General features: G+C 31.6%; 15 protein-coding genes across 20 annotated transcripts; 7 read left to right on the plus strand and 8 right to left on the minus strand.

Annotated features, from left to right (window-relative positions):
• Window positions 1-10,796: 10,796 nt before the first annotated feature.
• LOC100527365 (uncharacterized) lies at window positions 10,797-11,844 on the minus strand. Its single transcript, NM_001248106.2, has 2 exons — window positions 11,644-11,844; window positions 10,797-11,457 (listed from the first exon to the last, which is right to left on the minus strand). Exons 1-2 carry the CDS (start codon window positions 11,724-11,726, stop codon window positions 10,953-10,955), a joined length of 588 nt encoding a protein of 195 aa, NP_001235035.1. The 5' UTR covers window positions 11,727-11,844; the 3' UTR covers window positions 10,797-10,952.
• Window positions 11,845-26,990: 15,146 nt separating this feature from the next.
• On the plus strand, window positions 26,991-31,684 carry LOC100499856 (cullin binding domain-containg protein). 2 transcript variants are annotated; one of them, NM_001250040.3, is made up of 10 exons: window positions 26,991-27,254; window positions 27,895-27,979; window positions 29,634-29,708; window positions 29,788-29,824; window positions 29,999-30,082; window positions 30,205-30,265; window positions 30,627-30,733; window positions 30,807-30,872; window positions 31,051-31,184; window positions 31,460-31,684. In NM_001250040.3, exons 1-9 carry the CDS (start codon window positions 27,179-27,181, stop codon window positions 31,144-31,146), a joined length of 687 nt encoding a protein of 228 aa, NP_001236969.1. In that variant the 5' UTR covers window positions 26,991-27,178; the 3' UTR covers window positions 31,147-31,184; window positions 31,460-31,684. The 2 variants fall into 2 exon arrangements, with proteins under 2 accessions (NP_001236969.1, NP_001336989.1); NM_001350060.1 differs by having other exon boundaries at window positions 31,286-31,473.
• A 4,177-nt stretch (window positions 31,685-35,861) lies between these two features.
• On the minus strand, window positions 35,862-38,075 carry LOC100796813 (deSI-like protein At4g17486). Its single transcript, XM_003531681.5, has 3 exons — window positions 37,426-38,075; window positions 36,968-37,255; window positions 35,862-36,204 (listed from the first exon to the last, which is right to left on the minus strand). Exons 1-3 carry the CDS (start codon window positions 37,559-37,561, stop codon window positions 35,975-35,977), a joined length of 654 nt encoding a protein of 217 aa, XP_003531729.1. The 5' UTR covers window positions 37,562-38,075; the 3' UTR covers window positions 35,862-35,974.
• Window positions 38,076-40,000: 1,925 nt separating this feature from the next.
• Window positions 40,001-42,717, plus strand: LOC100812644 (uncharacterized). The gene is made up of 5 exons (XM_006585551.4): window positions 40,001-40,331; window positions 41,056-41,105; window positions 41,210-41,262; window positions 41,831-42,260; window positions 42,377-42,717. The coding sequence occupies exons 1-4, from the start codon at window positions 40,099-40,101 to the stop codon at window positions 42,257-42,259; spliced, it is 765 nt and encodes a 254-aa protein (XP_006585614.1). The 5' UTR covers window positions 40,001-40,098; the 3' UTR covers window position 42,260; window positions 42,377-42,717.
• Window positions 42,718-49,265: 6,548 nt separating this feature from the next.
• LOC100797340 (MAM33 domain-containing protein) lies at window positions 49,266-50,762 on the plus strand. Its single transcript, NM_001255579.2, has 3 exons — window positions 49,266-49,644; window positions 49,994-50,325; window positions 50,429-50,762. Exons 1-3 carry the CDS (start codon window positions 49,450-49,452, stop codon window positions 50,589-50,591), a joined length of 690 nt encoding a protein of 229 aa, NP_001242508.2. The 5' UTR covers window positions 49,266-49,449; the 3' UTR covers window positions 50,592-50,762.
• Window positions 50,763-54,447: 3,685 nt separating this feature from the next.
• Window positions 54,448-55,825, minus strand: LOC102666245 (zinc finger protein 1). Its single transcript, XM_006585550.4, has one exon. The coding sequence runs from the start codon at window positions 55,488-55,490 to the stop codon at window positions 54,693-54,695; it is 798 nt and encodes a 265-aa protein (XP_006585613.1). The 5' UTR covers window positions 55,491-55,825; the 3' UTR covers window positions 54,448-54,692.
• An 8,224-nt stretch (window positions 55,826-64,049) lies between these two features.
• On the minus strand, window positions 64,050-68,576 carry LOC100797885 (Golgi SNAP receptor complex member 1-1). The gene is made up of 5 exons (XM_003531683.5): window positions 68,313-68,576; window positions 65,882-66,121; window positions 65,059-65,223; window positions 64,686-64,799; window positions 64,050-64,412 (listed from the first exon to the last, which is right to left on the minus strand). The coding sequence occupies exons 1-5, from the start codon at window positions 68,349-68,351 to the stop codon at window positions 64,299-64,301; spliced, it is 672 nt and encodes a 223-aa protein (XP_003531731.1). The 5' UTR covers window positions 68,352-68,576; the 3' UTR covers window positions 64,050-64,298.
• Window positions 68,577-71,646: 3,070 nt separating this feature from the next.
• On the minus strand, window positions 71,647-76,222 carry NIP6-2 (aquaporin NIP6-2). Its single transcript, XM_003531684.5, has 6 exons — window positions 75,788-76,222; window positions 75,420-75,676; window positions 75,032-75,256; window positions 74,604-74,798; window positions 73,024-73,085; window positions 71,647-72,201 (listed from the first exon to the last, which is right to left on the minus strand). Exons 2-6 carry the CDS (start codon window positions 75,651-75,653, stop codon window positions 71,997-71,999), a joined length of 921 nt encoding a protein of 306 aa, XP_003531732.1. The 5' UTR covers window positions 75,654-75,676; window positions 75,788-76,222; the 3' UTR covers window positions 71,647-71,996.
• A 16,880-nt stretch (window positions 76,223-93,102) lies between these two features.
• LOC100798940 (factor of DNA methylation 1) lies at window positions 93,103-97,867 on the plus strand. Of its 2 annotated transcripts, none has more exons than XM_006585549.4 (8): window positions 93,103-93,382; window positions 93,688-94,577; window positions 94,726-94,907; window positions 95,417-95,506; window positions 95,619-95,906; window positions 96,301-96,516; window positions 96,830-97,067; window positions 97,606-97,867. In XM_006585549.4, exons 2-7 carry the CDS (start codon window positions 93,695-93,697, stop codon window positions 97,058-97,060), a joined length of 1,890 nt encoding a protein of 629 aa, XP_006585612.1. In that variant the 5' UTR covers window positions 93,103-93,382; window positions 93,688-93,694; the 3' UTR covers window positions 97,061-97,067; window positions 97,606-97,867. The 2 variants fall into 2 exon arrangements, with proteins under 2 accessions (XP_006585612.1, XP_003531733.1); XM_003531685.5 differs by having other exon boundaries at window positions 97,615-97,867.
• Window positions 97,868-100,364: 2,497 nt separating this feature from the next.
• Window positions 100,365-101,736, minus strand: LOC100799461 (probable CCR4-associated factor 1 homolog 7). 2 transcript variants are annotated; one of them, NM_001317693.2, is made up of 2 exons: window positions 101,539-101,736; window positions 100,365-101,359 (listed from the first exon to the last, which is right to left on the minus strand). In NM_001317693.2, exon 2 carries the CDS (start codon window positions 101,348-101,350, stop codon window positions 100,505-100,507), a length of 846 nt encoding a protein of 281 aa, NP_001304622.2. In that variant the 5' UTR covers window positions 101,351-101,359; window positions 101,539-101,736; the 3' UTR covers window positions 100,365-100,504. The 2 variants fall into 2 exon arrangements, with proteins under 2 accessions (NP_001304622.2, NP_001357575.1); NM_001370646.1 differs by having other exon boundaries at window positions 100,365-101,413.
• A 4,794-nt stretch (window positions 101,737-106,530) lies between these two features.
• Window positions 106,531-108,450, plus strand: LOC100305687 (uncharacterized). Of its 2 annotated transcripts, XM_014778314.2 has the most exons (6): window positions 106,531-106,609; window positions 106,793-106,813; window positions 106,970-107,012; window positions 107,582-107,870; window positions 108,037-108,102; window positions 108,185-108,368. In XM_014778314.2, the coding sequence occupies exons 3-6, from the start codon at window positions 107,005-107,007 to the stop codon at window positions 108,242-108,244; spliced, it is 423 nt and encodes a 140-aa protein (XP_014633800.1). In that variant the 5' UTR covers window positions 106,531-106,609; window positions 106,793-106,813; window positions 106,970-107,004; the 3' UTR covers window positions 108,245-108,368.
• A 2,176-nt stretch (window positions 108,451-110,626) lies between these two features.
• On the plus strand, window positions 110,627-116,597 carry LOC102665410 (sister chromatid cohesion protein PDS5 homolog B-B). Its single transcript, XM_014779159.3, has 6 exons — window positions 110,627-110,738; window positions 110,833-111,036; window positions 111,205-111,380; window positions 112,140-112,266; window positions 112,398-112,602; window positions 115,972-116,597. Exons 1-5 carry the CDS (start codon window positions 110,637-110,639, stop codon window positions 112,590-112,592), a joined length of 804 nt encoding a protein of 267 aa, XP_014634645.1. The 5' UTR covers window positions 110,627-110,636; the 3' UTR covers window positions 112,593-112,602; window positions 115,972-116,597.
• A 5,486-nt stretch (window positions 116,598-122,083) lies between these two features.
• On the plus strand, window positions 122,084-136,827 carry LOC100527580 (uncharacterized). Of its 2 annotated transcripts, none has more exons than XM_006584472.4 (18): window positions 122,084-122,559; window positions 123,441-123,644; window positions 123,796-123,977; window positions 124,948-125,074; window positions 125,273-125,389; window positions 125,968-126,027; window positions 126,195-126,254; window positions 126,426-126,485; window positions 126,659-126,718; window positions 126,885-126,944; window positions 127,081-128,115; window positions 128,214-128,309; window positions 133,340-133,404; window positions 134,189-134,240; window positions 135,022-135,108; window positions 135,385-135,425; window positions 136,245-136,313; window positions 136,395-136,827. In XM_006584472.4, the coding sequence occupies exons 1-18, from the start codon at window positions 122,443-122,445 to the stop codon at window positions 136,534-136,536; spliced, it is 2,634 nt and encodes an 877-aa protein (XP_006584535.1). In that variant the 5' UTR covers window positions 122,084-122,442; the 3' UTR covers window positions 136,537-136,827. The 2 variants fall into 2 exon arrangements, with proteins under 2 accessions (XP_006584535.1, XP_006584534.1); XM_006584471.4 differs by having other exon boundaries at window positions 122,085-122,559; window positions 125,192-125,389.
• Window positions 136,828-137,223: 396 nt separating this feature from the next.
• LOC113002311 (uncharacterized) lies at window positions 137,224-138,280 on the minus strand. The gene is made up of 2 exons (XM_026129406.1): window positions 137,883-138,280; window positions 137,224-137,797 (listed from the first exon to the last, which is right to left on the minus strand). Exons 1-2 carry the CDS (start codon window positions 138,278-138,280, stop codon window positions 137,224-137,226), a joined length of 972 nt encoding a protein of 323 aa, XP_025985191.1.
• Window positions 138,281-138,552: 272 nt separating this feature from the next.
• Window positions 138,553-139,413, minus strand: LOC121175221 (uncharacterized). The gene has a single exon (XM_041017741.1). It carries the CDS (start codon window positions 139,411-139,413, stop codon window positions 138,553-138,555), a length of 861 nt encoding a protein of 286 aa, XP_040873675.1.
• Window positions 139,414-143,788: the final 4,375 nt, after the last annotated feature.

Consider the following 143,788-nt stretch of genomic DNA (forward strand, 5'->3'; position numbering starts at 1 on the left):
TAGGCGAAGCAGCATTGGCAGGCCTCATGGGCTTTTACCAAATGGCATTGGTCCCAATTTTCAGTTTCTCACATTTGACACATAATTTATATATTATTCATATGTTATTTTTATAATGATTTTTTAAAATATTAAATTTTTCCTTTATTTACCATTAATTTTTCTTAATTTTCTTATTTCACTTACTATATAACTATTTCTCATGAATTTTTAAATGGTTGATTTTGTTAAAATTCATTTTTACTATGAATATCCATATTTGATTTAATTATTATAATATATTTACTTTTTATAAAAAAAATCATTTTTGTATTCACTTTTGACGATATCAGTATACTCAATTTTTAGTTGGTCAAGTCAATTTTACACTAAAAAATAACTTTGATTTTTTAAATTTAAAGAAATTACTTTAAAATAAAAATACTGTGATATTAAATATTAATTATCAAATATGAAACTTCCTACATGTAATTAAAATGGTCATTATCAAAATTAATTAATGATGATTCTAATATTTAATAAATATTCTTTAAAAAAAGTCTTGAATTTAAATATTGTAAACACAAATAACAAATAGGCATTGAAAATATTTTATTCCTTAAAGATATCTACCCAACATGCCAACACAACCTAAATTAGAGATGACAGTTCTACCCAAACTCGGTAACTACTCACAAAAAATATCTAAAATGAATAGGACATATCCTCACTCAGATCAGATTGTAAATTTAACAAGTTATAACTAACTATCACATATTAATTTTAAATATATAGCATATCTGCTATCAGATATTACTTGGTTTCGTAATTAAAATTGGAAAATGATATTATATTTGTCCCGCTCAAAATTATACAGCCCGTGAACGCTTGAAAATATGACTAATTGCATGTATAAATTAATATAGTTAACTTTGTTTTATCAGTAGTTAATGATATTATGAAATTATTAACTATCAGATGTAGTTAATTACATGTAAAATATTATAATTGTCTCAGGAAAGCATCAACTATTTTTATAAGGGCAAAAATAAAATTATTAAAAATGTTTAATAAAAAAATATATATCTTGGGGAGACAATTATCCCCATAATTCATAATAATGTGGATGCTTTCCTGATTACCACAAACACTACTTAAGTGTTATATAAGATGATTATTTGACTTTCTATTAAACATATTAGTAGTTAATGGATATCACGAAATAATATGAATGAAAAATAGTGATTTCATTTATTTCTGTGATAAAAACAAAAAAATTATAATAACTAAAATCAAAACATGCATGTTTCACGGGAGCTAAAAATATATTTAAGACAAATAACAATAATATTTTCCAATACATAATCCAGCACTTGAATTATTAGCTTATAGTATTATAAGTATTTTAATAATAGTTCTCATATGATCAGCATTCTTTGGATTCACTGTACTTGGATGTGTCTTTGATTTTCAGTACCCATATAATTAATAGCAAGATCTGGTCCACGACATACACACACAAAGAAAGAAGGAATACCAAAATCAGATGCTGAATAGTTGCAATCAGCGATAGTAGACCCTGCAAGCAGAGACGACTGCAAGAATCAACTAAGAGGCTGAGACCATGTGAAGAAATGGAGAAGGAGAAGGACAACCGAAAGGGAAACATGCATAACATCCCATGTGTGCCTCTGTTGTATGTCTCTCTCGTTAAAATATATAGAGAAAGTGTCCTATTCCTTGTTTGTTTCAAGTATAATAGAAGCTGGCTACTGTGCGGTGCGGACATAAATGTAGCTTCAATGTGCTCAACAAACACAAATGCCTCAAAATTAATGATAGGTTCATTGAACCTAAAATTGGAATGTCCATAAACTCTTTTTGCCTACTTAATTTATTAAGGCTCTCTTTTCTAGTTTTAGTAAAAAGTCTCAGATTTGACAGCACCCATTATTTTTTCAATGATATTGTGTTAAGTAGGGTTCCTCCACTTTACTATCGCGTATTTCAGAACAAACCACTCTATTGATTAGCATCTTAGCTTAATTAAGACAGAATTATGACTTTGGTTTATGATATCCTTGCTAGACACAATATTAAAGAGATTATTCAACTAATGTGAATTATTGGTTTTTATTGTACGTCATGTCACCAGGCTTAGCAAATTTGTGCTTTTGAATGGTTGTGGGGGACAAAATCAATTATCAGATAGATAAATAATCATTAAGCATGGGGATAAAATAGTGAAAATTTACTGTGCCCCTCAACCTTTCAAAGAATTAAACTTGGAAAAGTTAAAATTGTTGGGGATTCAATTTAATCAACTTAATTTGATTCTAACAAACAATCATCAATCTTAATTGCATGTTTTTTATTCATATAGAGAGAAATGATTGCATAAAGATGAATAAAACTCCATTGTGTTCTCATACTCTAAATCATGATGAAAACTAAATGTGAAAGCGTACCTGGATTAGATATAATGGAATTATGAAAGGTTGATGAGGATCAAGATTGATTTGATGATCTTCCAAATGTAGAGAACCTTTCTTTCTCTCAAATTTTTTCTCTGATGGGGATAAAGAGAAAAGAAAAGTAAGTGTGTGGCTCCCTCTCTACAAATGGGGACCATAACCTGGTAACTTGGTACTGCTATCAGTTACCCCAAATTTGATCATTATAATTTGACCCCTTATCAAATTATAATATCACTAATGATATCTACACAATTAGTCTTTCATGACATATATGTCCTTAGCTATAATTTTATATTGATTAGACCACTTTAATATTTTGGCTAATAAAATAATAACTCTAACTCATTCGATTATGTGATATATATATATATATATATATATATATATATGACCCAAAATTGCTAACAATTTCCCACCACTGGTCACAAATATATACATCCTTACAATCCTTATGAATGTGTTAGACTTTATGAGCTCAAAATTTGTCATTACCTGCCTTGAGCATATTTCAAAAATCTTGTCCATTGATTACCTCCGCACGTAGAACCAAAGCAGTTTTCATTGTATCAATCACAACTAAACCCATCAATGATCACTAATGCTGACAAAATCAAATGACATAGACTCATAATGAAATGTGTAGCATGAACATTACGTGAAGGTGGCATGTACACGTCTATTTTCAACTGGTCCTACTTTACCTTAATGAGATCATTTAATAACCTTAATGTACAAAGTGTAATAATAACTGAATAATAAAACATATATATATATATATATATATATATATATATATATATATATATATATATAACCAAATATATCCAAAAGTCAATATATGCATACATAAAATCTAACATAGAACGTAACATACATAAAAGTGACTAACTTTCACTAAACCAAAGATTCCTCGAACTGTAAAACACTCATGTGAGCAACATGCTCATGAAAGACCTTGGGTGGAATTCCTTTAGTAAGAGGATCTGCTATCATGGAGTTTGTCCCTAAGTGTTCTATGGAAATTTTTTCACTCTGTACCATTTTCTTAACAACTAGGAACTTGATGTCAATATGCTTCGACTTGGCCGAGCTCCTATTGTTGTTAGAATACAATACAACTGATTTATTGTCACAATATAACTTAAGTGGTCTTTCAATTCCTTCCACAATGTGCATCCTCGTGAAAAAATTTCTTAGTCATATTCCATGATTTGATGCCTCATAGCATGCCACAAATTTTTTCACCATAGTGAATGAAGTAGTAAGGGTTTGCTTGGAAATTTGATTTATTCAAGCTGCTGGCATATTCTAAATTTTAAATGAATTTAGATATTTTACATATTTTTGCTTGATCTTACCAACAATATGTAAATACACTGCTCATTTAAAGATTACAGTGCATCATTCCAGTACCTTTGCAAAGATCTACAAGAGAAAGGAGAAATGTTATTCCAAATGATTATGTGATATTTCTCCAGGAACATGAGAAAAATAATGGTATGATGGAAGATGACACAGTCAACTTTCATCAAGCCATGCAAGATTCCAACTTAGAAAAGTGGATCTCAAACTATCTAGGCATCCTGCAAAATTCGAGTCAGAATACCCAGTGATCTCCAATTGATCTGACCTCTTGTATGTGAGCATATAATACTTTGTTGTTCTCTTCAAATACCTCATAACTCTTTTGGCTACTTTCCAATGATTCATTCCTGGATTGCTTAAATATCTACCTAATATCCCAACTATGTATTCTATATCTGGACGCGTACATACTTGGGCATACATCAAATTCCCTACAAGTGATGCATAGGGAATCTTCTGCATTTCCTGAATTTCCAAATTTCCTTTTGGGTACTGTTTGAGACTGAACTTGTTTCCCTTAGCAACAGGAGTATCCCTGGATTTACATTCTTGCATGCCAAACCTTTTAAGTACCTTTTCGATATAGCTTTTTTGTGATAATCCTAGAATACCCCGAGATGGATCTCGGTGTATCTGAATTCCTAATACAAAGGAGGCGTCACCAAGATCTTTCATTTCAAAGTTTCTTGATAGAAATCTCTTGGTTTCGTGCAACATACATATATCATTAGTGGCAAGCAGTATGTCATCAACATATAAGACCAGGAAAATGTACTTGCTCCAACTGAATTTGTGATACACACAATCATCAACAAGATTCATCTCGAAACCAAATGAGAGAATTACTTGATGAAATTTTTGGTACCATTAACGAGATGCATTTTTTAGCCCGTAAATGGATTTTGTCAGTTTGCAAACCATATTCTTTGGGTCTCCTGACACAAAGTTTTCTGGTTGCACCATATAAATTGTCTCATCAATATTGTCATTGAGAAATGCAGTCTTGACATCCATTTGATAAAGCTCTAAATCATAATGTCCAACAAGAATCATGATTGTCCTAGAAGAGTCTTTCGATGAAATTGGAGAAAAAGTCTCTTTAAAGTCAATATCTTCCTTTTAGGTATAGTCCTTCGCTACAAGACAAGCCTTATACCTTTCCACATTACCTTTGGAATCTCGCTTGGTCTTAAATAGCACTTCTCCTTTCTTTTGTAGATCTCCGCAAAGGTACTGACTCATGAAGCATAGGTTCTTGAGAATCTTTAGTTTGTTCTTCATGAACGACCAAATTATCTTGAGTGGGAGATTCAATAACAATATCTTGTAGAGGTTCCGAGTTTGCTTTATCAAAAGCAATTGTACGAATCAGTTCTGGAACTTTTACTGATTCTTCCTCTAAGACAAAGTCTCTAACCTTATTTTTTCCCCCAAACTCAATATCCTCAAAGAATGTGATAGTTTCCGTCTCAAAAATTGTCTTTAATTTGGGATCATAAAATTTATAGCCCCTGGATCTTTCAGAATAACCAATAAAGTAGTTGTTCACTGTTTGGGAGTCCAATTTCCTTTCATTTAGCTTTTAAGGCCTTGCCTCAGCTGGACATCCCCATACATGAAAATGTTTCAGACTAGGCTTTCACCCAACCCGAAGCTCATAAGATGTTTTGGCAACTGCCTTGGTTGGCACTCTATTTAGAATGTAAGTTGCAGTCTTTAGTGCCTCTCCCCAGAGTGACTCTGGTAAATTAGAATGACAAATCATGCTTCTTACCATATCATTAAGAGTTATGTTTCGTCTTTCAACCACACCATTCATGTTAGGTGACCCCGACATGGTGTACTGTGGGACGATTCCACATTCCTATAGGTACCTGGCAAAAGGCCCCGGACATTGTTTACCTGAACCATCATATCTGCCATAGTATTCACCATCATGGTCAGATCTGACACTCTTGATTCTTTTGTTAAGTTGATTTTCAACTTCAACTTTAAATCTTTTGAACACATCCAGAGATTGTGACTTTTCATGTATAAGAAATAGGTATGCATATCTAGAGTAATCGTCTATGAATGATATAAAATATTATTGACCATTCCATGAAGATGTATGAAATGGCCCACAAATGTCCGTATGTATCAACTCCAAGATGTTTGTAGCTCTATATGCACCTAATTTCTTACTTTTAGTCTATTTACCTTTAATGCATTCAACACAAACATCAAATCTTGTGAAATCAATGAAATCCAAGATTTCGTTCGACACAAGTCGTTCAATTCTGTTCTTAGAAATGTGACCTAAGCGCTTATGCCATAATGCTCTTGAGTTTGTATTATCAATTCTACGCTTAATACCACGCAATTCCGCATTAAAGGATTCACCATAGGAAGTTACAGTATCAAGTAAATATAGATTATCATGAGCCAAGAGTGAACCAGTTTCAACAATATATGAATTAAAAGACAACCTAAACACATTGTTTTCAAATGAACACAAATAACCCAATTCGTCCAAATAAGAAACTAAAACCAAATTTCTTCTAAATGACGGTACAACAAAAGTCAAATCCAAATAAAAACCAATACATAATAATAATCTAAAATGCCCTATAGCTTCCACCTCCACCGATTTACCATCTCCAACATAGATCCATCTTTCAGAATTAATTAGCTTCTAGTAGCTTAGGCAACCCTACATTGAAACACTGATCTTAGTAGTAGCACCAGAATCTAACCACCAAGTGTTTCTAGATAGTAAAGCTAAACTGACCTCAGAACAGACCAAAGTAAGAAACATACATTTCTTTGCACACCAAGCATGATATTTGCTACATTTCTTCTGTACATGTCCAGGCTGACTGCAAAAGAAACAATTGTCACCTTGATTTTGTTTCTTTTGTGATGGACCCTTAGCAACTTCATTCTTGGGCTCCCCAATTCTTTTTCTTTTGCCCCAGTCTTTTCTTGCTTCGGCCTCTTCTCTTCTTGCACACAGTATGAAACGAGCTCATTAATAGACTATTTCTCCTTCTGTGAAGGTAAAGAAATTAGCACTAAATGAATAAGCAAGTCTTCTGATAGTTCAAGCTTTAGTACCCTTAATTTTGAAGCAATATTTGACATTCTCATAGTGTATTCCCTGACATTTCCTTTGTCTTGATACTTCATGGAAAAGTTCTGAAGAAGAGTACTTGTTTCCGCCTTATCGCTTTTCACAAAGCGCTCTTCAATTTCATCAATGAATTCTTTGGCACTAGTTATATCATAACAATACCCCTAAAGACCTCAGTAATGCCACTTCTCATGAAGACCTCAGTAATGCCAATTCTTAATGATCATAAGACTCATGCAATTTGAGTGATCCCACTTCTCATGAAGTTTCCTCTATTCAGAGAGATACTGGAATACGTAGGAGAAAGGGGTTTCTCAATCCTTAATTCAAGGTTAAGATCCATGCAGCCAAGAACAATTTGCATGTTCTCTTTCTAGTCCTTAAAATTTGTACCATTGAGAACCGAAACCGAATTCAGATTAATAGATATAGAAGCAACAATTGAAAAGATCAAAATAAATAATACAATAAGCTCACATAACAGTCATCAATGTATCTAAATAATGGTATATCCCATCTCAAGATATCTAGTGCACCATTAATGTCAAGTCTTTGGACAGTGTTACTAATTGCTAGTGATATCCTTGTTGTAATGTTCAAACATTGATAATAAAAGAATATCAAATAACAAACCCATCATTTGATGTGATTTATCATTCACATGCAAAACCTCATAATTATCACAAGTTTAACATCACAAGTGTTAACATTTCTCACGAACAATTTTCACAAGAGAGGTCACTTTGATGATATATTGATTCAATTAACTCATTTAAATGCTAAACAATTAAAATGATATACCATAGCTAAATTTTGAACATTGATACACCAAATCCAAAATTAAAACATTTCTACAATAAATTATTTTAACTTTATTTATTTATTTCAAATTTTAGAAGCCCATTATTGTTATTTTAAAAGTAAGAACGAGCACAAAGTTATATGTATATATATTAATGATGCATTGTAACCTTTAAATTAGCGGTGCATTTACGTATTGTTGGTAAGATCAAGCAAAACTATGTAAAATATCTAAATTCATTTAAAACTTAGAATATGCCAGCAACTTGAATAAATAAAATTTCCAAAATCATACATGAATCAAGTATGGGTGGCTCTAATACCAAATGTTAGGATTCAATTTAATCAACCTAATTTAATTATAATAGACAACCATCAATCCTAATCGCATGCTTTCTAACAGGGATAAAGAGAAAAGAAAAACAAAACTGTAAGGATAAAGAGAAAAGAAAAACGAAACTGTAAGTACGTCGCTCTTCTCTACAAATAGGAACCATAATCTCTTACATTGGTAACTGTAATCAATTACCCCAAATTTAATAATTATAATTAGGCTCCTCATCAAATTATAATATCATTAATGTTATCTACCCGATTAGTCTTTCATGACATATATGTCCTTAATCATAATTTTATATTGATTAGACCACTTTAATATTTTGGCTAATAAAACAGTGTTCTTTGTTAACAAAAACAACATAGTAGTATAAAGATGATGAAGGATATCTTATGATTATAACAACCGTTGTTTTCACCCCATAAACAAAGAGCTCACCACTGAGAACGTTGAATCCAGTTTGATTTACACAAAAAATAATAAAGTGTGTGATCTTCATATCCAAATATGCTAGCTAGGACAAAAATTAAGTAGAAGAAAATCTCTTATTATAGCATGAAAGTGTGCACTTTATGATAATGTATGACCACCAGCTAGATACAATGTTTGACTTAAGCATGATGGTATAGCCAATTGAGACATAAGGGTCCGCGATGTTGGAAACAACATGGTCGTGATGGTAAGCATGGAGGACACTTCCCGTGCACATAATTAAAGTTGTTAGCTGAACAACCATAACATTTCCAAAGTTATAGACAAAGTTCCCAAAGTCATTTTTTATTTATTTAAGATAATAAAAGAGAAGAAATGCGCGAGGCATATTGTGTGTTTGTTTTCATCGTGCCAACTGTACGTTAGTCTAGGTTATTTTATCACAAAGAAATTTTGTTCTAACAATAGACTTGAAATTTCTTTTTCTTTTTAAGAACAGCGGTCTGAAAAAGAGTAAGCAGTGTGATGCAGTAATCCGTCGATATTTTCGAAAGTGATGCACATCCTTTATGCTAAATCGGATAAACATTAAAAGTGGTATCAACTTAATTGATATATAATTAAAGTACCATGCATTTCAACTTGTGACTTTAAAATTAAAATCCAATATTGTCTTTGCTAAAGATACGGTTTAAGAAAAAGAGATGATTCTCTCGTTGATTAAGCAACTCAAAGAGATGAAAGAAGAAACTTTCAGTGTTATAAAATTGATCATTTAAACTTGAATATTTGTGGAAACGAGATTAAAATGACAAAGGAAATAAAATCAGAAATGTGCTTAAAATTAAAAGGAGTTGAGTGCGTGGGTTTTGAATGGACATGTTTTAATTTTGTGGTCAGTGTGCAAAAATCGAGGATGGAAGGAAGATTGCTTCAAAAGACAATATAAAAAGGTCGTCTGGTCTGTTATCAACTAGAAAAAGTGCGTTACGAAACAGGAATCTGACCAAGGGTGTTTTGTTTCACATGGTCGGCATTTCATTTGGGACAATCTGACAATCACATAACTTGAGTTTGAATCTCAATCTTTTCATAGGTAGGTAATATGAAACAAATTACAAGCAATTATTGCAACAACACAATATTTATAAGCACAACCAATTAAAAGTTTAAGAAGTACTATTAAAATAATAATAATAAAATTGTGTCATATTTACTTTAGTATGATTTCTTGTGTGTGTGAGTGTGTCATTATATTCACACAAGAATTGCTCATACAAAATTGCACTGTTATGAAGTTGGCATTTTGTCTTGGATTTAACTGGGGTAAAACTTTATCTCGTTACACTTTTATGTAGACAAAAATAGAGAAAGAAATGTTTATTGTCAAAGAAGGAATGCTTCATCATGATCGCTGCGGATTGGCATACTTAGTCATAATTGGCAGTATCTGTCTATACATTCCTTGGATGCAATACCAAGAGATTATTTGACTTCAGACAATAAACATTGCGTGATCATTTTTTCAAATTGCTGCTTTCTCTGTTTCCATCTCTCTTTTCTCATCATGTTTCTTTGTGCTTAGCTACTGTTGACTCCAGTGCCTGCTACTGCCAAAGTGGTGGTGCCTTTATGACAACAATGTGCTAACCATGTTTGAAATAATTTCCCTTAACCTTGGCAGATCAACGGTTAAATTTTGTCATATGTAGCATCCACCTAGTTTTTTTTTTCCACATTTGCTTTGTAACAAATGTTTCATGAATTTGACTACTATCTTGGTTAGCCACATTTTCTCCTTTATCTCTCTCTCTTTTACTTATTTTCTTTATTGACATATAATCCAAAAATTATCTGTATAATAATGATAACAAAAAATGCATAAACAAATAAAAGCTGAAGATATCAATCATATCATGTCTAACACAAGGTCCCACATTCATCCTGCTTTATTTGAAGAATTTTGGACAACTTATAGTAGTAGGATATAAACAAAAACAGAAGCTGGAAAGTTTTACTCTATTGATACAAATTCTCTATTATAGTCCATCATATGCACGATATTTCATTCGCATCATTGGCTACATTCTGGTTCCGCATATTGTTGTCCACTAATTGGTGAAGTAACAGAAACTAAAGGTGACTAAGATTTTCCATTGGTACTAAACGAAGCTTATACCTTTATTTATTACATGGTGAATTAGTACCCCTAAAGAGATGTTTGCACTTGCCAGTTGAGAATATGCTATCAAGGTTTTAAAAAACGATCGCGATCGCAGTTTATCGTGTTCCTTGATATTACAGAAAATTGCAGACAAATACAACTAATGCAGTCACCACAATTGTGACTGCATTGCAGTAGCAGACACTCCAAAAACCTTTATGTTGCGGCTGAAAACACAGTTGCAGACCGTTTTTTAAAACCTTGAATGCTATTATACTTTAGAGTCTAGGTTAAGCCAACAGAGCAAAGCTCAATTGATCCATAATCAAGCAACTCCTGTATCATCTGCTCTATGTGATCATCTTCAAGAACTGGCTGAAACTGTTGATGGGAAACTTCAACCTGGCCTTCCACACCAACCCAATTCCCTTCAAGCCATCTGAATTCCTCATGTCTGTTATCTGGCCATCGAAAACCGGTGTCAGCGCTTGATCCAGCAATGACATTGGCAAAGGCAAATGGATTGGATGACCCATGTGATGGTTGAGGCTCTTTGCTCTGTGGTGGTTTCTGCTTGGCCATTTGAAGGGAAAGGGAAGCCATGTGACACTTATGTAACTTGGCCGTTAAAGTGGCAGAGAGAAGCTTGGATGATGATGAATGTGGCTCATTGGGGTTGTATGGGAAATTGGTGCGTGCTTTTGACCCACACATGAGCCTAGCTGCTTCATCATATGCTCTTGCTGCATCTTCTGCTGTTTCAAAAGTTCCTAGCCATATTCTAGTCTTCCTGTGGTCCAAAAAAAAACAAAACAAGAGTGCAATAACCATATCAATTACTTAGTAGTAATGTAGTAAATTGCTTTCAAGACATATCGATTGTGTTGGAAACATTATTGTCTTTAATAAAGAGGGGGAAAAAAAGGGTCAAGTTAGTGTGGTGTGATGACTTTGTTAGTGAGGGAAAGTGAATTACAACAAAGGGTGGCGAATTTCAGAGACCCAAGAGCCCCAGTGCCTTTGGCGTACTCCACGATAGCGTTGTTGGGGTCTGGCCATGATGATGAGAAAAAAGAGAAACGTGTTTGTGAAGTGTCTTTGAGAATGGGAAACAAACGCAGAGAGGAAAGGTGACTGAAGTGAAGGAGAAGGAGCTCGGCTAGATTATTTATACAATGCTCTCTTTATGGAGTTTCGTCCTCTGTCAATTTATAAATGGTCCACACTAATGAATGCTTCACCCCTTTGATGCAGGTAAAGTTATTGGAGAAGGACTATTAATATTTTTTTATATTAATTTTTTTTTTAGTTATTTTAAAAGATGATAAACATGTTCAATTAAGCCAATGAGATCACAATGATCCTATTTGGCAAAAACTTATTTGAAAAAATTATTTTTTTAATACACTATTTGTATTATCAACTTTGTATAGAATAAAATAAAATTATAATGACGATAAAATTTTCTTTCTAAATATTTGAAATAATTGTATATCCAAAATATGTCCCCGAGTGAGGTATGAGATTGGTAAAATAATATCATTTGAACTTAACTGAATTGTACATGTCATAATTTCTTTTAAAATTACAGAAAAACTTTTCAAGTTAAGAACATTAAAATTAAATAACTGCAATGACAGAAAAGTATTTTTCACAGGCAATGGAAAGAGTAATTTTATAGTTTTGCGGAGTGTTGATTTGTTTACTATCACTCTGTACTCCTTGATCTTTATTATTTTCTTCACTTTCCATCATATTTCTCACCACAACTCTCCAATTCTACTTATTTCTATTGGTGTAAATGGAGTGTAGCTCCAAATGAGTGTCAAACACTAATCCATTGTGTGGTTTCATAAACAGGTGAATCTTATAGGACTAGCCCTTGCCTTTTACTTGAGGGATTTTTATAAAGCAAGCCTTCATCCACTGCTAAATATACAACTTAACAGTTTTTTTTTTGGAGCTACTTTAGAACTAATAAGTTAGTTTGTTTCATTTTTTTTTTGTTTAGTTGGAGCAACTTTATAAATATATAATTAAAGTTAGCTTGGTTAAGTCTAAAGGTCGATCTAGTTAGCTTTTGTCCACTACTTATCAGTCACACAAGGTTGCTAGTTAGATGCTAGTGAGTACTTGTAGTTATAGACGAGTGGGATGATGCTTTGAAACTGATAGTTAAATGTGAAAAATATTTAAGAAAACTAAACAATACCATGGGTTTGCGAGCGGTGTTAAGAAATTGTCTTTTTAGAGAAAGAAAAACTTAAACTTCATAATGAGATGTGCCTCTTAAAGGTAAAGACATATCCTTCAAGTCAGGGACTACACACACTCACTATTTCGAAGTTGTAATTAAATAGATTCTTCATTACTCATCTAGCCTCATTATTCTCATCAGGAAAGTATTTGGTGTTTGGTTGGCACAATATCAAATTGACACTCTGCTAGCTCTTTGACTTAATTCAAGTGTCACATGCTTATCAATTTTCATGTATTTGCATATACTTCATATCATGTGTAAAAATGAAGAAAGAAAAATTGATTGGTGAACTTCATTGTTTATGTTTATTTATTGATTTGTTAGGTATATATTGACTGATTTACAAGATTCAAAAAGTTAAAAATTAACAAATCTAAGTTTATCGACTAATCTATCTATAAATAAGTTACAAAGTTCAATAATTAACAATAATCTTAAAAATTAACATATCTATAAAATTAAAAAATTAACAATTTTATCTATAATTCTAAAATTAAAATGAAAGATCTGCAAATTTAAATCTCAAAATTGCTAATAATTCAAATTTAAAACTTGAACTTCTTCCAACATCATGCCCACCAAAGTCATCATGTAATAAGCTATAACAATACCAAAGACAAAACAATTAGGATATCCAAATAAAGAAGTATAGCAAGGCACAGACGTAATAACTAATAAGTAATTAAGAAGTTTTAGGTTAGGTGTAACGTAAATGGCAAAATGATGAATTAAATTTATTTAAATATTTTGTTTTTTTATGAGGAATAAATGTCAGAGATATATAATAACTTATGCATTATACTCAATCAGTTAAATTAGACTCTATTAACTAACAATTTGTTTATGTATATATGAGGATTATACAAGAAAACTTTTCTGTTCATACATAATTTCTTATATAATTTTAAAACCCATCCTCTGTTTTTTGTGTGAGCAGGGACGCAGGAAGGGGAGGCTGGAGCCTTATTATATTGTGTTCGTTATAGCTGCTGCTATATTTGGCAATTATTTGTTGCATTAGGCAATTTATGCGATTTAATATTTATATAACATAAATATAATGCGGTTATCGTTCTCTCGAGGCTTAGATCAGCCTCTTCCAACTAAGTTTTGGTCTGGCCATCCCCAAGGAAATTACAATGTTACATATTAGAATAATAATTGGTGTGTATAAACACTGAATACTCATTTTTCATGTTTACGAGGAAAGGCAAATAGCATGGGCGAGTAAAAAATAATATAGTGAAACCAATTATAATTAAATGATTCAGTAAAAGACAGTATAGATATCAAGTGATCACGAGCCAAGAATTTCAAAAATTATTTTGAATCATTTCGTGAAAATACATATATGAATGATATGAAATATGGACATTGATTAAGAATCAAATTCTTAATCACTTCATAACAGACTTCCATATGTCATGTATCCACAATCCCAATAATTTTAATCAACAATTTTATATTACATCTCTAATAAAAATGTAAGTATGTTATGTAATATCCGCCCATAAGAGCGTGTGAGGGATAAGCATGTATGCATTTTTTTTTCTAAATAATCACTTTTATTTCTTAATGTGACAAATGCGTTTTTAAAATATGAAAATACAAAATTTAGTCTATGAAAATATAAAAAGTACGATAAATATATCTGGTCGTTAACTTCCGTCTGTCATCGTTGACAAAATAGCTTACATGGTACGGAGAGACAAATTTGTCACTAAAATGATTGTCAGCATAGAGATATATTTGTCATAATATTTTTTGACTTTTTGTCTTCACATTCCACTAACAAATAAAAATATAAAATTTAATCTTCGAAAGTATAAAAAGTAGGACAAATATATCTGGACATTAATAATTAATTGTATATGAGAGAAACTAGGAAAAAGAAATAAAAAGCAGTAAAATAAAGCTTAAGATTTGAACTCTTATACTTTGATTATCTATCTATTTATTCATCTATCAAATTGTTAATTAGTTTTTTTAATTAATCAATATAACTACTTATTTTCCAAAATAAAATAAATTTCTTTAGTTTTATGATATAAAAAAATTGAGTTACCATTTAAAAAAATGAAAGTCTTTTATTTCTTGAAATTTTTTGTTTCTTCAATTAATTATTAATCTTTATTACATACTCTGTCTATGCCAAATAGAATGCAAGGTCGTTGCCCCTGAATCAACAAGAGATACAACTCTACGTCCCAAAGACAAAGAATAAACTTATGTATTAGTTTTTTTTTGTTTTGAAGTTAATCTTTGTATTAGTTTTCATTATTATATTTTTTATTTAAATTTATTTGGATTCTTTATTTGTTAGTAATCATTTTCATTTCATTCATATTATGTATAATAAGTGTTGTCTCGAGTAAAAGCACATCAGATTTATCCAATAAATTCTTTCATATTTGAGGTATATATATACATTTTAGTGATTAAGGAAAAAAACTTATAATTCCACTTTAGTTTTATCTAGTTTAAATTTTGTGAGACATTTAAAAAAAATAGTTGATTAAATTCTTTTTTAAAAATAAAAAAAATTTAGTCAAGCGACGACTGTGTTTTTTCTACTCGAATCTCTCGAGATATTATTTTCAATCTAAATGTAAGGGTACTTAAGTTGGAATTGGGATATAAAATAATTTTAAAGATTAAAAGTGAGAAATTTGATAAAATTATAAGATAAAGTTTTTTTTAACAGAAAAGATTAAAATTTAACAAGGAAATCAAAATAATAAAAATACATATATTAAAAGTCAATTTAAAAAATATATTGTATAAGTACTAAACGAATAAGAGCAGTAAATTACAAACACATAATGCTAATAATAATAATACTAATAATAATAATAATTAGTCACAATCTATTATTAACGTCTAGTTATATTTGTCGCATTTTTATACTTTCGGGAACTAAATTTTACATTTGTGAAGACGAAAAGTAAAAAAAAATATTATAACAAATATGTCTCTATGCCGACAATCCAAGTTTGCAATCATTTCAGTGACAAATTTGTTCCTCCGTGTCACGTAGGTTATTTTATTAACGATGACGCACGGAAGTTAAGAGCCGGATATATTTGTCACACTTTTTACACTTCACTTTTAGGGACGCATTTGTCAGCGAATTACACATTAAGGGACAAAAGTGGTTATTTATCCTTTTTTTCTTGAAGAAGACTAATAACATACTTTCTAATATATATTTGGATTAGAGTTTACAAACTTAAGGTCTGTTTGGTTTGCATTTTCATTTTCTGTTTTCATTTCCTATTTTTATTTTCTGAAAACTGTTTTCATTTTCAAAAAATTAAAATTTTGAAAATATGTTTGTTTTGACTTCTTTTATTTTCTGTTTTCAAGAAATAAAAACACTGAAAATGTGTTTTCAAAAGGAAATGTATTTTTAGATTTGCTTAAAATTACATTTTTTGTTAACGCGTTTTCATTTTACCCAAAATGAGATTCTTGGTTTCAACTAAAAATACTAAAAATGAGATTTTATTGTTTCCAGTTTTTGGTTCATTTGGAAAAATATTTTCACTAAAAATGAACACAAAAATTCAACCAAACACATTCCCATCACCATTTTTTATTTCCAATAAAAATGAAAACAGAAAATAACCAAACCAAACACCCCTTAAATTTTGATCAAATTTGAGTTCAGAAAAATATTTCAAATCTTACTTCTCTAAATATAATTTTTTAAAAATTACTCAAAAAAAACATATTTTGAAGAGTAATTTCAAACTGATTTACTAACTATTTGAGGGTTAACTCCAATTTTACTAATTGATTTTACTCTCAGACAAATTAAACTCTTATTTATCATCATAATTGTTGGTGTAAAAACATTTAGATTGTCAATTAAATAAAAAATATTTTTTATACAACTTTTAAAATAATTATTATAAAAATTAAAAATCTTGTTATCATACATGATAATTTATTATTAAATAATAATATAAAAATATTTATAATATCAGTGAATTCTAATTAAATTCAATAAAAAATCTCAAATTGATCTTATTAATTAAATCCGATCTAACTAAAATATAGGATTATATAAAATTCACTAACATACTTTTTATTGTGAATATATATATATATATATATATATATATATATATATATAACACTAAAACCAAGAAATCAAATATTTCGGCCTTTTAGACACTCCGAAAAGTATGCTACGTAGTATACAACCACATGATCCCACATCAATAAATAAATAAACAGTGAACTACAATGAGCTTCCATAGACTGCATTTTCGAGTGCATTCAATTTTATAATGGTTTTCATACGCTATGACGAAAATATGTATGTAAATTTTTTAGATAGATTTACCGTCTTTGTTTTTAATCTAATGAAGAATACCAATAATTTGTTTATTCACATGAAAATCTTTATTTATTTTATGTTGCAGGAAGAGTCAATGGAATTATCAGCCCTTTTCAGAAACAAATAATAAATTGGCTTTACAAAGACAAAATAAATTTTCTGATTAGTTATTCTGTATACGCCTCTCAGACAGTGATGGGGTCTCTACAAAGGATGAAAAGACATTGTAAAAGCTTGATAAATTAAGTAATTTAGGAGCCAAATATATATAATTAAGTCATCTCTTACTGTTGTCCGTTTGTCGTTGACATGTTAAATGCTTTTTTCAAGCTTAGCTGAAAGCTTTGCATATATATCTACACATTACTTAATGCTAAACTTTATTTCATCATTTTCTTTTTTGGTACAGCTTTATTCTATTATTTACTCTAATTATTAAAAAGAGTTTTAAGGAAATAGGTTCAAGACAGAAGACAAGAGACAAAAATCCTGCCGGCACTAAGCATACACATACATTTTTTAAGAGATATAAATACATCCTTTAAAAAAAATATACAAATACATAATTTATATGTGCATACCCTTGTACATTTCATCGATATTATTTCAAAAACAAAATGACTGATAAAAATCAAGTTAGTAGCTGAGTATATTATTAGCATTACTTTAATTATCATGATAATGTGTGATTTTTTTTAACTAAAAAAACAAGTTTAAGATAAGAGTTTTTTATATAAATATTTTTCAAAGATGCAGATAAGACTTGCTTCTTGAAATAAGAAGAAAAATATTTTTTTAAATAAAAACAGTTTAGACAAACATACTAAAAAATAAAAAAAAAAAAATTTTATTAAAACAAATACTTATTTAATAAACAAATTGATATAATAACTTAAACGCAAAGTTACAAAGCACAAGTTTTTATTTATATACAAAAATCAAGTTAATAGGAAGAAAATCTTATGGATTGTAGTTGAATTAATTGAATAGGATGCATAAATCCTTAATATGTATCTTTGATTTCTAAAAAAAGTGGCTTTTAGTACCACAACTAATGTGGAGGTCAGTTAATTGAAATCGTAATGTAATATATAATAATAAATTAACAAAATTTGTAACTAGATTTGACACCAACTAATTTTTAAGTATATAAGATAAATTTATGTATTTTAATTTATAATATAAAAATAAATATTTAATAAAATCAGACTGTATAATTTTAAATAAGTTTAATGATGATGTAATGCAAAATAATTTTATATTATTAATATAGTTTTTAACATAATTATTATAAAAACTTGCAAATTTAATATATAATAATAATAATAAATTGTTATTAGATGAAGTGTAAGTAGGGAGCCTATTTTCTCTTTAAAAATTTACTGAACTCACGCATGGTTGTTTATTGGATAAACAATTACGAGAAGGAAGATATTTTTTAAGGAAAATTGAATAGATGTGTACTTTATAGGTTATATGCAGAGGGGCTGTCAATTATATGCTTTGTTAGACACATGTCAATTAAGGGAAGAAATGAAGCCCGGAATTTTATTTATTTTTATTTCTAATGCAAGAATGTGCTAATGAAGTGTACGCGAAGCGATAACGCCCACGAAATATTCCGTAGAATCGTGTTTTTCCAAACTTCTGGCCTTTTGACGCGGGTGGGACTACTGATATTTTAATAAGTTTAATTATTGTTTTTATTTACTTTATTTTATTCATTTTTTTAATGAATTGAATGGTTATGTAATATTAAAGTCAATAAATTTATTAAATAAAACAAAAATCAAAATCATTCAAGCATACTTTGTATTTTATATAAAATACTAAAATTAGTAGGTATAATAAAATCAAAATGAATGCATTTTGTTTTCATTTAATAAAATAAAAAAAGTATCCATAATCGTGGTGGAATGATTTGAATGATGAAATTTTTTATAACTTGTATGGTAAATGAAGATTTTATATAATGAATATAGTAAGAAATTATTCTTGAGAAAAAAAAATATTGAATGTGACTTCAACAATAAAAATAAAATAAAATACAAACATATGAAAAACAATTTTCTACTTGAATAGGTTAAAATAAATAAATAAAATCACTAGAATAACAAAGAGAATATAATTATTTTTCTTTATTTTTACTTTATGTAAAATAAAATAAAAATTGTTTTACAAGTTTATCTAATCTAATTTTAATGGTAACCGATAACTAATAGTGTGATATTTCAATGATTCAACTTTTACAAGCTTATAGTCACACCGTACTCTAGTACAATAATATGTATATGCATATTTAAGGGTATATAATTTGGGGTAAGGTTTTAACATTTATATTTGTTTATTTTTACTGTATATGAGATTTAAATATAATTTTTATCTTATTATTTTACTTAATCTGTATGTAATTTTGATGATTTATTTTAAAATTAAGATATTTAATTTTTTATTCTAAAAATATGTAATTTTTTTTTCAATCTTCAATTTTCCCAACATTTTATATTCTCTATTTTGGATCAAGGGGTCTAAGACGTCTAACCAGTCAGTCGAACAAACATGTATAAATTATTATAAATCTTTTGAAATTGTTTTCGATTTTCACTGATAAAAAATATCATTTATTTTAGTATAATTGAACCCAAGACTTACATATCTATAGGTACTATTAATAAATAAAGTAATTAATTGAAATATATGAAATTAAAAAAAATATAGACAAAATTAAGAACTAAATCAAAATTAAATATTTTTAAAACAAGAGATCAAATGTCTCTATTTAAAATTAGAAGCACTAAAATTATGAATTGAATAAATAGAGAGAATAAAATTATATTTAAGTCCAAATATAATAAGTGATTATATCCAAGGAATTTATAGCTTGCATGATAACTACAGTTTTTATTTTATTGGCTAAAATATTTTTTTCTAAATATAAAAAATTTTGAAATCTATCCCTGCAAAATTTATAGTATATTTTTCATTCTCGTAAAATTGAAATGTTATTTTTTTTGTCCGGAACTAAACTTGGATGAATTAGAGCCTATGTGGCATTTTTTAAAACTTAAATTATAGGTTAAAATATATTCTTTGTCCCTATAAATATCAAAATATTTAAAATTTGTCCCTGCAAAATTTTGAGTCTTTTTTGTCCTCAAAAAATTAAAATTTTTTACTTTTTGGTCCAGACATAGGTTCGAGTATCCAAACCCACGTGTCGCTCTTTTATTGGTTCTAGTAAGGATTACGAGAGTAGATGATTTATGAGAATTAAAACCCGTCACAAAATGCAGAAAAAAAAAAACCCATAAATTTGTAAATCTCTCTCCCCTAACCTCTTTCTTCCCTAACTTTTTTCATCTTCTCCTTCCACCAGGATTCATTCGAGAGAGAGGTGAATTTAAAAGTTATGTTGTTGAGTTTGTTGGCGACGTTTGATTCCAATAGAATATTAAAATTGGTATTTGTAACGTTCAATTTGAGAGTGAAGATGTTAAATTTTTGGAAGGAAGGGAAATTCAAAGAAGAAGAAGATGATAGAGTCAATAAGATGTGTTGACCATTACAATTGAACAAAACATTTAAAAAAGAAAAATAATTGTTTATTTAAATTCAAAGAAAATGAAGAAAGTCAAGGAAGAAGGAGATTAGGATAGAGGGATTTATAAATTTGTGTTTTGTATGCATTTTGTGTCTATTTTTAATCCTCATAAATCACCTACTCTGATAATAATCAATGGAACCAATGAAACGAGTGACACGTAGTTTGAATAGCTAAACCTACATCTGGACCAAAAAGTAATAAATTTTAATTTTTTGAGGACGAAAAAAAGACTCAAAAATTTGTAATGATGAATTCTGAACATTTTGATATTTATAGGATGAAAAATATATTTTAACATATAATTTAAGTTTTAAAAAATGTCAAGCAGGTTTAGATTTATCCAAGCCTGGCTCCAGGCCAAAAAAACAACACATTTTAATTTTACAAGGAAGAAAAACATACCTATATTTTAGTGGAATGGATTCCGAACTTTTTGATATTTATAGGGACGAAAAACATATTTTAACCTATTTTATTTTATTTCGTATCCATGTATTTCTTTTAAAGGTGCATAAAATTTTGGAGGAAAGAATGAGTACAATTCAAGATATAAAAATTTCTAAGACTAAAAAAATATCTGAAATACATATATATATATATATATATATATATATATATATATATATATATAATATGAATGAATGAAAATTATGTTTGTTTTGTCCTTTGGTGTGTTTCAAATGCATTCTTAATGTGATAAATTTCAAACTTTTTTTAAGCAATAAGTTTCACACCTTAAATTTGTCTCATAGTATTATTGTTGGTAACCCATAGAGTTGACATTGTGGTGTAAGATCTCATTGCATTCACATGTGCAGAAACAATTTACTAAGAAAGAGTTGGGGTCAACCACAAACACACATCACACCTCAAGATTAGTCTTGGATCTTGTAAGTTGGGGGACACTCATTATCTTTTCTGACCTAGGAAAAAAAAATACCTTGTAGGTAATCTTGGTGGGATGGGGATGATGTAGCAAAGAACAAGGTGCCAATGGCAATTTACTCAACTTTTCTTCTTAATTAGGATGGTACTGCCTCGTGGCCTAATTAGTGCGTGTTACAGATCTTTTTTTTTTGGGGGGCTATAGATAATTCGGCCCGAAATCATGGACCAGAATTACACTACATCCAATGTTGAGAAAGCCACTTAAACCGTACGGCACTTGCTTTTTGCACCCACAAATATTTCCATTTTCAATAAATTTTAATTAACGATATTGTGTTTAAAAAAGTATGTCTAACATTGACATGTAACGTTTCTCTAATATTGACATATGATCATATTAATTAACTAAAGCAAAATACAAGTAAAATGACAAGCATATGTAATGTAGTGCATAAGTGGGCAAATTACCCTAATAGAGCTTCTTTTATAAACAATTTTTCAATCTAGGTCTGTTTCTAAACTTTTTTCTGAGGGGTGTTGTTTTTACACATGTAAAATGCCATTTGGACTAGCGACTTTACCTTGTATCAACACGTGGAGGAAAACGCCATTACCACTGGTCCCGCCATTGCCATTGGCGATTTGACCAAGTTAGGTGGGAAATGCCAGTGTGACTGGCGATTTGGTCATGCATGGAAGGCACGTAGCTGGACTGGCAATTTGGTCATACATTCGATGTATATTATATCAATCATCAATTACAATCATATTTAAGTTTTTTTTCCGTTAAAATCAATCATCCCTAATTTAATTACACTCAATTACAATCATATTTAATTTTTTCCGTCTAATTTTTTTCCATTAAAATCAACATGCCTAATTTTTTTCCGTTAAAATCAATCATCCCTAATTTAACTACAATCAATTACAGTTGTATTTAATTTTTTCAGTTAAAATCAACAATGACTATTATTTTTCCGTTAAAATCAATCATCCCTATTTTAACTACAATCAATTACAATCGTATTTAATTTTTTCCGTCTAATTTGACATGGTTGATTTGAATGAAAAAAATTAGACGGAAAAAATCAAATACGATTGTAATTGATTGTAGTTAAGTTAGGGATGATTGATTTTAACGAAAAAAATTAGGCATGGTTGATTTTAACGGAAAAAAATTAAATGGAAAAAATTAAATACAATTGTAATTGATTGTAGTTAAATTAGGGATTATTGATTTTAACGGAAAAAAATAGTCATTGTTGATTTTAACGGAAAAAATTAAATACGATTGTAATTGATTGTAGTTAAATTAGGGATGATTGATTTTAACGGAAAAAAATTAAATACGATTGTAATTGATGATTGATATAATATAAATCGAATGTATGACCAAATCGTCAGTCCAACTACGTCTGAAAAAGGTGTCTGCCATGCATGACCAAATTGCCAGTCACACTGCGTTTCCCACCTAGCTTGGTCAAATCGCCAATAACAATGGCAGAACCAGTGCAAATCGCCAATGGTTATGATGTTTTCCTCCACGTGTTGATCCAAGGCAAAGTTGTCCGTCCAAATGGTGTCTTGCATGTGTAAAAATAACACCCCTCAGAAAAAGTTTAGAAACAGACCCATATTAAAAAATTGTTTCTAAAAAAAAGCCTTGTTAGGGCAATTTGCCGCATAAGTGCATTTCTTGAAGCTTTTGATTCGTAGCTATGCTTTTCTCCTACGCAAGACTCGTTAGGTTTATTTTGTATTGTATGCCATTTATTTTAATGTTTTTACCAAGATTCAAACACTACTTCCATCTTGAAATTGAATAGCGTTTGATTGTATCAATAGTTATAATTATACGACTAGGCATAACTGTTGTGGACATATTTCCAACGTCTAGCTAGAACCAGAGGATATGGAGTACTTGTGAGTTGTGACTGATGATCCCATATTAGTATCAGGGCCCACAATTCAGAAATTCCAAATAGAAAAGCTTACAAGTACTCATTTTAATGCAAGAATTGTTACTAGTAAGAGATATTATCTCATTTTTGATATCTTTCTATGTTTAAAGTTAATGAATTAAAAATTATTATATATAAATTAAAATATTTTTATTTAATATCTTGATTTTGATACATAATAACTAGTAATGGGTATTAAATAAGGATATATTTAAGAAAAATATATTAATTAGACTTTAAAATTCTAAAATATCAATTATTTTGGAAGAAAATTGAAAGATAAAATATCAAAAGATATTAAAGGGAGATAATAATTCTATCAATTAAGCTGAAAAATTCAAATACCTTTCACAAACTAGTAAATTATAGTCTGAATCTCCTTCTAGGAAAAATACTTGTTATGAACAACAAATCTACAATTTCCCAATTTATTAATTTATAAAAAATGTTAATACTATGATATTGAGATATTCTCTTAGACATCTAGTAAAACAAGAAATATATTCACACAAAAAAGTCTACTTATTCTATAATTGATGAAGAAGAGCATGTTACATTACAAAAATGACTGACATTTGATATAGCTTGGAACATAGATTTTACTTTCAATGTATTATATTTCAAGCAGAAGAATCATTTGCATATTAAATCTTAATTAGTTGGATTGAATAAACTAATTTAAGGGGCAAATTCATTTCACGTTTTTTCCCACTAAAGTTTAACTTGAAACTTTATTTAAAGGGAATCAAACTCCTTATATCACTTATAACAATGGTAGAATTTAACGTGAAAAAAAATAGTTTATTCAATCCAACTAATAAAGATGCATAAAAGTAATGTTAGAGATTTTGCTTTCAATGACAACAAATTACAAGTTGCCTATGACAACTCACTTTGATTTCACATTCTTATGATCAGATCATGTCTCGTGTGTTTTCTTGACTTTTTTAGTTTTTTAACAATTGGGGGCAATTTTTGTTACTTTTTCCATTTGAGAATCAGTTTTAAATTATTATCAAAAATAAAATAAGTCATAGGTATTATAACTTATGAGTTAAAAGTTATAACATTTATTATAATTTATTATTATTATTATTATTATTATTATTATTATTTTATTTTTTTAAACTTAAGTCATAAATTTTTTTACAATTTCAGTTTAATTTTTTTTATTAAGACTTCAAACTCGTATATGTTTTTTTTTCATCTTACAACTTTTAAGTCGTATTTATTTTACGTTTAAAGTTTTTGTTTTAGAAATTTTTGTATAGTTGTATTTTCTTTTCAATTTTTTTAAAAATAAAAATAATTTTTATTTATTTAATTATTAAATAAATATTTTTATTTTTACTTGTTATTAGTTTTATTTAATATCATGTATGTATTTTTTATATGATTTTATTTAATATGTTATATATTTTTTAAATATTATTTTATTTAAAATATTTTATATAATTTTTTAATTTTTTTTATTCAATATATTTTGTATATTTAAAAATTAGAAATTTTTTAATAATATTATTGAATTTGATTTGTTTTGCAAATGAAATAAAAAATTAACACAATGTTATTTAATATATTTTTTTGAATATTTATTTTATTTTAAGTACTTAAATTTTTATAAAAAATATTAAAATATTTTCTTACTAATATTAACTTATAATTTATGAAATAATACTATTTAATTTGTATAAAGGAAATTACTATTAACAACATCTAATAATTTAGTAATAAAAATAATTATTAAATTAAAAACAACATAATACATTAATATAAAATAAACACTATAAATTAAAGAGAAACATAAAAAGTAGAAATTATATTAATTGTTTACTTATTTATATGGATAATTACTATAATTATGTTAAAAAAACATGTAATTTTCATTTCAATGTCTTGAATTTCTAAACTAAAGTGTTTTAAAATTTTAGTTTTTTAAAATCTAAGTATTTTATATTATTTATTTCATTTAAAAACAAATAAAATCCAATAACATTATTAAAAATTATCTAAATTTTAAATATACAAAATATATTAAATAAAATAACATTAAAAAATTACATAAAATATTTTAAATAAAACAATATTAAAAATATATAACATGTTAAATAAAACTATATAAAAATATATAAAAATATATACAAGATATTAAATGAAACAAAAAATTTAAACCTAGAAAAACAACTTCAGAGTCCTTAAATATATATAAAAAAAACTTATCACTTTAAAGTCATAAAAAAACATAAATTTAAAGTTATAAATAAAGAAATAGTAAAAATAAAAAATTTTATAACTATAATTAAAAAAGTAATAAGTTATAACAGAATTCACTATTTTTAATCCAGAGGTCATAATATTTGGTATAATTTATCCCATTTCCACTAATAATTTAAAATCAATCACAACAGCAAAAAGGAAAAAAATCTTGCCCCCATTTAGTAAGAAAATCTGTTTTCTTTCCTTTTAAAGTATTCAGTTGACAACTTTGAGCAGCGGTCCTTTAGATAAAAGAGACTTTTGTTTTTCTTTCAAATTACAAATATTACAAAAGGTCAATTTTAAAAACAAACTTATCTGTGTGACTTATTAATTATGTGTGTATGTGACTTTTAAAATAAGTGACATAATTTTGAGGGTGTGCATGTGCCTGCATGACTTCTCTTATATCTATATTTCTTTTAAAATATATATGCCACTAATGAAATAAAAGAAAATCAAAATTTATAACAAAAAATAATAAATATTTTTACATGTATGATAAGGATTCATCCTTACGTCATTTTCATAATCAATTCAAAAAACATCCATATAACGCGTTTAGTTTTTCTTTTCAAACATATTTTGACATTTTTTTAAAAAGAAACATAAAAAATAATAATTTTGATATTTTAAAGGAGTAATTATATATATATATATATATATATATATATATATATATATATATATATATATAAATCATTCTCTTATAATTTACTTTTTCCTCATTTTTTTATATCTCTTCACCATTTTTTATATCATATACCCTATCCATCATTTTTTAATTTCTCTATATTTTCTGCCCAATTCCAACCCAAATGGGTCAACATTTACTGATTTACAATTATTTTCTTAAAAAAAACTAATAGAAATATGCACACTTACTTTGGTGAATATCTGTGAAGATTGAATTCAAGCAGAGCATTTACTGAATTAACGTATTAAAAATATGACAAGTCAAATGCCAAGGTACAAGCTACTTAAATGAGACTGTGTAAGGCACCACCCCACACCACAACTTCAGCGCATCCACGTCATCACCCTCAACCTCAACCTCTCCGAGCGAGAACCAGACACAAGAAAGAAAACGTGTTGCGTCAGTGTTACCCCTTTCTCCTTCTCTTTATCTTTCCTGAATTTGGCGCGTTTCGATTCTTCTTCTTCCGAATCAGAGAGAGTCTGGATTTCTTGTTGAAGATGCGACGCTCTTCTGCATCCAAAAAGACGGGTCAATCCAATTCCACCCCCATCGCCGCCGATCTCTTCCGCTCCGGTAATCACCAATTTTACCCTTTCCTTTCATAATTCACATTCTTTATCTTCCCGTAATAATTCGAATCACCATTATTTAAAGCTTAGATTTTGGTGTTTCGTGTTTCTTTTATCATAATTTATACGCATATCTTCTGCTCTGCTCTTGTTAAAGTTTATGTTTTTCCCATTTTGTGCTCTGCCCTGCTTGTTTGTTCTTCACCGCAAACTTATCTTGCTCTTTTGTTTTTATATAGAATTATAGATATATATCTTTTTTGGAATTCGGTGGGATTCGGGGAATTTGGTAGTTGGTAAGGACCAGTGAGATAGGAGAGGCATATAAGTTCTTACTTGAGAGTTTAGATCTTAAGAAGAAAAACATATCTCCCCTGTGATTATCGAGTCAATTTAGCACTTCATCAAGCAAAGACTGTAAGTATGGACTACACAGGCTCAATGAAATCTCTTTAATTTTAAGATTGAGGCACCAGGATCAAACATTCAATGCTTGCTCGTTGATGCCTTCCGTGTGTGTCTGTGTGTTATTTTATCATGTTTATGCCTTTGGTCAAACATAATTGGACTAGTATTTAGTAATCACTTTTGTAGAGGGCAATTAAATGTTTCAATACTCTAATCTTAAAAGCATAACTTTTCAGCTTCAAGTAAGGCAAGCTCGAAGGAATCAGAGCGAATTGATAGTCTATTCTATTCGTATGCCAATGGGTCTACTGGGTTGATTGAGTAAGTGTGCTTCATCCAAGAATGTTTGTTTTCTTTCTTCCATTCAATATGTATATATCAAATTGCATTATCCTGTTGTTGTTTTCTTAATTCAAGTTTCAAACCTAGGACATGAATCCAGCGGCTGATCTAGGACTCTAAGTCAGGGGGGACAATCTATTTAAAAAATAAAAAAAATATCATGACAGGAGGGAAACATTAAGGGCAAGGGTTCAAAGATACAAAATTAGGAGGGACAAAATATATACATTCAAGATATTTATATGTAAACTTTTTATAAGTGAGGGGTGCATGTGCAGCCCCTCATTTAAGTGTGGATCTGCCACTGCATGAATCTGTTGGGGGTAAATAGCATTCAATCAATTATGACATACTGTTATGAATGACCTATTAAAGATGCATATTTCATTTAATATAGCTAGGTGAATTTCACGAGTAGTTATGAGCCGGATTTTCGGGGGTATATGCACGGAAAAAATGACAATAATGACACTAATGCCCTAGTCCTATTATACTGAAGTACTCATACTATTAGGTTTTGTGTATAAATATGATAGTAAGGTAATAGGGTAAGTATAAAGAATTTGATAAACTCATATTATCAGGCATTTGGTGTGCGTAGGCCGTAATGTAAGTGACTTAATTGTATATATGACTATCTGCTATGACTATACAACCCTTCAGCTGCTGCCTGCTGCTTTTTTTCTTTGGTATCTCACCCAATTGTTCAAAGAAATTTCCAAGCCTGAACCCAAGTTACCCCTCACTTCCAGTCCAGCAATTTATTCTCTTCACTTTCTTCCTACACCCTACCTCTCCTGCCATAATCAAACTATTGTGTAGGGTTATGGTGATTGACATGTTTCTCTGTCAAGTATATCATGTTTCCCCATGTTGGCAATGGATACTCACCTAGATGCCTCTAATCCCTTAACAGTGGTGGCATGGACTAGCTTGTGATGTAAGTGTGGCAGTGGAAGCCAGAAGCTCCAAGCAATGGTGGTGCTCTGGTTACTTCTCCCATGCCTTGGCAATGACATCTCCGTTTTTTTTTTGTTCATGTCATGGATGATGGTTTCTTTAATTGGATGCAGACATTTAGGAATCATTTGCAATTTATGAACATGAGGTTTCTTTAATTGGTTTTTTTTTGTGGGTTTATGAACATTAGGTTTCAGATTTCAGTATGTAGGCTTGAAATTTAGTATACCGGCATGTTTATGAGTGTTTGCAAGTCTGGCAGTGGTCTTGGCAGAGGGAGAGACTTAGAGTCATGTGGTGACTGGTGAGGTAGAGGATAGGGTTATCTGGCAGTAATAGGATTGAAAACTTTGATACTTGACTATACTATCAGGTAGATGCACTAAATACTTGATAATATCAGCTTATATTATCATGTCCTCCTTCTGCAATGCGCTGAATGCTGCCATGAGCGAAAGATAGGATGACATAAAACTTACTGTGTAAGACATCAATCATGTATATAAATGGAGAACAAAATAAACAAAAAGATTAAATGATGAAGAACTAATGTGTTTAAAGTGCCAGAAAGTGATTCTTGGTGTATAAGTGGCTATTTTTTTATGTACTTTCTAGGTGAAGGTGTTTACATTTTTAAAGTAGGTTTGATATTTTTTATTAACTTTGGTTACAGCCCAGAAGGAATTGAAACACTTTGTGCTGATATGGAGGTGGACCATACAGATGTGAGGGTTTTGATGCTTGCGTGGTAAGTTATTGTGCTACAATTAATTTCCATTCATTATCTTAAGTTTGTGTTTGGAATTGATGCGCACTAAATTTAACAGGAAAATGAAAGCTGAGGAGCAAGGATATTTTACCTTGGTATGTATATTATCATGTTCATTGTTCATAAGCAACAGAGATATTCAAAGCAACAGATATAAGTAAATGCTTAAGTTTCTTTAATGTTTAGTGCACAATCATGTAGTTTTTGTATTATCTTTTTCTTACCCCATCCTTATACTGAAATCATTTACATATTCCAAAATTTTATAGGATGAGTGGAGGAGAGGCTTAAAAGCATTAAGGGCCGATACTGTAAGTAAATTGAAGAAGGCACTCCCAGACCTAGAAAAAGAGGTACAATTGTTGAAGTGATACTCTTTTTGATAATTCATGGACAAATTAATCTTTGGAAATTGTTATATGGTGGAAATATTTTATTCATTGCTAACATTTTTAATTTGACATCTACTGTAAAGGTCAGGAGGCCATCAAACTTTGCAGATTTCTATTCTTATGCTTTCCAATATTGTTTAACAGGTAAACTTTGATGGGATTTTGTGTACATTAATTTTAATCTTTTTTTTCTTTCTTTTCTTTTGTTCTTTCATGTTGAAGTTGTTTGGACTTTGGAGTTTTTTTTTTTTCAAAATTTAAATAATTATTCTAGAAACTTGGGATAGAATACGATTAGATTCATCTGACACCAGCCTTTTATTTTATATTTCCCTTATCTACTAGTTTGAAATGTAATTAGATTGGTTAGAAAATCTCTAATCAACTCTGCCTATCTATACCATCCTTTGTAACTTTTATTATTCAATAAAATAAAATTCATCATTTCTTCTCCTAAACTACAATTCGTTATATGACCTAAATCTAATTTGTCCAATTTTGCCAGAGGAGAAACAGAAAAGCATTGATATAGAGAGCATTTGTGAGTTACTTACTCTTGTTTTGGGTTCAACATTTCCAGCCCAAGTCAACTTGTTTGTGGAATATTTGAAGGTTAGTAATGGGTTTTACACTACTGTTTCAGTTCTTACTAGTGATTCTCACATTTGTTTACTATTCATGGCAGACTCAAAATGATTACAAGGTCATAAACATGGATCAATGGATGGGATTTTTCCGCTTTTGCAATGAGGTAGCCTCTTTTTCTGCTACTTTTGGATTGCTTATATGTTAATTATCCAGAGGAAGATATCTCTAAACCTTTTTTCACCTAAAGTATTCAGCATTGTTTGCTTTGTGTTTAAGATCTATTTTTATTTTTTTGTTTTTGAACAATTTTAACTGACTTACAAATTCTAATCTATTCACAGATAAGTTTTCCAACCCTTAATGACTATGATTCTGAACTTGCCTGGCCCTTGATCTTGGATAACTTCGTTGAATGGCTGCGAGAAAAACAAAAATAATCGATAAGCCACCCGATTCTCTGTAACTGCAACCACTGGTACGTGTGTTCATGAAATGTTTTAAACAATTGTGCATTGCTCTTGTGTCTGTGATTTTTCAAATTTTCCTTCATACTTGTGCAAATTGGTTTGTTGGCAGCACCCCTTTTAAGAGAAACTGTCGGATTCTGCAATTAAATCAGATAGATGCCTTGCGGCTCCGTTTATTATACTTAACAAGTTATTGTTCTTTTGTTTGCCCAGTTTCTTATTTTGGGCATTTTAAACACAAACCATTATTACTTGTATTTACATTTTCCATTATATGCTATAGGTGCAGTTGAGGCTAGATACAAGCTTTACATTGTGACCACTGCCAATGCCAACAACATTTATCATACATATAAGAGCTTTTATAGAACTGCCAATGCCAAACCTTTATGTACGTGGGAATCAAGGTTACCAAATCAGGCTAATTTTTAATTTGTGAATTGCCAAATTCAGAGACAATGAAAAATAATTTTAAATATATCATATATAGATATCTAGTGTTCCAAGTAGTATATACTAATTTTAAATTAGAAATATATAAAACAATTTAACCATAAGTTTCATAAACACAATAAGTTATGTTTGAGTTTATGAAACCTCTTCTCTATTTTAACATAATGGAATGAAGCAATTTAACAACCAGAGTGTATGCATTGACGAATGAGAAACAAATAGAGCAGTGAAATGATTTAATAAGAAAAGTTATTCTTTAATTCCTTTCAACAATCTAAATTTTATACAGCATAAAAAAATTCTAAATTTTATATATATTTTTTCTTTAATGAAAATTGGTGGAAAAAAACATTGCTGAATCGTGTAATTCGTAAAGTTGAACTAATTAATTAGTATATTGTAAGGTTTAAATTCATTTGAAATTAAGCTGATATGCAGTAAAAAAAAATCAGCTGATATATAAATTGCCATCAAATTGTATGATTCAAATATTGAATTGTACGGTTCTAATAATTATGCATGTGTAAGTGTGTAACCTTTTGGCATCCTTCTTCTACATTTTCACCAAAAAATCCTTCTTCTGCATTTTTGGTGAGATTTTGTTTCTTCAAAATGGAAATTATTTAAATGAAAGAGTAAATATTTATATTTTTTAATTGAAAAATTAACAAATTTAGAAAATGAAAAATTAACAATTAACGGGATTTTTAGTGATGTACATTGTACAGGTTCGGGTCCCTAGCTATTTCTCTTGGTTAATAAAACACGTCTCATTCCTAAGAGAGATGGATTTTGGTGGGGGTGATGGGGGGAGTTGAACGCCAATTAGAATTATTGACGCGTTACATATAATTCAAGTTTAAAAAGTTCACATTTCAACTTAATTGAAATCTGGTTTTTAATCTATTGGTGGGGGATTTTTCAACGCATGACATGGAATTTTCATGATGTTATACATATATAAGTTTATACATCTTGTTGGGAGAGATAGAAACAAATTTTACTGTTCTACATTAATTCTGCTTTCATCTCTTGAACAAGATTTTCGAGTCTCTCATCTTTTATTTAACATCGGAAAATTCGGAGCTTATCGAAAGTAAAATGTTTCGTTTCTTTCTCTTAAACCTGCTTTGCTGATGTTGCGAAATCTTCTATTATAAAGCGTTTATAAAATCTCCATTACAATATATATTAAAATTTCTAGTAGAACCGGTTGAATCATGTATATTAAAGTATGTCATAATAGAAATGTTATAACCAACATACAATTATGACATAATTATTGATGTTATTTGAGTTAATTATCATGTCACAGGTTTGAAGATCACCACTAAAACTTTGCATTAAGTATTTTAAAGAACCAATTTAAATAATTAACATGATATTGTTTCACACTTGTTCAACCCAGTTTTGACCCAATTGATTTTATAACATTGATAGATTGCTGAGTTGATTTAGTTTTTTTTTTTTTTAATCACCATTGCCCTCAATGCCTTTTTTTCCTCGGAAAGTTAATTTATTTTCATTTATATCGTTGATACCATGGTCATTCATAAGTGTTTCATTACACTATAATTTTTTTTAATTAGTAAGAATTGAGGATAAATATGCTTGCGTGTATGTGATGATATTGATACAAGCAATCCAAATTATGTCACCTTAATCTTAAATAACTCAATTAATTTTCTTTCCTGTGAGTACTTCTATTAATAAGTTGTTTAACTCACAAATATTTTATTTTTCTCTCCTATGTTTAATACAAAGTTAAACTATTCATTAACAATAGTTACTTATATAAATAATTATCTTCAATTTTAAATAAGTCAAAATCACATGTGACACATTAAAATAATTTTTTTTTTCTTAAACAACTTTCATTGTAGATGCTCTAAGGGACTTACACAATATAACTCATGCACGTGTTTAACCAACCGAATTAAACTCTTTTGATTCATTATACTATAATTATGAAGAAAATAAGTAACTGCTAGATGTAGCGGTGTAAGTTGTGTGTAAGTGATAGTGAATTATATATAAGAGTTGTATATATGTATTTATGTGATTTCTTGATCAGTTTTGATGCATTTGTATCCTCATTTAAACTATTCATCCTTTTTCTTAATTTCAATTTTTAGGGGCGGAAGAGGAGGTAACAATATGGGAAATTCAGAAGGGTTGCATAACTTTTGCTATTCTTATTCTGTTGAATTACATTGTTGTTGCTTGCATACTTGTGATTTGTTACTTTGTTTCAATCCAAATTCAATTCATTATCATAATAACTATTTCAAATAATAGTGAATTTGTTAAATCCTCGAGGATTATATTCTTAACAAAATGGTCACACTTGCCAATAGTCATTATCGGCCATAGTAGACAATACTTTTTTTAGAGCACATTTTCTTTTATAATTTCACTGAAAAAGCTAATAAAAATGATTATTTCTTCAAAATAAGTTGAAAACAATATATATGCAGCAAGTTTTCGCAACTCTCCAATGCAACGGGTAAATGTTTGTCCTTTTCCACAAAGTTACTTGCCTCCACAGTTAAGCTAAGTAGGTTGGTTTTGTAAAAGAAATTTATGAAGATGACATTATTTTAACGAAGCATCGTGGATTGGATTTACTTCCTCAATCATTTTGTTGATCTTAATCTTAGCCATGAAAATTTTGTATGGAGAGAAAAAGGGAAAAGGAAATGAAAGAAAACTACATATGTAGTTCTGCTCATTTCATTGAGTCCATTATTGCTTTGGTGGTCAAAAGTTGTTGTTCTAACATCCAGCTTTTGTTGACTCTAATAGTCCCTTTGGAGGAAAAAAGTGGTAAGTCCAAACGGCAAAAGTCATGACACTAAAAAAAGAAAAATGAAACAATAGGGACAGAGATTGACAGAAAATGACAGCACCAAAGTGTTCTTCTGTAGTCCATGTCTCTCCATCTCTCACTGCTTGGCAAACATTTTGGCAACTATACATTTATGTGGTTTATACATCTTAGCATGTGTGTAACAGAGGATGAATCATGGCGGTTGTAATTTGTCATTAGTTCATCATCATTTACGACTTCGACAGAATAAAAAAAACTAGATAATGTCTGCTTCTATAGAGACTCAATGCGTTGGTTCCATTCCATTCCATATATATTTTTCATTTTAAACAGAACTTAAGAATTAAAAAAGAAATACATTATTTTTGGGGTTGGCTAGCGTTTTTTTAAAGACGAAACGAGTACTAATTTTTTTTTACAACCAATTGGGTTAAATCTCATTGATTTTATTATTTTAAAAGCATGACATGCATTAGCATAAACTCCAACAAAGACAGTAAGAATACATATAAACTGAAGGTTTATGGAAAGGAATAGTAATATGTAAGACTTTTTTTCTTTACCTAAGTTGTTCAATTTTATTAGTTCACCCAACTCTTGCGAACATAATAGAACTATAAATTTTACTTTTGTTTGACAATAACTCCCCGTTAAATCCAGTTTTTTAGTGACGATCCACCCTATGGCAATCGACCCACGAAGTTTGTTAGAAGATAGTGATCAAACAAAAAACAATGGCGGTTGGCTTTGTATGTCACTTACAGCCATGCACAAACCAAGGAGAAGAAGATAAAAGTAATAAAGGAGATGGACGACGATAACTAAGGAGGTTGGTTACAGGAATATTTATTTTTTCATTTTTACAAATATCAAAACTTACAAATTAGTCTATCCTAAATATGCTTGATGAATTAGTCCTTCTCATGTCACGTGTAACACACTTCAGAACAAAAATGGTATTTACCCAATAGTTCTTTTATAGTCACGTACAACTTTTTTTTTTTACTATCTCCGATAACTATCTAGTTAATATTAAAACTTGAAAATTATCTCTTATGTATAGTAGATAGTAGATTAATGTTTAAACTTTAAAATATTATTAGTAAAATTTCATAAATCATAAAATTGTACTATTATATCATGTTTACCAACTTCTATCATATATATATAAGCAATAATCCTATATGTTTGATGTAACATGCCCAGCTTCGAATTATTACTAATAAAACAAGAGTATTGGTTCAAATTCCTATTTCCTTCCCCTCGTCGTCTTCGTGGGGTAGCAATTTCTCCCCAGTGGTCTTCTTTCACATCAACCAAAGCAGTTGTGAATCCGGGCATCCTGCGGGTTTATATATATATATATATATATATATATATATAGGTCATTGGATGTAAAGAATGAAGAAAAACAATTTTAAATTGAAAATCCAATCTGTTGCCTTTCTTCGTTAGAGCAACTTCTGTAATTGGCCAAATCAAAAAGAGGAAGAAAAAAAATCAAGAGTTTGGGCATCAAGATGAAGAAGAACCAATAATCAAAGGTGAAGATGGAGGGAGGGCACGTCGAGTTCTACTCCTTCCCCTACGCAGTCCCTTAGGGGAAGATGAATTTGAAGAATTAAGCTTCTTTGGCTCACTCGCTAATGCTTGCTTCTCTTCTTCACATTGTTTGTCTTCTATCTTGTGATGCCTAACTTTTGTTGAGTTCAATGTCACGGGAAGAACACAATTGCACATAAATCCTGCAACACAATAATAAACCAATCCATCCAACCATAAAATTAATCACCTGAACCAACAAATCAACCTAAAGTTTCAATTGAAAATTCGGGAAAATTAAATTGTTTAAACTAGAATCCAAAGAAAAATTAAATACTAGTCTCTCTTCCTCATTTTAATCCCAAACTTCGTTTACCTCAATCACTGTCACACATAGAATCAACAAATTCACAGCTGGTAAAATAAGAAGCAGAAAAAAGAGGCGTATCACAATTTTTTTTTTAAACATATCACGTGGCAGATGACTAGCAGTTGTCAGCATCATCACTGTCACTCAATTTTCCGTAACAATTTTCATGTCCTTACAAACGAATCAAATATAATTCCAAAGTAATTTCTTTTTATCTCTTCTAAATTATCCTTTCTTTTTCACTCACTTTGTTCCATCCTCTACAAAACAAGTCAGCAATAACTATTTTTAAATTTTACCGTGGTCGCTATGTCCTATATCCAACTAATTTCCACATCACCGAAAAACTATATTTTATTGCGTTTACAAAATTTCACCAAATAATCAACACCACGACTTCATTCTCAATTTTCAAATTTCAAATTTCAACAAGCAAACAAGAACACACCTGAGCTGAAAACGACCAATAATAGACTAATAGACACTAATTTAATCATTTAAAAAAAAAATAACCATGTTGAGTTAACGTTGTTGTTGTGGTAGCAATAGTAGTAACTAGTGAACTAGTGAATAGTCAATGGTATGTTACCACTTACCAATTCGAGCAAGACGATTGACCCAACTTGGAATAGGATTTCCGGTGAGTCTAAGACAAGCATCGTTGCAGAAATGGTTGCAATTCTTTGTGATGAGATTGTAAGCATTCCCTCTGTACTCAGCAGCAAGTTCTTCCATCACTGCCCTAACCTCACAGGGTCCCATATCAGTTTTTCCGATCAGAATCGTTTTCCTGAACGCGAAACCTTCGCACCTCTTCGGTTCCCCTTCGAATATCCCCGTCGAAGGATACTCGTGAGCCCCGAACGCAAACTCAACGTCATGAACTGCACCCACGACAACAACAAAAAATGAAAATTTCAATTTTTATTCAGTTGAAGAAGAAAGAGAGAGACCCAGTAGCTGTTTTTTGTCGTAGATCGTAGATCTGAGGTGGGTTCTTGCGCAGATTCAAAAGGGGTAGAGAGAAAAAAAAATTGTTTTTATTCCGACGTACCTTGCACGCCAGAATGGTACACTCCGAGGCCGAACCAGTAAGCGTAACCGTTGATGGGTGTCAGATCGTAGACGTTGAGGTGCACCGGCACCGATCCCGAGCCGACGCCGTTTTTGGAGCTCCTCCTGCACAGCATTCTGCGGTGGCGTTCTGATTCGAAAAACGACAGCTACTTCATCGCCGTTTCATCTGGAAAAGAAACAGAGCTCAATGCGAAACGAAGGACTGAAGGCGGAATGCGTTTTTTTTTTTCACCGAGTGTTAGCAAAGTTGTTTGCTTTTTCCCAATTGGGTATTCGAATTTTTATAAAATGGAAAATGGGTAGAAGATGAGGAGGAAGGAGAAGAAGAAGGGAATGAGAAGGTTCTTGTGTTGTGGTGCTTTGCTAATGGGTTCCACCGGCGGCGGGTGCTGCCGGTGCTTGTCTGTTTATTGAGAGTATATATAGTGTGTTACATACGCATGTAAATGTATTTATAAATCGGAGTTTTGGAATTGAATGGGTTTGATTTGTGGCGAAATTACGGTTTTGCCTCAAGCATGAGCTGGTGGTCTCGGATGTAGGATCTGATTTTTTTTTTTTTCTTTTGAAAAGAATTTATTAGGACAAAGAAAGTAACGTTTGCTCATAATTATGGCGTATGGGTGGGGGGTTCCATGTTATGTTATGTGTATATATATATAACCAACTGTGTTTAGTTAGTGGAGTTTTGATCTTAAAGTAAAGAAAAGGGGAGGGTCATGATGGCTTTCGGGGAAAGGGGGGTGGGGTATGGACATATGATAATGGATTCAATTAACAACTTTTTTTGGATTAAAGAATTTAATTAGGTATATGGCACTGGCAGTGTTGATGTTATGAATCACACTAACTCGTACTCTTCTTTTTGGAATCTACCCTTCTATCCGAAGTCAAGTGAAGTAAACGAGATAGAAAAGACACTGACTTAGTGACTTTGACCTCGGAAAGTGGTAGAATTAGTTGTTAATTAGGCCTCTCTTTGTTGTTTTGAAGTTGTTTTTGGGTGATTATAATCATGTATATCATAGGCTTTAACTTGGTCCTCATGTGGGTGTGGTAAATAATAGCACCAACAAATTCTAATTTCACGTGGTTGAGATTCGTGACATGGATTTTTAAACAGAAATTGAGATATTCCACAACCGGTTTTGAGGCCATGGACAGAATAGCAAGAAATAAGAACGAGAGACAGAAATTGTATTAAGAACGTATTAGCTACAAGAAATTGGTTTAAGAACGTGTTAGCTACAAGAAATGAGAACGAGAGACAACAGATAGTGGTACACGTATTGTTATTTTCTTGGTGTATTTTAACAATAGTGGAATTGTTATTTAACTAAATTATTACTTTGTTTTATTATAAAAAAAATTATCTGTTTGAATTTATTTAAATGGATAAAGACGAATTACAGAAACTTGACTTCATTTTCGAACGTGAATTTATTTAACTATTGGCGCATATTTTTTGCAATATTTGGGGAGCTACACTTAACGTGATCTTGGACAGTTGGACATTCATTTCCTATTTCAAAATTTAAAAATTATTTACTTTAATATAATTAAAAGTGATCGAGGAGTGTAACATAACTAATTGAACAATATAAATAAATTATTGTAAATTAAAAATAATGGAGGAGTGAAACACAAATTGCTTGTTTAGCCCCAACAAAATGGCCAATTTGTCTATTTTTTTTAATTAATGAAGTAATTTATAATTATTTACAAATAATTTATGATCTCTTTTAGTTGTCATATTTTTATAATAAAAAAATACAAACAAAGAAAACTGTCTTTTGAAATATAATTTATTTATATATGAAATTGTTTTACAAAAGACAAGTTATTCATTTTGATATATTATGTTATTGGTATAAATCATCTACTAAAGGATGGAGTTTCACCAACAAAAATCTGAACTATAATTTTAAATTTTAAAAGTTATATTATAATATAAAAATACAAATGATATTTCATAGTTTTTTCCCATGCATTATGAGTCTATTATCTATTAATTTTAAAAACTAAATTCGTGATAAAAAAAATGAGAAAAGAATACTTATTATAAATTAAAATAGCAACTTCTTCTAATAAATGAAGACATTGTTAAAAGAATCTAAATCTCATTAAGTCAAATGAAATAATTTCACTATATTTAAAAAAAGAAAAGATTTAACTTTTAATTTAATATTTAAGACTGGATTTTTCTTACATTTTATTTTATTAAGCAATATAAAATATTTTCGTAAAGTGCATAAAGGAAGAAAAAACATTATTATTTTCGTGTCTAAATGTACACACCTTTTTTCTAGCTTTTTTAATTAAGTGGTGAGTTTTATAAAGAGATTAACAAATTATGTTACTCATTCTTTCACTAGAGCGTCAAGATTATATGTTTGTTCTCGTTTTTTTAAAAAAAACTTATTCTTATTTGTATTCCCACTCTTATTATTATGAATAAAGTAGTATAAGTATTTTATTATAAATAAATAAAAAAAGAAGAAAAAAAACATTATTGGCTTTGGCTATAAACTTCATGTGTTGTTTTTAGCGGAGAACATTTTTTTTGTTAACTTTTGCTAAATAAATTAACGGAGACTGTAGACGGGGGTGGGTATTTGAATTGGAGGTGGATGTTTTCTGTGATCAATCTATGCTTGGCGGCGGAGTAAGGTGGTTGCGCTCCTCGGAGCGATTCAAGTTTCTGACAACGTCATTCTCCACCAACGCCAAGACCACTTATTATTCCTTTTGCACTTCATCAGCCAACAAGAACAACAACAAAAACATGATCGTTGATGAAAGGTATCGGCAGCTGGAGAATCTGGACATGGTGACTGCCGCTAAGATCCTTTTCAGCGACCCCCCTAAGAAGAGGAAGTTTGGGTATCCCTTTTCCTTCCCGTTAACTATGTTTACTCTTTCACCTCTCGCTCTCTTTCGCATTTCGTCGAGCACCTTCGCTGCACTTAATATGTCTACTTCACTACCTCTCTTTGGATCTGTTTTTTACTACCACATTTGGAGTTTCAAGCTACAAGTATATACTCTAAAAAACCTGTTCATTTTTTCCTTAAATTAAAAAATGTCTGCAATGATCCTTTTGCATTTGGGTGAGTTGTTAGATTGAGTACTTGTTCACAAGGCTTGTTGCTTTCGAGTTGATACCACGAACTTATTTTGATAAGCTAATATTGTGAAATTTGTTGAAAAAAGAATTTATAAGATCATAAGTCACTTTTATAAGTCATTAAATCAAAATAATTTCGGTACAATAAGCTTTCCTCATGGAAAATGATTACTGTAAATGATGCTTTTTTAAAGTCAGGGACTAAAACATCCTTCATATTGGTCCTTATCTTAACATTAGTAGAAAAGGCAGTGGAAAATGACCAGAGCAAATCATGAATTTCAAAGTTAGAGACCAGAGTGAAATTAAAAAGGCCAAGTAAGGACTAAAGTCTAAAATGACTGAAGCATACAATATGAAGACTAAAGTAAGGATTTACTCTTTTTTATTTTTTGACGAGGTAGGGGAGATTACTCTATTTGTTATACTGTTAATAGATGAAAAATATTCTTACTCTGCATCTCTATTTTTCTTGGTCAGGTTTGATTTCCATCTTGTACAGTTCTTTTTTGCGTGCTTGCCTTCCGTGGGTATGATACTTCACATTTTCAAGTTTTTCTTCTATCATTAGCCTTATTATTTCAAAAGATTCTGCTGCTAAGGGCAACCATCTGAGTAAATTTTTTCCACCCAGCTGTATATTTGGTGGCACAGTATGCTCGTTATGAAATGAGAAAAATGGAAGTGGTACGTTGTCTTTCCTTTGTTCTGATATTGTAATATAAGGGTGCAATTTCGAGCATCATATAAATGTTGGTAGGATGCTTGTGATCATCGTATTCCTGTTCATAATCTGAGCATTCAGTTCAGGGCTCTGTCCAAAGTACTCTGTATGGAATCCTTTGGAAATGAAACTTCTAGTATGAGAATCTAACAAGAGACTTGTACAGACTATTTGGTGTTCTGATCCATTTTGTTTTCCTGACTAGACATTGGTGATGTATATAATATTTGATACTTATAATTCTAAAATTGTTTGCTGTGGTGGCACTGTGGAATTGCAGGCTGAGAACTAATGAGTGATGCGGTGTGCTACTAGTTTACTATTTATTTGATATATGTTAGTTTTTTAGATTATATTCTATGTTTTCGTTGGACCAGTTTTTTGTTGTACCTTTATGAACAAAAATTGTGGGTTTATATTTGTGTATCAATTTGACCTAGTAATTACACATTTAAATAATTGGATGAATACTCCATTTTTGGGTTGATTTTCCTCCCTGATAATGGTTTTTTTTACCATATCACTTCATAGGAAGTGGAGCAGAAAAGGAAGCTGAAAGAAGAAGAAGAAGCGAAGGAAAAAGAAAAAGAAATGGAACTAAACCCTCCAGAGGAAAAGGAAGAAAAATCTGATCCCCAGCTTGCACAGGTGAAAGTAAGACTTGAGAAACTTGAAGAGGCTGTGAAGGAGATTGTGGTTGAAACAAAGAAACATTCAGGCAGCAACCTTGGAGAAAATCAGGCAACTGATGATGAGAAAAAACGCCTAAATTCTTCTGCACCAAGGGACCCAAGTACCACTGATTCTGCATCAAATAAAGCTGTAGATGAAGACCATTCTGGTAAGCATGATATTCTCAAGTCAAAGCCCAAATTACGTGAAGAGACCAAGGGTTCAGTAGCAACTCCAAATCCTTCTCTTCAGGATCCCAAGGGAAACCAAAGTGGAGGGGCTTCATAAGGTACTAGGATCTTGAGAAATTTTTTGAAGTTCATAGACATAGTTGATCAAAAGCTACAGGGTTTTATATTGATATTTTTCTCAAGAAGTGAATAGTTATTTAGTAATGTTTCACAGATTACCTAACCTGTGAATCCTCCTTCATCTGCCAAAGAATTTTCAAGTTTTATTGGGAAGGAAGATTTAAATGGGAAAGCTATTGCTGGTGCATTAGTTAAGTTGCCATATGTGGAATCTAGAAAGCAATTCCTAGTTGGACTCTAAGCTGTCTGCAATCATGTAAGAATCCAGTAAATAGATTTTTTCTAGGCTATGATCATTTTGAATGCTTTGGGGAGTGAACTTTGGATGCATCTCTTCATCCTCTACCTTTAATGTAAGTCCTCTAAGTTCAGTTTAGTTCTTCAACATTTTTTTATTGAATTAAGTCCTCTAAGTTATTTTTTTTTATGCCAAAATTTTTCTTGATGTTAGATTTGTTTCTCAACTTAATGGAGCTGTCTCGCGTGATGTTTAACCCATTAATTGAATCCAAATTGCTGTTATTTGGGACTAGTGTCTCTTCTTCCCTATCTTCTTTTCCCCTTAGATGTGGGTGTGACAGATGAAGGCAGCAGGAACAGTAATGACAAGAAGCAAGATTGCGATCTTTAAGTGGTTGTCAAATGTGCAGAGAAATTGAGGTTCTTCGTAGTCATGGGAAATGATGTGGGTTTCAAATAGGGTTGGATTTGATCACTCTTGGACTATCATTTGAGTGAATCAAAACTGAACCAAAATTTAGTCAACTCACACTTGTTGTCTCTTATTCTTCTGCGTGAACCGCTGGTCAATATTTTTATGCTCAGGAGTTAGGACCTCGGGTACTGTTGGTAAATTTAGTTCATGGGTTTAAAGCGTCCTTAGAAGTAAAGAGCTTAATTATAAGTTGTAACCCTTACTTTTTCCCTTACATATTCAAAGAGCACGATTTCAATCACCTTTTTGGCTAGTAATCTTGCTCGGTCATCCTTTTTTAGGGAATTTTGAGTGGCTAGAGTCTACGGCGCGGGTAGTTATCGAGTAAAATACCTTGGAACTTGGAGGCAGTATTTCTGGATAAAGCTTGGTATGACAATGCATAACATATGCTATGCACAGGCTTAATCTTGATTTGTTTATGTGTGGGTGTTTCTTCCTGCACTCCATAAATCTCAAGCGTCACCCCTTTTCTATTCTAGAAAAAGGTTATTTGGAATGTGAACAATGTTGGGTTGATCTGTGAAAATTTGCAGATTAAATGGGTTTAGTACGTGGCTTTATGGATTAGTTCATTCACCCATATAAAAAATAAATTAAAAGTTTTAAAAAGAGAAAAAAAAATTCCAGATTAGGTTGGCCCGTGGACCATTTGGGCCTATCCACAAATTAAGAATGAAGGTAAAAAATAAAGTGGAATAAACTGATAGCATTTCATTATTAAGGTAGTATTTGGTTATGAAGAAAGAAAGAGAGAGAATGGAAGAAAATTGATGAGAAAAGAAAAGAAGAGACATAAGTAAGAAGTAGAGTAAAAATGAATGTGATTTGGTTGAAGAGAAATATTTAAATTAAAATTGTTAATTATGGATAAAATTGCCTATTTGTATTTCACAAGGGAGAAAAGAAAAGGACAAGTAGTGTTGAATGCACTTTTCCTAAGGGCAAGATGGTCATGCATGTGAACAGGGAAAAATTCTGCTTGTTTTTGCTCAATTTTGAGAGGACTTTTGTACTCTTGGGTCCCACCTTTTTTTTCTTCAAAAAATTCATCACTGATCAGCTCAACCAAATCGTTGTACCAACCTTTCTTCCCTCCTCTTCTCTCCTCCCCCCTCATATTTGCCCTCAACCAAACTGACCTAAGAGTGAAAGCAACACAACTTGGGATGTAGACTTCCATGCAACTAGCTGGGGTATGTGTATTCGTGACCAATATGGTCATTTCATGTTGGCCAAATCAGATTGGATGAGTCCTTGTGTATTTGTGGTGGAGGGAGAGGCTTTGGGGCTACTTCATTAGCAATATCTAATATTTTTTACCCGTGAGAATAAAAAACAATAAAAGAGAGTTTATAATAATTTATGTATATACAATGAACTGATTGACTAGTGATATCTATACAACACATGTAAAAAAAATGAGTAATTTTTGGTTTTTTTTCCCTTCTTTTTACTCAAAGTAAGTTAAGAGGATTCATCAAAATAATTTTCCATGCAAATCTTTGCAATTGTAATTTTTGAATCACAATACATAAATAGACAATTATGGATGACAAAGTTTATATGGATCTTATGAGCATCCGCTAAAACATCCATAAGCAGGAAGGGTATTTACCGCATATTAGGTCAAGTATAGAGCAGGTATTTACATGCAAACTTATGCGAGTATGAGAACGAATACAAATAGTATAGTACCTATCTCATCACATTCTACGCATATCACCGATATATATATATATAATTATAATATGTTACTTACACTATATAATATAATTTTTTATTTAAAAAATATATACATTTTTTAATTTTATTACTGATAAAAAGTATCAAAATCCTAAATCTAAATATCTAATGATTAAGTTCTCCACCTCCACGTTCACGCAGACATGCATTGTGCCTCTTATTAATATCTAATGGTTGTGCCTTTTAATTTTTTGTTCCTGAATGTACCGTACTTAATTTGATTGTTTTCGGCACTTCTTGTGTCAAACTCAATCTCTATTAATATAGTCGAAAAAGAGACACTTCATATCTCTATCTTTATTTTTTTTTAAAAGAAAAAAAAGTAATTATAAAAAGTAGTAATAACAATTTTTTTGAAAAAGTGACAGAAATTACATCTTAAAGGTTCATGAAGAAAATAAAAATAGTTATATATATTAAAGAATAATTTAAGAATGCAAAAAATTAAAATTGTGCCTCTTCTCAAATCTCAACGCCAAACTGTGCACCAAGTTCAAGTTCGAGATTTCTAGTGTCGTCAAGTTGTGCGTCATGTTCACGTTGACTCTCGCTGCACCGGGTTTGTTTTTTCCCTTTCATGCTAGATTGTACTGAAATCAGAAAATTTTCTTAATAATATTCATTTACTTTTGAATTGAAAATTGCTAAATTATTAGGACTATGAACTGAAAATTATTTCCTAATTTCATCATGTTGAAATGAGAAACGAGAAGTTTATGTATTTTAGTTGTGAACCAATATTTTGTTTGCTAAACATTTTGTTTGGTGTCTCGTGAACTGAAAATTAATTATAATATTCTATTTGGTGTTTCAATTGTGAACAATATTCTGATTTCTAAATTCATGGATTTTAATGCCACGGTGCATGCTGTTACAATATTTTGTTTGCTATAACATTTCATCAAAGTGTAGATCTATACTATTTGTTACAATTTAATGCTCTAAATTTATATTATTTATGGATCAGTACAAAATGTAATTTTTTATTGATTACTTTTTCAAATAATGTTAATGTTAATTATAAATGGAAAGTCAACATTATGTGTCTCCTTCAAAGGAATCTATAAGTAGTAATCATGTGAATAGTTCTAGTGTTAAAGATCAATCTAACCCTTCCTCCTATTAATGTAGATGAAAGTAATGATTTTGAAGTAACCTAGGATGAAAAAAAGGAAGATATCTATTGTTTGGAACCATTTCAAGAGAAGAGAGATCAATGGTGAAGAGAAGGCAGTGTGCAATTATTGCAACAAGCATTTGATGGCCAAGAGATCTCATGGAAAAAATCATTTGCATAAACACTAGGCAACTTGTAAAAGGAAACCATATAGGAATATCAAACAATCACTTTTGTTGAAAGAACAAAAGAAGGCAAATGAGTCAAGTACTTTTATAAGTAACTATACTTTTGATCCAGAGCAATCAAGAAAAAACCTTGCTAACATGATTATAGTTCATGAGTATCCACTTTCAATGGTGAAACATTTGGAGTTCAAAATATATTCTTCAGGTCTTCAACCTTTCTTTAAGATTTCAAGTCGAAACACAATAAATAATGATATTATGAAGATATATGAATATGAAAAGGCGAACATCATGGGATATTTAGGAAGGATTGGAAGTAGAATTGTTTTAACTACATTCTTGATTGTAAAACTAGATGAAATCCACTCATGACATGTTTGTTGTTGGATTGCAAAACTAGATGAACATTTATATACATGTTTGCCTACATCAGATGAGTGGAAAATTGCAAGAAAGATTTGTAGTAGGTTGAAAGTTTTTAACCATGTTACTGAAATGCTTTTTGGGGACACTATATCCAACAACCAATTCATTCTTCCCTTTGATGTGTGAAATAAAGCTCTCTTTGCAACAATGGCAAATTTGTTCAATTGTATCTATTAAAAATATGGCTACAAAAATGGTTGCCAAAATTGCAAAATATTGGTATTTTGTTCATGGAATTATGAGGATTGCTATTATTTTAGAACAAAGATACAAATTTAAGTTGCTGGAGTACAGATACGTAAAATATATATACTCACTAAGGGCAAATGTATCCTACACAGTAATAACAATGGACTCGAAAAGTCTGGATGTTATATCCTTGAGACTAGTTGTGTTCCTAAATAATCTAAATCACATAATCTAAATAATTTTGGGTTTTTATCTTGAGTTAGAGATTGTTTGTGCTTGCGTTCAGAAAATAAAACTAAAGATAGATAACAATTTCAAAGAAGAGATATGTATGAATAAAAGCGACTTAGATTACGATTTCATATGTACTGATTTTCCCATAATTCTTATTTTAATTAAAAACTTTAAGTTACCAATTAATTGCCTAATACCTTTTTTTTAACTATCAGCCTATGATGGTCAAGGTCTAAGAACACTCTTCCCCCTAAATCAATCATGCATTGTCATTTGAGATTTAATTTAGAGTTAAGGATAAATAACATAGAAGTTTGTAAAAAGGGAATTCATGCTGCCAATTTGGTCGTGCAAACTTTATGAACCTATCATTCTATATGTCAGTTAATTACGAGAATATGGTCACAAACACGTAATTAACTAATAATCAGAGCGATCGATTCCAATATAAAAGTGAAAGCGATAGAAGGACACAATTAAATGAATAACATTGAAGAAATTTATTAAAAAGAGTTATTAGAGTACATGGTTACAACTACATCATAATCTAAATTCTAAGGGGTTTAGTTAACTATGACCATAGAATAACTAAATAACATACAATATTGAATTAGATATAAAAGAGATCAAAAACCCTTACAGATTTGGATCCCAATTGTTTTCGGTGGAGTTCTCTTCTCAAAAGCTCTCGTTATTCGTAAAATGTGTAATGAATCTTGAATCCCTAAAGTACAAAATCCAGCTTATCATTTATAGACTCCTAAATATAATTACTATAATTAGGCACATTATAGATAAATATTCCAATATGATATTTAAAGATAATTTCCCGTAACTAAGCTCACTATGATCTTCGTGATATCCACCACGACCATTATCGGAATCCTGGCACTGAAGCTTAAGATGTTGTGAAATGATGAGGGCCTTCATGATTGACAATGACCTTCCTGGTTGACCACAACTATGATCAATGTACCATGACCGTTACCAAGTGAAAATAACATCAGATCTTCATGAAATTGTGCATTTTCCAACTCTATCACTTGATTGAGCAATTGTACTTCTACAAGGTAAAAACTAATGTCCAAATGCGAGTTCTGGCAAGAAAATACATGAAATAACCCGAAAACTCACATAAAATATCACTTAAATTATTATTTATTAACTACTTATTTCCTAAGCTTTATGAAAGTTCATCTTTAATTGAAATTAACAAAATCAGGAAGTTATGCTATTCATTGTTTGAAGAGTATCAAGTTAAGGCTAAGGGAATGGTGGAAAATGCAATTTCACATGAAAATGATATTGAGTCAAACTTGGATAATCTGAATGTTAGCAATTTCCTTAGTGACTATGACTCATTTGTGAATGAAACAATTGAGATATAAACAAAGTCTGAACTAGATCTCTACTTGGATGAGAAAGTTTTGCCTAGGAGTGCTAATTTGACATTGTTGGATGGTGGAAAACAAATGGGATCAAGTATCCAATTATTCAGAAAACTGCTAAGGATGTTTTGACAATCTCAATTTCAACTATTGCTTCACAATCTGCTTTTAACACATGAGGTAGGCTATTGAGTCCTCATCATTCTAGGCTTCATGAGTTTACTTTGGAGGCACTTATGTGTGCACAAAGCTGGTTGAAACATAAGCAACAAAGTAATGAAAATATTATTATTATATTTATTCAATTAGGGTTGTTCTATCCTCTATTGGTAGTTTTAATAATTATTTTTTATAGTCTAAAGAATTTTCCTTCTTGTCATGTTCTAGTTTCCATTGGTATTAGTGGACAAAAGTAATATATAGACTTTGGAGATAAACGCTTGTAGCAGTATGAAGAAGTTGATTCTAATTATGAGGTCAAATATCTTATCTATTTTTTTTATAATATATAATTATAAGCTAATTAGTTTTATTATATTTTTTATGCGTCTTAGAGAGTACTGTCACAACATAATATTAAGTTTAATTAGTATTTTTGTTAATAAGTAGAACATTAACTTTAAGAATCTTTATATTGAATGATTATTTTTGTAATGTTATTTATTTATGACTTTGTTTGGATAAGTCACTATTATGTTTATTTGTTTTTAATATTATGTGTGAATGTTTTTAATATTATATTTTCTAAATTTAAGAATGTATTTTAAATTTTTAATAATCTTTTTTATTGTTTCTTTATTGATTTATTAACTTTATACACAAGTGTGAGTTATGAATATAAATATGAGTATATAAGTATCTAATCGATATAAAAATGATGATTAAAATTATTATCCACGGAAATATAAAATCAGTTACAAATGTTTTTTTTTTTTAGAGATTGAGTATAAAGACAGTACTATAGTACCCTATCGATGGTCATCGGTAAGACAGCTTGAATTCTCAAATTGGTAGTCCCAATTTTATTTTAAATAATTCAGAGTTTCAATTTTAGATTTTTTTTCTTAACCAACCGTTAAGTGCTATGCTAGAGAAAACTGTCATAAACCCTTTTCACCTCTAAACCCTGCACTTGTGTATCCCACTGCGTGTTGTTCTTGTTCAATGGCACGCCTATTTCGTTCCCTCAGAAAAACCCTAACCCTAACCCTAACCCTAACACACCAATTTCAGCATCAACCATGCATTTCTCGAAGAAGTTACATATCCGACATGCGCAAATCAGCTTTCGAGGGAAACATCTTGAGACTCCTCCGCAACGAGATTCAATACGAGCTTCAGTCCTCTCCTCCCAACAACGTACGTTTTCTTCTCTCATTTCCCTCTAAATTCTGCCTATGATGAAGGCTTCTAAGCTTCAAAATGCTTAGACAAACCACCTTTTACTATTTCTTCAACACATCCTCTGTACTATCTTGTTAAGAATATGAAAAGTGGGGTCACAATTTCTGTGATTTTTGACAAATTTCAGCTTTTGATATTAGTGTATGTTAAAGAGAGTGTATTAAAGTGTGTGTTGCTAGTATTTTCTTTGTATGAATTGGCCTGCTATGAATTTTTTCTCCTCTTTGTAATCAGCATCATTTGGGGAAGATTTCCAACTTCCTTGGGGACATAAATACTTAGGGGGCTGTTTTTTGTTTTGCAGCCTGTTACCAAGTTTAATTCCTTTATTGTGGATGGTCGAGCTGGGGAGCGATGGATTACGTTGAAAAGACAATACGCTGATGAAGACATTAAACTTGAAGTCACCATGTTTGATGGAGCTGTTCCTGCTCCAACTCCAACTCCAAATGGTGGTGTAGTTAATTCTGATGAAATGCAGATGCACATTACTGTAATTGTCAACATCTCCAAGGGAGAAGGTCGTGTGTTGGAAATCATGTGCTCTGCCTGGCCTGACAGTATAGAGATAAAAAGGCTGTTCATACGTGCAAATGAGAAGATAATAGCTGAGCCCTATGCTGGTCCTGAATTCACGTAGGTTTACCGATTCATTTCCACTCCTAGTTGTTTGCTTAAATTTTTGGGTGAGGCTAGATTTGGAATTTTGTTAACAACACTTTTTACTGTTGGTTGACAGGGAATTGGATGATGAGTTGCAAGACAAACTTTATGATTTCTTGGAAGTAAGGGGTATAAATGATGAACTCGCTGGTTTCTTGCATCAGTACATGAAAAACAAGGATAAAGTGGAGCTCATAGGATGGATGGAAAGGGTTAAATCTTTTATTGAAAGGAAATAAGGGCATTTAAATTTCGTTGTTCTGGATTAGATAAGCCATTAAATCCCTCGTATTTTTTTTGTCACTGAAGTGTGAATCTAAGCAGGTACACATCTTTGTATTTGTGGTTTTTGCTCTGGATTCCCTCTTTCTGAGAAAAAAGAGAGCAAATATATGATAGTGAATTGCAGCATTGTTATTGGAAGGTTTTTCTCTCTTCTGTATATTCTGCTTGTTTATTCACTTTTATGATTTGGATTTCAGCCTTACAATTTATGAACAGTGATTAATAATGTTTGATTACTAGTAGCCAACACCTGAATAGATGCAATTATTTTGAGCTTGTTTCAAAATAATGGCTTAGCAGATATTACTTATAATTGTGGGAGCTTTATCCATACCATTTTTGAATTGTCATTTTCCCTCATGTGCTGCCCCAATCAATCTCATCTATAGCCAAATATTTATTGTCATAGTATATCTCCTGCAATAGTTAAAGTTGGTAATTTAACATGTTCATCACTAGTTGTGCTCAGACTCAGATTCTGAAAAGGTTGGAACATGCGGGCTTTAGTTTTGGAAGTTGCTAACTTGCCATGCTCTAATAATATTGTATTAACAAAGTATTGATTATTTAGTTGAAAATGAAGGACCTGATGGACTTCAGTACCACAGATTTCTTTCAGGCCGAGTAACCTCTGGGACAGTTATGTATTCATGTTGAAATACGCAGGCTGTCTGTTTGTCCATTGGTATAATCTTTTAGTCTATTCCCAGCTGAGTGAAGTTTATGCTAACTTGGTGATTCAAATCCAACCACACAGAACAGAATATAGAAATCCATAGTTGTTAGAACAAGTTTGAGAGCGAGTTTGTTGGATGGCAGAGGCACTATTATAACCGAATTTATCCCAGTCACTGTGTTTGAATTTGTCAAACCCTTAAACCGGATTGGTCAGCTGGCCGAAACACAGGTTTTCTGATCTGACTAGCTAGGATAGTAGTGAGATTCCGGTAAGTTATTAGGATTTGGGATTACTCTTATACACACTCTCTGTCTCTCTTCAATAATACCAATGCTTAGGGTTAGTTATTTTATTGCTTGATGATATTAGTGGTTTATGATAAAATTGGCATCCAACAAAATTTGACAATTCTCTGGTTTGGGTACCAAGGTAAAAGCATTATTTCCGTACTCACTTCGTGTTATAACTTCACACAACTCTATGCTTGTAATGCTAGTAGCTATGCCCATCAAAATTCAGAACTGTGCCCCAGTGCCCGTAAATTCAAAGCATGATTATAACCGAAAGGCAAGTATTTGTAGATTGTTAATTTGGTTGTCTAAGTTACTGAATGCAGAAAGTTTGTTTTGCAAAGGTGTGTTTGGGAGTTGAGTTTTGGAGAAGAAAGGAAGAGAGAACAATTTTTTTATTTCTAATAAATATTGTTTTATTGTGTAATATTTTAAATAAAATTATATTAAGGGATTAGAATTAATTTTACATTTAATATTTTTGTTCATGTTATAAACATCACATAAATCTCTTCATATTTTATCCGTTCTGTTTTTCATTTTTTGAGGTTTTTATTAATTTATAAAATCTCTCTAATAAAATGATTTTTAATCATTTTAATGAAATAAGTGATGGTTTTTTTATCTCTAAAAAACTAAAACATTTCATGTTCAAGTTACTACAACTAAACTATGTTAGGATAAATGACAAGAAAACTTGAATGAAAACTTGAATCGTGGGTGTTTTTAATGAATGGGAGAGGTATGTACATGATTTTTTTTAATAGGCTACAAGAAATGTTAAGTCGATAAATATACTTCAAGATATAGGTCATTCTTATCAATAAATGTTCAATGAACGAATAATTATAATTTAATTGAAAAACATTGTCAGTGTGCATTCGATCATGAATTGGCACATGATTAAAAATTGAGTTTTTGTAAAAATTATTTTAAGAATTATATATAAATTGGTTTTTAATTGGTTGATAGTACAAACTAAACAAAGAGAGTCCAACTCAATTCAACATGTGAATATTATAATTTTTTTTATTTAGTATTTAATTTCTACGGAAAAAGAAAACAGTATAAACTGAACTGAATAATTATATGGTAAAACAATCTATAAAAAAGATCATTTTAAGATTAATCTTAGCCAGGTAAGAAAAAACAAGAAGTCAAAATACAACTATTACTCTTTAATTTTGTTAAAGGAAGTTGAAATTAAAGATACAGACCTTATCATAGATGTAATTTGCCTTATATAATTAACGTGGCGTGTTTCTTTACAGATGAAGAAATGACTATGATCTAACTTTTGTAGGTGAAAGGGAAATAAACTAATAACAATTGCTGATATCTAATGTTTGATATGCTACTAATTTGATATAGGGCATACATACAAACAGTGATACCAAAGTAAAAGTAGAATAATAAGATGAGAATAGAAATAACAAACAAGTTTCACTAGCCTAGATGAGATGTTGACGTTAATACAACTTTCATATCCCATCTTTTTTTTATTGAAGAAGAGGACAGGCAATCTTAAATTTGATTATCACATAAGATCTTGATGAACAAGAAGCTAATTTTAGGTTCAAAATTTCAGCTCCACGTGTTCCGTTGGATTTGTTCATTTGTGTTTTCTTTCTTGGTTGGGAGGCAAAACTAAAGTTTCCTAATATTTAATTGGATGAATGGTACTGAAGACTGAGGTATGCCACCACAAGTTAAATAGACAGCCCAACCGAAGTGCTACATATGATATAGGAAGAAGAAAGCCCAAACTCAGAATCCATGTTTTGGAATGGAACATCTTTGTTGGCGTGAGATTACTATGATTATTTATTGTCATAATGACTAGACTTTCAGTTGCTTTTGCTCCTTAATTTCATCATACTAGTACTTATGTTTCATGATTAAAACGAGATTAGTGTAAACATCAGGCTGATATGTTATGGGCCTACAAATATGTTTGCCCCTTGGGATATCTTTAGGTAAGAAATCAAGAGCATCAAGATTCAAGATTTTAATCAATAACATAACATTTTCCTTTTTAAAAAAATGATGTGATAGCAGAGCTGAGTGTCATTTTGGCTTACTTTCACATGGTTTGCCTCACCTACTTCTCTTGATCCCAATAGAGATGGTCGATTTCTCCAACTACAGGTGGGTCAAAGTAGGAGTCAGTGAGACAATCACAGCCATTGAAACTGTGCATTTTGGTGGACCAATCTTCCCATAGGAATTGAAAAAAACGACACTCACTACCATCCAAATTTCTACATTGTGTGGACCTTTGTCACCCAATATGTGAGACATATATGCCCTGATCCAAACAGTCCCAGGTTGACATTTACTGCATTGTCAAATAATAACAACAACATGGTACTAGTCTATGCTGTGATTGAGTTAGAAAATCTTTATATTGCGGAAAAATGTGGCTAATGCGGGCCGTAATTACGGTTGCGGTGAAACAAAATACCTTGACATTGCAGTTGCAATTGCGGAAAGCTATTTAAAACCATGGTACTAGACTAGAGTTCTTAATTCTGAGAGTAGAGATACTCAGTATCTAGTGGGATAGGAAATAACTACTAAGTAGAAGATTGACCAAAATATAGTTAAAAAAAAAATCAGTAGTCCAGTGAAATAAGCTCTACCTGCTTTTATAGAACTGACTTGAGTTTTTGGACGAATCAAACACATGCAGATCCATCAACTTTTACAATTTTCAAATCAATTATTGAACAGCTCAAAGAAGTGAAGGACCTAACTTCCCTAGCTCTTTAAGAATTGGCGAAAAAAATAGAGTTTGATGTACTCAATGCTATTACAAAGCAATTTAAAGCTTGATGGAAGTTTTTAACTTGGGAATAAATCCATCCATGTAGAACCATTATTCATGACAAAAATAAAGCAAAACAACATTAAAAGCAAAACACAAGCTTCTGGTAAGTAGCCAAAATGCATTTAGACTTTGCTGGAGCAAGAGATACACGAAGACAAAAGAAGTGGAAAAAAAAAAGGAAAGAGGTGTCAAGCTCTTGGCCAATGAGAAAAGACACAAATAAACTGGGGTATGGCATGTTGGATATAGTAACTACTTAGAGCTTAAGGGACAAGTCAAGCTTCTGCAACTCCTCTTGTTGTTTAGACTTCAAATGAGTAGTAATGCTACCAAAGCAGTAACCTCCAAACCCTTCTGCCACCAACCTTGTGGAAAACTTGCCTAACTTTGGAACACTATCAGCCAAGGATGATGACTCAGTTTCTGCCCCCACACGAAAGTTCCCAATTGCTGGTTGTGAATCCAAAGGTTGCCTCTGCCACCCATTATTGGAACGGCACAACCCGAAAAAGGGTGTTTGATAAGAAGGTTTGTTGATCATAGAATGAACCTGAATTCCAAGTGCTTTGTTGTATAAGCCATGTGAAGGCAGAAAATGAATGTTGGAGTATGTGTGTCCAAAATCGGCAGCACCAGCTTTGTATCCTCTTCTTGCCAAAGTTCTCTCACGTTTGTGCGCATTCTGGTGTCCACCTAGTGCCTGGGAACTATAAAACTTTCTTTGGCAGTAGTTGCATGAGAAAACACGAGGATCCAGTTCATTTCCCTGACTAGATTCTGATGAGTTTTCAGAGAAATTTGTATGGAAACAATTGAGGAGGTTGAGTTCTGGCTTAAGCTTTGAGTTATCATCACCTGAATCCTTGTTGGAGGAGAGACTTAGATCTAGTAAAACACGAGGAACGGAATCATGCTGGTGTTTTTGATCTTCCATTTGTGTCTGATTCGTCTTTGTTTGAGTGTTGATGGAAGGATTTTGGCATGGTACGGTATCTGAAAATGTGATGATGTTCAAATTTTCAGAAGGGCATGGCTCTTGCCTTTGAAGATCCATGTGGCCAGAAATTAGCAACAATTAATAGCAAGAAAGATGGAAGTTTGTGAATGATGTAACAACAATAAATGGTGGTGTGCTATGTATAGAAGTAGATAGCACTATTTTACAGTTACAAGGTCTTAATATAGCAAGACCTAAAAATTAAGACATGCCTTTGTCTGTGTGTGTGTTTGCTTGATTGGAACACATGTAGAACACCCACGTACAACATGCTAGTGCATATCCCATTGAACGTTTCTTTTTATATACTATATATTTTTTGTAATTTTTATTTGTCTTCTCACTTGTCACTTTACATTTCTGGTCTCTGTATCTGCCTTTTATCGGTATATTCATGTTATAGGTTATGACGGGCTAAAAAATCCAAGATAAGATCCATAACCTACTTTTGAATTTCAGAATAATGTGGTATTGTAGAATGGACTTGTCTTATAAAAGGTGTGGTATTCTGAATTTCTTAACTCTGTTGGTGGATTTGCAGTATCTTCACTGAAACTCTTCTGTCCTTGTCCTGCATTTTTAGCAGGACAAAATAGACTCGTCCACACTTTCAATTTTTAGCAGGAGGATATTTGCACGTTACTTTTTTTTTAAAGTGTTCAACTTATATCACTTTAATCCTTGGACAGTAGTTGATTCGGTTTAGAAGACCAACTACATATATAAATCCTGGTTAGCAACTGATTATTTAAACTAGCGGCCAAGAAAAAATGTAACACAAAGTCTTTAGCCTCTATTTCCATGTATTACATATGAGTGATTATTATTCAAGGAAAATACACGTCAACAACATATCATATGACAGTTAGCTATTGGGTTAAGTTTATGTCTTTTGTGTATTTTTCATTGTCATGAATCAATTATTCCAAAAATTTAAGTTGTTCCAAGGATTAAAGTCCCAACCACTAAATTATGAAAGCTCCATAACTAATTATTCCCAAAACTTAAACCAAATAAATAAAAAGAAAAACCTTTCTAATAAATCAATACAATTGAGGAAAACTTAATGAAAAAAGCATTAATTCAAAGTATGGGTTTACAAATTGAGAGAGATTAAGAATTCTCACTATTTTTTTAAATCCATGAACCAAATTCAATATCACAAAATCTTTCATTCATATTTTTTTTCATTAATAGAATTCTATGAAACTCTTGGTCTCCCTAATTTGAAGTATCTTACTTTCACAACTGTAACAGAATTAACTACTTCACGATTATGGATGCTATACTCTCTTAGTAATGATCCCTATATCTCTATATTAACCATGCAAAGATAGTTAAGAGAAAAAATCTATAAAAGATGCATGAATGATTTTATATCTCCATATATCATGCATAAATATCTTCAATCAATGAGCTGTCTTACTTTTCTAAACGTTATTACAAGAATACGAGGCATTATTTCATTTCATTGACGCTCTTGTGGCTGATTTCAAGATGTAATAATCTTCCTAGGCCCTCTGTTTCTGTATTTGTTCACCACTTTTTCAGATGAACCCTCTACACATACAAACAAGCAACCAAAGATTTGAATTGCCTTAAAGGCATGCATGAGGAATATGCTGCCCTCATTGCTAATTACACCTGGACATTGTTGTCACCACTTTCCAATGTCGATGTAGTAGGCCCTACATTGATGTTTCTAACTAAGGATGTGAATGGCGTGCAGTTCATGATTCAGACTCAATTTACTCATTTGCAATTTTAAAAATAAAATATAATTATACAAGAAAAAGTTCTCAAGGGTCAGAATGTGATGATGTACTTTCAAAAATAATTGCAGATGATCCCAATTTTGGAAACGATGCTTTTAAATTGTAGTTTGCAATTTTTTAAGTATCCACAATGACATGTGTATTTTCTCATAATTTCTTGTAATAATTTCAACAATTGCAAACTACTTCAAGTAAATACAACCTCAATCTAAAACCATGCTTTGAACTAATCATAAAGCAGAAACATGTGGAAATGCTTAAAGCTAGTTTGATTGCTTATGAATTTTGATAAAAATATGGTTTATTTACACCAAACTTTCTAAACTGTCGTTCAACCAACTACTATCCAAATTGTGCACTACCCTTCTTTGCAGCTTAGTTATTGCTAAGAATTGACAAATAAGACAACTAGATTTCACTAGCTAGTGTTTTAATTATAAGAGATCGTCATAATGCAACAGCCAGAGATTCATAATAAAGCTAACATAGCAGTAATGGCAGCTACATATACTTGATCCATTAAACTTAAACATGGCTGCTTAAGTAAATATTCACCAGAAGATTATCAATTAAAAAACTCAGGACAAGGAGAAATAAGAATTTAGCTAATTCCTTTTAGAAATAAATGAATAAATAATTTTACAGTGTCTATCATGTTGTACCCAGACAAAGCTCTTTGGTGCCAAACTTTCTCTTAGGCTGCTGCATTGTGATATCTTTGTCAGCGTTGTAAGTTATGTCTTTTTGTGCAAGGTTTTTTCCCGCAATGTTTATACTTATGATCTTTTTTAAGGTTCTACTTTATGGAGCGTATTAATGAGTATTATTAAACTGCATCATAACAATAAACTTTCAATATTGAATATTAATAATAAATAATAGAAACAAGAGATGTAAAGGTGGTAAGCAAAAACTAATATACCTATAGTTCAGCAAAAAAAAAAAACAAAAAAACAAATATGCGTATACCATTTATATTCTTGCAACGTCACTACCTACCATTAAGATCCTTAATATCGTTTGTTTTTTCTTATCAGAATGAATATGCAAGTTAAGATTTACAGACTCACACTTAATCATGGTACATGTTCCTATTGGGATTTGGATTGAGAAACTGCATTTACATATAAATTTTGTATAAAAAATCATACAACAAAAGAAAAGATAGCATGTGGGATAAAATAATTTATCAGATACATCGACAAAGAGAAAAAATAATGTTATGTAAATTTATTATACGAAAAATATAACTCTTGTTTCTAATGTACTTTTGGGGTTTCAACAGTCCAATATCGCCAAGCTTTTACTTACAGATCTCATAGTTGATATGTAGCAAGCTTTTACTTACATAGATCATATAGTTGATACGACATCATAAACTAAGGTCACTAGTAATTTATCTCTTAGAAATTTCCTTTTCATAGTTGGTTATGGGTCCTTTCTTATGCTTTCTCGTTTGTGTTTTAGACATAGTTAAGAAGACAATGCTTTGTTTTAACACTTAATTAATAATTGGAGCCTATTCTGGGAATTTCAGATGGCAGTTTCCTTTCTTCTTCGACTAGTAAAAAGCGTGACACGAACAATTGCCGTATCGGGGTAACCAATCCAAGTCTCTCCTATTGTGGCTGCTTCCACCATTTATGCTCTTTATCATATACCATTTTGCTTCTTCTTTCCCACACAAACCGTGACACGATTCCACACAACACCTACAATTTCCAAACCTCCCTCACAGTTAGATTCCATCTCTTTTCTCTTTGTGAAACAAATTAACTGTTATAAGAGTATATATACTATTAAAATCATGATATCTAATTTATCAATTTCTTGGGGTTTTTGTATCTATACCGTTTTGATCATTGACTAATTTTTATCTAGAACTTGAAACCTCGTAAACCGCTATTATTTTCTTGAAAATAAGGAGAACCACTAGTATTTTTTTTAATTAATCACATTTTTTCCACGTAATACTTAAAATTGAGACATTGTTTAAGTTTAACCAATCCAAACTCATCATATATACTTTTAGGATGTTATTTTGTTTCTCATATCAAGTTTTTAAAGATCAAAAGAAGAAGAAAGTTTCAGAATCAAGAGCACGTACTAACCATATAAAAATAAACGCGTTGTAAGAAAAAATTAGTGTTTGCTTATTTCATGTTGGATTCTCTAGAATTATGTTGAAAGACTAATTAAGGTGATTTTAAATATTTTTTCACATATTAATTCTACATTAAAGAATTGATTGATTTAAGATTCAGAAATGATTTTAGGTAACTTTAAATAGTTTTTAAGTCACATTAAAAAAATATGCTACTAAATTTAAATTTAATTAGTAAACAAAATCGATTTGTTGAACACTCATCTATCTACATACACACTGCTTACTCCTCTCTCATGAGGTAACTTAATTGCCTCGATCTCTTTCAAGTGGAACTGCTATTTGTTCACCAGTGCATTATTAAGTAGCTGACTTTCTAGGTTTAGGTGACAGTAGTTGAATTTGACATGGCAAATAATGTTAGGTAAGTTCCTATGATGATAAAACTAGACTATTATACATTCTATCTTGTACCACATCTTGATATGAAGCCTTGGCATAAATAAGGGAATGATTAATTTCTAATCTTCTTTTAAGTACCAAGGAAAATTGATATATAATGATCTAATTATCTTGCAATGCCATGAGAAATGTGAGGTCCCCTCAGTCCCCCTTAAACTATTATAATCTTTCTCTTTCGTGAGGGTTGGAGACTTTTTGCTTGCAACCTCATTTTATTGTTGATTGTGACAACAACCAACACAACACAAAGTGTTGTACACAAGCAACAACAGAGGCTGCACGGTTGACTTGCATTGCAGAAACACATGCTCTGATACCTAGCAATAAGAATTGGCCTTGACATTTGATAGATAAGTAATAACTTTTGAGAGTGTTTAACTCTTTTGTTTGTGCTCACGTTGGCTTGGATAGAGAGGGGTTAAAGATAATGAACCATCATCAAGTGAATGAAAAAGGACAAAAATTAATTATTATAGATATCTTATTTTTTATAACTACTGTTCTAACTAAAATCAACAAATAATTTGCAAGATGAAATGTTAATTTCAATTGTAGAACAACTACCTATAATATTTCTCCGCTTTACACTGTTTTTTTAATCTTGTAGATGAAATGTTAAATTAATTGCATGTACTTGTGTGTTTGAGTAGAATATTGTTGACAGAGGCTCTTAATTAGTTGGTTCTTTTGAACGATAAGTCTGATTGGAAGGGTTTGGCTTCCCTATTTTGTCGTGTTGTACTTTGTTTTGTTTTTTGGTCAACTATCGTGTAGCACATAGCCGTGGAGGATGTGACATGTGACCTATATCTAGATGTTAATCTCAGTGTAAGGAGAAGGATTTAAGATTCATCTAACACATTCGAATATCATAATCATGTATTCAATTAATATCCATTCTTTTCCTTTTTTTTATTATATTTTATCACATACACTATTCATGTACTTTTTTTCTCTTACGCTGTATTTGATAGAAAATAAACAAATAGGTAAAAAAAAAAGTGGACAAAAACAGAGAAGAAAGAAATAGAATGAAAATAAATGTGTTTAGTTTAAGAAAAATACAAAAAGAAAAAATAAAAATGATTTATTCAATTAAAACAATTGATTTTCATAATGTAAAAATCAATTATCAAAATGGAACAATCAAATATTCACAAAGAAAAAAAGAAACTTGATAATCAATTGTAGGACATGAAAATCAATTTTCAAATTGTCAAAATCGATTTGCATTTGGCTATTGGACATTAATAATTGATTATTAGCTTTGAAAATCAATTATTGATATATATACTTGTGATAATTGATTATAGATAAAAATAGTCGATTATTTTCTTTGATAAACACATGGTGCCATTTATTTTTACACTCTTTTGGGGAGAAAAGGTGTGAGTCTTGCATTTTAATGTCTCTAAGCACACATGATTTTCTAATTCTCACGTATTTGTTCTCTATGCACCTTATTTTTCACTATTTCTATGTCACTAAACAAAGAGTAAGTGTCAATTAGCATCTAGGCGTTTATAAAATATTTTAATCTAATTGTAAAAAAATTATATATATATATATATACTTAAACTTATTTATCATAATAATAATTTTTTTGCTGAATTTATTTATCATAATAATAATATTAATATAACGTGTTCTATTGTGATCAAAGACTGATTTCTCGAAAAGAATATTTACCTCATGGATCCTCTAGGTGAAATTCATTGTTGTTCATCGAAGTCAAGGAAACATCAAAAATATGAATTGATATGGTTGGAGATAAAAGTGTAATGGGATAAGTATTCAGTTTCTCTTAAAGTTCTACTATTGCTTTTGCTAGACCTAATTTGACTCAAAATCCCTTTACAAGATCTTCTTGCTTATTTATTCAGTATGAATCAATGTTGTAATAAAAGTAATAAGGACTCAAGAATTTGTCCATTACCAACCCATCATATATATTAACATGAGAACATCTAACGATAATTCAAACATCACAACTTATTTTCACTATCAGGCAAATCACATCACCATGTGTTTCAAGGAAGTGTTAATGTGAATATGACAGAAGATATATACGTAAACACGTGTCTATGACTCATTTGTAGTCATATTGCTACATACTAATACTATAGCATGTCTAAGATTTAATGTGTAGTGGAGAAAATTAGGCCAAAAGTAGAGAGGCAAAATAGCTTCAATAGTATTTCAAATGAGTCAAGGGAAGCTTTTGGACAAGTAATAGCATACATATTTGATTTGAATTATTCCCAATTCTAAGGTGACAACTGTGGTTGGGATCTATGTTAAATTTATTCATGATCATAGGATACAAATAAACAACAATAAGTTATATGCAACAATTTCTCATTTAGATTTGTTAACGATTTCCAATCAAACTAATATGTAAAGGCTACCACTCCAAAAGCATTAAAAAACTATAAAGTTCTCTATGTTGCATCCCTTTTCTAAAAACAAATTGTCAGCTTTTTTTTCAGTTAGCAGAGTTATTTACTTTTATTAATAAATGAATAAGAGATTCATACCTCTTTAACTTGGTCCAGCTACCACCCTTTGATGAATCTAGGCAGATTCTGACTAAATTCTATTAGAGTGCGTTTGGATAGAGAATTTTAACCGAGAAAAGTAATTTATCAAAGAGTTTGAATTTTTGTAATCTAGAATTCATTGTTTGGATGTTTTTTGTGAAGAATTTAAAATTTTGGAATTTTAAAACAAAATTTTAAACAATTAAAAATCTAGAATTTCAATTTCCTTCTAAAATGTGAGAAATTGAAATTTTCTTCTTGCAGTCTTCTTCAAGAAACACCGTATGAGCTCGTGGAACATCGATCAGGTGTGAGCGTAGAAGAATACTTATAACTAGCACACCAATCATATCTTTTCTTTTTTTCATTCTTTTTTTTTTCACCCTCATAATTTTAGTTATTTTTATCCAAACACAAAATTTTAAAAATAAAAGAATTTCAATCGAAGTATTTGAAATTCTTAGAATTTAAAATTTCTCATAATTTTAAATTCGCTCGTCCAAACACTCTTAAATCTTTTTAGCTGTGTATGAAGTATGTTGTGTGTTAATGTCGAGGACGTATATTTCTTTTCCACACCCGAAATTCCACCCTTCAAGAATACAAGATAGGATTCTCATGCATTGCCATTGTGGATCATCTAATGGTGTTTTAGGCCCATGTAACAGATGGTGTTTGTTTGAGGGTGTTTCTCTCTACACTTCCCATGTTACTTCCAAAATCATCATTCCGAAAGAAAAAACAATATGTAGATCTCGAGTTACTCTAGTTGTTCCTTGCTAGCTAGGTTATATCACATGCATCTAGAACAAGAGAAATGCTATAACATTTTTTATAGCACATTCTTTCTAACTCTCCTTGTATGTTGTAATACATTCTTTATTACTAACTGAAACGTGTGGGAAATTATATATGTGAATCTTATTTCTTTTTAATAAATCTTAATTCATAATTTTCATTTTTTTAATAATTTTAACTAATAAAAAATTACATTAAAAAGTGTTGTTAGCACTACTCTAATAGAAGAGACCAAGTTACTCTAGTTGTTACTTGCTAGCTAGGTAGGTTATATTACATCACATTTAGAAGTGAAATTTTAGCAAAGATAAAATGTTGACACACTATTATTAACTAAAATTCGTTGAAAATTATAAAATTAAGCAAATTTTACGTTTTATTTAATGAATCTTGTTCATGATTTTTAAGTTTTTAATAAATTTGAACAAATAAAAAATATTTGTGCTTGTGAAGAGACCAAATTAAGAAGAGGGTAGTTCTACCCATATTTGTGAAATCCGATTTAGACTAATCCAATCAGGACTCAGTGGTATAACCAGGACGATTCCACTATTAGATAGGTCACACAATTGATCCGATCAAATCCGACCGGTTAAATCATTAAATCTCAGTTGAATCGATCTGACCCAATTGATTTAAAAAAAATTGATTACATCTACGACACCATTTTAATGTCTGATTATTATCAATTATTATTTTAAATTTTGAAATATAAATAAACTTTTATTATTCCAATTGGAGTACTAACCCATTGCCTCGAACGAATCAATGACAGGACTGAATTCTACAACTATGGTTCTGCCACGACAATATTGACAAGGCTTTTTCTTTTTATTCCATACCACTAAGATTAATTCAGGATAAATAATCGTGTTCCATTTTCATTTTTCAAAAACTACTTCAACAAACTGATATAAAAATAATTCTTCAAAATAAATTGAGTCAAACACACCGTAAAAAATATATATATTCTTTTCACTCACTACAAGTTATGATATATGAAACCGGAACCAAGAAATGGAACTACGTAATTTCTGATCTTTACTCGGTATTGCTTTCTGTTACATGGATAAACAATGGATTAAAAAACATACTACTTGCAAAATGTGTTTCGGCACGGCACGAGCTACTAAGCTCAATAGACAACATACAAAAGTTGGAGCACCCAACAAAAACAACAACTTCTTCACTTGGATAGCCAGTAGATGAAAATGAGAAATGTGCATACGGCTGCAACAAGGGAAAGTATGATGGTATCCATTGACTTTTTTCTCTTTATTGCTGAAAGTATGCTATTTACCTGCAACATTATTAAAAAAAATGGTACATTAAACACCGGAATTTCAAGTAACATCCATGATTAATAAACATAAACTTCAGAACCAAAAGGTGGTTTCAACATTCTCATAAAATATGAAATCCATCATCATATATTCATATTTTATGTATAAATTAACATCCTTATTCTATGCCCATTTTTTAGCACTCCTTGTTCAATCTAACAAGACATGGGACGATGTAGATGGCCAACAGGAAATGATTAAAACACCAAAATCCATGAAGAGAATCATACCGTTGGGAGGCGACTGCTCACATTGCCGAGCTTTGAATTGATACCACCAAATGTCGAACGTTGGAAGACAAGTGCTCCTAGTGTTGCTTGTGCTTGTGAAATTACATTGTCCATCTGCAGCACAACAATAGGCAGAAAAACTCAAAATAAGACTCGCCCAATTGAACATTAGATACAATTTTGAAAAATCAAAGACTTCTCAAAAAGCAGTAAGTTAAAAAGCCCCTAACCCAGAGAAAAATTAGGCAATATACAAATCAGATGCATTGTAATAGTGTAATATTCCATTGGGAATATCTGGAATCTCTGGATTAAAAAGAAAGGAAACAGCACTTTATATCAGAAAAGCAAAATAAACTATTGTATCACTGACATGTCCTGTATTTCGGCTGATAGATGTGCGTTCTTTTAGGAGTGCATGCTGTTCAGAGTCTACTTGTTCCAAATCTAATCTTGTTCGATCAAATTCTTTAAAATCTTCTAGCAGTGAAGCATGTTCTTGCTTAGCTTTAAGACTTGAGCGAAGACGATAAAACTCCTGCAGTTTAATTACATTCAAGCTTAGTGCAAAAAGTTTAAACATTTGAAGAAATAAAGTAATTAATAAAAAAAACAAATAAAACATTATTACAAAGTAAAGACAAAGGTAAACTTTATGTCAAATATCTAATGAGAACAAATTATGGAAATAATATATAATAAGACTTTGAAAATCAGTATCAAGTATCACCTAGCTTAAAATATCTTAAACACTTGGAAAAAGAAATTGAGATACAAAATAGGGAGGGAGATCATAGCATTGAATACTAGTTGATAAAGTAAAGATTCAATAATGTATATAATTCAATCACAATTCACAAGTTTATGGAACTAGCAAGATATATTGCTGATGACAGTTACCAGCAGTTTGTCAAATCTCCTGGCAGTGAAAGGATTCTTTCTATACAAAACCTTATAAATTAAATTGGGAAAGTTCCTACAATATTTACTTGCCATTAATGGAAGTGAAGAAGTTGAAAATATTTGTTTTAAAATCCTTAGTTGTCAGAAATCAGAATAAACCATTGGTCTCAGGGTACATGAAATGTATATCCCCATTTGCATGCAGAAAGCAATTCAAAATAATAAAACAGCCATATAATGCATAGGCTCACACAAAATGATATAGGCTAACTCAAGCCCAGACTGTAGAATACCTGGGTGAGATCTTGAAGAATTTCTTGGTGTCTAGTCAAAGTATGAGAAACCATTTCTGAACCACCAGATGATACCCAAGCTTGCATCTGTGTGTTTACTTGTTGGAGTTGTTTTAGTAAACGCTCAATCCAAGACTCTAGATCACTCTCTGCAGCGTCAGCTTTTGTAGAAACATTATTAGAAACCAATTTACGATAAGAATTCATCTGCTCATCCAACTGAGCTTCAAGTTTTCTTGCCTGCAAAAATATGTATAAACTAGGTAACCACAAAGCAAGACAAAAACAAAAGTATAAAATTCCACATTTTTTTCATTATGATTAAGAGAAACCAAGTTATAAACAGATTAAACAACACTTAATCAGCAATTAAAATAGTTTAACGTATTACCCACACATCCAAGATGAGGGAATTTAATGTCCCAAAAGATTTATATATATATAATATTTAAAATATACATGAATTGCAAGCTTGAAAATGTAAACGACTAACACAACTAAAATTCCCTAATACTATGCAGTTATATCATTCATATAACACTATTTTTCTCTGTTCTCTCAAAACAGCGACCATCTTATCTCACAGACTCACACTCTTCTTTCTTCTCTTCCCATCTCTCACTTTGTTGTACACAAAATTGTACAAATACAAATACAATTTCTCTATTGCATAAGCTTTCCGTCAGGACTCCAGCAAATACTCACACCACCAAAAACATGAAAGGTTTTGCATCTGTGTTGCAACTTGTAAGTTCCGAGAAAATTAACATTCTAACCCATACTGTGTCAGTGTAGATAGAGAAAAGGCAAATATTGAGAAGCATATCTAAAAATATACTGATTTTAACTAACAGTACATATAAACAAAAGATTTGAGTTGTTAACAGCTTGCAACTTAACTATTTAGCATAGTTATTAAAATCTTACGATTCATGATTTGAATCATATGATTTGATGCGATTCGGCTAGCTATCAATTCATATCATTAGATCAATTTCAAGTGTCTTTGAATCTTACAATATATGAATGAATTGATGCAATTTCATATAATCAATGTGAATCACATGATTCAAGGATTCGTTATTTTTTCTTTTTTACTTTTCCTTCCCCGATTCTCATAAAAAAAATTGAAAAGTCATGTAAACTTAAATTGATAAATGAAAAAGAATTGAAGAATCATTTTTGAACTTATCCTATTTGATTATTCCTGCTACTTCATTTTTTTATCAGCAAAATAAGAATATATTTTATAGTAGTAAAATCAGTACAAGTGGTACTGTTGTATTTACATCCTTGATTGACTGCAGAGCTATGGTGTCCTAATACAAGCTGTAGTGCAAGAATTAGGCAGCCATAGATCTGAATGTAACTAGATTATTCCCGCTACTTTATTTGTCACTCATTCAATGCATGGACTCTAATTGGTTGTTACATTTCTTCATTTCCATTCTTCCAAAATAGAGGATTCACAAACTAAGATATAACTAACAATTTTGTTTTACAAGGCATTTTATCTATTTTTAAATATTACACTGAACACTATGCATCATTTATATGATATATTTAAAATTATATTTCATTGTCTTAGAATGTTACGATTCGATACAAATTATGACTAAAATTAGCTTAACAATTCATGTTTCACGATATGAACCTGAATTTTAATCCCTATTTGGTTTAGCATTGGAGTAAAGACAAGATAGAATTGATTTTGAAAAGGCTGAAAGAGGAATTGCAATGAAAAATGAGGAAAGTGGGAAAAATGATTTTATAATGCTAAAAAAAATAGGGCATTAATAACTCAAAATCACTTTATATTTTCGAAAGAGTTTACATCATTGGGCTCCAGTATTGTAAAAGCACAAAACAATATCTCTGCACCATCTATGATCACCTGGTTATCGGAGAACATTTTATTACTAGTTAAAACAACCCTGATTAGGTGGTAGCTTCACACAATATTCGTCTACCTCAAACTCATTCTCTGTGGATGTAGATCACAATGCAAAAACCTTGATTCCTAAACAAATCGGGTGCATTCCTAGCCTGCCAATCCTATGAACCTAAATCTAGGAACAAAATTATCATCTAAAGCATTGCAAAAATTCATAATTCAACACATTAACAATTCAAAAACCAAACTAAAGCCTCTTCACAGGGGGAAAAAGATTCCACCACTGAAAACCTGCAACTCAACAAATCAAACCATGTTCAAAGCACAGATAGCAAAAGGGTAGTAGAATCCCATCCCTGATCCCATGAATTCCCCATCACCGACAAAAACAAGGAAACCCTAGGAGAAGAAAGAAAACCAAATTTTGGCAATTGGGCACTCGAATTGTGCATGCCCAGATCAATTGAATCATTTACAACATAAGCAGAAGCAGAATCTGGAAAATTAAAGCATGATAAGGAGGAGAATAATTGAAACCTGTTTGCGAAGGGCATCCCAGGAACTCGGCACCTCCATGATGGATCAGAAGCAAAACAAAGATAAAAAAATCGAACCTTATTTTCTTACTTAATGATGGATGGATTAATAGTGAACGTTGATGAATGTTTTTGAGGTTGTTTGGCGATGAAGACAGGTCGTCTGCTCCCGCGGGACAGAACAGACGACTTGCGATTGCTTCGTTCCTCTTCCTTTTTTCGTTTAATGATTTTTCTCTCTTTCTTTTTATTGTGTTTTTCTACCAATAGGGCTAAAAAAGAAAAATAAATGAGTTTGCTTTTTTTCTAATCCAGAAATTTAGATGGATCTGAGTCTTTCCTTTCTTAGATAATACGTATCTAGCAACGGTTATGGGCAAAAATAAAATTAAAGAATCATTAAAAGTTCAATTGATTAATATTTTCTATTGTAAAAAATTGAGTAATATTTTCTTAAAATTTATTATTGAATTAAAAATTTCTTTTACATAAATTACATATAAAAAATTTATATTAAATCAAAATTATTTATTATCTCATTTATATAAATTAAAATTATTGTAATATAATTTTTTTAAATATACTAATAAATGGATAATCTAATTTTATTTTTATTATTATTTAATTTTAACAAAAAATGACATAAATAATATTTATAATATATTAATATAATTGAACGGTTAGATAAATAGAAATTACATTTTATATCAAGTTATTGAATAATATATTAATAGTTATTTAAGTTGTATTGATATAATTTAATATATTTTTATTTATATATATATATAATGTTGGTAAAGAATTTTTAACCTAAAACCTCATAAACTATCCAATTTTTTTGTTGCTACTTGCTGGAATGATTCTATTGATTTAATCTTTTATAATATATTATTTTAGCAAAAGGAGTAAGATTTAATAAAAAGATTCATCTCTCATAATATGGTAAAAATAACATTTGAATTATTGTTAAAAAATGTGTCCATAGTTAAAGTTGGTTTCTCTGATCAAGTTAGAATAATTTTGTATTAGTTAATTCATGTGTTCCATGGTAGAAATTAATCAATTTTAATGATTAATGGGTTTTGAGTTTCAATATTAAAAATGTATTTTTTTAAAAGTATTTGGATTTGTTTTACCTTCTTGATAGTTTTATTTAATATGAACAGATTAATGTCATATTAAATTTTATAGTGAAATAAAGACATCCGAAAGGTCCCTTTAAAAATTAATTCGTGGTCTACCCAGCTATATTACCCATATAGGACTATTCTTAACCATTATTGTGGCATTATCTCATTTGCAAGAGGTGTATAGCATGAACTAGTAAACTAAGTGATCTTTGTTGAACCACTAATTTTAGCTTTTAGATTAATCTGAAGGTGAAGTCCATATTACTATGATACACCTTCAGTAATATATTCCTTCTCCGTCGTTGCCAAAGCTTCTTCCTCTGCATTTGACCTCCGTCATTTTCCTCCTGTAATCACCCATCACTGCCACAAAACACTGCACTCTTTAGCTACCTCTCCCCTTTTTTCCCCAAATTCCCTCTCTTCAACTAATATGAACATGCAAATCTTATGCTATGGAAATCAAACAAAGAAAAATTCATCAAATTAAAACCAATATTAATATGCAAATGCGGCAACAACCTCGATCTCATGGGAGACACAACCACCATGGCCACACGCTAGCGACATAGGGCACCACAGCCACAGCGGCGTGGGAACTTGGCAACAACCTTGACCTTATTGAAGGGAGAGGAAATAGATCTCGAGCACAGATCTCAAAAGAAAAGGAGATATTATGTTTGCGAATTTGTTGTTTAGATTCTGGGACAACAAAGAGAAACGACGATTTCGATCTTACAATGTGATGAGAGAGATCTATGATGCGAATTTCTTCATGGCAATTTGCGATTTACGATGAAAGGACGATGATGTGGTGGTGAATAAGGATTATCAGTGGCAGTGGAGGTGTTGAGGAGGACGATGAAAGTGTCGGCGGCGATGATAAAACAGAAAAGGGACAGAGACATGAGATATGGTGGTGAGGGTCTAACGTAATAGTATACACGTGAGATTAATCCAACTGTTGATTAATCCAACTGTTGAAAGATGTGTTTCATGGTGGTTTAAAAAAATGCCATCCATTTGCAAATACTCTAATGAATTAAAAATATTACATGTACTCTTAAATAGAATCATTTGCGTACAACTTTATTTTTTAATTACGTTATAAAAATTAAAATTAAGAAAGTATCTACATTTTGATGGGGCTTTTTGGTGCCTTTGCAGGATTAGTAGGTAGAGAGAAAACACTAGCTTTTCCAGGAAAGTTTTCTGCTATATATCCATTAGTAGGTAGAGAGAAAACACTAGCTTTTACTTACTGTACTCCAAATTGTTCTCTATATCCTTTTTAGAACATTTTTTTATCTTTCGAATTGGTCATTCTTCTAAAAGACAAAAAAAATAAAATGGATTCCAGAATATAAAACTACATTCTGGGTTGGCTATTCCAGAAAAAAAAAAAAAAAAGTGTAGTAAGCAACTTGAAGGTGCAGGCCATTATTGAACTTGGGAGATATTCACTTAGGAAAATGCTGAAAGTTACCAAATGGTTTTCGTGAAAAGCACACGAACACTGTATTGCATCAACTTCCATTTTTCTTTTTCTTTTTTTTAATTTTCCGATAAATGTTTGTCTTTCAAAGAAAATCAGTTGTTCATTGTGTGATTCTTCATGTTATTCGTGAGAAGCTTTTCCACATTTTCTTACTAGATAGCAAGGCCCATTTACTTATGCAGCCTGTGCTTACTTCTCTAGCTTCCTCTTTGTCGTGACCTTTATTTCGTCAAAATTAAGCAGGGTGTCGTGTAACAATATTGTGCATTATACAAATTTCCTTTTAACTTCGATAGTGTTTTGAACTTAATAAATATTAGACCGTGAAATAGTTTTTTGATGCGAGATAGTGAACATATATAGTTCAAGATCGAGGTAGATAGACAACATTCAATGTACTTTTTTAGTTTTTATTTATTTATTGGTGTACTGATATAAGATAACCTGTCTTTATTTATCTCTCTAATCTAGCCTTGATACAGACTAACGTACCTTGATTAAAATACCCTCAATACTCTCTTCTAATAAAAAAATTTGCTTATATAGAAAGAAGATATAACATCTTGTTAAAAAATATACATTATTAAATTAAAAAACCTTATCATTAATTAATATTGTTGATTAATTTTGAGTGGAATGAATAGGAAAAGTCCACAATATAAATGACAAGATGGGAGGTAAAGATCCCATGCAGCTCGATTTCTTTCTACTGATATTATATTTATTAATAAAACAACAACGGCTACAGCAGATGCATGCATGGTACGTGCATGTACAAAAATCACTGATCATTTTGTCGTCCTGGGATATTTTACAGTACACATCGATGCATCTGAAGTACACAGATCGATATCTAATATAGCTAGTATACGTACGTGCATGCACCAAACAGTGCTCAATTTTGCTTGCTTCTTCCGGCAATATCTATATCATCATGCATGCACAAATATCTCATATCCCATATGGCTGATTCTGATCGAGGTATGTTTTTCTAAGGTGCATCATGTGATGAAGAATTGCTGGGGATGCATGAAAATGATTAATCATATATATATCATCACCTTCTGAAGCTCCCATTAGGAGCAGAAGAAGGTGTCTTTGTTGCCTCTTCTTCAGGCAGCTTGACCACAGTGTAGGCACCTGCCCCACATAGAGTTCCAAGTATGGGAGCTATGAGATAGACCCATATGCCCTTGTAGTTGTTTGCAGCTATTGCTGGACCCAATGTTCTAACCGGGTTCATTGAACTTCCAGTTGTTGGCCTTTAATTATAAGTACACCATAATAATTACGAATAATAATTAATTAACCAACGTCACACGCTGCAGGGAACAATACTAGCTAGCTAGCTAAATCAACGAATATTTTCAATTGGAGCCATAGCTTGTTTCTTTTTCTCACGCATACTATTCCATTCCTTCTTATCTCTACTTACCTTCGGTAATCCAATTCATAGGGGACCGTTTTTTTAAAAAATAAAATAAAATCATTTAAACACTTGTTTGATTCTCTTCTCAATTTGGTTTTAAAATTTTGTTTAAAAAATAATTTTATATTACTCAACAACCAATTCAAAAGAGATGTTTTTTCCATTTTCTTGTTTAAACTCTCATTTATGCCTTATACCCCTACCAACTATGTTTGAGCAACCTCGTTTAATTGTATTTTAAAAATTAAAAATATTTTTTGAAAATAAAAATCAAATATAGTCTTAAAATACCAATTACTCCCTCTCTCCTTTCATGACATTCTAGTCTAACCGAACAGATTTTTTTTTGGGAAAACTTTTGGAAAAACCCCCCCCCCCCCCCCCCCCCCCCCACTTGTGCTAATTAACCAATGGAGTTACGAAAATCCACTTTTTCAAAAGATAGGATTATGCCAAGAATAATTCAAATTATCGGAACAACTGCCAAATATTTGCGTAATACTGTATTGTTTAACGAAGTGATTGATGTTCCTAGAGACCCATGTGCTTGTTGTAATATGTTTATATTTTGTTTTATGGTTAACCTCGCCCCTGAGCAATAATGGTTAATACCGTAGGTAGCATATTTGAATAATAAGATGGGACATATATATACCCGGCTATGAGTATGTTGAGCATGACAGTGGCTCCCACCGCGATTCCCGCGAGCTCTCCCACCTGCACCATAATATAACACCCCAAGTTAAATCAATAATAATACGATAAGGTTTTGTCTAATTGACCTAAGTATCTATATATATAATCAATAATCGATCTGTCTATATGTTATACACTGTTAAATATTATTCAATAGCAATGTTGTTTCAAACAAACTATGTTTAATTTTTATCGGGTGCAATTAATTAGCTAGCAAGATTCCAAATCCCTTTTGTTGTTTAGCACGAAGACACAGCGTTATCTCACTGCAAAATGCATGTTCATGTTTTAATGGTCGCAACTCCTCGCAAACGAACAAAAATATGTAAAGATTTATTTTCCATTAATAACCCTAGTTAAATATAATATATGACAATCACAACCTTTTTGGATTTTTTATTCAAGTGTGGTACCGCCCTCCTCTTGTCTGGGTTGACTTTAATTTGCAGCAATGGCAATAGATGAGGACCAATTTCTGGCTCAACTAAGGAAGAGGAAACTTATTTATTTATGGTACAGATGTGAGATGCGTCATGTCGGCAAGAATATATATGAAGTTAAATATTGTCTTTACCCCTTCTCATCCCATGTTCACGAATTACAATAAACACTTTTTAAAAAAAAAATATACATACAACTCTAAGAAATTAACTAAAAACTACAAAGAAAAACCTACACAAACATAAATTAACTCGAGATAATTTTATTTAATCAACAATTAAACCTCGTGAGCAGGTGAACTAGAGTTTTTTAAAAAAGTAAATCAACATTTATAATATATATCTATATATATGAAATATTTATAACGCCAAAATTTTGTTTTGAAGAAATGTAAATACATAAAAGAAGTTTTGAATAATCTTTAAAGGTTTTTTCTTCATACCAGTAAACAAAGTGACCAAGATTGAGGAAAAAAATGTGGCCATGCATGTTATATATGCATGCAATATTATTGGGACGAGAATAATACCATTTGTATTTAAATTTTATACCGTGTGAAAGATATATAGAGAGAGAGAAAGAAATGAGAGAAAATGAGTAATATAATGAAAATAAATAAAAAATGTATAAATTATTGTAAAACTTTTGCATATGAAATGATATTACTCTTGTAACAATATCAACCAATGGTACGTTTCTTTATGGTTTATTTTGGTGCATGCACGAATATCATGAGCTTCATGGATCCAGGGGGAGACAACGTGAAATTATTGTTATTTTATATAGTATTTTACTTAATTGAACGAGACTTGCAGGGCACGAGGGCCTCCTGTACTATCATTGACTTGTGTTCTTTTAAAATTGAAAACATGCATTAATAAAATAAAACTTGTCTTCTTATCTGACACAAGCATTTAAAAACCAAGAAATTCTTTAAAGTTTATGACTTATATATCTCCTCTCCCCACGCCCCCCTCCTTCAAAGTACTCCTTAACACTTGTTTCACGTAATTAATTAAGTTTTGTCGATCTCAGAATATCGTTTTCACATACTTATCATCAGAAGAAGAAAGTGGGTTAATAGAATAAGATACTCACAGCTCTTGTGTCGGTGGCCACTGCAGTCACAACGAACATAAGAATAAAGCTGACAATGAACTCTGTGGCGAAAGCTTGCCCATATCCCACTGAAGGGACCGTCACTCCACCGCTCATGAACGGATGAAAAACCACTTTCAGAGCAAATGCAGCACTTACTGATGCCAAAACTTGTGTACCAATATACACAGGCACCTACAATTAATCCATTCAGAAAAATAAAGATCAACCTTTTTAATATATGGTAATCAATGCAAGAAAAAAACTAATACAAAGAAGTTAATTTGCAGGTTAAGAGATCTAAATTTAATTAGTTTAGCAAATTACATGAGTCAACTTAAATCCTTTTCACGTTATCTTTTATTCAAAGACAGAACTAAAATGTATAATTTTTCCAAAAAAATAATAAAGGCTTAATTTCTAATTACATTTTTCCAGGGAAAGTGCTTTAATGCAGCAAAGGAAATGGTAACAGCGGGATTGAGATGAGCCCCGGAGATATGGCCCGTGGAGAAAATGATAATCATGACAGCAAGTCCATTGGCTGCAGCACATCCGATCAAAGTTTCTGATCCATGTGTCTTTTGGTTCACAATAGCAGTGCCTATTGCGGCAAACATCAAAATGAACGTGCCAATAAACTCAGCTCCAATCTACAGATTTTGGAATCAACTCAATAACATTAATAACACATCAAGGAAAAATGGGTTCCCATTGTTTACCAATTCCCTCATACTAATTATCTAAAACTGAATTTGGTTCATTTTTTTGCTAGAAAAAGGAACTTAGCTAGCTAGCTTAGTGCAATTTTGATACCTTTTTTGCGAGAGGGATATGAGGGGATGGTAAAGAGCAAGAGACTCTAGGCATGGCTCCGTCTTCTAAAGTCCATTCTGCAACACTGAAACATTTGCAACTTTTGAGGAAGGACGATTTCCTAACAACACTACCATTAGGTTTCTCAAACCTGAGGCCACCAAAGAGAGGAGCACCGGGAGTCCCTGGTGTTGCAGATGTGGAAGGTAATGATGGGACTTCCTCGTTGTTCATTCCTCTCTATCTGTTTTCTTACCCTGAAATCAAGTATAGGGTAGATGGATGAGACAAAAAAAAAAATCAATTTAAGGTGAATAGGGAAAGAGAAAAAAGAGAAAAAGAGAGAGGGGAAAGGGAGAGAAAGATACCCTCTGAGATTGATGTTAAAATTGTTTAATTTGTCTTTGGTTTGGTTTGTGGTGAGGATGTAAACAATGAAGAAGTACGTATTATATAGAAGGAGTGTGGTTGACTGAGAATCAAAAGGGAAAAGACATGAGTGGTTGAAACTGATGACAGGTACAAAGGAAAAGACCAGCCGGTAGCTGTTGCTGCTGGTTCTGGAAGTGGACGGTGTGACAAATGCAAGGGATTTGAGAAATAGGCCCTTAACGTCAGACATCAATCATTGGTTTCTATATGTACCATTGAATGTGTCTTCTGTTATTTTTTTATTTCCCTTGGCCGTTTCTTCTAGGCCATCCTTTTTCTCTGTGCATCGCTGCACAGTAAGATGCATTTGTCTCGGCAAGTCATCAGGGATGAATTGAAAGTTGAAACTGAGCAATGCTACTTGTCTGTTATATAGCATATGCAATTAAACACACGACTTTCTGCATGGATGGAAGATACTGTGGATGTTGAGCCTTCAATAGTGGGTCAATATGTTTTCCTCCTCTCTTAATTAAGGGAAAAAGATAACACACTTTTATGAACTTTTACTTTTAGATCTCTATTAAGAGATATCTTACTCTGGGCTCAGATATATATTCCCATATTTGCCTATTGAAAATCTTGGATGGTTGGATATATCAAAATTGCTGTCTAAGATTTTACCTAGGCGTAGATATTTGTTGGAAGGAAATGAAAAGAAGAAAATGGAAGGAATTTTATAAAATTTTGTAATTTGGTTTAGTTTTTAGGAGAGGAAAAAGAATGGAAGGGAGGGAGTAAAAATATATTATTATAAATTTTTGTTCTGATATTGGAAAACTTGGAGAGAAGAGAAGAATATTCAAAACATACGAGTAGTCTTAACTAAAAAGGAAAATATATATTTTCACAGCCAAATGTTAGTAAACACATAGTGGGAGAGAAATATAAATATAATAAGTGATATGAAAACATAAAAATAAAAAAAAAATTGTTAATGAGGTATTTGAAATATTGGAGAGTCAAAATATCATTACTTTCAACAAAAAAATGTTTTACTTATGTTTTAAAATTTAAAATTATAAGAATATAAAAATAAATATTTAAAAAAAAATCTTTCACTTCCTTCTTAACTAAATAAAGTATCTAATTAAAATCTCTTTTCTGTCTTCCATTGAAATCTCTCACCTTCCCTCTCTATCCAAGCATAGTCCATCCCCACAAGCCATTATTTCAGTTTTATTTGTTCTGAATTAATATAGCGTTGTAAAAATTAGTAACCATATGCAAAAAACCTCCATCATAAATTATATTATTCAACGAGAAATTTGTAATATTTGTCTTTCAAGATAATTTTCTCTAGTTCAAACCTGTAAAATAAAAAAAACTCAACACAAGTCTCATCTCAAAATATTTTCCAACCCCGCACCGTGCCAAAATATTCTGGCAGGCAGCGGCTAAGGGCATATTTTGAACAAAAAGTCTATTATATTAGTGTCATATTATCTCAAAAATATAAATATAAGGTTGATTTATTAATTGAAAGAAAAAAACTTACGAGTGAAGGGTGGGGAAGGAGAGACTATAACTTTGAATTTCTCACTAATATTTTTAATAAAAATTAATAAATTTATATTTATCAATAAAAAACAATTAAATACACCTGTTTTTTGCATTCTTTCTTTTTATTTTTTATTTTTTAAATAAGTAATTTTTTATTTTTTATATATCAATTTAATTAATTTATATTTTTTCTTTCTTTTTTATTTTCGTCTTACTTCCAAAATAATGTTTAAGAAAAGGATTAAAGTGAAAATGAATACAACACGTTAAGGACATATTTTAATAAACTTCTCTGTAAGTATTTACAGGATAAAAAAATTCATAAATTAAAATTAATTTATATATATATATATATATATAAATTCTCTAATATATCATATAAAGTAATAAAGCAAAGCCAATAACAGAGTAAATTACGGGTTATATTAAAATTAGAAGAAGAAGAAATTAATTTATAAAATCTATATATCATACTACATGTCTAGAATTAGTTACTAATCATCTAAAGAAATCCAAAATTTCGGCATAAATTCTAAAATTGTCCACGTACTGGATGAAAAAATAAGAAAGAAAGAAATGTTAATTTGTCTCAACTTTTTCATACCAAAACGAAACTATTAATTTTTAAATTAAAACAAAAAAAATAAAAGCTTTTTGTTAACTTTTTTTCTTCAACTTATTAGTTTCATTTAAATTAAAAATTGTTTAATAAATATTTTTTTTAAAAAATAATTTTAAGCACATTAATGATACATGTACGCAGCGTGGACCTACGTTGTGAGAGGTTCATTTTTTAAAATTTACTAAATTTATAAATAAAAATTTTTATTTTTATATTTTATTTCATCTATATTTATATAATTGAATCTGTTGATTTTATTTTTTATAATTTGTATCCCCTAAAACATCTTGATCATTCACAACATGCAATGAGGCGTGTGTCAAAACTCATGGTCTACAGTGTCAAAAACAATTATCTATGCGGTGGGAAAAAAATTAAAAGAAACAATATAAAAATGTAAATATCAGGAACCGAAAATTTTACTTTTGCATAATCTAGCGAAAAGGTAAACATAAGCCACGGAATCTGAAGGTGCTTTTCATAAGCTACTTTTTTATATCTTTTCTTCATAATAAAGAAGCCCCATTTTTTAAGAGTTTTAGAAAAATAGTGTTTAGCCTTTCTCCTTGAAAGGAGAAGAAAAAAAAATCCAAAAAAAAAAACTCTTTTATTTGTAATCTCGTTGATAACTAATTATGACTGTTGTTATGTACTCTAAGAACGAGTGTAAAAAAAGATGCGGAGATTATATGAATTGGATATTCTTTCTTGAAATAACTTTTATATTTATAATTTTTTCCTCTTTTTATAAAAGTGGAGATTGTTTCTTTATTTTCTTTAAATTTGATATTTAAATAAGATATTATGTTTGTTTGGAAAAAATCTTTCTTAAACATTCAAAGATTAAATACAAAAGATGACTAATTTCAGAGGAAAAAAAATAAAAAATATTAAAAAGTCTAACTCAATTATTTAAGTTTAACGTGTCAGTTATTATAAATTTTTTCAGTATTTATTTTCAATTCATTAAAAGAAACATGAAAAAAAAATCTGTATTTTAGAGATCTCAAAACAATACAAGTCAAGAAGATGTTTTTTTTCTCAGCACAAGTGAATGATATTACTAAAAAGATATAGCATTAGTATCATGAGATTTTAAGTATTACCGTATAATATATTCCGTATCTAAATGTCATTTAACCTAACCTTCTATAAATCTGAGAAAAATTTAAATTATATTAAACTAGAAATGATATAACGTATATCGTGGGTAGAGAATATCGAAAGTCTCCATAATACAAAAAGATTTATATTAAGATATTAAAACAAATACAACAGATATAAATCTATCTATATATATATATATGTACAAATACAATTTTTCACTTATCAACTCTGGACCATATTCTAACAACACCTAACCTTGGAAATCCACATGTTTTGACTCTTTCAACGCACCTTCTCCATTTGATTCTTCAAATTTATCAAATCGACTCACCTTCCCTCGTCAATCTCATATTCCACCTAATGCAAAATTAACCATAATTTTGTGTCCTCCTTTCATGGAAAATGCCTAGTGTTGAACTGATGATGCACTCAAATACTCGAACTAAATTGACATATTTCCTCTCCACAATTGCCGCATCAATTTGGTTTTCCTCTTCAGTCAACAAATAAAATTCGTTTTCCTCTCCAAAAAAAACTTCAATGTAATTACTAATTAGATTAATTATCTCACCTTAAGGCCGTAACAACAGCTACAACACTTCCATGGTTCCGCCTATTTCTCAAGGTGTGTGGATCCTCTCCTGCCCTCTTTTACTCCTAATAGATATCAAGAATTAGGGGCTTAATCAAATTTGTTTAATTAATAAATAAAAATTAGACACAATAACAACTTTAAATTAATTAAAAACTAACAAATTATAATTACATTAAAATAATAAAATGTATACTACAAATAATAATATATAATTTTGGTGGTAAAATCATGAAAATAATAATTAAGCATTGCAATTTTAATATATAATTATATAAGTATGAGTGACAAATATTTTCACAAATAAAATCATATACGCTATACACATATAAAAATATTTATATGAAAAACCCACGAGATTTATATGTGAGACTCTTAAATTTTTATTTTATTTTTACTTTTTATACTCGTCTAAAATATAAATCTTATTTATTTTTCCAATTTTTTATTTAAATTAACTATACGTGTGTTTCTATTATAATTTTAAGTAAACTACATTTACATGAAAAATCGTGGGATTTATATGAAAGTCTTGTGAAAGGTTTACTTGATGTCACAACCAAAATTATGGCTAGATGGGAAATAAAAATTTTTAAAAAAAAGTCAAAAAATAAGTTGCTCCCAAAATTTAATCATGAAAAAATTGAAAAAGCAAATAAGAGTTCAAAATAACTGTGCAAATTTAACAAATACGTCTTTTATTTCAAGGGAAAGACATATGTGTTAAAAATATTTTACAGTAAAAAGAAAAATAAATTAAAAAATTTATGCTGACTTGACGCAGTATTATTTATTGTCTAGATAGATGGCATAATATTGATTGTGCTCTTTTGTATTTCTCGAGATAATGCAAAATCTCAAAGGTATATAATTCAATAGAAATGAACTTTTTTTGGCAAAACAAATAAATTCATACGTGTTCATAGCCATAGGTGAATCAAAAAGCAAATAGACAGGTTTAACTCGTCCAGTAGTCCTGATTATGAAATACAGTTAGCAAAATATCTGTATACCAGTTTTGTGTGTTGGCTGCATGCTAAATTCGTCAAGGTTACAAGGTGCTCATTGTGGCGTTACTGTTGAAGAGTCAATCAATCGAGAAATGTAAGATTAATGTTTGAATAATAATACGTGTTCAGTAAACATCAAATCACGTAGAGACAAAAGGAGGAGACCTGAAAGGTAGGTTTAGTTGGAAATTGGATGGAGGACAACTATGAAAATTATGTGCAATATCTTTTTTTAGATACTTTTGATGTTGTTCTTTTCACCTAAAAAAACTTATAACATCTCCGATGATATTATATAAACAATTGATAAATTATCTCAATTAATTTAACTAATTTTTTCTTCAATATTTATTTTCATAACAATTATTTGACTCATATATATTTTATTTTTCTCTTTTACATTTAATACAAAATTAAGTAATTCATAAGTAATAGTTATTTATATAAACAATTCTCTCAAATTTTAAGCATGCATGTGACACCCAAAATAATATTATTTTGTTAAACAATCCATTGAGTAATTTTTATTATAGACACTCTTAGTCAATAAAGATTAATATTAAATATTATTTTTTTATCTAAACCATAACTATCCTCCATTAAAAATAAACCTATTAAAAAATTAGAGACATCTAATTAAATTGGAATAAATTCATGCTAGTTCATCACGTACTTGTTGTTATTAAATATTTATGTTTGACATCAGAAACATCAAAATATTGTATATAAATTTTGTCCAAAACATATTTAGATAAATATTTCATTAATTACTTATAAAAGAAGAAAATAAAATGAAATAAATTCATTTTTTAAGCAAGAATTTATTTCAACAGTTAAAATCAATTTGCATGAAAATTTAATTAAATAAACTTGTAAGAAATAATTTATTTTAATTTTATAGTTTTATATTTTGAATGGGCTTTTGTAGGGCTTATTTGTCATATAAGCCCAAGACAGCCCATTGATATTGGGTGTTGCTAGGTGCACCTAACAAAATATGTGAAGTGAAAAAAATATACTTCACTTAAATTTTAAAAAGCTTTCGTTCACCCTAGTATTTGTATAATTGTGTTGCGCCTCCTTCTTCCTCCTTGGTTTTCTTGTTCCTGCCACGCCGCTGTCGTCGCCTCTGTTTGCGTTCATTGATGTCGTTGAGTCAGTCACCGCCATCGTCGTCGCAATGAGTGCTTCTCCTTGTTGATTTCGTTTTTAATGGGTGTGTGTGTGAGTTGTTTGGATGTGAAGTCCGTATAAGTCATACGGATTAGGCAATCCATATGACTTATACGAATTTCATAATTTGTGAATATTTTTTTAATTTAAAATTAAAAGAAATAGTTATTGTTTTTTATTTGTTTTTAATTTTAAAAAATATTAATATATTTGTTATAAAAATTAATTTGTAAAAAAAAATTGCAGACATTTTTTTGGTTTTTTTATTTAATTGGTTATATTTGTTTTTTTGAAGTTGATTTTTAATAAAGAAGTTAAGTAGTTTGTTTATTTTAGAAACAATGTGTGTGTATATGTATATATATATATATATATATATATATATATATATATATATATATATATATATATATATATATATATATATATATATATATATATTATTGTGATTTAATATATTTGTAAAAAAAATACAAGTAATTTATTTATATTTGGTATTACAAAATATATTTATAAATTTGTTAGATATGATAAATTCCAAATTTTAATTAGTATATAATTCACAAATTAGTTTAACAAGAAAATGTAAATTTGTAAATTAAATTTTATTTTATTGATATAGTCGTGTATATTGTTACATTCATAGTATTAAATATTTATATAAATAGTGTTTTGAATTGTATGGAAGTATAAAATTTTAATTTTTTTTATCAGTTAAAAAATTAAAATTATTGTGATACTAATTTGTTGAACTCTATCTATTTAAAAAAAATTATTTCTATATTCATTTATGAATATATAAAAGTAATAAAAAATATTTAAAAATAAATAATATTTTATTTGTGAATTATTAAATAGTAATTGATTGAAGTATTTTTTTAATTTTGACATAAATTTTTATGATATTTTAAATGTGCAGATTATGGTTAGAACCATAGGTTTAAGTCAGGCTTTAGACAAGGTTATAGGAAGAGTCCTCGGAGAAAAGAAAATCGTGATTCGAATAAAGTTTCCCAACGGCGAAGGCCCACAGCATTTGCACGTTGGCAACAGGAAGTTGCCCCTATTGCTAAGGATGTTCAGCACGTGGATGACGCAACTGACGAGGTCCACACACAGCCTGAAGAAGTAGTTGTTGATGATGTACTTCATGATATCAAGGGTTTTTCAGGCAGGCCGCACAACATATCAGTTTTGATTGGCTATGTTGATCATATTACAATGATTGTTTGGAATAGAGACGTATTTATATTTTTAAATAAATTATATTTTAATAAGTATTTGTTATTATTGTTAAAATGATTTAAATTTTTATTTTTAGGAACGTTTTGAGTTGAAGTTATCCTCCCATGGAAGAAAGGTTCAGAAATTCGGCAGACCTACTATAGAGATTGAAGGCTTAATTGCTGCCACATGATTAAGTCATCTTATCACATGTTCATTGGGCATTGGTGATCGGAAACTTATATTGGCTTTTGCAGAAAAGTGGCATAAGAAAACTAGTAGTTTCCATCTTCCTATATGAGAGGTGACTATCACCCTCGATGATGTGGCATAGTTGTTTCATTTGCCCATCACAGGCACCTTCCATAGCTTTGAGACTCTTCATATTGACGAAGCAGTGTTATTGTTAGTTGAATTACTTGAGGTGAGTACAGATGAAGCAAGAGATGGGATAGTACAATGTCATGGGGCATATGTTCAGCTATCATGGCTACGAGACATTTATCCTGGCAAATGTGATGTCACACAGTGGAATATAGCAGCTCGAGTTTATTTGTTGTATTTGGTAGGTTGCATTCTTTTTGCTAAACAAGAATGCAACACACGTGCATGTGATATTCTTGAACGCTTTTTGTGACCTCACCCAAAGTGGAAGCTACACTGGGGAGCTTCCGGCCTAGTCCATTTATACAACAATTTGAATGATGCGCCTAACAACAGCGTCAGATAACTTGCAGGATATATCACACTTTTATAGGTAATTATAACTTAATTTAATTTTTTTGTTGATCCTTTGATGTTGACTATTGTGATGATTTTATTTTATTTTTATTTTCAAAATATGTGTAGTGTTGGATTTATGAGCATTTTCCTTTTGTTGTCGGGGCTATTACTGCTGAAGATTATCATAAGAGGAAACCACGTACTTGTCGCTGGAAGTCTGGGAAGGCATTACCAGTGTCGACGTATCAGAAGCGTTTAGATAGATTGACGTCTAATGGTGTTTGTTGGATGCCTTATGGTGACCATCGTGTAATTAGAGACTTCGATCTAATTTCTTTGTTTTCCAGACATATCCGATGGGTTTTGTGGCGTCCCTAAATTAATGACTGGTTTAATAGCAATAATTTAAATAACAAAAACCATGGTAAATTTTTTTTTCTTCTTTTTCTTTTTCATTTCTTTCTCTTTTCACTATAACTAGGTTTAGAAGGAAAATCCTCACTATAAAGTCCTGAATGGCCAGTTCACAACTCTATTCGGAGTCATTTCTTTCTTACCGCTCATAATTCTCTAAATTATTTTGCTGTTTCAAAAGGAAGAATATACCAGCCATTACTTTAGGTCGTCACGTGAAAAAAGGGTAAAATACAGTCGATAAACTCTTTTACAAATAAAGTTGCTAATGATTTCTTTTCAGATAACAAGATCGATCATAAATGCATTCATCATTTAAAGCTGTCCAAAATATGGGAGTTTTACAAAATATATAGTGTCATCCAGAGCAAAGGTGTCCATAGTGGTGGCTTCAGCCACATGTATACAATCATCAAATTCCTATACATCAGGTCTACCCACATAAAAACAAAAGAGTAAACCTAACAGTCAGTCCTAGATACCCCCACCCTCAAAAAGTATACAAAACTAATCCAAAAAGCTGTCCACTAGGATGAAGAGCCTCCGCTGATCGCCATCTCCCTCGGGCCACTATCCTCCGTAGAGTCTGCCTCAGATGCCGACATGACTTCCTCGGGAGAATCCACCTCGAGAAGTGGATCCTCATCACCCTCCAGAAAGTCAAGGGCATCCACAGCAGGCTCAGGAGGTAGCTCCTCCAGGTCCTCCTCAGGGTCTTCCTCAGATGACGTTACCTCGATCACTTGAACGGGCTCCACTAGACGATATGGTGTAGGCGTGGGTAGTATCCACTCCACCGTGCGCTGAAGCGTCCGTGCAGGTTCGTCTGGATGCACCAAAGAAGTGGCCGTGAATCGAATGGTGCCCCGAAATCGGCACCTCGTGTTGCCTTCGAGGGTCTCCCAAACTCCCTCTAGGCACTCCATCTCTACTCGATCACGGATTAGCTGCGCCGCCATCACGATCTACAAGAAAGAAAAGAAAGGGGTAGACTCTTTCACAGAATCTAACTGCGCTGCACACAATGCATCTCATAACCACTACATGACATTAAAAGGAGTATCTTGAGGCTTTTCATCTCTGGTAATCGATTACACAACCTTGGTAATCGATTACCAGAGGCTAAACTTGAATTACACAGCCTCAGGACATGAAATATGCAATAATACACTGTGTAATCGATTACACATGCCTGGTAATCGATTACCAGTGACCCATTCCTCTGTGTAATCGATTACACAGGCTGGTAATCGATTACCAGAGGCTCCCTAAGTTTCCTGACTTCGTTTTCAAGCCTGGTAATCGATTACACCCCTTGGTAATCGATTACCAGAGACCATCTTAGCCTCCTGTCCTCAATTTTAAGCCTTGTAATCGATTACTCACCTTTGGTAATCGATTACCAGAGGCCACAATCCACATATCACACAAAATTCACAGCTGGCCAACCACCACAAGCCTCCTTGCTTTGTGGTCTTGTTTTCCTTTTATCTGTTGACTGCCAGGAGCTCGCCTGCTTAGGTACATCACAGGTTCTCACTGACCGACTATGCCCGGGTTGGGTCGGGATTGGTCAAGCTTGGTTTTGGGCAATAGCACCCCACCTGACGTCCCCAAGGTCTCCTGACCCCCGCGACATATCTCCAGGTACCACTCTGTGGTCAACAATAAAAGCAGGAAGTTTCACCCTTCAACACTTCCTCATCTCAAGCTTGTAGGATTATGGGGTACCCATCACATGTGGTACTAGGTGGCGGTCGGGCGATGGTGCACAACAAGTTTTTCCACATCCACAATGCGCGCATAAACCCACCATCCCCTGTAGCCCACCTCCAACTGAGCTCACGTACTCCCACGTAGCCCATATCCTCGTTTCTCTCAACACCGAGTCCCCATCAATCCTCCCAAGCTTCCCCAACATCAAAGTAATACATCATTCAAACAGCACAAATTATCACAGCCAAGAAAACAGAGCAAAGGCAGAAAACTCTGCCAAAACAGCAACCAAAATCACAGCTTTTCTCACTTAAAGACCCCAGTAACAATTCCTTCGTTCCAATTCGTTAACCGTTGGATCGACTCCAAATTTTTACTGGAAGTCTCTAGTACATAAGCCTACATTTTGACCGTTGGGATCTACTAGCAAACATCCAGAACTCATTCTGCACTGCTCTTTCCACAACCAGCAAATGCCTAGTATTTTTCTGCACTTGTGCAAAATCCTGCTGCACAATTTCACAGCAAAAATCTGCACAAAATGCAGATTTCGAAAACCACACTTCCCCTCATCCAATCTTGCCCAAATCAAATCCTACAAGTCCCAAATCATGTATCAATCATGTCTAAACCAAGGTCAAGCTTCAAACCACAGCAACACAAAATCTAGGTGTCCAAAACCCCTCAATTCAATGGGTTTTCTAGGTTTGAAAAGTGAAATTTAGAATGAGGTAAATTTGAGGCAAACTCTCACCTCACACCAGTCCATAACATCCATTTAGACTTGTTCAAACTGGATTTACACCTAAAATCTCACCGAATCAAAATTTGACTCTTCAACACCCAAATTTGCCCTAGCAATGGCTCTTTGTTCACTTTGGTCATTTGTTTTTCTCTCTAGCTCAGCCTAACCTTTCTCACATGTTGTAAATGACATTTCAAGCTAGTATTAACTCACTCTAACCTCCATTTACCACAGAATTCAGACTTAGCCTTCCAACTCTCAAAGTCTCACTTTTTTTCCACTCATAACATCACATTCTCACTTTCTAACCTTGGGTTAGTTCTACCCTTCATCTCTAACAGATTTCCATCAGCAATTTCAGCATATAAACATCACAAACATCATCACAAAAACCCTAAAACAGAATGGGTATGTCTAACTCACCCAAACATGGCAATTTCGACAAGCTTTCAACAAATGTCTTCACAAATAATCATCACACAGCAGAAAACTAACAAAACTACCCCTCATATCTCCCAAAACCCCATACCCACGAAAATCAAGAGGGAAAGAAGTCCACCCAAACCTGAAATTTCGAAGTCCCACTCGTAGCCACGCACTTCACGACTCCAAAAATGCTCTCCTTTAACGATTTGGGGCAGAAACGGTGGCCAAAGGTTGAAGCTTTGCTTGAAGCTTCAATGGAGAATGAAGAAGAAGAAAGCTACGTGAGAGAGGGAGAGAAAAGGCTTCTGAATTTCTACTTTGGCTGAGTGAGGAGAGAGAAAAGCTTTTTGGTTTTAAAATAAAAAGGGTTTTCCCTTTTTTTTTCCATTATTTTATTCAAGCTCTGCCACATGTCCCTATTTGATTGGAGCAAAAGGGCCCACTTTCTCTTTTTGACTGTGACCCATACTCAGTCACAAAAGTGAGAAAAATCTGACCTTTGAAACGCTAAAATCCTGCCTCGGTTTGTGTGTCGTTTCTCTGATTCCAGTTTCTCGCGTTTCTCTGCGTCCGCCGGGGCCAGTTTTCGAAAGCAAGCAATATATATATCAAAACGCTCAGAATGAAACCCCGAGCATGGTTTAGAGGTTGGTTTCGTTAAATTTTAAGTCGCACGCAAAACGATGATTTTTAACTAATTTATTAGGAATTAACCCATAACCTCCCAGTCATGGATTTCTCTCCCTTCATTAGCCTAACCCGCATATCTTGCCCCCCGCTATTCCTACTTCTACCAAGAACATATAGGCATATACACTGAATAATACTTATATATAATCATTCAAAATACATCGTTTCCAAAAATTCCGGATAGAAATTTCCAGGATGTTACAGGTTTCGGCTGTTATCGTACACCGACCAAAGAGGATTGTGCGGCAGTTTGGGTATGTTCAAGCCATTCCTCTAGACCCTCCTACGTCAACATTATGCTTAGAAGATATTGATGACACATGGATGCGTTTTTTCTAAGTACCTTGCATCAATGGATCAAATTTGTGTTGTGCTTGGATAGTGTGCAGTAAACTACATCGACGGGCTCTACGTGAGACTGTCACAGCCCGGGGATCCACTTAGGCATCCACCTGTTGTGCACGATGACACATATGTTGAACCAGATATTCCTCAGTACCCAATGGCGATGACAGCTATAGAGGAAGCACCTGCAGATGCGCCTTCTCATGTAGAGCAGCCTCGACATGCAGTGGTAAGATATATATAAAACTTACTCTGTTATTCATTTTATTTGAACATGCAATGTGTATAACCCTTTTTCGTTGTTGTCAATGTCATAGGATGTCTGCCAAGTAATAACTTAAAGGTTGACACGGTTGTTGAACCTAAGGATAGTAACAGAAGGTACAAAAGCGTACAATGACATGGAAGACTGCCTAAGGATTACTAGACGTGTGACTGCGGAATGCAATATATATGCGCGGTAGCAATGACGACGACGACGTATGGAAAATGCATGAAGCATTTTGAATGTTTTAGACAATGTTTATCATTTAACTTTATTTGAGAACTTTTTTATTTGACAAATTTTATTTGAGATCTTTTTTATATTAGTATCGAAACTCTAAATCATAGGTCGTGAATTAAACTATAAACCCTATATTAGACACGTAACAATAAAACCTAGGTTTTTAGTTAACATTAAACCCTAAGTTGTGACGTAACACTAAACCCTGGGTAGTAAACCCCCCTAAAACCCTCATCATTAATGTACCAGTAAACCCTAAATTGTGACACACCACTCGACCCTAATTAGTTGCATACCACTAAACCCCCAGTATTCAAGTGAGACTAAACCCTAATAGCGCACGTAACACTAAACCCTATGTATTATAGTAACCCTAAACCATTTGAAAGTAAAGTAAAATAGATAATTATACGAATGTCCAATGAAACAGTTGTATATTATTGTAGTACATGTCAATTACATAAGTAACTAATGTTCACACTTCACTTAAATCAGCATGGTCTATTTTCAACATCAATAAATTTGTGTACTGCATCATTCTGCTAATATATGATGTTGGTCACAGTTTTGTCTGAGGATGACAATGTCCAGACCATAACAAAGCTAGAGGCGATAAGAGACAACAGTCTCTTAGAAATACTTGTTACATATTCACATACACTTTCAAATGAATATAACACAATTTATTTCATAAATTAAAAAAACAAGATTATGATGTATTTACTTGAACAAAATTATTGTCATACACATGATCGATATATATTACGCAATGCATAGAATAAGCTGTTGGTAGTTGACTTCTAAGAGGAAAAAACGTCAAGCTTTGTTGGAGAGACAGAGAAACAAGGATGACATTATACCTTGGTGCAATCACATATCCCATGTTGATTATATTCATCCATTTATCCATGGTAACCTGCATGTTACAGTTATGATTACATTTATTTAAACCAAATTTTAACTAATAAAAAAATAACAAAAACTATATACCATGGATAATCCATCAACAAGTAGGAACTGTTTTAATTTCTCAAATCTGTCTATGCCGCTAAGCAGGTTGATATACTCGTCAGACCATTTGGCAAGTTCTTTAGGCAAATGGTTGTGCACCAAAGATCATGAATCTTCACCCACACCTAATAAGGCCACAATTGCACAATATCCACAGTTATTGTCAGCTTTTACATCAACAATGTTTTCAATGGAATCATGGATGCATGGATAAAATTGATCCAACATCGGCATAGTTCTTCTTCGAACTGATTGGTCAGATGATGATGCACTATGTTTGACTGAAGAATTACTATTTTTCACATAATGTATTGCATCAACATACTCCCAGTAAAACGAATCACGCTTTGTTGATCTTTGATGTTTGGTCATCGATTTCTTCTGAGCACCTTTTGTTTTGACCTTTCCTGTAGGAGGACACATAGAGTAATCAGGGTAGACAATTTTCCAAACCACAAACATCAAGTTCTTGAAACCGCTTGGATATGGTTTCCATATCTTCTGTTATGCTAATTTTAGGCTCAGATAATCCTAGGTTTGAAAAATTTAGTCTCCGCCAAAACATATGGACTACACCTAAAGGTATGTTACCGACAACATATCTAGCTAGCTTGCATGCACAAGAAAGATCATGAGTAGTTCTCATTACACAACCACAACGAGAACTGTCAATACCAACATAACTCACATGCTTATACTCAAGCATCCTACTGACAGTATCTCTTCTTACCAAATCTTTCTTTCTGGCCCTATATTGACCACTCTTTTCACAACCAATTAAGACAAATGACATCCTTCTTCTCATACCAATGTTTGTGTCTGCCCTCATAATGATTGCCACAAAACCAATTTCATAAGCAACAGCTCAAGCCCAAATCAAAACATCATCAGGGGTAGCAAAAACCTACAATGCAATCCAGACATCATTACTCTTCAACAAACATTCAATAACTTACTTTAACAACAAAAAATCATATTAATACCTCAAAAGTATTGAAGACATCAAAACAATCAACATGTTCCAATTTCACACCAACTTCGTCTTCATTTTGTTCATTCATATCAAATTTTTTAGATATTATACTGTCATGCATCCACTGATATTTGTCCATCTTAACAACACATTCAAAAATTTCAATCACAACCAAACAACCCCTAACCACACCATACATATACTATCGCACAAATTTCTTATTTTTTTACAGCACTTAATAATATAAAACATTAAAAATGATAACCATATATATTAAAAACCAATCATATCAACTTTTTCTACTTAAAATTCATAACCACATAATACATAAAAAATTATAACCTAAACATATATACTAAAATAAATTATATTATTGAACTTAATTCTAATTCATCGAACTATAGGCACAAAAAATAATCAATTTTAAACCACAATGACTCAAACTCAAATAAATTATAAGTCTAAATTATTTTACAATCAATATCATTTCCAAAATATAAAAAAAAATAATTACAAATTAATTATAAAACTACACTTATCTTAAAATATTTAAAATAATAATACTAATTACATTTCAAATAAACAATAAAAATAATTTTTACAAAATAATTTTTATAACAAATATATTAATATATTTATAATTAAAAACAATAACTATTTCTTTTAATTTTAAATTATAATTTTTTTACCGATTGTCAAATCCGTATAATGCATCCATATGAGTTATAGAAATTGATTAATCTGCATAACTGATATGAATTACCCAATCTATATGCGTTATACGGATTGATTAATTCTTATAACACATACAGATTGATAATTCATAAGTTTTATGGATTATCAATCTATAAGTTTTATATAACTTACGGATTCTGAATCTGTAAGTGTTATATGCAAAAAACAAACAAAAACAAAACACAACTTACTTCCACCGTATACAACCACACCAACCATCACCATAATCACTACTTGTCGATGTACCTCCGTAACACTTTCACCTTAACTAAAGCAGTCACAATGCACCTCTCCTATCACAAAAATGAAAAAATGCGACGAAACCAAGAGAATAAATGAATGAATGAGTTAATGAAGTTAAAGAAAAAGCTAAAAGGAAGAAAACACATAGGGGTATTTTCGGAATGCCCAATTATTGCTGGGTGCACAAGCAATATAGTTGGTGCACAAAGCAACAACCATTGATATTTGATCGAACGCAAATGCTCGTGATCAAAGTCACGAAGCGGGATACTCCATTTTTTGTGGGGCTTTTTTTTTACCTAAAAGGGGTATTTTTTTTTCGTTTTTTTCTAAATGGGACTTGTTTTTAAATTATTTACCTAAAGGAGGGTAAGTCGTAACAAGTGTTACGATTTTTGAGTTATAAGTCATAACACCTGTTACGACTTTATTATTATTATTTTTAACTGAAGTCGTAAAATTATTTACAATTTCAGTGTAATTTTTTTTTATTTTACAACTTTAAAGTCGTAACATTTAAAAAAAAAATTAAAGTCATAAAATTATTTACGACTTTAGTATAGTTTTTATTTTTATTTTACGAAAGGTTTATTTTTGTATTACGACTCCAAAGTCATAATATTTACTTTTTAATTTGGAAGTCCATGGAGGTGAAGTCGTTAGCTTGGCTATGACTTTACTGTGCTTTTTTTTTTTTACTTTATGATATTATATATTATTTTATAATATTAAGAATTTTTTAGATATTTTTTTATTTTATTTTGTTTTCAATTTTTTTAAGATTGCTAACAAAATTTATTTATTTAATTATTAAATAAATAATTTTAATATTACTTATTATTAATTTTATTTAATATGTTGTATATTTTTATTTAATATGTTATATATTTTTACAAAACAGTTCACACCTTGTTGAACTGAACTGTTTTCTCTATAGTTCGATTTATAGAACTGAACTTACCAAACAATTTAGTTTGGGTTAATTATATTTAAGTTCAGTTTTATATAATTCAGTTTCATTTTAATTCTAATTTAGTTTAGTTCATATTAGTTATTTGAATACCCTGTTTATATATACATGGTATGTATGAGACTGCTATATGACAATCACATGTTTACTAACAATGGCTATATAGGCGGATAGCATGTCACTTAAATATAACATTAATTTTAATAAAAGTCTTTTATTAGTATGACTTAAATGACAGAGAAATTACATTTTAACAATGGAGTAGCCAATCTCACCACTTCTAAATTAAAAAATAAGTATTAGGATTTTAAAGTGTAATACTAAAATAAAACTTTCCTAAAATAAAATAAAAATATATTAAAATTGTAAATAATTTTATGAGTTAAGTTAAAAAAACAAAAAGAAAATGAAAATCGAAAAGAATGTCTTGACTTATATCTAAGCGTTACGAGTTACCCTTTTTATATAAATAATTAAAAAACAATTCCATTTAAAAAATACCCCTTAATAAAAAAGCCATTTTTGTTGAGTGTTGGAGCATTCCGAAAGACTGACATAGTGATATTCTGATAGCAACAAGGGCGTTAGGAATCAGAATCACACACTGCGGCGTACACAATTCACTCACCATCAAAGCTATCATTGGGAATCAACCAATAGCAAATGAAGGCTTTCCGTGCAGCGTCGACACAGCTGATCATTTCTGGCACCGCACTCACCCAAATCAAGTACTTCTTCAACTGACTAGGGCTTCCCTTTCTCATCTCTCACTTTCACCGCGCCGATCGTTTCACTCTCCCAAGTGTAAGTTCAACTTCTCACTCTCTCATCGAATGTCGTGTTTGTTTTCGTTTTTCCCATTTGTTGCATGTGTTTAGAGATACACTGTTCGAGGGTTTATCTCTTTGCAAGCCAAATGTGATCCTTCTTGTGTCCGATTTAGGGGTTTGGTGACTATTTTTTGTGATATTGCCAGAAATTTTCTTAATGGTTCAGTGAATCAAAACTCTGAAGCTGTTGATGCTAACTTGCATTGATGCTTTCCGAAATTCCCCCCCCCCCCCCCCCTGGAATTGTATTCTTCCTGGACTGATTTTTTTGGTATGCAGAACTTCAATGGACTACAGCTCCGAAGAAGATTCTGATATCAGTGAATCTGAGATTGAAGAGTACGCAGAGAAACCATATGAACAGTTAAGGGCTGGGAAATACAAGGTTAAAAATTTGAATGGAACTCTTAGGTGTCCTTACTGTGCTGGGAAGAAAAAACAAGAATTCAAATATAAGGATTTATTGCAACATGCATCAGGAGTTGGTAAGGGTTCTGCTAACAGAAGTGCACAACAAAAGGCAAACCACCTTGCTCTAGCAAAGTATTTGGAGACTGACCTAGCTAGTGAAGCAGAGTCAATCCAGCGCCCAGCTCCACCCCAAGCTGTCAATCAACCTTTGTTGCAAGAAGATCTTTATGTTTGGCCTTGGACAGGTATAATTGTTAACATAAAGGGGAAATCAATTGATTCTGGATATTGGTTGAAGGAATTTGCTAAATTCAGACCAATAGATTTCCGTATATTCTTAAAAGATGATGACCTGATTGCTGAGGCTGTGGTAGACTTCAATAACGACTGGAATGGTTTCATGAATGCAAGTGAGTTTGAGAAGTCATTTGAAGCTGCACGCCACGGTAAGAAGGATTGGAATTCAAGGAAGTTAGAAGCTGGCTCAAACATTTATGGATGGGTTGCCCGGGAAGATGATTATAATTGTGGAGGGCCAATCGGGGAATACCTCCGCAACAAAGGAAGGTTGAGGACAGTTTCAGATATTGTTCAAGAGGCATCTGTAAGCAGGAATAATATTGTGACAAACTTGACTAATGAAATTGAGATAACAAACGAAAACCTTGACAAAATGCAATATAAGTTTAATGAAAAGACTATGTCCTTGAGTAGGATGCTTGAGGAGAAAGATAAGCTTCACAATGCCTTTGAAGAAGGTTTGTGTACTTTCAATTTGTAGCTTCTGATTTTGCCTTTCATGTATAAATCCATGTTTTTCAAATGTGGCTATATATGTTCTACTATTATGAGATGTGCAAACTTTGTAGTTGATAATACTACATAATTGTTTCTTTTCTTTGTCAGAATCAAGGAATATGCAGCGTAGAGCTCGTAACGAGGTACGAAGGATCTTGGATGAACAAGAAAAGCTGAGTAGTGAATTGGAGGAAAAAAAGCGGAAACTTGATTCCTGGAGTAGAGATCTAAACAAACGTGAGGCCCTAACTGATCAAGAGAAGAAGAAACTAGATGAGGACAAGAAGAAGGTAATGCATATTATATTTTTTGGCCTGTAAATATGTACTCATTTAAATATAATTTTTATACCTTGGTTCTTTTTGGCATATCAGTAACTGTCATTTCAAAACTTTTTGGCATGTTTTGTCTTTGGTCTGTTACTAAAATTATTTTATTGGTTGCCACTGATTTGAGCCAAGTAATTTATTCTGATCCTATTCACTCCCTTTAGATTGGACCCTTAAGTCAATATTGGCAAATTTATGGCTTCCATGCATTGTGAGGAAATTTCAATTCATAAAAATGGTTTCAGTTTTTATTATGTCATCTATGACAATAATTATTAAAAACCATTTGTAAAGAGCCAATGTTATTTTTTTGAGGAAAAAAAAAGCAGCATATTTTTCATTTCATAACAGCCCTTGAAAACATTTATAGCTTCTACATTGCCTTGCTTAAGGTGCTTATAGACTTTGAAATAATTAGCATTTATGATGTGGTTTTATAGGATTCTTACATAACCTCTTTGTCTTTCTAGAAAGATTTGAGGAATGAATCACTCCAATTGGCTTCAAAGGAACAAAAGATAGCTGATGAGAATGTCTTGAGGCTTGTTGAAGAGCAAAAGGTTTGCCTCTTATTTACTATTTAGTGTCTTGGTTATGAAAAGTTTGTTATTTATCACTTAATTCTTATACATTGTGAATGCCTACTATTAATGTGAATTTCAAAATTTCCAGCGAGAGAAAGAGGAGGCCTATAACAAGATACTTCAGTTGGAAAAACAGTTAGATGCCAAACAAAAGTTGGAAATGGAAATTGAAGAGTTAAAAGGGAAATTGCAAGTTATGAAGCATCTTGGAGATGAAGATGATGCAGCTGTTCAGAATAAAATAAAGGAGATGAATGATGAATTGCAAGAAAAAGTAGACAATTTGGAAAATATGGAGGCCATGAATCAAACCCTCATCGTGAAGGAGCGCCAAAGTAATGATGAACTGCAGGAAGCTCGTAAAGAATTAATAAACGTATGACCTCGTTTACTTTCTCCCTAATAAAAGTATCCCCCCGGTCCCCTCTTCTCTATCTATTTATAGAGATTTGCTAATTTACCCCGACCTTTTTTAGGAGTATTTTAATTTAGCAAACTATACTTTGGACTTGGGTGCATTTAAGAAAATCCTAGTTATATCTTTCACGTAGATTCCATGCTTTAACCTTTCTCTTCATTGATTCTTGAAGTTAACCACTCTAAAAAGCAACTGCTTCTCTTCCTGTGTCTAGTTATTCTAAGCTGTGAATATGCTTGCAAGAAGATTCTCTTCACCTTTCTGTTGGAAATAATAATTTTGAAATTCTATTATTGTATCATGAGTAGATTGTGGAGACTAATCTTTTTTCTTTCTGCTGCCAATGTCTTAGGGGTTAGACGATATGCTGAATGGTCCTAGAACTAATATTGGGCTCAAGAGAATGGGAGAGCTTGATCAGAAGATTTTTGTGAATAACTGCAAGAAAAGATTTCCTCTTGAAGAAGCTGGGACCAAAGGTGTCGAGCTTTGCTCTTTGTGGCAGGAGAACGTGAAGAATTCAGCTTGGCATCCATTTAAAGTGGTCACAGTTGATGATAAACCAGAGGTATGTACAACCTTGACATGCTTTGTGTTCATAAGGGAGTTTCTGCCTCAATTGGTTGGTTGACGCGGTTACTTGTAGTTTTCTGTTCACACATTGGAGAAGTTTGCTTTATATGCTTTCTTGTCCCGAGAAAATGGTTTTAATTGTTAGTAATTAATTAATTATATAATTTGTTGAGTTAAGGACTTGGCTTGGCATACGTAAAAGGTCCTGTGTTATACTCTTTAGCTATTGATGTGGCTTTGTATCATTAATACTTGTAAAGCAGAGAAGTATAATACTGAACCCATATAATGATGTTGCATTTATACAGAATATTATAAATGAGGAAGATGAGAAGTTAAGAAGCCTCAAGCAGGAATGGGGGGATGAGATATATTCAGCTGTTGTTACAGCCCTAAAAGAAATAAATGAATACAATGCAAGTGGTGGGTATACTGTTAAAGAGCTATGGAACTTCAAGGAAAAAAGAAAGGCTACATTGAAAGAAGTTATCAATTATATTATGGATCATATCAAGCCACTTAAGCGCAAGAGAGCTTAGGCAAAAGGTTAGTGTTTCTGACTTCCAGTTGAGTTTTGGTGAGAATTGTTTTGTGTGGCTGATTAATGTGCTCAGATTGATATTCCTGTGATGGCCACACTGAATAAAAATAGAATTTTGAAAGAAAGAAAGAATAAAAAAACTTGGTTGCATCCCTGCATGTGACAACTTTAGGCTCGTATTGGGTGCAGTAATAAATAATTTGTATGTAAACTATGAAGTGAGCCATTTAGGATTAAGTAATCTATTGGTAGTATGTTGCTGACAATCCTTATTTTCTAAGTTTTGCATCACCATCTGTTGCTTTCTGATTTATTCAAATCACTGCATCAATAAGTTTTTGCTTTACTAGAAGTTGCTTAGTTTTACTATGTTTATTATGAATAATTTTAGAGGCAGAAGTTGAAAATGAAATGGTGATGACTGATAGAATAAAATATACCAGTTTTATATATTTGTTTTCAGAAAGACAAGAAATTCCTATATGTACATATTTCAGCTTAGTTAACATATCTCTTAATATTTGAACGAATGTTCCATCCAAGTCTTTGCAGGGGATAAATGCCTGATAGCTCAACCGGTAGATGGAAGTATCACCGTTTCTTGGGCTTATACGAGCCATTTGAAACAAGCTACTGAAGATAAGCGTAGAATGTGATAACATTTCATCAATAATGGATTTGAACATCTGTAATCTGGCAAATATCCCTAAATACTAACAACGAATCAATTTTCTGAGGTTGTGTCCGCGGATTTTATGCCAATGGTTGCCCATCTCTATATATATAATTTTAGCCATGGAGCTTATATTTGTGTGGCTGATTAATGAGCATATAGCCAATAGTTAGGGATTTTTGCCAATGATCTACTGACCAATGTGGCTGATTAAAGGGGGGAAAATGTGTTTTTAGTCCTTATATTATTTTTATGAATCGTGGTCAAGGTCTCTACTTTTAGCCAATGTAGTGATTTGTGGATTGCATTAACCAATAGATAAGCCATGGTTTTTTTAAAATATATACCTTTATTTGCTATTATTTCCATATTTTTATATTATAGAATAGATACTTGAACTGAAATTGGTCGGGTTTCAATAATTTGGTTTAGTGTTTTGAATTCATAAGATTAATCCAAACTAATGGACACTCCTAGTTTTTAAATGTTTTTTTTTTATTTTTTATTATTTGAAGTAAATACAGTTTAAAAAGTTTTGAGTAAGTTCTTACTATGATTATCTTTATACTCTACCGATAAATGTTTACAATGATTTGAGAGTTACTGTTTGTTGTTACTATTGGTTTTAATAACTTAATTTATGTTTTTTTAATAATCCTTAGGGATTTAAAAATATAGTTAAAATTACAAGGAATTTTTAAAATCTTTAATAACTAAAATATATTAAGATCCTGTTAAAAAATAAATGGATAGACCTGTTTGAAATTTTAATGAAAAATGTAGGGATTTACCTTTCAATCTTTCCTTTGTTTGATGTGGAAAAAAATGATATGAAAAGGAGTGAGAGAAAAGATAAAATAAATGCAAAGTTAATAAAATTGAAATTGTTGAAATTTAAAGTAAAGAGGATAAATAGAAAAAAAAGAAAAATTTATTTTCCTTTCCACGTAATTGATTGAATAGAAAAATGAGAAAAAAAATCTTAAATTACATTCGAGTCCTTAAAATGTAACAAACTATAAAAAGTATTAAAAAATTGTGAAGTTGCTCGTTTTCTCTACCATTTCCTCCCGAATGCAAACGTGAAAACTTTTATTGCCATTCTCACATTTTATATTGTCTTTCCTTCTGTTTTCAATTCATTTGCCATCGAAAAGTTTTCGGAAGATGTTCATTCTGTTTTTGTGATTTTCTCTCCACTTTTTCTTATCAAAACCAAACATAATGCTCTAAGTTATCTAAATGGGCCAACAACTAACTTTAATAAACTCATTTTCTTTCAGTTAAAAAAAACTCATTTTCAAGATGGAAATGTATGCTAAAATAAAATGACTTTCTTACTATCAGTTTTTTAAATTTATTTTAAACAATTAAAGATGAAAAAGGTTCTATTAAGAAATAACATTTATTATATTTTTCATATTTCTAATGTAATAACTGTTTCGTTTTCTTCAATGGCCTTAACAGTTAACAAACAAAAAATCGCAAATCAATCACATTCCATATGACATAACTTTTATAAGAATCATAAAAGCAGGCTTTCAAGCTAGCATGATGCAAGGCCCCTGGCCATTTTGAGTTGATTGAACTTGACAAGTTTAACTTATAAAAATAAAATAAAAAAAGCTAGCGTACCCAGATTTTATGCAGTCAGGATTTGGTGCAGTTAGCAAAATTGAAACCGTTGTCTAAAAATTAGACTATTCACATTTCAAGTTCATGTTTCAAATCTTATTTGCTATGATCAAAATATGAGTCATGCAATCGTTCACAATTCATGTTTGAAATTTATAGCCTTTTGTTGACGCCAACATCCTACAGACAAAGCAGATTAATATACAAGCAGAAAACATTGAGATGCCCCTTCTTGACAATACTTAAAATCAACCAAACACACAATGGCAAATGCTGTCTCTTACTGACAGAGAAAAGGCAACCACAAGAACAACTGGTCAATTTTTTCCACTTCCTTCCTATCCAAGCTCATTTCTTAGAAGAACAAGTTTCACATGTTTTCTGCAAAGTCGAGTACGGAGTAGTCCTTCATAGTACACTAAAAACACCGGCAGAACTTATGGCCACCTTTTTTCCTTACAAGGATTTTCTCCCAATGCTCTAGCAATTGTATAAACATGAATGTCCAAATAAAAAAAAATAAAAATTAACAGCTTGTTTGTTTTGCTGTCGAATTGTCACAAAAGTTAAGTAAAACAAGGCCTAGGTGAAACAACCACCAAAGAATGAAATGCTTCCTTCCACCTTATCAAACAGCATTTTTACAAGAAACAAATTCTGATGATCATAATGCTTAGAATGACCTAAGAATCACTGTATCATTTTACAAAGTCCAGTCATGCCATAGTGACACCGAATTCATTGACTAGAAGATGAAGTGTGTGTTTTGATTGGCATCCAGGATGCATGTTAGCCTGCAAATTCATGTAAAAAACAAGCAAATAACACAGAAACAAGCCTGACTTGCTTCAAGTTAGCCTACAAATTCACATCAAAAGCAAGCAAACAAACACAGAAACAAGCCTAAATTGCTTTAGGTTGATGCACATTCATGGTCCAAGTATTATATTCAAGCAAAAGGATAATTCAAAACCAGAGTTAGGCACACACAGGATAAGTAGCAACAAAGAGAGAGTATTAATAAAGACACTTAATGCCAAAGGTTTACATTAATAGAAATTGGTATTTCAACAGATATACAGAAGCAGCTCAAACAAAGAGAGATCTAACAAGTTTTATCATTTTTTTTTTTCCTCAATGAGAACCTTGTCCATTCTCAACACCTAACCCATACAAGACACCTGCATACTTCTCCAAGGAGCCACTAAAGAAATTATCCTTCAATTTCCTGAATGTACAGGAAGTGAGCAAGCTATCGGAGCCGGCCTGATGGCTAATCCCAACCCTCTCGACCTCCAACAACTCAGCGAGCTTGTTCAAGCCTCCATGGAGGCTGTTGCAGAACTTCATGAGGTGCTTTATGTCATACACAGTGGGGAAATACATGTTTATCAAATTAAAGAACCCAACTTGCGTATCGGGCAAATCCTGACACGTTAAAAGCTTCAACAAGTACCCGAAATCGTAACCACTGTGGAAAGTAACCCAATGAATGTTGTCGTTTAAGACGATCCCGGAGGACATGAGAAGCTCCCCAAAACGGTGGGCGTCGATGCCGTTTTCGTTGTTCCTCTTGAAATCGATGCCGCTTTGGCGCAAGAGCTCGATGGAGTCGTTGGCAAAGACGTCCTCGTTGACGTTGAATTCGCGGAAGTTGAATTGCCAGATGCAGCAGCACGTGTCGGATTCTTCGTCGTCGCCGCCGCACATGGGAAGGTTGCCGTGCTCGTCGGAGAAGGTGAGGCCCAATTGGATGAGTTTGAGCATGTCGACGTTGTCCTTTAGGGTTTGGTAATGGTAATCGTAGCTGTTTTTGAAATTCCCCACTGGTCGGAGAACGATCCCCGGAAACTCCGTGTCCATGGCGATGTAAGGGTAGTTGTCCACAATTTCGCGAATCAACGCGAACTCCTCTTCCAGGTTATCGTTCCACACCTCGCGAATCTGGATCGAATCGCTTTTCGCTAATATCAGCGGCATTCCTTGCAGCTGCAGCAGCAGCAACCACGACAACAATTTCAATTTCAATTCAATTCACCAGATCTGTTCAAATTTCAATTCCAAATTGCACAATTGAAAGAATTTGTAATAAGAAATTGAAAACAAAAACAATTAATTAGAAAGGAATTATTGTTATTATTATATGAATGATGAATGATGATTCTGACCTCGGGTTAGGAAAGTTGGGAACTTTGGAAATGAGGAGAGAGAAGGAAGAGATTTGATGGGGAATGAAATCTCTTCCGTTCTAGGGTTTTCTTTTTCGTTTTGATATCAAAAAAAGGGGAAAAGAAGAAGGGGTGAAAGAGGAGGAGCAAATTAAATTAGTGGTCATGGAAATGGTTTTTATTGCTTCTTTTCTTTGGTTGCTCAACTTGTTTTCTTTTGCTTTTATTATTATTATTATTATGGAAGAATCATCTTTTTGTTTGTGTCGTGGAAACCAAATCTTTCTCTAAGAATTTTTTGTAAGAGAGTATGGGTGTCCTCTGACAATATTAGTCTGGTTGGTAACAGTATATAATTGTTGTTATTCGTCTAAGAGAATTTTTGTATATAATAAAAATTAAATATGAATTTTTTATTAAATAAATCATTTTTAAGAGAATTTTTGTATATAATGAAAATTAAATATGAATTTTTTTATTAAATAAATCATTTTTATATGTAAGAATGCAAGAGGATTTTATATCACTGCATCCACTCTTTATAATTTTTCTCTCAAATTGTATAGAAAAAAAATAACCATTGAAAAAAGATCTAAGTATATTAAACCTGTTTGTTTAAATTTATTTATTCAAATAAGTAGATCTTTAATAAAATAAATATTTTTTTATTTTTTAATATGTTTGTCTAGTATGCTCCTACTTAAAAAATATTTATATTATTTTAAAAATCAAATTCTATTAATTTTTAAAAAAATACTTGTATAAAAATATTTATTTTAAAGTTACTTTTTTAAGTTTAAAGTCACTCATTATAAAATTGCTATTTGTTTTGCAATTTGTGGGATAAGATATTCTTTAGAATGAAGCAAAACATTTTAATGGTAAAAAATGCGTACACGAACACGATGTCTTCATCAAAAGAAAATTGTGCACAGTTTCTTTATTCAGAAATTAAAAAAAAAAGAAAAAGTGTGCACATCATCTTAATCTTGGCTACAAAGTTTTCAATGATTCATTCTCGCCTTCGAACCAGGCTTCCAAGTTAAACGTGTTGTTTTTTTTATCATTTTCTTCACACTGTAAATTAAAATCCCCGACCGCCCCCAAAAAAATGTTAGAAAATAGTAAAAAAGAGAAAACAGAACAAAAAAAAATGATAGACAGATGGCAACTAATGACACCCTACCAAATTTTTCACCGTTTTAGCCTGTTTATCATATAATAATGACACGATGTGGTTATGTTATTTAATAATTTTATTAAAAATATTAAAGTAATTAATTTAATTGTCCAAAAGATTAAGTTCGTATTTTTTATAAATAAAAAATAATAATACATATTTCATCATATTATTTTATTTTGATAGATAATATGTTATTTAAAATGGAAGTAAATTTATTGCTAGATAACACATCAATAAATGTCCAATCATGTCAAATTTAGTAAGTATGAGTAGAAGGATAATATAAATCTTTGAATGTTTGGGTGTATAATAAAGAGATTAGATTATAATAGTGTTTAGTGTGACTTAAAAGTGATAGATTTAATATTATTTATTGATTTTGTTATTATGTAAGGATTTTAATAAATTTTATTGTCATTGCTATCATCATTATTATTACTGTAAGTATTATTTTAGTAGTAATGACAATCACAATAATGATAGTAGTGAATTAAATTAAATATAGGATTAGAATTAATATTAACCTTTAGATTAAATAGATAGGATTTTGTTGTGCATCTCCATAAACAGAATCATATTTTTGTTGTATAACATATTGTTTCATTAAAATATTTTTGATGGAGTTCATTAATTTAATATATTTTAAAAATATTAAAAACAAAATTAAGCAAATGAATGAAATTATATAAACTTGAATTGTTTATTATAAAATTGAATTGGAGATTATACACGAGGGAAAAAAAAGTATGAAACAATTTACTTGTATATTGTTAAGTAAACAGATTTTTATGTCTTAAGACTCCTAATTATTTTGATTAGATACAAATAAACACAAATGATAAAAGTTGTGTCTAATGTGTTATCAAATAAATATAATATTTAAGACTTCCATTTAATAATCTACGTCTGATATCCATTTTGCATAAGTATTCTTCCATGATCTATCAAAATCCTATGAAGAATAAATAAAATTTAATATCTGAAAATGTTGAATACCATCAAAAGACATGCCCTACTATGTAGACTTGTTATGACTTATAAGAAAGCATTTTTCTACTAAAGTACTCAACATAAAAGTCGACTAGATTTGACACTCTACATGAAGAAAAAACATTTATTTACTCAATGGTCATTATCATCAGATGAAAATCAAGTGAAGAAATCAACTCGTTGTAAGATAACTGATACTTAAAAATGAAGGTTATAAATACCACAAGCTTTGAAAAAGAATACGCGAACCTTATGTGAAAACATTCTTTATTCTTTCAGTAATTTTTTTTTTTTTGTATATTCTTGTAAAGTTTAAAAGCTCTCAAAACACCTTGATCATATTAAAAGAAAAGACTAAGTGTTGATTGTATATTTGTTTGCGAGACAATCACTATATTAGTTAGTTTGCAAATTTAACAACAAATCTTTTTATGATTTATTTAAAGTCACTAGTGACTTGATAGAACAAATAATATTGGGTGTTCGTTAAGCTTGGGGGTAGAGCTTGGTTTGTAGAACCAGAAGTTGTTATGACATAAGTAACTTGTGGGAAGTCACTAAAACTTAGTGGTTTATCAAGAACTAAACGTAGTCTTAGTGGTAAAGACAAACTAGTATAACCTCCTATGTATTATATTTACTTGCTTTCTTTTCTCTTTAATTGCTCGAGGGATTGAATTTGCTTTTAGGCGATTAAAGATTTTATTTCACTTGTGAAAATGTTTTCATCATATGTAAACACTTTGAAAATTTGTTATCTATTTTCACAAATCTTCTCTTTCAAACAAAGACTTTGTTTGTTTACGAAAAGAATTATTTTTTTTAAATCACAATTCAATCTCTCTTGTTGTGATATTTCTCCTTATAAATATTATTATTACTCTACTATTACTACAAATAAGTTGATTTGTTAAAATAATTTTTTCATACAATTTTTTTATACAATCATGGGAAAATATATCCATTTTTATCGTATTGTTTTTTTAACAAAAAAATGAGGCCTTCTTTTACTATAGCATAATATGTGTGCTGACAGTCTCACTCGGCAATTATGACTATGTTCAACAAGTCATTTCAATTAACTTCTCACTTTTTTTACTTGTTGAAAAACTTATTTGATTGTTCGGTAAACAAGTTTTTTTTTAATAGATTGTATTATTTTTTGAAATGCTACTTCAAGTGGCATTTTATAAAACACTATCTTCTAGTTTTTTTTTATTTTATTTTATTCTCATTTCATCCTTACAATAGATTTTCATTTATATTATTTTACATTTTCCAACTACTTCAACAGTGAGTTTTATCGAATATTTATGATTTATTAAGTTAATTTAAAAGCTTTTTCAGCTTTTAACTATTAGTTAATTTTTCAGCTTTCAACTAGTTTTTCAGTTAATTTTAGTAAACATAACCTATATAATATATAATATGATTAATATAACCTATATAATATATAATATGATTAATATTGATTGATGTGATAATTGTGATTAGAAGCATAATATGAAATCATTAAATGGTTGTGTCTATATTAGAGGGGTCAAATTATATTAGTATGTTATTAGGTGTATGACTTCACAATATACAACAAAACACGGGCATCTTGTTAAGATACATGATAAAAAACATATTTTTGTCAAGGATATTTTTGTTGTTTTTGTTTTTGAAAAGATTAAGAGTGAACTTAGTAAGCATGAGAGTGAGAATAAAACCCTTATGAAGGTCATCTTTGAGTCCAACTGTTCACAAGTGACCCAATCAAGCAAATTAAGAAAGTTGCTATATCCACTTACCCTATCTGCTAATACACTCCCTCTTGTCAATTTTCCCCCAAACTACCCTTAATTTATCTTTTCCATTAAAACAAACAAAATAAAATCCAATCAAAAAATGAAAAAGGAAATAATTAATTTATTTGGAATGCGTGTTTCAAGGTATCATGTGAATCACATTCTGAGGAATATTGTGACTAACCCGTAATATATCTTTTCATTTAATATTTTTTTAAAAAATTAGTATTAAGGGCAAACTCATGTACTTTTTAAAAAAAGTTGGTATGATTTATTTGTTTAAACCTAAGATTCAACTGTTTCTTTTTTAAAATGTTGAATATACATTATAAATAATTTAAAAGTAAAATAAATAATTTTTTATTCTACTTGCTTTTAATAGGACATAGATAGGTAATAATCTTAACTTATGGTACTTGTAATTTAAAATTACTTAAATAATTTTAATTATATATAAGTTAAGTTTCTCTAATATAATTTTAGTATAAATATAAAAATTTAAAATTATTTATTTTTTCATATAATATATGTTTTAAAAGTATTTGTTTTATTATAACTATATTTTAAGTTTGTTTGTTTATAATTTATTTTTTATTTTAATTTTTTAACAAATATCTATAAATATACTTACAAGCACATACACACATACAGATATAAAGACACACACATATATATATAAAATAAAAAATATTACACATATATTAAAAATTATAATTATAATAATAATATAAGAATTTATAAATTGTAAACTTAAGATCAGTGTAGGACACATATTATTACACTAAAAATTAATTAAATTGGAGGAGAATTAGTTTTATGAAAGGGAGAGGGATGTACATTTTATAAGGTGGAATGTGTCTTATAGGGTAGTTGGGGAAAAAATTGAGAAAGGAGAGTGTATTAGAATATAGGTGAAGTGAATATAGCAATTGCTCAGATTAAATATACGGTCGGACGTAGGCCCAATAGAACCCAATTCAGAGGTAAAGGAGCATTTTAGTAAATAAATAGTGAGGTTGTAGCTAGGGTTTTTTCTCATATAAGATCGATTATACTCACAAGTTTTGTTCTTTCCTAGCAATTCGGCGCAATCGTCTTCTGCTTCAAGGTTTTTTTCTCCCTCCCTCTCTCTCTCTGATTGTGCTTTTAAGCATTACCAAATACTGACTAAACTTCTAATAATTTGTCTCCACTCTTGATCGTGGTAAATCTTTTATTTTTATTTTTTATTCTTGAGGTTTACGTTGAAAGATTTTTAGGGTTTTTATTTGGAAGGCATTGGTTGTTGCAGCTTGCTACTGTTGGAGATTTGGTGATTTCCCAATTTAATTTTAGTATATGTCAATGCTGCAGTCGCAAAGTTGCAACTTTCGTCGTATCTTTTAAAAAAAATGAAGCCTTTGCATGAATGTCTGAATGCTGATTCATAGCACAAGATCTGATTCCCTGTGTTATTTTGTTTGTGCAGGAAGGAGAGCTTGTTATTCTCTATCAACAAGGAAAATGTCAGGGTATGATTGTTTTTCTCTCGTGAGTGATTGTATAGTATAATGATAATGATTAGTTATGCTATCTGAACTTCATGGATGGAAAATTTTGTTAGAGAGGATATTTGTCCAAGTTACAAATTACAATTTTAATTAGAGCCTCTGGTTTTAGTTATAAGTTGTTCTCTTATATTATGGAAATGGTAGGTTCTGAATTCGCTTCTATTTATCCCGACTGGTTAGGGAATTGGATTTGAAAACCTTATTTAAGAATGAATGAAAAATGATTCTTTTGTGGGCCATTAGTAAAAGTTGTTCTCGTTTCTGATAGTGTGTCCTAGTCATTGAGTTTCTCTTGAGAATAGCTTATCATTATCCAGTATCAATTCATATAGGGTTGCTCTGTTCATGATATTGTTATGCATTGTTGCATATTTAGGAACAAATGAAAAAAATAATACTTTTGTGGCTATTAGTAAAAGTTGTCCATCTTGTTCTGATAGTGTGTCCTAGTCTTTGTGTTTCTCTTGAGAATAACTAATCAAGTATCCATTCTTATATGGGTTGCTCTTTTCATGATATTTCCCCTGCAGTGAAGAGGTTGTTGTTGCAGCTGAGCCAGCTGCTGCCATCCCAGGCGAGCCTATGGATATCATGACTGCCTTGCAACTTGTGCTCAGAAAATCTCTGGCTTATGGTGGTCTTGCACGAGGCCTTCACGAAGGGGCAAAAGTGATTGAGAAGCATGCTGCACAACTCTGTGTTCTAGCAGAAGACTGTGACCAGCCTGACTATGTTAAACTGGTTAAGGCCCTTTGTGCAGAGCACAATGTTAGCCTGCTGACAGTTCCGAGTGCAAAGACCCTTGGAGAATGGGCTGGTGTAAGTGTCATTGACAGTAAACTTTCTTGTTGATTTCATTCCTTTGGGGAATTTCATTTGATTTTTGTTGGTCAAATATCATTATTCTTTATTTATATGCCTTCAAACGGATTAATTTTATGTCATTGTTTTTGTGTTTTAATTCCGGTGGACCTTCTCCCTGCAGTTGTGCAAGATTGATTCCGAAGGAAAAGCTAGGAAGGTTACTGGTTGCTCCTGTGTGGTTGTGAAGGTATGAAATGTGTAGAAATGAAAATGTTTGTTGATAGTGTTTTACAACGCATTATCATTATTTAACTTTTGGCTGCTTGCAGGATTTTGGTGAGGAGCATGAAGCCTATAACGTCGTTCTGCAGCATGTGAAATCTCAATGAGTTGCAAGATTCATAGATTTTATGCATTTCATTTTGGGTTATTCCATGAGAATGAATTTTGCCTTGTAGCTGGATTATATCTACCTTGGGTTTTGATTGTTTAATATGACTGCCACATTCTAAATGTTGTTCCTTTTTTCTTTCTTTCTTTGATGCATTGCTGTTACTCTAATTAGGAACTCTTGTTTCACATTTAATCATTAAAGAAGGGAAAGTTACATGATAACAATCTGACTCTTTATTCGGCATTAATGCTAATTCTTGCGTTGCCCGTGAAAAATTTGGTCTGACTACAGAAATGTCAAGTTATAAAGTGATTTTGTTGTTTGTATTTGATAAATATGGACGGCGGATAATTAAGTTTAGGGCGTTAATTTAACTGCTACATACCTCGTGTAGGGTGTGATATGTTAAACAGTTCTATAATTCAAGATGTGGGGCGTAAGCGTTGTGGCACATTTAAAATTTTATAAATCGGAAGTAGGATGGATTCAGAGTGTCTGGTGGGTGTGGCGGATTTTTGTACTTTATGGAGTTAGGCAAAATTATAAATTTGATTCTCTTGTTTGTCTCTAATTTTAAATTTGATTTTTCTTTAAAATTATTTATGTATTTAGTTTTTTTATATTCTTCAGTCTAGATTTAGATGTTTAGATGTTGACCGTGAGAAAACTTATGTTCTGATATGTGTCAATTGCTGTGGAGTCTGTTATTGCAAAAATGTTCCGCATCAAGCATACCTAGACACACCCAATTGAGCACAAGCGGAAAAGAGAGGGGAGAAGGTAAACAAGTCTATGTAGATTTGTTGCATCTCTAGGATTCTCGCCACTTCTCAGTTCCTCCAAAACCCTTCGCAATAAAAAAAAAAATTAAATGTTTTATGCCAAAGTGAGAGACTAAAATAATTATAATTATCAAAGTTAGATTTTAAATTAATTTAAAACCTAATTAGAACACCTTATTCACATAAACACCATCATCAACAATCAACAGCTTGGGATTTTCAGAGAGAATATATAGATGAAGTGTTTTCAATATTACCATTGAAGGATTGTGGTAAGAATATTACTGGATTAAAAATTATACACCCTTTGATGAACTCCTCAACAGTTGACACGTGTGAGTCAATTTAAATTGTTAATGGTCAACGTCAAAATCTAAATTAGAAGACCAAAATTGCGTGATTGAATATAAAATGAGAATTAAATATGTGAATAATTTTAAAGGGAGATCAAATTCTTGGAGATAATTAGGGGGACTAAATTTACAATTTTGCTTTAAAGTTATTTTTGTTTTAGATTTTTACTGAAAATCATAATGAGAATTAATTTAATATTAGGGGGCCAGTCATGAATTTAATATTATTAGATTGTACATTTCTTTTTCGAGAATTAGTGCACAAAGCTACATGGCTGATTTCAATTTCATTTTTCTTACTTTCTTTTATATTTTTTAAATTTATTAATTAACCAATAGAATCATTTTTTTGAATTCCCAAAAATTCAATATTCAATATCAACTGCCAATCAAAAGGGCAAATTCCTTTAAGACCTAAAATATGTGATTACTCTTTTGTGACCAACAAAAATAAATTAATATTTTTTCATAAAAAAATAATTTTTGTTAGAGCAACGTATTTCTTGAATGACTTGATAAAAATTTTTACTACAAAAAAGTCATAATAAGAAGCGCTTAAGCTTCTATGCTCTTATTATGATAAGTAATATTTTTTAAATTAAGTAGTGATTTGCGTGTTTCGCATGTTATGAGCAACCACAATAGAAAGAGTAATAAAAAAAGAAGAAATCAACATCAAATTGTAGTTTGACACCTGACAGGCTAGACATGTTTTATATAATTATTGATAATTCATCTAATCAATACTTATTCTAGAATATTCTGCGTCCCAAAAGGGCTTATAGTTTATCATCATTGGTGAAAGTCGTGCATCGTAAAAAGAACCCTAAGTTTCGCTTTTGCGAGGTACACATTACTTCATCTCTAATCTCCCGACTTTGACCTATACTGATTTGAACCTTAAAGTCTTTACATGTATACCTCTTTTGTATGAAGCAAGGAAAATCGTATCCTCATTGAGTTTGTGCCTAATAATACTCTTTTTATTATTATTGTTAAATTCTCTTTCTCAAAAAGTTTCCATCCTTTTGTTATGGTATTGAAATGCCTAGTTTGAAAACATGTTTGTCTATCATTTTTGTTTTAAAATCTGATCAAAATCCTTTTTTTGTTTAAATACAAATTGTAGTTGTAAATGACCAAAATATAAGAAACGAGGAAGGGATATAATGGTAATTGCAGTACTGAAAGTAAAAAATAAATAGGCTTAAAGCGCCAACGAATTGATTTCTTATTGCGGGTTTCAGTCAAAATGATGAATGCGAGTGAGAGGAATGCAACAACGAAGCTTAGACGTGTGGGGAAGAAGCTCCTCAAGAAATCTTCTGTTCATAAACTTCTGCCACTGCTTCAAGTAATGTCTCTTATGAATTTTGGAACAAAGTTTAACAACATTGTTACAACAGGCCTTTCAAGCTTATGGTGTTTTTTGGTTTTCTAACTTCTAGAAATTGGAGTCGCTACTATCAAGCCTGGAACAAGAACCAACCGAGCCAATTCAAGAATCACTTGTACCTTCAAAGAAGGCTCTGATCTCCGACAAACTTTTGAGGCACACAGATGAGGATGTTAAGCTTTCAGTTTTATCTTGCATCACTGAGATTACAAGAATCACAGCACCAGATGCCCCTTATGATGATGAACAAATGAAGGTACGGTACTATTTTTACTTTAATGTATTTGTATTTTTTTTAATCAAATCATTGAAGTATACTATATAGTGTATACTAAAAATGATAAATGATGTTAATGCTTTTCTGTATCCATTATTTTTCTTGTTCAAATTACAATAATATAGCATTTCATTTCATGGTTAACAGGAAATCTTCAAGCTTATAGCGGCATCTTTCGAGAAATTGTCTCACATATCTGGTCATGAAAAAGCACTTGACATACTTGATAATGTCGATAAGGTCAAATTATGCATGGTCATGCTGGACCTTGAGTGTAATGACCTGGCTATTGAAATGTTTAAGCATTTTCTGAGGTTTATAAGGTTAGAGCCTTGACAATATGTCTTTAATCTGTTTCTTCCTGTTCCAAACTTTTATATGTTTCTTTTATTCCAATTACTTTTTTAACAAATGAACATAATCTCTATAAAATTCATGTACCCAACTTTTAAGTTTATTTTCTTCTTAGTGGATGGAGATCTGATGAAATAGTTGACATTTAAACAATTCTGCAATTTTGGTGAAGTGTGTTGAAGCTGATCACATAACAAGAGGATCATATTTAGATTTTAATCATGTCTCAGTTTATTAGCTTCCACCTAACAGGTTAAGCTGCTGTAGAATGAAGGCTCGCAAATGATTTTATATCTAACAGTCTCTATTATCTTTCTTGTTTAGATGAGTGTTTTGCATCAGTTCTTGTAACAGTCTCCCTTTGATACTAATATCACCTTAGTATCTGTAGAAAGAGAAGAAATTTGAGTGAATGCTTTCACTTAAAACAGGGCTGTATTTTGCAGTTTCCTATCAATTTACTTGAGATTTTCTTGTTAATTATTTTATGTTATACGTATTCAAGAATGAAGTGGTGTAGCCAAGAAAATTAGGGGTTTCTTTGCATTTTCCTTTTGCAAATGACGATGTTTTACATTAATAAATGCCGATGAAAATGCATATTGCTTGTTACAAAAACAAAAGTTGACTCCCTTTTCTTTTCTTTCTTTTTTTTTTCTTTTCCCACTTTTAAGGTTTCATTCACTTCTAGAATTATTAATTACTTAAAGTATTTGCTCAATTTATAGGTCAAACCATCCCCGTAACGCAATTCATTCAATGGAATCAATAATGACCCTGATTTTGCAAGAAAGTGATGACATTTCCCCGGATCTTCTTAGACCTCTGTTGGATAGTGTATGGAATGAAAATAAGGTAATATGGTTTGCATCATATCAAATTCTTCTCGTATTCTTTTCTTTATGTTTCTTTTATTTATTTGGTTATTTACCATTTGATGTCGTTTTATTTAACATAGTCAATCTGGTTTAATTTATTTTTTGCAGGCTCTTTCACCTATGTCTTGGATATTGGGGGAGAAAGTAATTCGCAACTGTGCTGTTAAGCTCAAGCCCTATCTCATGAAGGCTGTGGAGTCCTCAGGCAGAGCTCTGAATGAGTATGCAGACATAGTAACTGATATTTGCCAGAACAAATCTGAATCTGTCAATGTGATTTTTCAAATGGTTCTGAACTTCTGATTAGACAGTGGTGAGTTTTACTTGTAACACTATCAGATTAACTGTTATAGCTAATATGTGATATTCTTGCTTATTATTAACTTTGCTGAATATTGGAAACCATGGAATAACACTGATTCCTATCCACACATAAAAAAAAAACACTTAAAGTTCTGTTATTGGGGCGATATGGATAGTGCCTAATGTCTATCTCTATTACGTCGATATTAAAAGTGTTGTTACATTAAGTTTGTTTTAAAAATATCAGAAATGAAAGATAGATAAAAAACAATTTTAGGATTCATTCATCAAAGTATTACAAAGTTGGTTTATTTATACAAAAATAGAAAATAACTAACTTAAGTAACCAACTAACTTACTCAAATAACTTCTAGTAACTAACTAACTGTCATAACCAACTAACTACTCAAATAACTTCTAGTAACCAACTAGCTGTCATAATCAACTAACTACTTAAATAACTTCTTGTAACTAATTGCAACTGCTTAATCGTGATACCCCTCAACTTGGCTAATAGATGTTAATCATTCCCAACTTGGTAATGAATTTACCAAAAATCGGGCCTGGAAGTGCTTTTGTAAAAACATCTACAACTTGGTGTTGGCTCTTGACATGGACAAGCTTGACTACTTTGGATTGAATATATTCTCGGATGAAATGATGATCAATGTCAATGTGCTTGGATTGTTCATGATGAGCAGGGTTTGAAGCAAGATTTATGGTAGATTTATTATCACAAAATAGCATCACAGAGGACACATCAACTTCAAAGTAAAGAAGTAACTTGCTTAACCAAACAATTTCACTAGTAACAGAAGACAAGACACGATATTCAGCTTCAGTGGATGATTTTGAAACAGTGGATTGTTTCTTAGAACGCTAAGAAAGAAAGTTGTTTTCCAGAAAGACACAAAAGTCAGAAGTGGATCTTCTGGTATCAACACAGCTGGCCCAATCAACATCAGCAAAGGCAATGAGGTTGAGAGAGTTCTGAACAGGGAAAAATAAACCTTGTCCAGGAGCAGATTTGATATACTGCAAAAGATGATGAACAACATGTAAGTGAGGAACTCTAGGTGCTTTCATATACTGACTTAATCGATTCACAACAAAGGTGATCATCAGGTCGTGAGATGGTCAAATAAAACAATCTACCAATTAATCTTTTGTACATTGATGGATCAAGGAGTAAGTCTCCATCATGAAGATTGAGTTTTAGATTGGGATCCATTGGTATATTGGAAGGTTTGAAGGCCAAGAAACCTGTATCTTCCAAAAGAGATAGAGCATACTTTCACTGGGATAGTGAGATACCTCTGCTGGATTTGGCTATTTCCAAGCCAAGAAAATATTTCAAAGGGCCAAGGATCTTCAATTGAAACAAAGATTGCAATTTGGTCTAAACAGCTTGTACAGAGGCAAGATTGGGTCATGACAGGATGATGTTATCTACATATACTAGTAAAATGACTAAGAAATTTCCTGAGCCAATGGTGAAAAGGGAGTAATCATGCTTGGATTGATGGAATCCATGACTAAAAAGAGTAGTGGAGAACTTATAGAACCATTGTCTAGAGGCTTGTTTTAGGCCATATAATGATTTATTTAATTTGCATACCAATGAAGGATTGGCTAACTTGTATCCCTTGGGAAGTTCCATATAAACTTCTTCAAACAAATCTCCATTCAAAAAAGCATTGTTAACATCTAATTGGAGGAGGCACCAGTTTCTAGCAGCAGCAACACAGAGCAGAACTCTCACAGTGGTAAGTTTGGCTTCTGGAAAGAATGTATCAGAGAAATCGATCCCAGCTTGTTGATTATAACCTTTGGCAACCAATCGAGCTTTGTATCTATCTACAGAGTCATCCATTTTGTATTTAACTTTATACACCCATCGACATCCTATACAGTGCTTATCAGGTGGTAATGGAACAAGTGTCCAAGTGGAATTTGCTTCAAGAGCTTGAATTTCCTCATGCATTGCTCGACGCCATTCAAGATAAGGAACAACTTGATGATAGAACTGAGGTTCATAGACAGTTGAGATGTGATTAATGAAAGCTCTGTAAGGGGGGCTAAGAGGCAATAGGGAACAATAATGCTGGATGAGATATGCAGCCTGAGATTGTGATATTACATAATCAAACAAGTATAAGGGATGCTTAGAGTGACGTGTACTCCTTCTTAAGGTGATAGAGGGCAAAGTGTGAGGATAATATGAGCTAGGGATTGAGGGTGAATCAGTTGGATCATGGTTAAAGCTATTAGGTGGCTGTGGTGATTGGCTATGAGTTTGGTCAGGGTTAGGTAAGGTATTAGCGATGGGAATGGGGATAACCAACTCAAGTAAAGGATCAAGAATGACTTGAGGCTGTGAAATGATTTGAAAAGGAAAAACGGATTCATGAAAGACAACATCTTCGGACACAAAAAATTTCTTAGTGTCTAGGCTATACAATTTGTATCCTTTATAACCTTGGGGATAACCAACAAAAATTGTAGGCACTGCTCGAGGAGAAAACTTGTTCCTTGATGATGGAAGAGTGGAAGCAAATGCTAAACAACCAAAATTTCTTAAGGCATGATAGTCAGGTTCCTTTTTGAACAGAATATTGTAGGTTGAGCACTCTGATACCATATCAGAAATGAAAGATAGATGAAAAATAGTTGTAAGATCCATCCATCAAAGTATTACAAAGTTGATTTATTTATACAAAGACAGAAAATAACTAACTTGAGTAACCAATGAATTTACTCAAATAACTTGTAGTAACTGACTACTTGCTGTAACCAACTAACTACTCAAATAACTTTTTATAACAAACTGTAATTGCTTAATCGTGATAAAAAATAAAAAGAAACTAAAGGGGAGTCAGGAGAGAGTTACTAAATTGATTCCCCACAGCAAAAAAAACAAAAGTCGATACTTTATAAAATCCCAAAATTATTATACTGCCTGTGAAATTGATTTTCCGTGGTTCTTAATTATTTTGATAATATATTTTAAATGGGGATTTTGACTCTTCATCTTGGGTTCTATGATATGATTATCTTTTGCAGTAACGAAGAAAGAACGCAGTTTATCGGTTGAGTACCAATAATTTCTATAATCACTTTTTGCTGCAACGAATAGAAAATTGTTATTCTTGATTATGATTTTAATTATATATCTAATGAGTTCACAAGAAAGTAAATATCAGTTTTATAAAGTGGATTGTGTTGTATTTAATTTGTTAATTGTCATCTTAAGTTCTTTTTTTAAATGTAAAAATGTTATGTCTGTTTCTCTTTTCTATCCATTCTGTTGATTATGCTATGATTGCTATCATTGAATACCTATGACTTATCTTATTCTTTTCCTTTTTTTCCCCCTCAGATTTACAAGTGGCAGAGTAACTAGTTATTGGGTTGTGCAGATGTTCCCCAGAGTTTTCACCTTTTGGTAGCCCCCTCCATTTCAGGTGGTGGCTTCAGCATAATGGACTGCTATAGGGATAGGAGTGTTTTTATTTTATTACATACAATTTGATAGGATTCATACATTACAATTGGATATCTTTATTTTGATAACTCATCACAATTCAGTCATTTTATTTGAATGACGAGACTTTGCTTGATGAAACTTGTTTACTTTTATTAAGTATTGATAGGTGGGTGTTATCTTGAGATGTTGAGGATACAAACGAAACTCTTATCAATTTTTTTTTTAAAAAACTTTTGGCTTGTCAGGCTAAAGGTTGTTTAAGCTATTGTTAGCCCGCATTACCATCCCTAGTCATGATCGTAGAGTGGCTCGGTGACAGATATCTTCATATCTTTTATTTTTATTTGCAACAAAATTTTACTTGATTTTAGGGGTTGAGCTAGATTGAAGTTAGTTTTGGTTGTGTTGCAATGCTTCGGGTTTAGGAAGTTGAGAACAAGTTTGATTGATGTTCCTAAAGATGCAGAGGAACAACTCTGTGACGTAAATTATCTTTAGAAATGGAAATAGATTGAAAATCAAAATTAATAACAACATTGTCTGCTTGGATGTCTATTCCCCTAGTGGAAACATCTGTGAATGTTTCAGTAAAAGGGAAACAAATGAGAAGTTATAATTATAATTATTATTGTTGTTATTAATGGAACGACATATTAAAAAAAGCTAGCATGTTTATCATGCAGATATATTTAAAGGATATATGGCATGCATTATCACAATAGTAACCACCACCACCAGTCCATCAATAAATTACACTAACCAAATATACATTATGCTATTATTCACTATCAATTCAAAGCTGATTTCTAAAACAATATAATGAAAATAATATCAGAAAAAAAATATGAAAATGGAAAGCATATACAGTTGCATATTGAAAAAGGTCAAATCTAGCTTGATAGACATTCCTCGACAATCAACAGAAAAAGAAAAAAAAAAAAACTCTTTTTACTCATTTATTTATCGGAGGATGCTAAAGTGCATGCAACATATATACCTTTTGATTCCCTCCTATATAAACAGAAAATTAATTAACGATACCTCTCGCTAGTGTGTTTTCACAAATATTTTGGAAATCTTCGAGTGTCTCTCTTGTTGCAAATTGTAATATCTCCCATTTTAATCATATATTCAATGTTAAAATTGGGGAATGAGATTAATTATGACAACTCATTTTGCATCTTCAAGTATAATAAGAAGATGAGAGTTATAAGATTAATTTAGTGATTAAAATGAAAGTAAAAAGGAGATGGTGAGTTCAAATTTCTTTCTCTAATAAAAAATAATAATTAATATGTATTGATAAAAAAAAGCGTAATAAGACAATCTTTGGAAAGCATTTATCCGCATTATTTTAAAAAAGTTTTTTTAAATACTAATCTGGTAAAAAGAGCCATGGGCTTTAGCCCATTTTAATAGATTTAGGTGGTGGGGATAGTATATAAGTTATTTATTTAGATATAATGAAAACTAAAATAGTGTGCCTGTGCAAAGTTACACGGTCCGGAAAAGCAAAACAAGAATTGTCTTTTAAAACGAAAAAAAAAAATGAAAAGTGGGAGTGCTGCTACTAACATGTGAAACTTATATGGTGGTAGTTGGATAAATTTATAAATACTATTATTAATGACAAGAAAGAGAAAATTATAAATAATTTTTTTCTTCTATGTGGGGGTGGCGTTGGGATTAGAAGGGTATTCTTTTTAATTTTTTTAATGACAATTTTTAATATTTAATAATATTTTATACAACCTAAAAATATAAAAAATGAAATATTTTTTTACAAGAAAAATATTATCGTAACTGATTAGATGGTTTTTTTTAATAAATTGAATTTATTAGATTTAAATATAAGTAGGGATGATAAAGTATACTCAAAATCTTATGTATATCTGCAAATGGGTAGGATAAATATTTGATTACTAGGAATGAGTTCAAAGCTGATATTTACCTTAAAAAATTTAATAGGGATGGTGCGGATAAAGGTAGAATAATATCCACCTGATTTTGCCCTACATCATTTTATATATATATATATATTACTAGTTATTAATTTAATGGTAATTGGGAGAAATCTAAACTTTTCTTAATGCATATATAAATTTGTCATGTCTTTATGTGAATTATGGATCAATATATTTGAAAAGCATTCTAGATTGGGTGAGATTTAATTTTGGAACTTTATGTTTTTATCATAATACACGATAAATGTACTCATAATATATCTTTTTATTACTTCAAATTTAGAAACAAGTTAAATCATTTTTCATTTGATGATTTTTTTCTTTATTTTATTATTAGTGAGTGAATACATACTTGAAAATTAATCTTAATCAATTAGTCATCATAATTTTTTATTTTTTAATAACTAGATAAACTATGTATATAAAATTTAGTGTACAAAACACAACTCTTTATTAAAAAATTAATATATTAAATTTAAACACATTTATGTACATAAAATTTAGTATAAGCCGTATCAAAGCATAAATGAACCCAAACATATATGTTTTTTACCCCACACATCCAAGTCTCATTAAACAAGTTCCTCATTCTAATATACTTGTCTTTTTTATGAATTATGTTCGAATGACTTTAAGCTATATTTGAATGCTTTGAATTTTATGTTTAGATGATTTAAGAGTGAATTTTCAACTTAGTTGTAATTTTTTTTAATTAATATTTTTTTATTGATTTGTTGACTTTATGTATAAGTAAAGTGTAAGTACGGGATAAGGATTAAAGTTACTATTTGCATGGATATGAGACTAGATACAAGAATCTTTTCAAATGCATATATGAGGATGAGTATTATAATTACAATCCGCATTCAAATATAGCTTAAAGTTATTACTCGCATGAGGATGGGGTTGGATATGAGTATCTTTTCAAATGCAGGCATGAGGATGAACATTATAGTATGTACAGACTCTATGCATTGTCATCACTAAATATAACTTTGGTATTCATATTTTGTTAAATCCATAATTTTGATCATTTTATTAAAATAAAAATATATGGTTTCCTATTTTAGAAAAATTTATTTTTGTCCCAATACATAATTTTGCTTACATTTTTTTATTTCTTACATTTTAATTAATTAAATCAACTCTTGATGACAGTTTAAATGAACATGTTAGATCGTTTGTGGTTAAATTGGACAAAAAAAAATGCAGGTAAAATTGAGGATTAGATCAAAATTACAATATTTTTTTTTAAATGGACGGATCAAAATTACAAAAGATTAAATAAAAAAGATGATCAAAATTATATTTAAGCAAAATTATTATTATTATTATTATAAAAACATTATAAAATTTGTTTATTTTTTATGTTTCACTTATGTAAAAAAGTAAAAAAAAAAACTCTCTACTTCATATTTTATTTTTTACCAATTTAAACAAGACATTTTTCTACCATATTTTTTACCCTCTTATTTGTTTATTTTTTTATTACATTTTTCATAAAAATTTCACAAGTTCTCTCCTTTCTTTTATTTTTAGGTCATTATTAGACTAATCATATATAACCACATACCAATTTTAATATAACAATAATAATTCTATATTATTTTTTACTTTAATCATTTCATACATTTTTCTTTTCTATTCTATTATGGAGTTATGCTTTAATTATAGTATGATTTTTTTCCCATGAATTCAAAACGATGATTTTCTTTGTAAGTATTCTTTAAGCTCATATGCTTAATGTACCATAAAAAAGAATAATTTTCTATTTAATAATTATTAAGTTAAATAATTTAAAAAGGTTAAAAAATGAAACAAAATTCATCATTAATTCAATATTATTGGATTGTACATTTTTTATGAAAATTCACGCAGGGAGTAATATGGATGATTTTCATTTTAATCTTTAACTTTTTTTTATATTATTTTATCTATTAATCAACAAATAGAAAATCATTCATTTGAATTCAAAGAAATTCAAGATTTTCATTAAGCTTCCTTATCAAATAATAGGTTTGAGAGTTATAAGGTTCATTTTGTGGTAAAATGATTTGATAAGATAGGAAGAGAAAGGTTGTGGGATTCACTTCCCTACTAATAAAAAACTAACAATTAACATATGTCAATAAAAATAAATAAATAAACAAAAGGTTTGTCTAGGATGGCCATCTTGATAAGGGATATTTTAATGCTTTAATTGTTTTTGCTACACCAATATATTCCTTGAGGAACCGCGAAGTGATAAAACTTACTATGGAAAAAAGCCCTAAAGTTTTTGTGTTGTCTAATCAATATGTGTTTTAGAATATTCTAAAAGGCCCAATAAGAGTCCAATAATTTATCCTTATATGTGAAAGTTGTAGGCTATTAAAAATCCCTAGGTTTAGCCTCTTAGAAGTATGCACCACTTCATCTCTAACTTCTAGACTTTGACTTGTATTGACTTCAACATTTTCGGCGGAAAACTTATAGATACACCTTATTTGGTGCGGAGCAAAGAAACAACTATTGAAGGTCAAGATCAATCCCTCGAAATCCTTCATTGAAGGGTTATCGAATTCCTCTAAGATTGTGAGATATGTGATTATCCTCCTTGAACTTGTGCTGAACAATATACTTTTCTATTATTGTTGTAAAATTTTGATTATCTAATGTTTTTCTCTTTTTGTTATAGTTTTGAAATCTCTAGTTTCAAAACATTTCTTTTATATCTTTGGCTTTCATTTTGGTTTTGAGATCTTCAAACATCAAAATCACTTTGTTCTTGGTCTTAAAAATTGAGATCCATGTATTAGTATGAAAGCTCTAATCTCAAAATTAAATTCATCTATATATCATTTGATTATTGTTGAATGTGAAATCTCCAAGCGTTGTCAACTCTCCTAAATTAAAAATATATATTAATTAATAAGCCGATATGAGATAATTATCTTTCTTTGCAAATTCAATGATGGAGTGGTCGGCTTACATTATTTGCTAATTACTTTTCACCTTATAACATTTGCATAGATCCACATAAAGATATAAAAATCATGAAAATGCAAGATGAGAGATTACATCAAGAAGTTGCACAAGTTTGTGAACCGAAGAGCACTCGAGGAACTTTCATCCCACACATCTAAGTTGTTTTGTTGTAAGTCTCTTTGTCAAATCTAAAGGCTCATTAGAAGATACTATTTTCTGCCTCAAGATTTGCACATTCGCACTCTAAAAAACTTCTTATAGTCTTAAAACCTAATGTAGTCCTTGTAAACAACTATTATATCTTGTTGCTTATTTATTTATTTATAATTGAACACTTATATTGCATGACTCTTATGTGCTACTTACACATGCTAACAAACCTTGTTTAGCCATTAGTGTCTATTAGTCCATTTTGTTGATAGCTACAATTTCCATTGAGGTGTGTAATAGAAATTTGTCTTAAATTAAGTTTTCCAAATCTTGGCTATAAAAAATATTAAGTGTAATTTTCATGTATTATTGTTATAAAAATTTTAACATTATTAATCAATTAAAAATTACTTGTTAGTATGATTTAATGAAAGTGATTGAATTTTAACTTATAGTATTTTTTATAGCCAAAAAGTATGAAAATTTTTAATTTTGAGTGAAGGATACAGATACACAAGGCAAAATTGTTTGCACACCTCAATAATAATTTAAATTACTGTATAATGTGTTTGGATTAGATTTATAATGAGAAAAAATCAATTATTTTTAAGGTAAAACAATAAATAATTGTTTCTATTTTTTTTAATGATACCACCGTTATTTTGAGAAATATAATGAATGCTTAGGTGTTGTCCAAAGTCCAAACACATCAGTAGTCTACTCTGCAGAGTAGAGTGACAGACAAGTGTCAATGACCAAAACCAGGTCAGGTATGCTGTATGCGAGTGTGTGTCAGTGACACATAAGCTCTGGAGTTGAATACTTTAATTCAAAAAAAGATTAATGAGCAAGTGGTATAATGGTAATTGCAGCAAGAATATTACCGAAACTCAGTTCATCAGCACTGTCCTCAACGCTCAAAAACAGGCATTAAAGCGCCAATGAGGAAGAAAAAAAATGACCCTTTTAAAGCTCTTTTTTTTTTTATATATTCTTTTTAAGGTAATCAAAATCAAATAAAAGGAAAAAAACAAAAAGTAATCCTAGTACAGTGTTGATTTCCAACCCAGAAACAAACTGAATGATGTATGGAATTAATAAATCATTGACGGTTTCTGAAAGTGGTGATTTTTGTGTGTGTTTGCTTGCATGCGCATCACTTGGCCTTAAGCCCTTGAATTTGGGTCCGCTGAGTTGTTTGCAGCGAGAGTGAGTGTTAGAGTTAGGGCTATAAAACACGGTTTTTTTTAGAGTGCGAATGTGCAGAGCTTGAGGTGCAGAAATGGCTTCTGCCAGTGATTTGACAGAGACAGAGAGGAGCACAGCAAAGAGGCTTAGACATGTGGGGAGGAAGCTCCTCAAGTGCTCTTCGGTTCACAAGCTTCTTCAACTCCTTGATGTAATCTCTCATCTTGTGTTTCCTCTGTTTTTCATATGCATGTGTATCTCTCTGCTGGATTTTTGTGTCATGAATTCTGCTGTGTCTTCTGAATTTGATCATGAATTTCTATCAGTTGGATGATTATTTGTTTAACAGATTTGTTGCTGTCTGTAATTTCTTATGTTTGGTGTAGAATTGTAGATATATGTTTTCTTCACAACCATTCTTTCATACAGTTGTTTATCTTTATGTTTGGTATTTCTGACCTCAAATGGATTGGGACGCCCAAATTTTTTATTTTTACCATAGAGAATGTTTAAACAATTGTTACTTTGATCATTCTCACGGTCTAACATGCCTTCCATTTTTTCTGTAGCCTTCAAGTTTTGATTTTTCCTGAATTTTCTGAGTTTGAGTCTCTTTGGGTCCCTGTGGCTCTATCGACTTGTCTAATGGGGTGTGTGCCTGAAAATCCCTTTTCCAACTTCTGAATCATTGGTTGAATAGAGTGACTGTCAGGTCCATCTTTATAAGCCCCTTTGGAAGTCCAAAGCCTCCTTGAAGATCGAGTTTTTTATTTGGACTGTGGTGCTTGATAGAATTAATAGTTAATACTAACGACATTTTGCCCAGATTCCCTCTGAATGCTTTGAACAAATTGCACACTAAAATATGGATATTTAGAAAGGGTTTTGTTTATTCCATCACTTGAGTTGAAAAGATAAAGTGGAATATCAGGTTTAACTCTTGTAACAACATAAATTGGGAGTTTTCCCCATGTATTTAAGTGCTGCTTATGAATTTTGGAACAGAGTTTAACAACATTGTTACAAGTTACAACAGGCCTTCCAAGCTTGATTGAACTCTTGACTTTTTATTTTTGGTTTTCTAACTTTTAGAAATTGGAGCTGCTATTGTCAACCCTGGAGCAAGAACCAACTAAGCCCATTCAAGAATCACTTGTACCTTCAATGAAGGCATTGATTTCTGACGAACTTTTGAGGCACACAGATGAGGATGTTAAGATTTCAGTTACATCTTGCATCAATGAGATTACAAGAATCACTGCACCAGATGTCCCTTATGATGACGAACAAATGAAGGTACAAATTTTAGTTTGATGTATTGTATTTTTTTTATTAAATTATCCAAGTATACTGTAAAGTGTATACTATAAATAATGTTAATGCTTTTTTGTTACCATAAGTTTTCTTGTTCAAATTTTAATATAGCATTTCATTTCATGGTGAACAGGAAATCTTCAAGCTCACAGTGGCATCTTTTGAGAAATTGTCTCACATATCTGGCCGTGGCTATGAAAAAGCACTTACCATACTCAATAATGTCAATAAAGTCCGATTATGCTTGGTCATGCTGGACCTTGAGTGTAATGACCTGGTTATTGAAATGTTTCAGCATTTCTTGAGATTTATAAGGTTAGAGCCTTAACAATGTCTCTCTTATCTGTTTCTTCCTGTTCCAAACTTTTATATGTTTCTTTATTTTCAATTACTGATTTAACAAAGGAATATAAACTCTATTTCTTCCTGCACCCATCTTATAAGTTTCTTCTCTATTTCTTCTAAGTGGATATTTGAGGTCTGTTGAAATTGTTGACATTTAAACAGTTCTGCATTTTTGGTGAAGCATGTTGTAGTTGATCACATGACTAGAGGATCATATTTAAATTTTAATCATGTGTCAGTTTTTCTGCGTGCTGTCCTGATTGAAATTCTTGAAAATATATGTTAGATACCCTCCCATTGCTAGGATGTATGTTAGGAAGCAGGGCATTGGGTTTCACGTGGGCAATGAGGAAAATAGTAGAGATAACCATCAGCATATTTAAAATGCAATGAATAGAATCACTTGCAATGAAAGCAATAAGAGGAAGGGGTGAGCAAGTTACGAGTGTGAGGAGCAAGGGGAGGAAGCAGACCCAAGCAATAAGAGGAATATTGTTTGGGTGAGCGTTTGCATCAGTTCTTGTACCAGTCTCCCTCTGATACTAATATCACCTTAGTATCAGTAGAAAGACAAGAAATTTGAGTGAATACTTTCAGTAAAACATGGCTCTGTTTTTCAGTTCTCTTATCAATTTACTTGAGGTGCTTCTGAAGATGAAGCAATTTTCTTGTGAATTCTTTTTTGTTGTACGTATTCAAGAATGAAGTAGTGTAGCGTAGGAAATCAGGGTTTCATTTGCATTTTCCTTTTGCAAATGACTAGTAGATCATAGATGAAACATTGGGTAGTTGTTTTACATTAATAAATGCTGATGAAAATGCAGATTGCTTGCTACAAAAACAAAAGTTGATTGCCTTTTCCTTTTTTTCTTTTCCCACCTTTAAGTTTTCATTCACTTCTAGAATTATTAATTACTTAAAGTATTTGCTCAATTTAAAGGTCAGACCATCCCCACAATGCAATTCATTCGGTGGAATCAATAATGACCCTGATTTTGCAAGAAATTGAACAAATTTCCCCAGCTCTTCTTAGACCTCTGTTGGATAGTGTAGGGATTGAAAATCAGGTAACATGCTTTGCATTATGTCGATCTCTTATCTTTTTGTTTCTTTTATTTATTTGCTTATTTGTTATTTCATGTCCTTTTATGTAACTTACAATCTAGTTTGATTTATTTTCCCAGACCATTTCACCTATGTCTTGGTCATTGGGGCAGAAAGTAATTAGCAACTGTGCTGTTAATCTCAAGCCTTATCTCATGAAGGCAGTGGAGTCCTCAGGCAGAGCGCTAAATGAGTATGCACAAATACTAACTGATATTTGCCAGAACCAATCTGAATCCCCTCAATGTGATGATTCAAATGGTGCTAAGAAGACAGTGGTACGTTTTACTTGCAGCACTCTATCAGATAAACTGTTATAGCTAGCCTAATATGTGATATTCTTGCTTAGTATTAATTTTGCTGCATATTGGAAACCATTGAACAATTTAGCTGACTTCTGCAAGTTCTCTAGAACCTTGATTGTTGCTGTTGTTTGTATGTTAGATGTTTCTAAAAATGTTTCAAATCATAAGCAGACTGGTTCTCGATCTTAAAACATGCCCAAAAAGCATAGGCATACTAAAAACTCGAGTAGGAAATGAACAGCTGTCAACCATGTCACCTGTGTTCCATTCAAGGAGGAAGCTCTGATCAAATTCCAGCAGAGAAAAATAACCACTCTTGCTGATTGCTAATAAACCAGTAATTTACCATCAAAATGTTCTTGTTCACTCGAGCTGTTTCTGTGTGTAATAACACTCTAGTTCTGCTATAAGGGGTTGGGGGATATGGATGGTGCCTATCACTATTACATTGACATCTTCATATTTTTTATTGTTATTTGCAACAAGTTGTCACTTGATTTTAGTCTTTGAGCTAGATTGAAGTTAAGATTGGTTGTGTTGCAATGCTTCAGGTTCAGGAAGCTGAGAACAAACTTGATGTTCCTAAAGATGCAGAGGAACAAGTGTGTGATGTAAATTATCTTTTTCCCTTCTCAATGAGTTATTTGATTATAGATGGTTCCTTTCACTATTACATTGATATCTTCATATTTTTTGTTGTTATTTGCTACAAGTTGCTACTTGATTTTTGTCTTTGAACTACATTGAAGTTAGGATTTGTTGTGTTGCAATGCTTCAGGTTCAGGAAGCTCAGAACAAGTTTGATGTTTCTAAAGAGGCAGAGGAACAACCATGTGATGTAAATTATCTTCTGCCCTTCCCAATGAGTTATTTGATTATGGATGGTGTCTTTCACTATTACATTGATATCTTCATATCTTTTGTTTGTTATTATTTGCAACAAGTTTTTACTTGATTTTAGTATTTGAGCTAGATTGAAGTTAGGATTGGTTGTGTTGTGATGCTTCAGGTTCAGGAAGCTCAGAACAAGCTTGATGCTCCTAAAGATGCAGAGGAACAACCAAGTGATGTAAATTATCTTTTGCCCTTCTCAGTTGTCAATGAGTTATTTGATTATGGATGGTGCCTTTGACTATTACATTGTTATCTTCATTTTTTTATCGTTATTTGCTACAAGTTGTTACATGATTGTAGTCTTTGAGCTAGATTGAAGTTAGGATTGGTTGTGTTGCAATGCTTCAGGTTCAGGAAGCTGAGAACAAACTTGATGCTCCTAAAGATGCAGAGGAACAACCATGTGACGTAAACTATCTTCTGCCCTTCTCAATGAGTTATTTGATTATGGATGGTGCCTTTCACTATTACATTGATATCTTCATATTTTTTGTTGTTATTTGCAACAAGTTGTTACATGATTTTAGTCTTTGAGCTAGATTAAGTTAGGATTGGTTGTGTTGCAATGCTTCAGGTTCAGGAAGCTGAGAACAAACTTAATGTTCCTAAAGATGCAGAGGAACAACTGTGTGATGTAAATTATCTTCTTCCCTTCTCAACGAGTTATTTGATTATTAAATTTTCCTTTAAATACAATTAAACGCTTGCTTAGTTAAAAGCAACTTTCAATATGAATGCAGTATTAAACTTTTAACTTAATTCTTAATCAGGAAACCAAGGGGCATGAACTGGATATTACTGGTGACAGAGATGTCAAAATTTTGGATGATACAAAGTCAAACAGAAGAAGTGGTACTTCTACTATGGATGGTGAAGCAATAAAAATATCTGGTTCAAATAGGAGACCACATTCTGAAATAACTAAGAACTCCAAAAGAGGAAATGCGAAAGCCAATTTGGAAACTGACAATTTAGAGTCTGTTCAGGAACCAAAATCAGAAACGCAGTTGAATACTGTGCCAAGGAAGAGGGGCCGTAAGCCTAATTCTTTAATGAATGCTGAGGAAGGCTATGATCACTCATGGATTTCTCGGGAAACAAAACCTGGGAAATCAGCTCAATCCAGAAAGGCTCGCAATTGCAGCTCTCCTTATCCATCTTCTGAAAAACCTACTTCCAGAAAGGATAAGTTGCATAGAATGCCTAAAACTGTAAGTGAAACTCCAGTTTCCATGCAGAAAAGTGAGAACATAGCAGAAGCTGTCCAATCCAGAAGGACTCAAAATATTGGCACTGATTTTCCAGCTAATGATACAAGCGAAGGTCATGAAGCTTTAGCTTCTAAACCTAAAGCTGATGAGAATATGGATGCTGCTTCTGTAAATAATAACATTCTTGATGGTCGTCATGTCAAACGTGGCCAGCCAAGGAAAATAAATAACACTGGGAATCAAGATGTTCATTCCAATTCTGTGTCAATGTTAAAGGAAGACAACTTGAATTCTCTTCTTGAGAATACTTCTTTGGATTCCCCAACAGTTAGGTTGGAAAAGGAATCTGAAGTAAAAACCATTAGGAAAATCAAATTTTCTGTAAGGGTTGATGGGAAACTTGTGGCTCCAGAATCAGTTGCTAAGAGGGAACCTAGCGCTTCTTGTGGAGATGAGGGAAAACACAAGTCATCTGTGAATGTTGAGCTAGAAAATATAGAAGAGAGCAGATCCTCAGTTCAAACAGATGTTAGGAAAAGGAGGAGGCTTAATGCTACTCCTAATAAGGGTCTCAACAAATCATCAGCTGTGAAGGTATAGCAAGTAACTTTTAACAATTCTCCAGAACATCACGTTATATTAGTAAAACCTCACATATTTTGTCTTTTGCGGTTGATGTCTCCACCTTTTAGGAACTGATTGTAGAATCTGCAAGTAAAATGTTAGGTGGTGTCAAGGAAACCCCACAAGCAAGGTTGAGGAGAAGACACATTACTGCGAATGTAGAGGTATGCATTTTAAATCATTGGAGTTATTGAAATTTCAGTTTTTTCCAATAAAACCCCATTAAATTTCATTGGTTTATGCTGGAAGGTCCTTAATGTGTGATACTCTCTAAGACTATGTACTAATTATGCAAACAAGATGATATGCCTTGGAAAGTCTAATGGCAGTATATTGTGTTCCTATTGCTGCTTTTGATTTCTTAATTAAAAATTTATATCTGATCATGTCTCATTAACTGATGGCTATTGTAAAATTGTACTCTACTCTCCTCACTACTACATAGCAATAGTGATCTATGTTAGAGTTTTGTGGTCTTAGTCCCATATCGCTTGATTTGTAAAAACTTGTGTCTCATTAGTGCTATATATAGAAACACCTTGTAAGTGTGCAAAAGTGTGCAAGTAATAAAAAGTTCTCCTAGTGTAGCTATGGACGTAGGTACATACATTGTGTGCTGAACCACGTTAAACTTTGTGTTTTCTCTCTTCTCCTTATTCCTTTCTCTTCTTATTGCTCTATACCTAACAACTGGTATCAGAGCTTGGTTACTCCACGGGATTTCCTTAGTTTAGAGGAATTAGTGGGAGTCTTCTCAGTTTAGAGGAGGCAGTGGGAGCAATCGCATTAGAAGAGGGGAGGTGAAGATCAAGAAGTTCGATGACAGAGATTTCAGCTTTTGGAAGATACAGATAAAGGATTATCTATATCAGAAGAAGCTATTATCTATATCAGAAGAAGCTGTATCAACCTTTATCAGGGGTTAAGACAGACGACATGAAGCAAGAAGAATGGAACTTGCTAGATCGACAGGCTCTTGACATGATCAGATTGACATTAGCCAAGAACATCACGTTTAACATCGTAAACGAGAAAACTACTGCAGGCTTAATGAAGGCGTTATCAGATATGTATGAGAAGCCGTCGGTAGCCAACAAAGTATACTTGATGCGTCGGTTGTTCAACCTCAAGATGGGAGAAGGTATCTCTGTAACTGATCATATTAATGAATTTAATACTATTCTTGCCCAGTTGGAGTTAGTGCAGATTAAATTTGAGGATGAGGTGAAGGCATTGATTCTATTGTCATCACTACCGGATAGTTGGGCTGCAATTGTTACTGCAGTCAGTAGTTTTACAAGGGAGAACACATTAAAGCTTACTGACATCCGTGACTTGATCTTAAGCGAAGATGTTCGCAAGAGAGAAGATCTTCTAGTCATGTTTCCAATTCAGCATTGAATACTAAAGGCAGAGGAAAGACTACCTAGAAGGGTCAGAATGGTCGAGGCAGATCAAAGTCAAGAGGGAAAGGTCAGACAAAATTTCGAAGTGACAGTTGAAATTGTGACAAGAGAGGTCACTTTACCAATCAATGCAAGGAACCAAAGAAGAACAAGGCTCACAAAAACAAGAAGCGCGATATGATGAATCTGCAAATGCAACAACTGATGAATTTGATGATGCATTAATTTGCAGCTTGGATAGTCCTGGTGATTCATGGATTATGGACTCAGGTGTGTCGTTCCACACTACTCCCTCTAAAGATTTATTGTCTAACTATATTTTTGGAAGATTTGGGGAAGTTTACCTTGCAGATGGAAAATCTCTTGACATTGTCGGAAGAGGTGATATCAACATCAAGACCTCCAGTGGATCCCTATGGACATTGCACAATGTCAGACATATTCCTGCCTTAAAGAGAAATTTAATATCTATAGGGTAGTTGGATGATGAGGGGCATCACCCCACTTTTGGAGATGGAGCTTGGAAGGTAACAAAAGACAATCTCGTTGTGGCTCGTGGAAAGAAGCGAGGATCTCTTTACATGATTGCAGATGAGGATATGGTAGCAGTTACTGAGGCTGTCAATAATTCAACCATGTGGCATCAAAGACTTGGACACATTAGTGAAAAAGGAATGAAGCTTATGGCGGCAAAGGGTAAGCTATCAAGCCTGAAGCATGTTGATGTTGGTGTTTGTGAACACTGTATCTTTGGAAAGCAGAAAAAAGTTAGCTTCTCAAAGGCAAAGAAGACTCCTAAAGTTGAAAAGCTAGAATTGGTGCACACAGATGTTTGGGGGCCAGCCCAAGTGAAATCTGTTGAAAACTCACGCTTTTATGTCACCTTTATCGACGGCTCTACCAGAAAGATATGGGTTTATTTTCTTAAAAATAAATCTGATGTGTTTTTTGTGTTTAAAAGGTGGAAAACAGAAGTTAAAAATCAGACAGGTCTAAAGGTTAAAAGTTTGAAATCTGACAATGGCAGGGAATATGATAGTCAGGAGTTTCAAGACTTTTGTTCAGAACATGAGATCAGAATGATCAAGACAATACTAGGAACACTTGAGCAAAACGTTGTTGCAGAAAGGATGAATAGAACCTTGAACGAGAGAGCGAGGTGTATGCAGATCCAATCTGGCTTGCCTAAGGCATTCTGGGTAGAAGCAATAAACACAACAGCATATCTCATCAATAGAGGACCATCAGTTCCTTTGAATTATTAGCTGCCCGAAGAAGTATGGTCTGGAAAGAAAGTAAAACTTTCACATTTGAGAATTTTTGGTTGTGTTTCATATGTACTGACAGACTCTAATAGTAGAGATAAATTGGACCCAAAGGCGAGGAAGTGTTATTTTATTAGTTATGGATCTGACATGTATGGCTACAGGTTTTGGGATGACCAAAACAAGAAAGTTATCAGAAGCAGGAATGTCACTTTTAATGAGAACTTATTTTATAAGGACAAACTCCGCAGAATCTACATGTGCAGGTAAATTGTAAGAAATTTCTGAGAAAACAACACTTGAAGAAATTTCAGAAAGTGATGTAGCCAATAGAAACCAGAGTACAGGCGTAGAGGTTGAGTCAGAACCAAAACCATCAACTCCTCCAAGAAAATCTAGTAGAATTTCAGGACCACTAGATAGGTATTCCCCTTCATTGCATTATTTGTTGTTAACTGATGTTGGTGAGCCAAAATGTTTCAGTGAGGCTACGCAGGGACATGACTCTATTGAGTGGGAGCTAGCAATGAAAGATGAGATGACATCTCTTCAGAAGAATAAAACGTGATCTTTAACTAAATTGTCAGAAGGAAAGAAAGCGCTACAAAATAAGTGGGTCTATAGGCTAAAGGAAGAATCTGACGGTAGAAGAAGATACAAGGCGAGACTTGTGATGAAAGGGTTTCAACAGAAACAAGGAATTGATTTCACAGAGATCTTCTCTCCAGTTGTTAAGATGACTATCATCAGAGTTATTCTGAGTATTGTAGCTGCAGAGAATCTTCACTTGGAGGAGTTAGATGTTAAAATTGCATTCTTGCATGGGGATTTAGAGGAAGACATCTATATGACCCAACCAGAAGGTTTTGAAGTGCCAGGCAAGGAGAATCTTGTGTGCAAGCTTCATAAAAGTTTATATGGCTTGAAACAAACACCGAGGCAGTGGTACAAGAAGTTTAATGAGTTTATGAGCAACTCAGGATTCAACAGATGTGACATAGACCATTGTTGCTACGTTAAGAAATATACTAATAGCTATGTTATTCTTGTCGTGTATGTTGATTCAGGATCCAGTATGGCAGAAATTAACAGGTTGAAGCAGCAGTTGGCAGAAAACTTTGAAATGAAGGATCTTGGTCTAGCTAAACAAATCCTTGGTATGAGAATTCTTAGAAACAAATCAGAAGGAATTTTGAAGCTGTCTCAAGAGAAATATATACACAAGTTGCTTGACAGGTTTTACCTTAAAGATTCTAAGACCAGGAACACCCCTTTGGGATCTCATTTGAAGTTTTCAAAGAAGCAATCTTTGCAGACAGATGAAGAAAAATGTTACATGTCAAGAGTATCATATGCATCAGCAGTCGGGAGTTTGATGTATGCAATGGTGTGTACTAGACCTGACATATCACATGCAGTGAGAGTTGTCAGTAGGTTCCTATCAAATCCAGCAAAGGAGCATTGGGAAGGCGTAAAGTGGATACTCAGATATCTGAAGGGTATTTCAGGGATGTGTTTGTGCTTCAGAAAAAGCAATCTCACTTTACAGGGATTCTTAGATGTAGACTTGGGAGGAGATTTTGATACCAAGAAAAGCACCACAGGCCACATTTTTACTTTGGGAGGTACTACTGTGAGTTGGAAGTCTAAACTTCAACATAGAGTTGCTCTCTCAACCACGGAAGCCGAGTACATAGCTATCTCAGAGGCAACTAAGGAGATGATTTGGTTAAAGAATTTTCTCAATGAATTAGGGAAAGAACAAGATAATGCTTCATTGTTCAGTGACAGTCAGAGTGCTATAAGTCTTGCTAAGAATCCAATCTTCCATTCTAGATGCAAGCATATTCAATTAAGATACCATTTTATCAGGGAGTTGATAAATGATGGAGACTTTTCTTTGCTGAAGATCTTAGGATCAGAGAATCCAGCAGAATGTTGACTAAAACTGTTACAACTGACAAGCTGAGGCTTTGCATTGCCTCAGTTGGCCTTCAAGGATAATTGAAGATGAAAGCGCTACACTAGGTAAAGAGTTAATGAATTCATTGCTTACAAGGAGCTGCTAGAGTTTGGAACTTAGACCCCAAGTAGGAGAATTGTTAGAGTTTTGTGGTCTTAGTCCCATATCGCTTGGTTTGTAAAAACTTGTGTCTCATTAGTGCTATATATAGGGACACCTTGTAAGCGTGCAAAAATGTGCAAGTAATAAAAAGTTCTCCTAGTGTAGCCGTGGACGTAGACACATATATTTTGTGTTGAACCACGTTAAACTTTGTGTTTTCTCCTTCTCCTTATTCCTTTCTCTTCTTATTGCTCTATACCTAACAGTCTAAACTCTAAATTAGTAATATTTGACATAACATTTAAAGCTTTTGACAACAGTTTGAATTAGATTCTTGTTCTCAATGTTGTTTGTTTGCTGAAAATTTCCTCTTCTATTAATTTTTCCTCCTAATTTATACCCTATTAAATTTTTTTCTCTCTCAATAAATTCCTGTTTTCTGTACTTTTTTTCTTCAGGCGTCTGATGATGGTAACTCATTGGTTGGTAGAAGGATCAAGGTCTGGTGGCCGAAGGATAAGATGTAAGTATCTCAGTATCATATTTTGTAACCTATTTCTATCTCTGCATTCCTCTATTTCCAATTTCTAAGCAAGTATACTAAAGCCTTATCTACATTAGACCCTATCATGTGGCAAGGAAAATGGAGGGGAAAAAAAAACAAAAGTGGGTTTTTCTTCCTCTTGAAAGCTTTTGTGAAATATTTTTGCTAAACCATCTTGGCTCGATAACATTTTGGTTCATGCTTATGAACTATGGGTTTAGGACAATACTTATATTTAGAGGAAGTTTTATTATAAGTCATAGTTGGGTTAAGAATCAGACACATAAAAATGGAGGATGAAGGTTTACCATGAGCCATCTTTTTATGATGTGGGTCGTTTAAACAAAATTAATTGTAAAGGATTCTTTTTGAATTTTTAGATTTCGAAACAACCTTCCATGTCTTGCAAACTCATTCGGTGGGTTTGTAAGATAATTGCATGTGCTTTTGAAAATAGAGTGGAGATTATGGTCATCTACCATCTCTTTTCTCTAGGTTGGCCTATTGGATTGTGTTAGAACATTTGAATTAAGAAACATGCTATGTGATTTAAATAAAGAATTCAAAGCAGGTTGTTTTTTAACTTTAGCTTTAGAGCTAAATGCTATGTTGTGGAAGTTTTTTTCTTTTAAAGATATCAGTAGGTTGTTATTTAGCATCTTCCCTAAACCTACTAAATGTTTATCATGTTTCATAATTTTAGTTTCAGTGTGTGTGTGCTGTTGTTGCTTGCTTTATTTTATCCAGTAATTCTTTACTTCAGGTTTTATGAAGGTGTTATTGATTCTTATGATCCTATCAAAGGAAAGCACAAGGTGAGATGGCTGTCACTGATCTTGTTTTTAAATTTTTTTTATGCGGCTTTTTAGCTCTAGTATTCGTTCTTGCATCTTTTCATATGTAGGCTTTATGTGTTGCTACCTACTTATTTGGAATGCATTATGTATGCTATTCTTTAAATCAAAACCATGTAACATGCTGACTGAAGATATTCTAGTCCTTGTGTAGCAAACAGTAGCATTAACTCTGATAATATTTTGGTGGCATATGACCTTTTAAAACATTCTTATTTTCAATCTTACTAATCCTGTAGTAAGCTTTATCTTTCTTAAATTACAACTTAGTTTAAGGCTTCAACTATTGAAAAGCATGGATTTTTATTAATTAAAGTGCCTGGGTTTTAAAACAATATTTTCTGTTCTCGTTACTTGTTTTTACTATTAATTACAAAATGTTACTTTGTTTTCACTTTATTTTCTGTTTTCAAAGATTTGTATAGGAAATAAAAATCATAAACATTTTGTCAAACCAAATAGGTCCTAATATTTCCTTTTGATAGTTTCCCAACTTTAGCACTCATTTTCCAAGGTAGATGAAAACAGAAGAGCTTGAATTTAAAACTTCTGACTACTGAACTGTAATACCTACTGCCTTACCAGAGAGTTGAAAGGAAAATGTTATTACTCTTATATTCTCATTTTTTCACTCTTGTGCACAATTATTTAAAATAAAATTATCCATGTGTGAGACTTATTTAAAACCATTGAATAAGTTTGATAATTATATTTGTTAATATTTTGAATTGCTTTTCAATAGATTTTGTATGCCGATGGTGATGTTGAAGTGTTGAACCTCAAAAGACAGCGTTGGGAACCAGTTACTGTTGATGTTGTGTTAGATGAGGTGAGCATAAAGCTTTGATGCTTATTTAATTACCGTGTGTTTGTGTGTTGCTGATGATGTTTCATAGATGAGGTAAGTATCATGTTTTGATGCTTATTTAATGATTGTATGTACATGTGTCACATGTATGTGCTGCTGTTGCTGTTTCATTAGATGAGGTGAATATAAAGCTTAAATGCTTATTTAATTATTGTATGTACTTGAGTGTGTGCATGTGCGTGTAGTATGATATTGTATGATAAATTTAATTCATGCATGCTGATATTCTGCTATCAGGAAGGACTTGCACATCAGAGGCTTGCACAAGCATCAGACATGTAAGTATAATCTGGTCTTGCAGGACATAAATGCTTAATATTTTCTAATTTGATAATTTTTTAAAATTGAATAAATAATATAATAGATTAGCATAGCAGTCTTTTGTTTATTGTTTATAAACATTGCATAACTCTCTTAATTTAAAATTAAAAAATTTGCGTTCCTTTCCCTTTCCCTCCAAAATCTCACATCCAAACATACCGAAAGAGATCTCATAAGAGTAAAGGATCTCTCTTGTTTTGTCTAAATATTTATACCTTCATTAAACAATAATACTTCTAAAGATGCCATTACTCCTACATGATTATAAGTTTACTGTTGTGCTTTTTATCGGCCCAAATAACTGGTCATTAGTTTTAGTGTAATCTTAACCTGTGGGTCTACTCAGTATGACTCTTTTATGCAAGTACCTCTATTATATATTTTAGATGCTTTGAAATTTTGTTATTAATAAAGCACTGTTTTCATTACTTGTTATGCTTTAACTTAATATTCTGGTGGTATCTATTTCCCCCCAACTTTTAGCTTATTAAATCAAAGTGCAGTCTATATAATTTTTTCTTTTCCGAATCCAGTTTCAGTTGAAAGGACCTCAAACTAGAATGTTTTTTTCTCTTAATGTTATTTTAAATCCCTTGAACTATATCGTATCTATAGCATAGCAGACATAATTGTCTTTGATTTCATACCAATAACAGGCCTTTTATCTTATATGATTGTTAAGTAGGTGTCCTCAACTAAGTTCTATACAGTTTTTTTACTATTAATCCTTATCTGATATATTAAGCTTATACTGTCAAGTTATTCATAATGTACAGAGCAGAAAAGGGCAAGGAAAAATCCACGTTGGAGTCTGCCAAGGGTGCAAACATCAATTCTCAGTCCAGGTTAGTCTGCATGCTAGGCAAAATATTTAGGTATAGCAGGTGCTTTATTTGAATCCTTATTGGAATTTTTTAATGGATCAGTAAGAGAAGAGCTTCAGCTTCTGCCGGCATCTCCAAATCTGTGAAATCTGCGGATACTTCTGCTGTTGATTTAGCTGATGATTCACCTATAATTTTTAGCAGAAAAGACTCTAGGACGCCTAAAACCAAAAGAAGGGTGTAAATGAAGAAGGGCATGTAAAAAGGTTACCAGCTACGGGGCTCAATGCAGTGAAGCTGTGCTGTTTTTACTAGTTGGCTCTAAAGCTTTGTAACTTTGTCTTACCATAGGGATTATCAGTTTAGTCTTTTTTGTTTCATATTTAGTTTCAAGAACCCTGCAAACTGGTTAGCCTTTAGCTTGGTTTTGATATATTACGGTGTCTAAGACTATTTTCTTCAGAAGGGTTTTTTCACACCCTTTTCAAAACTCGGTTTCATATTGGTAAAATTATGTCATCTATTTGTGTTAGAATAGAAAGGTTTGTTTCATCCGTGTTGATTGGCAAGGCTGGTATTCTTGAATAGCAGAGGAAATGATTTGTCACCTTTGATCTATGAAGCACCGACACCAATACGGACACCGGACACATGGACACCTGTAATGTCCAAAATGTAGGACACAGACACGGCTATATATATATATATATATAATTAAATATGAGTGATATGCATAAAAGATCTAAATTAAAAATCAAGATTTATATATTCATCATCATCATCTAAAAAGAACTTTTCCTACGATAATGAGTCACAAAAAAATACTAAGAGACCTCATTATACAATTTGTACGCTTTGTTTCTTTACAAAAAAAAAAATTATAAAGCAAGATGATGAATTAGCAACTTCAAGTCTTCAAGAATTTCACAAACTAGCAATCATCATTGAAAAAGACACTTTCTAACTCTGGTTCATCTAAAGACAAACTAGCAATTTTAAGAATACCACAATCATCAAGTAATCCAAAATCATCTCCGGTTATATCCCACATTTTAGTTTCCTCTTGATGATATTGTGGAGTATTCCTTGAGAGAAGTCGTAGGTTGCTATGAACAAATACTAAATCTTCAGCTCTATGTGGTGCCATCTTGTTTCTCTTTAAAGAATGGATGAATGAATATGTACTCCAATTCCTTTCACAACATGAAGATGAACAAGGTTGTGCAAGTAGCTTAAGGGTAACCTTTTGAAGTATTGGAGTATTAACGCCATGAACTAGCCACCAAGCTTTTGGATCCATTTGACCTCTATCATTTAAAGAATCAAGATCATCAAAACCTTCTCTTCCATCCGAGAAGTTGGCAAACTCAATATTCACTTTCCTCCTTACATCCACATCAAGAAAGAACCTCTTGAAGCATTTTAATCTTTCAAGAGTGAGTTCCAAGTCTTGATGTGGAGGAACTCGATTAGAATCTTCACTTAGCCATTTATGACTATAATATCTATAATTAAAAAGAAATATATACATGATTAAAATTTATGTAATTCTAAAAAAAAAGGTAAGTAAAAAAGTATAGAGTTAATTACCTTGGATTTAAGGAATGAGCTAAACAATGGAGATGAGTGTTACTCTTAGTCCAACGGTCAATTAATATGGAGTGCACTACCTCATAAAAGGTTGATCCTTCACTCTCTTCCTTTCTCTCATATTGATATATGGCATTCTTCACCTTTTCAATCATTGAATCCCACATTTCATATACTAGATGGAGAGATGAAGCTTCTGGATCAGTTCTTCTAAGAACATCATAGATAGGGCTAGTGAAAGAAAGAATATAATCAACCTTATCCCACCATTTATCATTCAACAAAGTATCTTTCACAAATTTAGCCTTTGCAACATCATCTTCCTTATAAGAAGACCATTGGTCACTAATGATCATCTCTTGGAGTCTTTTCTTCAATTGCTTGAATCTCTTGAGCATTACAATAGTGGAGGCAAATCTTGTTGGAGCAATGGATAGTAATTTCAATGAATTGAATGAATTGAAAATTGATAGTCTCATAGAGTGACTCATGACAAAATTTTTCACAAACATTGCATCATCCGCAATTTGGGTGATCCAAGAACATTCTTCATAAATAACATTGTTTTTTCTGTATTCTTGGCTGCACATATGTTCTTCAAAGCAAGATTTAATGTGTGGACAACACATGGAGTCCAATAGATGGAAGGAAACTCAGCCTCAATTATTAATCATGCTGCTTTACAAACGACTGCATTATCCGTCACTATTTGCACAACATTTGAGTGCCCAACCTCCATAATTACCTCCCTCATAAGTTTGGCAATGAAATCCTTGTCTTTGATCTCATTTGAACAATCGATGGCCTTTAAAAACATAGGTCCACTCTTTGTGACAACCATGAAATTAATAAGAGATCTTCTTTGCGGGTCACTCCATCCATCACTAACAATGCTCACACCCTTCTGGCTCCATGCATTTTTAATTGGTTGTAACAAGTTCTCCCCATGTCTCCTCTCATTTTGAAGTAATGTTGTCCTTAATTTATTATAACCTGGAGGTTGGTAACCACTGATCTGATTGTTGGCGGCATAGGCAAATGCCTTCCTATAATGAGGATTTCTTGCTAAATGAAAAGGCAGCCCCGAAGAGTAAAACATCCTAGCAATTTCATGATCAAGTGTCTCTCTAGCTTGCAAATTAAAGGCATTTTCTGCAGTTGATGTCTTTCTCTTTTTTGGATCAACACCAAGAGTGTTTGTATCCATTTGGTGTTGAGTAGAAACCAGAGGCAATGATACAGATTTTGTTTTTGACTTCTCCACCTTTAATGTTGCCTCATTGTCTATCTTCTTCAAATCTATAAGTCTGTCAATTGTTACCTTTTGACAAACTCTAACTACCTTTCCAGTCACCTTCAACAAGTGTGCCCTCACTCTAGTGTAAGACCCATTGAAGGTAAAATCACAAATATTACATTTTATCTCATAATTTCCACCATCACCTACACTTTTTATCTTTGTAACATAGGTCCATAAAGGTTTGGTATCATCATCTTGTTTTTTAGCTTGACTAGGACTAGAAGCACTCATCTCTACAACAATTAAAAAAAATTAAAAAACAATGTAAACAATTTCTAAGTAAAAAACAAACAACAAAAGCAATTTCTAATTAATGTTGTTCTTGTCTTATTGGCCATGTTGTAGCTTAATTTTATTCAAAATAGGACTATTCAAAATAATTTTAGTTTTTGTAAATTATATTTGTTTTATTTTTTATTTTTAAATAATTTAGATACTTTTTTAGCAAATAATTTTTTTAAGAATAAATAAGAAAATAAAAAAGATCACAAAACTCAAGGCTTTATTTTTTATTTGCTAACAAGCTACAATAAAATAATAAAAATTAAGGTAGGGGAAACTGAATAGTATACTTCAATTGATGCCCCACACCTACCCGGACTTGAATAATAATAATCTTTGTGTTGTACTTTAAAGCTCCATTATTATTTGTGTTTTTATTTTCCATCTTCATTTATTATTTTTAATATTTTATGTATAATTTTTTTAAAACCAAAAAACAGATTTAAACTAATGTGACAATTTTATAATTAAAAAGTAAATAAAAAAATAAAAACACAAGTAAACCCTTAAAATTTTAATTGAAGAAAAAGTAAAATTTCAATCCTACAAAAATATGTTAACATCCACCCATTTATATTATTTAGAAAATATGATAATTGTTGTAACGTGCTTGAGGCCACCTTTAAACATTTGAATGTATCAAATGACACAACTTTTATTTAGAAAATATGATAATTGCTGTAACGTGCTTGAGGGCACCTTTAAACGTTTGAATGTATCAAATGGCACAACAAAACAAAAAAGTATCTAAATAAAATAATAAAAATAAACTCTCTTGTAACTATCAAATGATAATGGAAAGAGAAAGAGAGAGAATACCATAAAACAAGAAACCATAAAGCACAAAAGCATCAATTGAAATTAGAAACCATAAAACCAAGCAAAAGCATCAACGGGGAAACAACAGAGGCGAGAGGGAAAACTCAGAAACATGGAGGCGATGGAACAGATGTGATCATGAGAAAACTCAGAAAAGAAAGAAGGGCCTACCTGCAAAGAGGGAAACGGAGGCGACGACGTGGAGGTTCGCTTGCGGCAAGGAGAAGACTTGATTTTCATTTTAAGTAAGTCTTTTTTAAATAAATAATAAAATATTTGGTTGGACCGCGTTTGGACGCGCGTGTCCACTTGTTGAGCCGCGTCCGATCACGCGTTTCCTGCATCCAACCGTGTCCGACGACGGCGGTGGCAATGGACATCGCGTCGCACCGGAGTCGCACCCGTTTGTGTGTCCGGTGCGTCTCCGACGCGGGACGCGACACTTCGACGGTGTGTCCGTGCTTCATAGCCTTTGATCCCTCATGGATAAGAGGCTTCATAGGGTGAATGTTTTTCTTCATGTCTCTCAAAAGTACCTAACATATATGGTCCCTTTGATGCCTTAGAAAATGAAAAGGACTTGACATAGCAAAGTTAACGTTTCGTCTTTGATTTTAAAAATTGGCTTGAGAAACATATAAAACATGATGACAACACAAAAGTCTAACTTTTTTGTGAAAGACGAGAACATATAATGTAACGACCCTAACACTATCACAGTGGTCGGCATCGCCATTCGGTTTTTTTACTCAATTGCACCTTCTCTCTCCAGTAAATGCTCAATGTACACTAGTTTGGAAAAATATTCCCAAACTACACCTGTTTTGCCTCATTCACGGAAGTCGGGTTCTCACACCCCGACTTCCGTTCTTCCTTTTTTTTTATTTATAAAAAAGTTTTTATATTATTAAAATTAAATATTATATTATATAAAATTATTTTCAAATAATTTGAAAATTAGTTATTTATTAAATTAATTTATGTAATATTATTTTATAATTTAATTTTGTTATTAAGAAAATGATATTATTAAATTTAAGTGTTTTTGTTATATTATTTAAATTATTTAAGATATTTTTTGGTGAATATATGTTTTAAAATTTGAATTTTGTATAATAATATATTTATTTTAGTAAATATTTATTTTGTATAATAATCTGAATTTTAAAATTTTTAATTTAATTATATTATATAAAATTATTTTTAATTGATTTGAAAATTATTTATTTATTAAATTAATTTATGTAATATTATTTTATAATTTTTGTAAAGAGAAATATACATATAAAGAAAAATATAAAATTGGATAAAATTAGAGTATAATTTTTTATTTATGTTATATGTAATTGTGTAGTTAAATTTATGTTTTGTTAATTTTTGTATGTTCTTGTAATTAAAAATAATAAAATTAGTTAGTAGTATTAAAATACAGTAAGAAAAACACCGCAAAAAAAATATGACAAATTAGTCATAGACAAAATACTCAAATTACAGTAACTCAAATGATACTCGACAATAATGAAACATATTAAAAATTACACTTACAATGCAAACATAACAAAACTAATGAGGATATGAAATATGTTGTACAGAATACATGTCTTCTTCTATTTAGATTACTGGTTTGCTAAAAATAGCCAAAATTTCTATTGTGCAGAATCGTTTCCAATAGTTGGATTGTGCTAACACTTTTAGCACGTCTTCATCATTTTTCAATTCTGTTATGTCATATTCAATCAAATTTTCGGAATACTTAGAATGACCTGGTTGTCGAAAGAATAATCGTCTAACCAATTGTGATCGTGAATTCCATTAGGGGAACCCTGTAGGTGTAACTTGTTTGATTAAATCCTTGAGTTTCTCCATGCCACATCCCGAAGGAATGCTAAATCTTATTGGATTAGTTCCAGTAAAGGAGTAACCAAAACTCACCTTGACGTGGTATGTTCACTTCCCGTTGTAATACATAATTGCATCATGAGTAGGAGTGATGGTTGATTGAAGCAGGTTGAGTATAGCATCCGGTGTTCTAATAATGGTACATAATAATTCTATAGGACCAACACACGAGTATTGGTCATTGCACATTAACATTGTGTAAACATCATCATCATTTTTCAATTGTAAAGATTGAAAAAAATATTGTTGACCTGCATCTATGAATGGCTGTCGGTAGTAGATTTCATCCAGTAATTGATCGTTGGTTAGTTGAAGGTGTTGTGCATTCTACGCTTGAGTGTATCAAAAGAACAGTTGTTAGGAACTCGCATTGGTGTTGGAATGAGACTTTGAAAATAAACACCAGTTTGTTGTAACTGATTGATCCATTTGGAAAAATGAAAGCTAATCTGGAGTTAGTAATGGTCTGACTGCTTGTTTCTCCCAAAAATGACATAGTAATAAGATTGAATTTAGTTTGTGAAATTATGTTGTGTGAGATTGTGTGTTTGTATTGTGTCTGTGTTGTGTTATTTATAGTTGTACGAGTATTCTGCCACGTTGATGTGTATTGGAATCCAATGTTTCCTTTTCCCTAGTAAGTGATGTAGCAGACGTCCATTATAATTTCAAAGTGAACAAAGAGATTATGAGTTGTCCATCTCATGTCAGTTTTGCACACGTCTCTAAAAATTAAATGTATCACCTGTAAAACTGACATGAAATGGACAGCTCATAATGCAGAGTATTGTTAATTTGGACTGTGATTTTTCCCATGTAATTAAAGCAACAGACGTTCATGATGAATTTCAGAGTGAATAAAGAGATGATGGGCTGTCCATTTCATGACAGTTTTGCAGGTGAGACATTTAATTTTAGAGACGTTTGCAAATTGCAGAGTATTATCAATTTGGATTGTGATTTTTCCCTTGTAATTAAAGCAGCAAACGTCCATAGTTATTTTCAGAGTGAATAAAGAGATTATGAGTTGTCCATTTCATGACAATTTTGCAGGTGAGACATTTAATTTTTCGAGACGTATGCAAATTGCAGAGTATTGTCAATTTGGATTGTGATTTTTCCCTTGTAATTAAAGCAGCAAATGTCCATAGTTATTTTCAGAGTGAATAAAGAGATTATGAGTTGTCCATTTCATGTCAGTTTTGTCGATGAGACATTGAATTTTTAAAAACAGTGTAGTGTAAATGACAAAGTATTGTGAATTTTGACAGTTATGTTACCATGTCAACTACTGCAGTAAAAGTGGGTAAACTGAAAATTGCTAATTTAAATTTAAAGGAAAAATTATTTCAATACGTAAAGTGATAACTGAAGACAAACATAAGACATTACATGAAAATCTCAAAGAAGAAATAACTTAGACATGAATGATCCGTAGATTACCAATCCCGTTTGAATATAGGTTCGTGGGATGGAGACAGGTTACTTCCTTCGGGCCCGGAAGAGGAGTCCGTATCACTATCATGGTTTTTGAGCCAATAAGTCTCGTATTCACCTAAGTCCTCAAGATTAGAGGTTGAGCCATGTTGGTTGCCTGGTGGGTCAT

Source organism: Glycine max, chromosome 8 (genome assembly GCF_000004515.6).
Source record: "Glycine max cultivar Williams 82 chromosome 8, Glycine_max_v4.0, whole genome shotgun sequence".
In the NCBI taxonomy this organism is placed as follows: Eukaryota; Viridiplantae; Streptophyta; class Magnoliopsida; order Fabales; family Fabaceae; genus Glycine; species Glycine max.

Coding starts and splice junctions, on each gene's coding strand:
- LOC100527580 (XM_006584471.4), top strand. CDS start 122,443: ATGGCTTCTGCCAGTGATTTGACAGAGACAGAGAGGAGCACAGCAAAG. Junction 126,255..126,425: donor CAGAGGAACAACCATGTGAT/GTAAATTATCTT, acceptor GTGATGCTTCAG/GTTCAGGAAGCTCAGAACAA. Junction 128,116..128,213: donor ACAAATCATCAGCTGTGAAG/GTATAGCAAGTA, acceptor TCCACCTTTTAG/GAACTGATTGTAGAATCTGC.
- NIP6-2 (XM_003531684.5), bottom strand. CDS start 75,653: ATGAACAACGAGGAAGTCCCATCATTACCTTCCACATCTGCAACACCA. Junction 75,257..75,419: donor ATATCCCTCTCGCAAAAAAG/GTATCAAAATTG, acceptor CAAAATCTGTAG/ATTGGAGCTGAGTTTATTGG. Junction 73,086..74,603: donor TGGCCACCGACACAAGAGCT/GTGAGTATCTTA, acceptor ATTATGGTGCAG/GTGGGAGAGCTCGCGGGAAT.
- LOC100499856 (NM_001250040.3), top strand. CDS start 27,179: ATGCGACGCTCTTCTGCATCCAAAAAGACGGGTCAATCCAATTCCACC. Junction 27,255..27,894: donor CGCCGATCTCTTCCGCTCCG/GTAATCACCAAT, acceptor ATAACTTTTCAG/CTTCAAGTAAGGCAAGCTCG. Junction 30,873..31,050: donor TTTTCCGCTTTTGCAATGAG/GTAGCCTCTTTT, acceptor ATCTATTCACAG/ATAAGTTTTCCAACCCTTAA.
- LOC100797885 (XM_003531683.5), bottom strand. CDS start 68,351: ATGGAGGTGCCGAGTTCCTGGGATGCCCTTCGCAAACAG. Junction 66,122..68,312: donor GGGATGCCCTTCGCAAACAG/GTTTCAATTATT, acceptor ATATTTTTGCAG/GCAAGAAAACTTGAAGCTCA. Junction 64,800..65,058: donor TCAGCCGAAATACAGGACAT/GTCAGTGATACA, acceptor GTTGTGCTGCAG/ATGGACAATGTAATTTCACA.
- LOC100797340 (NM_001255579.2), top strand. CDS start 49,450: ATGGCACGCCTATTTCGTTCCCTCAGAAAAACCCTAACCCTAACCCTA. Junction 49,645..49,993: donor AGTCCTCTCCTCCCAACAAC/GTACGTTTTCTT, acceptor TTTGTTTTGCAG/CCTGTTACCAAGTTTAATTC. Junction 50,326..50,428: donor TATGCTGGTCCTGAATTCAC/GTAGGTTTACCG, acceptor GTTGGTTGACAG/GGAATTGGATGATGAGTTGC.
- LOC102665410 (XM_014779159.3), top strand. CDS start 110,637: ATGATGAATGCGAGTGAGAGGAATGCAACAACGAAGCTTAGACGTGTG. Junction 110,739..110,832: donor AACTTCTGCCACTGCTTCAA/GTAATGTCTCTT, acceptor TCTAACTTCTAG/AAATTGGAGTCGCTACTATC. Junction 111,037..111,204: donor ATGATGATGAACAAATGAAG/GTACGGTACTAT, acceptor CATGGTTAACAG/GAAATCTTCAAGCTTATAGC.
- LOC100305687 (XM_014778314.2), top strand. Junction 107,871..108,036: donor CCCTTGGAGAATGGGCTGGT/GTAAGTGTCATT, acceptor TTCTCCCTGCAG/TTGTGCAAGATTGATTCCGA. Junction 108,103..108,184: donor GCTCCTGTGTGGTTGTGAAG/GTATGAAATGTG, acceptor GGCTGCTTGCAG/GATTTTGGTGAGGAGCATGA.
- LOC100798940 (XM_006585549.4), top strand. CDS start 93,695: ATGGACTACAGCTCCGAAGAAGATTCTGATATCAGTGAATCTGAGATT. Junction 95,507..95,618: donor GGCTTGTTGAAGAGCAAAAG/GTTTGCCTCTTA, acceptor CAAAATTTCCAG/CGAGAGAAAGAGGAGGCCTA. Junction 96,517..96,829: donor CAGTTGATGATAAACCAGAG/GTATGTACAACC, acceptor GCATTTATACAG/AATATTATAAATGAGGAAGA.
- LOC100812644 (XM_006585551.4), top strand. CDS start 40,099: ATGCTTGGCGGCGGAGTAAGGTGGTTGCGCTCCTCGGAGCGATTCAAG. Junction 40,332..41,055: donor CCTAAGAAGAGGAAGTTTGG/GTATCCCTTTTC, acceptor TTTCTTGGTCAG/GTTTGATTTCCATCTTGTAC. Junction 41,263..41,830: donor AAATGAGAAAAATGGAAGTG/GTACGTTGTCTT, acceptor ATCACTTCATAG/GAAGTGGAGCAGAAAAGGAA.
- LOC102666245 (XM_006585550.4), bottom strand. CDS start 55,490: ATGGATCTTCAAAGGCAAGAGCCATGCCCTTCTGAAAATTTGAACATC.
- LOC100799461 (NM_001317693.2), bottom strand. CDS start 101,350: ATGCCGCTGATATTAGCGAAAAGCGATTCGATCCAGATTCGCGAGGTG.
- LOC100796813 (XM_003531681.5), bottom strand. CDS start 37,561: ATGCTGTGCAGGAGGAGCTCCAAAAACGGCGTCGGCTCGGGATCGGTG. Junction 37,256..37,425: donor GTACCATTCTGGCGTGCAAG/GTACGTCGGAAT, acceptor TCGTGGGTGCAG/TTCATGACGTTGAGTTTGCG. Junction 36,205..36,967: donor CAATCGTCTTGCTCGAATTG/GTAAGTGGTAAC, acceptor ATTGTGTTGCAG/GATTTATGTGCAATTGTGTT.
- LOC100527365 (NM_001248106.2), bottom strand. CDS start 11,726: ATGGCCAGACCCCAACAACGCTATCGTGGAGTACGCCAAAGGCACTGG. Junction 11,458..11,643: donor GAAATTCGCCACCCTTTGTT/GTAATTCACTTT, acceptor TTTGGACCACAG/GAAGACTAGAATATGGCTAG.
- LOC121175221 (XM_041017741.1), bottom strand. CDS start 139,413: ATGAGTGCTTCTAGTCCTAGTCAAGCTAAAAAACAAGATGATGATACC.
- LOC113002311 (XM_026129406.1), bottom strand. CDS start 138,280: ATGCTCAAGAGATTCAAGCAATTGAAGAAAAGACTCCAAGAGATGATC. Junction 137,798..137,882: donor GCTCATTCCTTAAATCCAAG/GTAATTAACTCT, acceptor TTTTAATTATAG/ATATTATAGTCATAAATGGC.